General features: G+C 41.4%; 6 protein-coding genes and 2 pseudogenes across 9 annotated transcripts in view; 5 read left to right on the forward strand and 3 right to left on the reverse strand.

The window, feature by feature from the left end:
* Positions 1-49,042: 49,042 nt before the first annotated feature.
* LOC135554386 (zinc phosphodiesterase ELAC protein 2-like) lies at positions 49,043-57,563 on the reverse strand. Its single transcript, XM_064986673.1, has 23 exons — positions 57,070-57,563; positions 56,893-56,943; positions 56,737-56,807; positions 55,564-55,628; positions 55,338-55,464; positions 55,020-55,166; positions 54,392-54,447; positions 54,245-54,303; positions 54,086-54,158; positions 53,858-53,970; positions 53,637-53,735; positions 53,368-53,506; positions 53,122-53,207; positions 52,773-52,894; positions 52,447-52,543; positions 52,196-52,334; positions 52,048-52,086; positions 51,833-51,942; positions 51,628-51,727; positions 51,384-51,504; positions 50,668-50,746; positions 49,907-50,051; positions 49,043-49,565 (listed from the first exon to the last, which is right to left on the reverse strand). Exons 1-23 carry the CDS (start codon positions 57,396-57,398, stop codon positions 49,320-49,322), a joined length of 2,613 nt encoding a protein of 870 aa, XP_064842745.1. The 5' UTR covers positions 57,399-57,563; the 3' UTR covers positions 49,043-49,319.
* Positions 57,564-59,942: 2,379 nt separating this feature from the next.
* On the reverse strand, positions 59,943-79,400 carry LOC135554391 (dual specificity mitogen-activated protein kinase kinase 4-like). Of its 3 annotated transcripts, XM_064986679.1 has the most exons (13): positions 78,852-79,400; positions 77,898-77,933; positions 76,406-76,438; positions 74,416-74,518; positions 72,964-73,135; positions 72,342-72,461; positions 72,066-72,185; positions 71,893-71,944; positions 71,594-71,721; positions 62,559-62,636; positions 62,258-62,406; positions 61,898-61,943; positions 59,943-61,688 (listed from the first exon to the last, which is right to left on the reverse strand). In XM_064986679.1, the coding sequence occupies exons 1-13, from the start codon at positions 78,994-78,996 to the stop codon at positions 61,575-61,577; spliced, it is 1,296 nt and encodes a 431-aa protein (XP_064842751.1). In that variant the 5' UTR covers positions 78,997-79,400; the 3' UTR covers positions 59,943-61,574. The 3 variants fall into 3 exon arrangements, with proteins under 3 accessions (XP_064842751.1, XP_064842753.1, XP_064842752.1); XM_064986681.1 differs by lacking the exon at positions 76,406-76,438 and having other exon boundaries at positions 74,416-74,506; XM_064986680.1 differs by lacking the exon at positions 76,406-76,438 and having other exon boundaries at positions 78,852-79,398.
* A 164-nt stretch (positions 79,401-79,564) lies between these two features.
* LOC135554399 (transmembrane protein 220-like) lies at positions 79,565-81,608 on the forward strand. Its single transcript, XM_064986695.1, has 6 exons — positions 79,565-80,114; positions 80,328-80,357; positions 80,471-80,531; positions 80,750-80,873; positions 80,965-81,024; positions 81,141-81,608. Exons 1-6 carry the CDS (start codon positions 80,004-80,006, stop codon positions 81,268-81,270), a joined length of 516 nt encoding a protein of 171 aa, XP_064842767.1. The 5' UTR covers positions 79,565-80,003; the 3' UTR covers positions 81,271-81,608.
* A 294-nt stretch (positions 81,609-81,902) lies between these two features.
* Positions 81,903-84,690, forward strand: LOC135554397 (protein SCO1 homolog, mitochondrial-like). The gene is made up of 7 exons (XM_064986690.1): positions 81,903-82,293; positions 82,445-82,552; positions 82,716-82,806; positions 82,982-83,179; positions 83,371-83,463; positions 83,573-83,688; positions 83,806-84,690. The coding sequence occupies exons 1-7, from the start codon at positions 82,132-82,134 to the stop codon at positions 83,938-83,940; spliced, it is 903 nt and encodes a 300-aa protein (XP_064842762.1). The 5' UTR covers positions 81,903-82,131; the 3' UTR covers positions 83,941-84,690.
* A 1,020-nt stretch (positions 84,691-85,710) lies between these two features.
* On the forward strand, positions 85,711-91,597 carry LOC135553741 (myosin heavy chain, cardiac muscle isoform-like). 2 transcript variants are annotated; one of them, XM_064985690.1, is made up of 5 exons: positions 85,711-85,840; positions 90,399-90,523; positions 90,629-90,747; positions 90,839-91,033; positions 91,200-91,597. In XM_064985690.1, the coding sequence occupies exons 2-4, from the start codon at positions 90,502-90,504 to the stop codon at positions 91,028-91,030; spliced, it is 333 nt and encodes a 110-aa protein (XP_064841762.1). In that variant the 5' UTR covers positions 85,711-85,840; positions 90,399-90,501; the 3' UTR covers positions 91,031-91,033; positions 91,200-91,597. The 2 variants fall into 2 exon arrangements, with proteins under 2 accessions (XP_064841762.1, XP_064841761.1); XM_064985689.1 differs by having other exon boundaries at positions 90,839-91,017.
* Positions 91,598-97,358: 5,761 nt separating this feature from the next.
* On the forward strand, positions 97,359-103,509 carry LOC135553811 (myosin heavy chain, skeletal muscle, adult-like; annotated as a pseudogene).
* Positions 103,510-106,967: 3,458 nt separating this feature from the next.
* Positions 106,968-118,557, reverse strand: LOC135553812 (myosin heavy chain, fast skeletal muscle-like; annotated as a pseudogene).
* A 4,029-nt stretch (positions 118,558-122,586) lies between these two features.
* The window catches only part of LOC135553813 (growth arrest-specific protein 7-like), a 25,295-nt gene continuing 18,983 nt past the window's right edge, over positions 122,587-128,898 (forward strand). Inside the window, exon 1 of the mRNA XM_064985752.1 lies at positions 122,587-122,689. Within this exon, the coding sequence (XP_064841824.1) occupies positions 122,687-122,689 (3 nt within the window). The 5' untranslated portion in view covers positions 122,587-122,686. The remainder of the gene's footprint in view (positions 122,690-128,898) is intronic.

The raw sequence follows: 128,898 nt of genomic DNA on the forward strand, positions 1-128,898 counted from the left end.
TGTTGCTTTTGCAGTATGCTTAGGCACATTGTCCTACAGGAAGGTGAACCTCCGTCCAAGTCTCAAATGTCTGGAAGACTGAAACAGGTTTCCCTCAAGAATTTCCCTGTATTTAGCACCATCCATCATTCCTTCAATTCTGACCAGTTTCCCAGTCCCTGTCAATGAAAAACATCCCCAAAGCATGATGCTGCCACCACCATGCTTCACTGTGGGGATGCTGTTCTCGGGGTGATGAGAGGTGTTGGGTTTGCACCAGACACAGACATAGCATTTTCCTTGATGGCCAAAAAGCACAATTTTAGTCTCATCTGACCAGAGTACCTTCTTCCCTATGTTTGGGTACGGCTTAAAGTGGTCCTATGGACAGATACTCCAATCTTCGCTGTGGAGCTCCTTCAGGGTAATCTTTGGTCTCTTTGTTGCCTCTCTGATTAATGCCCTCCTTACCTGGTCCATGAGTTTTGGTGGGCGGCCCTCTCTTGGCAGGTTTGTTGTGGTGCCATATTCTTTCAATTTTTTATAATGTATTTAATGGTGCTTTGTGGGATATTCAATGCTCCACAACTTTGTCCCTGACATGTTTGGAGAGCTCCTTGGTCTTTGTAGTGCTGCTTGCTTGGTGATGCCCCTTGCTTAGTGGTGTTGCAGACTCTGGGGTCTTTCAGAACAGGTGTGTATATACTGAGATCAGGTGACAGATCATGTGACACTTAGATTGCACACAGGTGGACTTTAAATAATTATGTGACTTCTGAAGTTAATTGGTGGCACCAGATCTTTTTTAGGGGCTTCATAGCAAAGGGGGTGAATACATAAGCACGCACCACTTTTCTGTTTATCATTCCGTTTAGTTATTTTTTTAATTTCACTTCACCAATTTGGACTATTTTTTGTATGTCCCTTACATGAAATCCAAATAAAAATCTATTTAAATTACAGGTTGTAATGTAACAAAATTGGAAAAACACCAAGGGGGTCAAATACTTTTGCAAGACCCTGTATACCTTATCTACTTTGAAGAACTAGTAAATTGATGTTGTCAGACAGCTCTGCAGCATACTTAGGCAGGCTAGCAAAACAGGATGACGAAAGACAGTACAGTGTGGGGAGCACATAACGTTAGATGGCCTGGCTGGCTGGCTGACTGCTACTGTCAGAGGAGAGATGAGATGATTATTTTAAGGAATGAAAATTAATAAAGTCGGCAAATAAAAACTAAGAAATCTACACAACTGAAATATTTTATTATTTCATAGTAATGTCCTATTTTTCTATTGATGTCTACCCAATATGGATCTGACAGAGACAATGAAATATGTTCAACGTTTTGACAATTGAATGTTCTGTTTTTGGAATTTCCATTAATTGTAATGTCATTATTATTTTATAACACATTTCATGTCTTAAAAATGATCAAAACCGAAATTTAAAACCATGATTATTTTATTTTAAATTTAACTAGGCAAGTCAGTTAAGAACAAGTTATTTTCAATGATGGCCTAGGAACAGTGGATTAACTGCCTTGTCAGAGGCAGAAGTACAGCTTTTTATCTTTTCAGCTCGGGAATTTGACCTTGCAACCTTTCGGTTACTAGTCCAACACTCTAACCACTAAGCTACCTGCCTCCCCACAAACCCTGTTGGTTTCATAATATAATTTAGTCTGTTTATGGACACGTTTTCTTACTGTTCTTGACTCCATGTACAATCCTTTCACCCAATTACAGGAACTATTCTGTCTTCAGACACACTTACCCCAGGGTCAAATATTAAAATAATTTTGCCAGCTAATGGGAGAGTACCAGAACTTTGTTCATAATACTGTTTTTTCCAGAACAGTATTTTGACATACATTTTTAAAAGAAGCTTCTAGGGATGTGCCCACTATGTGTCCACTGTGGTGTTTCAGGATTTAGAAGGACAACAGCTCAACTCAGGAGGCCATTGCTTTTTTTCTGCTTCTTACTCCATTTTATCTTCAGCCAGAAAACTTGACCAACTCTGTGTGTGGTAGTCCTGTGTGTGTATGTGGTGTCATAGGGCGGCCCAGCCCCTGAAGTGACTCTTCCCAACCCACATTATGTCACACCTCAAGGTAGCAGCGGTTCTGTTGCGATAACATCCTGGAGGTCTGATATCTGATTGGACGTTAACTCAACAGTAATGCTATTGGTCTACAACTCAGATTTTCCATCCAAACAACTCAGATATTATAAAGGGGTGTTAGATACATTGTCTCTTTTTTTAACTTACTTGCACTCTGTCTTTCTCTCTCCACCCCGATGACTTCTCTCTCCCTCTCCCATCATGCCTAGAATAATACTTTGTTATGTGAGTATTGTCTTGTAACTTGAGCTTTATGCCTTGTATAATGTTATCATTAATTTTTACAATAATAAATATCTGCCTTTGACATGCTGTCATAGCCTGTGGCAAAAATGAGGGGACGCGAACAGGTATAGGCCAATCAAATAGGTTCTTTATTGTAAACCAAAACTATTAACTTTAAACAAAGAAAAATGAATGAGGTGTGAAAGTATCATAATGTAAGGTGTATGTCAAGTGCAGGGATGCATGAATCTGTGTGTGTGAATGACTGAGTGAAAACAATGCAAAACTACAAAGGAACAAACAAAACAGGATCATGCCTGGAGGAGCAGAGAGAGAGAGATTAGTGAAGCAGCAGTATAAATACCCTGAGCCCAGGTGACTCCAATCACTAATGACACTCCTCTGCCTGCAGGAGGAACCGCCCCTGCACTGCACCCAACTATAGTCTATTGCATATTGCTAAATCATCTTCATGGCATCAGCTAAACATTTTATTAGACTTTGTCATATCAATTGCATAGTCTTATTTATTATGAGTCGCATGTGAGGTTTATACAGTATAATACATATGAAAATGAAGTGTTTCAGATAATTGTATGTTTCAATCCTCTACTTGCAGAGTAACTTGCTAATTGCTATATTCTCAAAGTTTGCTCTTTTCATGCCTTCTATTGTGTCCTCATCACTGGCGTAAAGAGATAAGCAGGTTTATGGCATTTTGAACGAAACACATTCCCAGTCACCAATCATCCTGCTGAGTTTGACATTAATCAGTGGAATGGAATCCTGGGCCAAAACAGGCTAATTACCTGTTAAAGTGTATTGATTAAAGCAGCATCTCATCTGGGGCTGTCTTCTCTTTATCATCCCTTGTTAGATATGGCTTTGAAATAGAAATACCAGCAGCTAAAGAGCTCCAAACCCAAACCCAGTCTGGTCTTCATCAGGCTGGCTGGGATGTTGTTCCGGTAATGACTAGCACAGTGTGTGCTAGACGTGAGTGAGGTGCGGAAGTTGAATCGGCGGCAGCCCACTGCACACAAAGCCCTTAGCCAGTGCTATTGACACTGAATTCTAAGTAGGACACCAAGGCTACATAAAAAGTTCCAGAAAGCTGAAATTACATTCTTTGGGCTTGACTTAGTTTCCCACAGACACAAAGTCCCTTTGAGCATGAGTAATAATACTTTGGATGGTGTGATAATACGCTCAGTCACTATAAAGATACAGGCAACCTTCCTAACTCAGTTGCCAGAGAGGAAGGAAATCACTCAGGGATTTCACCTTGAGGTCAATGAGGACTTTAAAATTGTTGCAGAGTCCAATGGCTGTGATAGGTGAAAACTAGGGATGGATCAACAACATTGTAGTTACTCCACAATACTAACCTAAATGACAAAGTGAAAAGAAAGAAACCTGTACTGAATGCAAATATTCCAAAACATGCATCCTGTTTGCAGTAAAGCACTAAAGTAAAACTGCAAAGAATATGGCAAAGAAATTAACTTTATTTCCTAAAAACAAAGCCTTATGTTTGGGGCAAATCCAACACAACACATCAGTTAGTGCCACTCTTCACAGTATGGTGGTGGCTGTATCATGTTATTGGTATGCTTGTCATTGGCAAGGGAGTTTTTTAGGGTAAAAAGAAACAGAATAGAGCTAAGCACAGGCAAAATCCTTGAGGATTTTGTTTCGCAACAGACACTGGGGGACAAATTCACCTTTCAGTGGGACAATAACCTAAAACACAAGGCCACTGGAGTTGCTTACCAAGATGACATTGAATGTTCCTGAGTGGCCTGGTTATAGTTTTGGAAAATCCATGGCAAGACTTGAAACCAACTTGACATACTGTAGCTTGAAGAATTATATTGTACAATCCAGGTGTGCCAATCTCTTAGAGACCCAGAAAGACTCACAGCTGTAATTTTTGCCAAAATTGATTCTAACCATCTAGTTATGTAAATACTTATGTAAATTAGATATTTCATTTGCAAAAATGTCTGAAAACATGTTTTAACTTTGTTGTTCTGGTGTATTGTGTGTAGATGGGTGAGAATAAAAATCTATTTAGTCCATGCTGAATTCAGGCTGTAACAGAACAACATGTGGAATAAGTCAAGGGGTGTGAATACTTTGAAGGCACTGTCTCTCATGTGGTTTCCTTTTTCCCTCATCTTGTCCAACTGTTACCATGCACCTGCAAAAAAAGATTAATGAGATGTGCGAGTGTCTTTTGAATCTTAAAAATATGCATTTCCGTTCCACTCTTGAATCCAATTGAATGTAAAAAATAAAAAGATGAATAGCCAACATTATTTAAGTTAATAATTCCAAAGATGCCAAGCAATTCATATAAATGTCATATACCAGCAGTGCAGTACAAGTACACCCTTGGTTGTGTCCTAAATTCATTTCTCACACATGGGCATTATTGATATGGTTTGACGACTTTAGCAGGGGAGTTCTTGTGTGAGTGTGCTTCTGGGCTGATGAACATGAAAGAGGGAAATGTATGGGCACATGGAAAAAGGTGGCTTTATCGTGTGTCTCCAGACAGAGACAGTCAGCAGGCTGGAAGCAGCTGTTCGTTGGCAGCTTTTCTTCTCCGTCTCAGACAGAATCATTCTGAGCAGAATCAGAAGCCTCAATCAAGCAGCTTCTTCAGAATTTGCACTGTCAGAGGATAGAGCATGAGACAGATCTACATGAAACACCTGGGGACAGTCGTTACTACTCTCAGAGACACAGACGTTGAGTCCCAGGATTCCCCCAGCAGTAATCTAGTGGCTGGGTTTGGAGGAAATTAGGGAAAAACATATTTTACTTGTTGTTTCAAGCAATTGTCTGCAGAGCAACTTCAAACTTTTGCAAACCAATGGTAACGTCCTGTAACGACAGAAATCTGTGTTTATTTTGATATCATGATAGCTTCAACACTCCAGATTACTATGCAGTTCTAGACAACCAGGATTCGTTGTATTTGTAATGCAACAAAGGAACAAGGTGGTCAGAAGACATCGTCTGCATTCTGATCAGAATGGGGTTGGGGGATGAAGGGTTGGGGTAGGGTTGGGCAGGATGGGTTGGAATGCCACCCCTCTGTGAGATGGTGCCCTCTTCTCAGGAGAAAGACCTCTGAAATTAGAACCCAGGATCCTGATCTGACTTCCAATTAACATCTGCCCTTCCCGTCATTACACATCTGCATCTCAGTGCTCGCCCTGCTCCAGCCAGCCTTATACTTACACTAGGAGGAGACTAGAGGCACTATCGGGTGACGTGTCTTAGTAGAGGACATGCTGCCACCAAATGATCACCCTGCCATATCTGTCCCCATCTCCTCCTCCCTAAAAATGAATAAACTCCTTATCAAGGCTCTGCGCCAAACAGATGCCACAGCCCAGATTACCATGGGTTCTCAGTGCGAGACGTAGCAATATGGGACGGACTTAGACAAGATGAAGAGATAGGTGGCTAAGAATATATTCAGAGACCCAGAAGCTAGAGACAACACCCTGGAAAGAGACTCAGAGACATATAGTCTGTGTCCATTGCAGGGAGAAGAGGTAGTAATTACCAAACTGAGGAAAAACAACCGGATAACCTGATTGTGTATCGATTGCGTATGTTCTGCTGTGGCTAGATTTAAGTTTATTCCCTTAACAAGGCCAAGAGCATAAAGTGTTCTATGACTTACAGGGAGTGGTTGCATGTTGTAAACACAAATGGTGATAAATCACATCTGCGGCATGCACAGAATTGTCAGCAATTTTGCTGACATTGATGTGGCAGTATTACATAAGACTCATACATCTCCAGATTATGGAAAGGGTTTTCACACAGAGGGCACAAATTAAGGCAGTGCCCCGGAGGTTGAGGCTGTTTCAAAACAGTGCTTCATTTTGTGATTTTCCAAATAGATTGTATTTGTGGGAATGTTCTGTTGTCATTTCCTCCTACAAGGGAGTTTTTTACACACCTGTGGGTATTACTGGTGTCTTGTGAAGTCATTATGAACCCAAAGAAACAATAACATTACCCTCACATACAGTGCCTTGCGAAAGTATTCGGCCCCCTTGAACTTTGCGACCTTTTGCCACATTTCAGGCTTCAAACATAAAGATATAAAACTGTATTTTTTTGTGAAGAATCAACAACAAGTGGGACACAATCATGAAGTGGAACGACATTTATTGGATATTTCAAACTTTTTTAACAAATCAAAAACTGAAAAATTGGGCGTGCAAAATTATTCAGCCCCCTTAAGTTAATACTTTGTAGCGCCACCTTTTGCTGCGATTACAGCTGTAAGTCGCTTGGTTCGTTTTGCACATCGAGAGACTGAAATTTTTTCCCATTCCTCCTTGCAAAACAGCTTGAGCTCAGTGAGGTTGGATGGAGAGCATTTGTGAACAGCAGTTTACAGTTCTTTCCACAGATTCTCGAGTGGATTCAGGTCTGGACTATGACTTGGCCATTCTAACACCTGGATATGTTTATTTTTGAACCATTCCATTGTAGATTTTGCTTTATGTTTTGGATCATTGTCTTGTTGGAAGACAAATCTCCGTCCCAGTCTCAGGTCTTTTGCAGACTCCATCAGGTTTTCTTCCAGAATGGTCCTGTATTTGGCTCCATCCATCTTCCCATCAATGTTAACCATCTTCCCTGTCCCTGCTGAAGAAAAGCAGGCCCAAACCATGATGCTGGCACCACCATGTTTGACAGTGGGTATGGTGTGTTCATCTCTGATCAGTCTTCTCCTTCTATGAGCTGAAAGTTTAGAGGGACGGCCAGGTCTTGGTAGATTTGCAGTGGTCTGATACTCCTTCCATTTCAATATTATCGCTTGCACAGTGCTCCTTGGGATGTTTAAAGCTTGGGAAAAATGTTTGTATCCAAATCCGTCTTTAAACTTCTTCACTACAGTATCTCGGACCTGCCTGGTGTGTTCCTTGTTCTTCATGATGCTCTCTGCTCTTTTAACGGACCTCTGAGACACAGTGCAGGTGCATTTATACGGAGACTTGATTACACACGGGTGGATTGTATTTATCATCATTAGTCATTTAGGTCAACATTGGATCATTCAGAGATCCTCACTGAACTTATGGAGAGAGTTTGCTGCAATGAAAGTAAAGGGCCTGAATAATTTTGCACGCCCAATTTTTCAGTTTTTGATTTGTTAAAAAAGTTTGAAATATCCAATAAATGTTGTTCCACTTCATGATTGTGTCCCACTTGTTGTTGATTCTTCACAAAAAAAATACAGTTTTATATCTTTATGTTTAAAGCCTGAAATGTGGCAAAAGGTCTCAAAGTTCAAGGGGGCCGAATACTTTCGCAAGGCACTGTATCTGCTATGGATCTAAAGCCCAATTTCCTCCCTATGGAAAACAAAGAATAGTATCCCCCTTCCTTACAAGACAAACTCCCTTTGCTTATATATCTAATTGATCACCTGATTATTTTCTTCTTCAAAAACAGAGGAAATAATACGAGAGCTAAGGAATGATTTGTTTCTTCTTCTCCTGATCCAAACAGAGGCTATATGCAGACACAGATTGGTTTTGTTTTGTTGCAGGGGAGTGTGATAAGAAGGGGGAAATAATGAGAATTGTCTCATTATTAGGTAGAGAATGCATTATGGGTCAAATGTTGAATAATTCATGAGGCATAGACACCCACTGTGGAAGTGGCGATCAGAGATGCCACATTACTCTGAGCAAATGTTTGATCATATTTCATACACCTGAGTGGAACTTATATTGCACAGGGTAAACATCACTGCAAGGACGCCAATCAATGTTGTTTACCCAATACAAGAATGGAAAAGGTTTCTCGTAATGAGTAAACATTACTGCGTTTCGCCTGGGTGCTATTTGATTTCTGTTTCTTTAAAAGCCTCGTGCAGGGAAAAACCCGTCGGGCTCGAATCAGGGAAAGCCTACCAAATATTAAGCAGGTCGATTTTTTTCAAAAACCTTTTGATATTTCTTTAACTTATCTTGTTCCTGAAACAATACACATTTCATTAGGGTTCTGCTGTACATGAAAACGCTAGTCAGCCCAACCTCTCTCTTGCCTGATCCATTTAAAAGACAAAGGCAATCAACCAACAGCTTAATAAAGCAGTGTTAACAACGATGAACAGTTACATGAAAATTCTTCATCAAGCATCCCAATTTTTTCTGATGGCCCAATAAAAGAGTTCACTCAGCTCCACAATGACAGTGCATTCGGAAAGTATATAGAAGCCTTGCCTTTTCCACATTTTATTACGTTACAACCTATAATACAGTGTATAATACAGTGAATACTACAGTCAAGTCAGCAAAAACACTATAGTGAATACTATAGTATTTAAATCATTGTATACAATAGTATTTTTTAATGTGGGAGTTTGTGGTTACTGAAACTTAAGGTTGTGAGAGAAAAACAGGCCAATGCACCCCAATATAGAGTTTCTCTTTCTCTTTTGATCTTCTGTTTCTCACTGTGGAATGGTGTTACTTCACTGATAAGGATAGAGTGACAAATAACTAAGATGCAGGACCTTCCAAAGCTGAAGTAACATGACTTTTAAGTCACTGACTGAAAAGTACACATATATGGGTACACTCAATCATGATGGCACAGTTGTTATTGGTCTGAAATAACTATACATATATATATATATATATATATATATATTTATACTGTGTGAATATGGAGGTCCTTAACAAAATGTTTGAAAGTGTGTATAAAGGCTGTAGATAAATGCCAACAGGAGAGAAAGAGAGAGAGTCACGGCTGTTGAAGGATGAGAACCAAGGTGCAGCGTGGTGAGCTTACATTTTCTTTATTTTAAGCAAACCGTGACGCTCACAAGCAAAATGCTCTAAACAGAGACAAACTCCCACACACACAGGTGGGAAAAGGGTACCTAAGTATGGTTCCCAATCAAAGACAACGATAGACAGCTGTCCCTGATTGAGAACCATACCCGGCCAAACACAAAGAAATAGAAAACATAGACACAAAACATAGAATACCCACCCCAACTCACGCCCTGACCAAACCAAAACAGAGACATATAAAGGATCTCTAAGGTGTGAGTGAGTGAGTGAGTGAGTGAGTGAGTGAGTGAGTGAGTGAGTGAGAGAACACTGCACACAAAATGAGATGGAAACTGAGCTGCAGTTCCTAACCTCCTGCCAAATGTATGACCATATTAGCGACACATATTTACCTCAGATTACACAGAGACCCAAATAAATTGAAAACAAATCCAATTTTGATAAACTCCCATGTCTATTGGGTGAAATACCACAGTGTGTGTGTGTAATACTTACTGTTCAGTTTTTATTGTTTATTTCACTTTTGTTTATCCATTTCACATGCTTTGGCAATGTAAACATATGTTTCCCATGCCAATAAAGCCCCTTGAATTGAATCGAATTCAGAGAGCGAGAGCAGCTTGGAGTGGAATCTTAAGAAGGACGGTTTTATCATCCTCTCTCCTTGGAGAATCATTGGAAGAAAAGCACTCAGATGATCATTTCCAATAGTAGTGAGTTTGTCAGTCCAGAGTGAGTCACACTCTGAGGAGAGCTGCTTGTTGACTAACGCTTACAGGAGGGCTGATCTATATCACTGGGAGTTCACTACCTAATGTACTGTAGGATACTATTCAATCAAAACTGTTTACCGGGTTTGTGGGGAGTTCCCATTCGATCTTTAAATATACTGTATGGGGATTTTTATCTCCAGCGATTTGTCATCGATTGTAGGCAAGATCACAGCTAAACTCCTGAAAGAGACCAATAAGAGACAGGTGGGATGCACATGTCACCTACAATATCTCAGAGAGATGCACTCTCTAAGTATGACTCTGTATCTGTGTACAGGCACTTAAATAGTTTCCCATTTGTGAAGCTGTCCATCTAAATACATCATTCACCTGTCACCAGCTGACTGGTCAGGCCATATTCCCAGCTTGTTCTGTTGCGGCCCAGAGATTGAGTGTTGATTGCCTGTCCCCTCCTGTCGTGGAGCAGGGGAGTGATCTGAGACAGCAGGCCATTATTCAGTCTTTAGATGTGCTGCTTCTTATCACTACGCAGGGCTGACTGAGGCAGCTGGTCTTGTCAATGCGCCAGCATCACCATGTCCTTTGGGGATGGACTTTGACGAGACCGGCCGTCTGCACAACAACCTCCTCCTCCAAACGCACACAGACAGACAGAGAGAGAGACAGACAGACATGCACTCGCACACACAACCAAAAAATCAAACACACACACATATGTACATAAACACACACACTCACTCGTTCTCCCTCCCTCCCTTTCTCAAACACACACACACAAACATGGGACTGGATTTTAATTGGGACTTCAGACGAGCACTGTGATAGGGAGGTGACAACTCTGCTGAAATTAAATCATTTCAATTTAAAAAATGCTTCCAGCCTTGTCCATTTGGTGAGAATTGGCAGTGATGGACTAGGGCCAACATACAGTATGTTCCTCCAGCCCCATTTGGGGGGGTGGGGGTGTCTATATAAGGGCATGTTTAATCGCTGATGTAAACTCACCAAGTAGTATAGCTACAACAAGATACATAGCTAGATGTTGGTAAACAATGCTTGATTACTGTTTCTTTATCTGAGTCCCCTCCAATCTGCTATATTCATGCTGCTGACTATGGCTGGTTTAAGTCTTATCTCTCCAGATGCCTTAATAAGTCCATGACACTCAGCCTACGACTATTTATTCATGGTTCCGACCATGTATCAGGCTACGGGAGCAAGGAGTAAAGTACAGGAAACAGTGTCCCGACAGAGTGAAAACTGTGAAATAAGCAGGCCACTGAGGTTCAAATTATTGATACTGTCATTTTTTTCAAAGAGGTCTAACCTATAAACACATCGACTCCTCTTGCAATTACATAAACCACCTAATGGTCAGTCCAGGCCTGAGACTTAGAAGGCTACAGTTGTGATTATCTCAGTGTTTATCATTATGTTTGGTATGGGGGAACACACCATTTTCCTACATTAATAACGTATAGTAGAGGGACATCTCAGGGGAGAAAGGCAGAGTCCCCCGTTTTAATGTATAATTCTGAGCAGCTGAGGCACAAGGATAGGAGACAGGAAGAGACTAACGAAGACCGATGAAAGACGATAAGTCTCACAACATTTCAAGAAATGCAACGTCTAATATATTAGAAGAGCTACTGTATATAAACACTCTGAGGATAAATATCCACTGGGTACAGATGTCAATCCAACGGTTCAACGTAATTTCATTGAAAGGACGTGGAAACAACATTGATTCAACCAGTGTGTGCCCAGTGGGTAGGGTTTTACCTGAGGAGTAAATGTGGAGAGATAACAATGGATTTTCATGTTTTCCTCTCTGTCTCCTTTGACAACGGGAAATAATAAATAAGTTAAGTCAGCTACAGCTGAATTTATAATACCTAGACAAACGCACGGATTAGGCAGTAGCCGAGACAGGCCCCTGTTCTGCTCTGCTGGACCGACATCATACACAACAAGAACAGGGGGCTGCTTTTTGATGTGCAAACTCCATGAAGTTTGTCTGAGGTCTCTGGGAGGCAGCTTTCACCATCCTATATCCAACCTGCTGGTCCACTGCGGCTATGCTTCTGTTCAACTGAAAAAGGACATTTTGGAACAAGTGTCAAATGTTACTACAGTGACTTTTGAGGAATGATAGGAGATGGAAATTATTCTAACGCTATCTTCACCTGTCCAGGTGTCCTTTGACAGCATAATGTTGACATCGTCAACCTCAATGAAACATCATACCATGTAATGCCGCCTTGGAATAACTCTTCAGACTGTACAAGAATGGCTGGCTGAACACAGAGTGTTACTCCCAGAAGCATGAAGATGCCTTAAAGCCCTGAGGGGTCTTGTTGAGGTTTAGCCCTGACCTTTGGCCACCATTACAAAGTCAGTTCTCTTGAGTCTTAAATTGAGATATACATTTTGCAGTGTGGCTGTTTGAAAAGACCATGTACTTTCAAAGCCGAGTGTATTCCTGAGTGTCCTTGGAAGATAAAGCAGTAGCAGGTATCTTTCCCCCATCTGTCTGAGGTGACCTGCTTTAAACACAGCTTCCTGAACCCCAGCTCCACCACAGCAGGCTGACAGCATGGGCAGGTAAATGGAGTCTACTATCATGGCTGGCTACCTACCTCTGCTAAGGCTGCTGGGTTCACTTCTCCTGCCATAGTGGAAGTCAACTCTATTCTTCACAATGCTGAGTTCACATCACTCAAGTCTGGTGTATTGTTGATAGCAATATTTGTAGTTCTTTTCTTCCATTTTTCCTTATCAGCAGCTGTTGCATGTGCAGTGCACCACAGAACGTGGAGATTACGACACATGCACTAACAATGAGCCCACCAGAACAAATTAAATGTTGGAGAATGTGTTGGAGGAGCATTGTAGCGGAGATTTTCTTCCCTTTCTGCACTGAAGCAATTTCACCATGACTCACAGGCAAGACCTCAGAAGGTTATCATACAGTGTGCATGAGCCGCTTCAACAGCCATCCTCAAATAATGGATCTCTTTGATCTACCAAACGTCAGCACTTAAAATAGCAAATATGCTTGTCGCCAAATCCAATCTCAAATTGAGCCCTGGCCTGTCTTACATAAGCCACATTTCTGATTAAGGGACCTAAATCATAGAAGGAATGGAGAATCCCAAAGCCTTTGTGTTCTACAGGCTCCTGGTGAACCAGAGTACTGTTCAATCATCAAATAAATGGACTCCATACATTCAATATCCCGCCTCACATCAGTCCTCTTGCCATGGAACATGGGGATGTATTAAGCTGGTGACAAGGTTAGGACCAACTGTTTTTAGTTTGAGGGTTTAGAACAGCGCTGTTGTCACTGTTTAAGTTTACAGAGCAAAACCAGTTGAGGAAGCAGAGATGGTCTGGAGAGGGGCTTATGGAGACATTTTGGTATTCTTCTTTTTAGACTTCCAAAATAAAAAATAAAAAAATCCCAGCCTTCATGTCTCTTTACTGCAAGCTGGAGGACCTTGGTATCAGCACAGATAAATAACCACAGTGTTATAAGGAAGAAATCTATACTTTTTGTTGACCAATTTCATGACACAGTATAGGTCAAGGGTATTTTCAAGTTTTTAATGTCACATGCCCAGGAAAATGCCTTTCTTTCAAGCTCAAATCTAAGTAGGATTGGATATTTAGTTTACATTTGAGTAATTTAGCAGACACTCTTATCCAGAATGACTACATACCATTTTCGTACTTTCTCATACAGGTCCCCCATGGGAATAGAACCCACAACCCTGGTGTTGCAAGCGCCACGCTCTACCAACTGAGCTATACAGGACCCATTATTTTTCATGTACTGTACCGGTCGGCATTCATAAGTCAAGCTTTGACAACACATTACACTGAGAAATAAGTTGTCCTTGGGCTGTATAAACATATACTGTAGAATGTACTGTTCTTTCCAACTTTCCCCTTTGTTCGATTCCACGTTCACTATTTGTCTGGGCACTGAGCAGCAGAACTCATCACAGTTTGCTCGCTTGAGTTGCAGAGGCTCTTCTCTAATTGTCTGCTTCTTTCTTTTTAAGGAAGGTTGGCGACAGGTAGCCTAGTGGTTAGAGTGTTGGACTTGTAATGGAAAGGTTGCAAGATTGAATCCCTGAGCTGACAAGGTAAAAATATGTTGTTCTGCCCATGAACGAGGCAGTTAACCCACTGTTCCTAGGCTGTCATTGAAAATAAGAATTTGTTCTTAACTGACTTTCCTAGTTAAATAAAAAAATACTGTTCAGGCTACACTAGCTCCTGTAAATGTCTTCTCTGAGACTGTTTAGTGAGTGGGCACTTCCATCCTAATGTCTTCTCTGAGACTGTTTAGTGAGTGGGCACTTCCATCCTAATGTCTTCTCTGAGACTGTTTAGTGAGTGGGCACTTCCATCCTAATGTCTTCTCTGAGACTGTTTAGTGAGTGGGCACTTCCATCCTAATGTCTTCTCTGAGACTGTTTAGTGAGTGGGCACTTCCATCCTAATGTCTTCTCTGAGACTGTTTAGTGAGTGGGCACTTCCATCCTAATGTCTTCTCTGAGACTGTTTAGTGAGTGGGCACTTCCATCCTAATGTCTTCTCTGAGACTGTTTAGTGAGTGGGCACTTCCATCCTAATGTCTTCTCTGAGACTGTTTAGTGAGTGGGCACTTCCATCCTAATGTCTTCTCTGAGACTGTTTAGTGAGTGTGCACTTCCATCCTAATGTCTTCTCTGAGACTGTTTAGTGAGTGGGCACTTCCATCCTAATGTCTTCTCTGAGACTGTTTAGTGAGTGGGCACTTCCATCCTAATGTCTTCTCTGAGACTGTTTAGTGAGTGGGCACTTCCATCCTAATGTCTTCTCTGAGACTGTTTAGTGAGTGGGCACTTCCATCCTAATGTCTTCTCTGAGACTGTTTAGTGAGTGGGCACTTCCATCCTAATGTCTTCTCTGAGACTGTTTAGTGAGTGGGCACTTCCATCCTAATGTCTTCTCTGAGACTGTTTAGTGAGTGGGCACTTCCATCCTAATGTCTTCTCTGAGACTGTTTAGTGAGTGGGCACTTCCATCCTAATGTCTTCTCTGAGACTGTTTAGTGAGTGGGCACTTCCATCCTAATGTCTTCTCTGAGACTGTTTAGTGAGTGGGCACTTCCATCCTAATGTCTTCTCTGAGACTGTTTAGTGAGTGGGCACTTCCATCCTAATGTCTTCTCTGAGACTGTTTAGTGAGTGGGCACTTCCATCCTAATGTCTTCACTGGATTACAGGTAATATTCCCTGAAAGGTGCTTTCATTAACTTGTCAGTTACCAGTTCTGGTCATTAAAGATGAAAGTCCAGGTCCTGTGGTCAGCCTACTGAAGTAGGAGGTTCTTCTCCCTCCTTGAGAGAAAGGTCCAGCTTGACAGGTCCAGCAGGACCTCTAAGAAGAGGAGACAGCAGAGTCTCTCCCTCCCTCCCCCCTCTCTCTGTCAGTCAATCACTGCCTGTGTATGGCACAGTAGGACATGGTCCCTGCTGGTGGTCTGATTGGAGCAGCTTGCCTGCATCACAGAGCCCCTGTCGATGACACTCTGAATAGTTGTGGGACCAGATGGTTTGCCAACTCAAAAGAAACAAGAACAATAGAATATGGGCACCCCCCAAAAAAAACACATCAAAGTGTCGCTGGTGACTTGGAACAGTCACTTTTTTATCAAGAACACAGGCCCAAAGATAACATAGTTGAACTACATGGGATAGCCAGGAAATGATGAGTGTGTAATTTTGCTGAATGCCAAGCAGACACATATTTTGTCCTCTTTCACAGTCCCTCTACACAGCAGGCCTGTCATAGTGTTGTGTAAAGAAATCTATTACCATTCAAATTCTTGTTAACACCAACAGATACAAACGGCATCACATTGCATTTCTCAACACTTGTCTCAGCATTTTGTATTATTCTTTGGAGACGGGTAACAATACAATTGTAATACAACAAATCTGACTTCAATGCTGTCATGTATACATGTATCCTTTAACGGGCTTTACTCAACTCACCTCTCAAAAGTCATCGGTGAACACGACTATTGCAAAGTGTTGCATGATTAATGACAAAAGTTCCAGAGAAACCATTTGAAACCTTACATTACATGTAAATCAGATGTTAACAGCTCGCTCTGGAGAAGATAATTCAGTCCCTGTGTTAACAGATGAGATGACATGAGCCAGTACTACATTAAAATGACAAGAGATGAGTTACCCCCACCAAATGATTTCTCAAAGGACTTAAAGAACAGACATAACTGGTAGCACATAGTCTATAATAGACATGCTTGTGATATATATTGTCTAAGTATAAATTAAAACAACAATGATTTGATTTATCTCACTTTTTGTGGGACACGTACAGTACACCATAATGGGTACACAGTCATTGCTCTGGCTCTGGGTATTCTGACACACATGTACTAACTACAGTGCATCAATTAAACCTGACCTTGCCCTCGAACGTCTGTGCTATTTGGAGGTCAATGAGAAGCTCACAGAGAATACAACATGGGAACAATACTTATGCTGACTTTTCAAACCACAAAGACACATGCAGCTCATAAAGGTCGACAGCATGATTGTAACTGTCAAATGCAATTCAATGATGTTTTTGCATTAGTGAATAGCAGTCTGCAAGATGGTGTGTGTGCTCTGGTGCGTTCATGTAGATTTGGACCAAAGACGTATATTCGGTTTTTAGCCTCAAGACTAAGAGATTTATTTTCAAAGGCAAGTCTTACAAAAACAATGCTAATGTTTGATCCCGTGTTCATTTCATCCCTTATTATCCAGCTGGTCTCTAAACAGAAGGGAATGGATTTGTGCTGACGAGTCAACTCCCTGTCTTCTCTTTTCCTGATCCCTTGTTTACATTTCCTTCTCTCTGTACACAGAGGTGGAGTTTGTTAATTGTGTAAACTAGCTACAGTATCAGCCAGAAAGAATGCAGCATACATTGCCTGCAGCCTCAATGGCCCAGTAGTTGACCACGGTAGAGCAGTGTTTTTATAAATTACAGAAATACTTCTAGAGATACCTAATGACTCACAATGGGCCTCAAGATCTACATCTGAGGATGTCTGTGCTGCCAGCTAAGATGTCTTCACACTCTTTATTACCACCCGAACTAGTGTCCTACCTCTCTATAGAACATGGAAGTAGGGTTCGTACATATGGTATTCCTTACAACAGTGTCTCTTGATAACAATGAAAAAATGCAATCTGGTTCATCTAATGGGACGAAATAAATATCTTACATTAATTGTGAAGATTTGAATTGGTTCATAATTCAAAGTCTTTATTTGACAGATTTCATCAAGCAGTTCACAACTTTCTGAGCTCTATCAAAGCCCACTACTTCTTAACTAGCACTTTAAAGTACTCCTAAAGGTCGCCCACCCATTGAGAAGTGTGGAGTTTGTGAATAATTCATTCTCACTGTTCTCTTCTAAAAATGGAGAGCGGAAATCAATTTCACATACTTGAGTCCATCTCCTTATTTATGCCTGTTGGTAATTTTGGGTGGCATTTATTTTATAATTACTGTAGTAAATTATCAATATTCCAATTGATTTGGCAAAGTGTAAGAGTAGTGTATAGTTGCAGGGGCGCAACTTTCACTGGGTCGGGGGGACATGTCCCCCCACATTCTGAAATTGCATTTTTGTCCCCCCCAGTTGTATCATTGGAATGTGATACAAAACGAGGCAACGGTGTGCTTTAGGACCATGAGGACGCATCGAAGTGGTCGGTAGGATGTTTGGATTGTTTATCTGAATGGATAATAATACCCCCCACTACTAAAACCAAAGTTGCTCTCCTGTTTAGTAAGATGGCCAATGAACCTCATACCTAACATATCCACTCCCAAGCAATGAAAACTTCTACTCTCTAAGTTTTCAGGCACTTACATTTTAGCTATCCAGAGTGACTTACAGTTAGTGCATTACTCTTAAGACTGGTAGGTAGGACAACCACATATCACAGTCATAGAAAGTAAAAATGTTTGCAATGAAGTAAATATCAGCTAAGTCTGACATGGCAGTGGACATGGATTCATTTGTTTGTTTTTCATTCATTATTCAAAGATTTCAAACACAGTATGAAACAAACACTAAATGAAATGAAGGGCATTTCAAAAAGGTTTCCCTGAATGTCACAACAATACGTCGAACAAGGGCAGCAGCTGTAGACCAAGGATTAAATCCCTGGCACAATTCAATGGCCATGGAGTCAACTGGGCCCATGTTGCCATAGTAACTGACCCTTCGGCTGCAAGTGACAACCGAGGCTGCTGTTCGAGGCCAGACCCCACACCACAGCACAATCCTCTGGTTTGGAACCAGCCACAGTCATTAGGGGCCATTGCCACATCCAATGTCTCCACTGACACTGCTGCCAGCAGTCCACCCCATATGATCATCAAACAGCGATTTGCCCACTCAATAGAAGCCTTCTAAGTAATGTCTAAGTTGAAATGCAGGACAGAAGGATAGGACAAAATATAGCATGTACATAAAGATTGGAGCTCCTGAGTGGCACAGTGGTCTATGGTGCTACAGCTCAGTGCAAGAGGCCTCACTACAGTACCTGGTTCAAATCCAGGCTGTATCACATCTGGCTGTGATTGGAAGTCCCGTAGGGCGGAGCACAATTGGCCCAGCGTCATCCGGGGTAGGCTGTCATTGTAAATAAGAAATTGTTGTTCTTAACTGACTTGCCTAGTTAAATTTTAATTCTTTAATTCTATTGGTTGTAATATATTTTCCTAATTGAGCATGGCATATTTGGCCAAGGACTTGCCTTCATGAAAATGACAAGGGCTTTCTTATTGCTAACATGACGTGAAGTATAAAACCGTTCTATGTTCTCTAAAGAAAAAACATCACAGCCACTGCCCAGGCACTCTGTATCTGTGCTCACAAACCATTGCAGGAAGATAAATGGAGCTCGCTGGGGGAAATGGATACTGTGTCATCCATTCACAGAGCAATGGAAGACTGGTCACAGCAGAATGTAACCAGTGGTACACAGAGGAAATTCTGCTTCAGTCTGCTTGACTGGACACGCCTGTAAGTGAGGCTTACTGTCACAATTCGGTAATACCTATGTTACTCTTTAGAGAGCCGTTTAGCTTTATGAGAAAAGGATACCGTTTACTTGTAATATCAAGGTGTGACAGATGGAACCACCAGTTGATTGTTGATATGGTTGCTGCCTGCAAATACATTCAAAATCAAATTAAATCAAATTTTATTTGTCACATGCGCCGAATACAACAGGTGTAGTAGACCTTACAGTGAAATGCTTACTTACATGCCCTTAACCACAATGCAGTTAAGAAAAATATGTGTTAAGTAAAAAAATAAGAAGTAAAAGTAACAAAAACTTAAAGAGCAGCAGTAAAATAACAGTAGCGAGGCTATATACAGGGTGCACCGGTTAGTCGAAGTTATTGAGGTAATACAGTTGAAGTCGGAAGTGTACTGTACATGTAGGGAGAGTTCAAGTGACTGTGCATAGATAATAAACAGAGAATAGCAGCAGTGCAGCAGCAGGGGGGGGGCAATGCAAACAATATGGATAGCCATTTGATTGGCCGTTCAGGATTCTTATGGCTTCGGGGGACTAGCTGTTGAGCAGCCTTTTGGACCTAGACTTGGCGCTCCGGTACCGCTTGCTGTGCGGTATCAGAGAGAACAGTCTATTCTTAAGGCCTTCCTCTGACACCGCCTGGTATAGAGGTCCTGGATGGCAGGAAGCTTGGCTTCAGTGATGTACTGGGCCGTACGCACTACCCTTTGTAGTGCCTTGCGGTCGGAGGCCAAGCGGTTGATTTGCCAGGCAGTGATGCAACCCGTCAGGATGCTCTCAATGGTGCAGCTGTAGAACTTTTTGAGGATCTGAGGACCCATGCCAAATCTTTTCAGTCTCATGAGTTATCAGTAAACTTAATGATGATGTTGGAGTCGTGCCTGGCCATGCAGTCATGAGTGAACAGGGAGTACAGGAGGGGACTGAGCGAGCACCCCTGAGGGTAGAATTAAAGTAATATAACGTTGTATTATTTTAGCCATTTTAGATTTTTTTGCTGTTTGTATTGTCCTGTTAAAAAACACTGCTCACGTGCTTATCTACATATGTAACCGATGTGAAATGGCTAGCTAGTTAGCGGTGGTGCGTGCTAATAGCGTTTCAATCGGTGACATCACTCGCTCTGAGACCTTGAAGTAGTTGTTCCCCATGCTCTGCAAAAGCAGTGGATTTTGTGGCACAATGGGTAACGATGCTTCGTGGGTGTCAGTTATTGATGTGTGCAGAGGGTCCCTGGTTTGAGCCCAGGTAGGGGTGAGGAGAGGGACGGAAGCTATACTGTTACGTTGACCCGGATCGCTGCGGAAAAGGAGGAGGTCAGAAAGGGGGTGAGTGTAACCGATGTGAAACGGCTAGCTAGTTAGCGGTGGTGCTCGATAATATTGTTTCAATCGGTGACATCACTCGCTCTAAGACCTTGAAGTAGTTGTTCCACTTGCTCTGCAAGGGCCGCGGCTTTTGTGGAGCGATGGGTAACGATGCTTCGAAGGTGACTGTTGTCGATGTGTGCAGAGGGTTTCGAGGCAAAGAGAGAGACGGAAGCTATACTGTTACACATACATGTGCTTATCCACATACAATTTGCTTTTCCATCTAGATTAAAATAAATGTAATTTCTTACCAAAAAAGCCAATCTATCTGTAGTTGATTTAATAATTTAGGGGTCTGTAATAAATCACCTTGAGAGGCCCTTTGGAGGCCCGGGGTGAAATATATCTGAATTAGCCTCTGAATATATCTAGCTGCTCCCTAGCAACCATTCAACCCAGCGGAACCAATGATGTTATAGCAATCATCTTTTGGCCCACGTGGGTGGCATTTTAAAGAGTCTACCATCACAAAGGTAGGAGGGTAATGGTGAAAGAGGGTACTCTAATGTGGCTCAAAGCAAATGGAGCTCTGACGTAGGGGAGTGTCTGTGAGTCTCCTACTTACCTTTGGTTGTCCTTGAAAGACTGCTGTTGTCAATTCCCCTCCCACCCAACATCTTTTCCCTCTGCTTAACTCCAACCTACTTAACACACTCTCACACCATCTGTCTCTCTCTCTCTCACACACACACACACACAGCTGTGTTTTCATGTCAATTCAGGACTTTTACGAGTGTAAAATATTTTTACCATTAAAAATGATTTTTTTCCCTAACCATAAACCTAGCCCTAACTCTAAACCTAACACTTACCACAAAACCCTAAACCTAATCTTTAAGCTTAAAATAGCATTTGAACAAATTCAGGACCTGAAAAAAGTTGAGACTTTTCAAAAATGTTATTGTAAGGACATCACGCTGGTTGCTTAGCTCAAACCCAGGATCTCTGCCTTGCTAGCACACATGACCACCCTCCTGAAGCATCTTACCGGTCGGCGCCACCTCAGGCTGAGGAGAAAGTTTCACACATTCCCATATGCTACATTCACCTATCAAACGCACTCAACAGTGACTCCAGCGTTGAGCTCTATCTAAAAGACGTCAAGCTGCTTGCTTAGCGAGTACCACTTCCTCTTGATTCATCCAGGCGCGCACACACACACACACACACGCACACACACACACACTTCTTATTTTCTTCATGGGGCATTCGACCTTTGTTCATAATTATCAACATGATGATTACAGTGACAATGACCAGCACATTCCTTTGGAATGTGTTGCTGTGATGAATGCAACAATTTCACTGGGTCATTGTGTCCTTAACACTTTGACCTCTGACATAATATGTGTCTGTATTTCCACAGCTTAATTTCATCCAGTTCAATATGGAGATTGCGGCTGTGTTGCTTGGGGGGCGGGGCAAAATGATCCATGCAATAAAATGAGAGGAAATGTCGATTTGTGCAGCCGTATTCACAGATGCACTATTCATTATTCTAATATTTGTGATTATACGTCTGGCTCTCATATACACTATACACATTAAAGTCTGCACATTGTAATTTGATAATAAATGTTTTATTGTAACATATATGGCATGAAAACATTGGTCTGTCTATTTTCCACCATCATTTGCAAATAAATTCATTACAAATCCCACAGTGATTTTCTGGATTTTTTTTCTCATTTCGTGAACTTGCACAATTGGTAGCTGACTAAATACTTTTTTGCCCCACTGTATGTATTTCTTCTTGATTTAAGTGTTTTTTGTAAGCTTATAAGCTAGTTTCATTATAGGAAATAAAACAAAATTAATAACACATAAATCTACAACATTACATATTGTATAACTGCAATTGAGCCATAAAGTCTGACCTTCAAATCTAACCCCAAGTTGCCACCCTATTCCAACAGACCTGTCTGCGTGTTAGCATATCCATTCCAACCTGATCTGCTGGGGCTAGGAAGTCCCACTCTGGTGACACTATAGCTACTGAGAATGGGTCTGTGCCCATGTGACACTAATCCTCCCTCTGTTTCTTGTAGAAGACTTAAAAAACACTTTATTTGGAAGGTGTCAACCAGGGGATGGGGGCAATACATCACAACCCGTTGGCCATCCTGCAGATAACACAGCCAGCTCATCAACAGCCATTATCTGCTGGATCAGATTGGCCATCAGATTTTCACAGGGCCTCATACATCTACAGGCCCCTTGATCCCTCTGATATCCATGGTAATGACAGAGAGAGGCACACAACACAGTTGGCCTGTTATTTTCCAACCATTTGAGGAAGAAAGACACCTCTCTTCCAGTTGTACCAACTTGAAATACTGTACATTCTTTCTATAGAGGCCCTGGGTTGGATATTGAACAACAATCTCATAAACAATGCTATGAGCTTCTATTCCTGGTGCATGTAGGCTGTGGTATATAGATTCCTACATGGCCCCTAATGTCTAATATGTGCAGGGAAATAGGGGAAACTGTTGAATGACTGTCTCATACATTGTGCACTGCAGGGATGCATCTCCATTATTTCATGACCTTCTGTCCTATTCCCAACTTCTCCTCCCAATATCAGCTCACGATGCCACCAGGTTAGGAATTCTACTCGAGCCCCAATACTCCTACACCTCCAATGTCAGCAGGATGTGAAGGGATTGGGAGTCATTCTAGCTCTCCCTCTCCGTGGTACATGTGTATGTCATCTGCATGACAAAGCCCGTCTGGGTCTGCCTCCTCTATTTCACCACTGCATGGTTCAATGGGTGCAGTTATCGGTGATAAATGATTTATTTTGTTCTTCGTTCACCATAGTTGACTACTCAGTCTGGGCCATTTCCTCTCATAACACAATGGGATTTCAAGTCCCTGACATTGAGCTACAGCTGCATAGGCCAGAGGAAACCAAGATTCAAATGCATATGCAATATTATTGAATATACTTTGCTGGGGTTATTAGAATAAGTAATACAGCTGAAAATGGTTTGCTTGTGTGTTTTCATTGGGTGATGCTGCATTGCAGAGAACTACCCAAAGCTAATATTCAAAAGAACACTTCAATATTTGCAAGGGACATGTTATTCTTTTAACTCCCTGACAAAACCTTGACCTTGTAGGGATGGTTCATCATGAGACGTATATTCATTAAATGCAGAACAATTCATGAAACAATCTACACAACTTGAACCGAACTCAGAACAACATTTCTAAATTGAAAATGTATAATATTCACTGGTGCCATATGGCAACCCTTTACACTGATTAGGAGACTGTCTTACTATTGTCTTTGTGCCAGAACTTACTCAACAATAAAGATCCGGCAGAACCGCAATCATTTTAGAAAGTAAAAGGAGTCACTATTAGTTTCTATTTAATTAGGCATGGTTTCTATTTAATTAAGCATGGTCTCTATTTAATTAGGCATGGTCTCTATTTAATTAGGCATGGTCTCTATTTAATTAGGCATGGTTTCTATTTAATTAGGCATGGTTTCTATTTAATTAGGCATGGTCTCTATTCAATTAGGCTAGTTCGTGGCGTAAGGATTTGATAGAATGGATCTTAAATTGTATTACCCTTTCACTGTCATGCCATTTTTGTACATTAATTGAGTTGGCAGGAACAGTAGTCCTTCAAAGTAATTTAAGCATAATTAGAAAAATGGTGTTGCACAACAACTAAAAAAAGAACAGTTGACAAAGCTACATTTCAAAGCTGGAAAGGATGAGAATGCTTTTGTCTTTTATCTTTCAATAACAAATCATGACTCTTTCCTTTCATATTGGTGTCACAACAAGTTAGATGTTATTACTCTGCAATTGAGGAAAGATAATTATCAACAGCCATTTTCTCAGAACTGTAGAATTGCCTTTTTTAAATCCAGACTATGGTGAGAAACACGTCAATGCTGCAAGGAATATAACTTCAAGAACGTATTTCAAAATGTTTACACACCTGTACACAAATAAAAAAAGGATTCAAATCAAATCAAACTTTATTTGTCACATGCGCCGAATACAACAGGTGTAATTACAGTGAAATGGTTACTTACAAGCCCTTAATCAACAATGCAGTTTTAAGAAAAATACGTGTTAAGTAAAAAATAGATAAGTAAAAAATCTAAATTAAAATTACAAATAATTAAAGAGCAGCAGTAAAATAACAGTAGTGAGGCTATATACAGGGGGTACCGGTACAGAGTCAATGTGCGGGGGCACCGGTTTGTCAAGGTAATTGAGGTAATATGTACATGTAGGTAGAGTTCAAGTGACTACGCAGGAATAATAAACAGAGTAGCAGCAGCGTAAAAAAGGCAGGGTGGGGTGGGCAATACAAATGGTCTGGGTAGCAGAGAGAACAGTCTATGACTAGGGTGGCTGGAGTCTTTGACAATTTTAAGGGCCTTCCTCTGACCCTGCCTGGTATAGAGGTCCTGAATGGCAGTTGCCATACCAGGCAGATTGTGCAGCTGTTGAACTTTTTGAGGATCTGTGGCCCATGCCAAATCTATTCTAAAAGGGTTTGCGGCAATATGTCCCCATAGGAGAAGCCTTTTTGGTTCCAGGTAGAACCCTTTTTGGTTCCAGGTAGAACTATTTTGTGTTACATGTAGAACACTCTGTGGAAAGGGTTCTACATGGAATCAAAAGGGTTCTAATTGGAACAAAAAGGGGTTCTTCAAAGGGTTATCCTATGTGGATGGTCAAATAACCCTTTTTAGTTCTAGATAGCACCTTTTATTCTAAGAGTGCAGGCCCGAATAATGAGAGGTTCTGAATACCCGTACTCTTCCCATGACTGGGACCAAAAAGTCTAACCCCTCAACCCACTACTCAACACCTACTCAAAGTTCAGTGTGCAATAACTTCAGCTATGTCCTCCGACCCTTGAGACATCCTCTGTATGTGCTTTGCTTTGTTAGTGGGCGGCATTCACGTATATGATCTCTTTCTCAGAACAATAATAACCATCTACCCACCTTGGACATTTCTGTCTCACAGTAGGATGACAGCAAAGTTTTATGTGAACATCTGAAAATCTAATTCCTGTCACCATCACTATCTCTGTGACAGGCCAGGGGATCAGTCCCCCTCCTCATTATGCCTGACCTCTTCCTGTTTGTGTCCAGCTGTCCTTGCATCCTGCCCGCCACTGTCTGTCAAGCACCATAATCATATTCAGCCAGTGGAAATCACATGACATATTAACTGCTACTGTGGAGGAGCCTGGTTAGTGACTGGATCAGCCTAATGAATGCATAACCATGAAAATGACCATAATAATGACATGAAAAGAGAGCCCAAAGATATCCCTGTCCTCTCCTCCACCTGTCCCTGTCCCCTCATAGCCCCTCAATGCACCGAGTGGAGAACACAGTCACACACACACGTCTTATGTTCCTATACGAAGTGAAAGAAACAGCACAAATACATTGTGGTGAAAGAGATGAATTAAGTCAAGAGGTGGAGGATGTGTCTTCTCAGCCAATGGAGTGGAAAAGAAGGAGGAGAGGGAGCAGGGGAAGGGGGAGTCTGACAGGGTTCATGTGATAACTAAAGGGAAGCTCATGTCACCCAGACGCTCCGAAGCCTGGTGAATATTCATTAAATCTCCACAATGAGAGAATTTAATCTGCCAATTTAATTACGAGGCCGGCGCACAGGAAGGCTTTGGTCTAGATTCCTCTTCCCCAGGAGATTCACTCTCTATCCTCCTCACTCCCACGATGAGCACAAGAGGAGCCATTTGACCAGCAATGAAGGGAGGCTTGGCCTCACAGCTGCCTCACCACAGAGGGGGAAATAATGAGAGAAGGGTGGGGGAGGGAGAGAAGAATGGAACAATAGAGAAGTGTGGCCATTACTTCTCCATGTGTCCCATTATCCAGAGAAAACAAGCAATATCCACCACAAATTGGGACACTAGAGAAACAGAGAGTTATTGGTGAGAGGAAATGGGCTGCCTGTGCAGGAGGATTCAGTGTCTGTAATAGCTTTAGAACACACTTTTTAACTCTGTCAGTCTGACATTCTTCCTAGCTCGCTAGATCCTGGGCCTTGAATGAATGATGGTGGTATAGTATGCTGGTTCTCAGGTCAATTAAGTAAGGCAAGCCAAGAGTGATGACCTATACTGCATTATAAAATGTTGAACACGGAAAATAACTTTCACAATGGTCTCTAACGGTTTGTGAAGATATATAACCTGATATACATGGTCTAATGGGTGCTATGTTGCTGATACTGTAAATATTGCACTGTTAATGTAGCAATTCAGCTCCTATTTTCATTTCTCCTCACAGCAGTCAAAGCAATATTAACCATCTTATACTAAATATTTTCATTACAAAAGATTTAATTCCATCTGATTTTTAAAGCTCATTAAAAAGTTATTCAGTAAAATAATGAACATAAAACCATTCTTTCTCAAATAAATTTGATTTCCCTCCTTTATGTAACCGAGAGTGCTTTGCAGAGAGAGACCAATTGACTAAGAGAGTCATCTAAGAGACTCATCTCTGGAGGAGCAGAAAGTTACAAGACCCAGTAATTGCATTTCATAATAAAGAAAGCATGTCTCAGCTACTTGCCCCCATATAATGACATCCAATTAGAAAAGGGTAATGCAGCTTTGCCTCTCTACATGAATTTCAGCACCAAGAAAATCACACTCATGAAACATGTCCCTCAAATGACTTCTCCTGGAAATAGCTGATCCTCCTAAACGTGTCAACTCTAACATCTAACTTCAAACATACATAATAACATAGTCATAATGGACGACTAATACTGTACGTCAAAAGGGAGCTGGTAATTGTAAAATATGCATTGAGAATAGAATAGTAGTTAGATCCTGGAGTAGGGCTCGTGTGGTGCTGTTGCTGCACCTGGTTCACTGCAGATCCCAAGATGCAAACAGTAGGAAAATAAGCATGACAAAGTGTTGGGGCGATTGTGCCTGCTTCTGCCAGGGTTGGCATCTCTTGATAGGTTTGCAGTTGATGGCATTCTATTGTGCTGGAGGAATTTACTAACTGTAATCTACTGTTGTGACATCAAATGTAAAGAGATTATTATAGAGCTACTCTGGCGCCTGAAGTAATGGACATTTCAAGCTGTGGGTGGCAATTAAGTACCTTAGAGTGATTGTTTTAAATTCAAGTGGTCAAAAAGAAACAAAAATAGCTTCTTAGCTAAATGCAATTTCTCAAGCACAAATGTAGCTAGGACTGTCTGGGAGTGGTCTGAGAGAGGCCTAATTGGAGGAACCTAATGAGAGAGAAGTGTAACCTGAGAACTAACTTTTGGCAGAGCGGAGGTTAAACTTTCTTTGTTATTGATTGTTACCAGGCGGTCAAAAAAAAGAAAGAAAGGTGTAATTTCAAACAGCTCTTACACTATAAGTGCATTATCATTTTCTCAATTTCACAGCATTATCCCAACCATAAAGTGTGGAAATATAAGGTGGCCCATCCACACTAAGGATATGACTAAGGCTACAGCAGGAGATGGGTGTCCACCACAGGAGGTTGGTAGCACTTTAATTTCAGAGGACAGGCTTGTGGTAATGTCTGGAGTGGAATCAGTGGAATAGTAGAAACTACATCAATCACATGGTTTCTATGTGGTTGATACCACTCCATTTACTCCGTTCCAGGCATCATTATGAGCCGTCCTCCCCTCAGCAGCCTCCACTGGACTGTCTACATACAGTTTCTGTCCTGTCCACGTTTTGAATCCAGGTAGATTATGAGGTTGATTGCCACTAATAAGAAGTAATACCACATGGCTGTTTTCTGATAGATACCAGACAGTAAATGGGATTCTAAAGCTGACATGCTCTACAGGCAGTTATGGTTATATCTGCATTGTGATATGTAAATCTTTTTGCCAAGATAGATTATTTTCAGGACAGCTTTCCTGTGATTTTGGGAGCTTCGAGATGATCAGTGTAGGGAAGTTAACAGCATGTCAGCTTCACACAGGTCTTTACCATTACAGCAGAGGATATAGGGATAAAAAAACTGCAGATCCCAAGATGCAAATGCATCAAACAGTGGGAAAATCAGCATGACATAGTGTTGGGGCGATTGTGCCTGCTTCTGCCAGGGTTGGCATCTCTTGACAGGTAATCAATTGATGGCATTCTATTGTGCTGGATGTATTAACTAATTGTAATCTACTGTTGTGACATCAAATGTAAAGAGATTATTATATGCATAGCTACTCTGGCGCCTGTAGTAATGGAAATTTCAAGCTATGTACCGGAGGAGAATGAATGGCCTTGGATAAGCTCAAGTCCCATAGGTCTTCCCCTCAATGCAAAAGACCTGACATACATTATTCAAATATGAATCAATACAGAGCCTTTCTGCTTTTTGTAGATCTTTATTCTGATCTCTCGCCCAGATGGAGGTAGACAGGGAGGCTAGGGGGCTGGAGGCCTGCTCTGGTCTCCCCGTTGACCTGCCGTGTGTCCACTAGCCTCCTCCAAGGATTACAAGGTGAATTTCTCCGGCTTCTCTGCGTTTTTCCTCCCCATCAGTGGGGCACCTGTTTCTGCTGCCGGCAGCCCTCGACGGGTCATCTAAAGACGATTATGTCAGGCGGTGGAGAGATGAACCGACTCTGCAGGGGAGGAGTGCACTGACAGTCAAGATCATTTCCTTCTCCCTCCCTCCATCTAGCGCATCTCTCTTTTTCATGACTTTTTTTTTTAAATTCCCGTTTCTTTTGAGTAGAGAATGTGGGATGTATCCCTCCAAGGGATCAATGAAATTTTGAGCCAAAGTGAAGAAAGAGAGTAAAAACAAGTGAAAATATAACTCAATATAATAGAAGATTCCATTTGGATTATGACAGAGAGCCAATGAAGCAGAATGATCATATTATTTACACTGTAGGCAATGGGTGCTGGTGGGTGCTGGTAATTTAATTAAATGCTGTATAACCTTTTATACTGTATACCCTGCAGTCAGGAAAGAGTAAATATTCAAGAAGGAATTTAGAATTTAAATTGCAGCCTTCACACCTACAGTAGCTCCTCTTTATTGCACCCGAAAGGAGTGCAACTACTGTCTGCAGGTATCACTAACGCAAGTGATTATGAACTCTCTTTGGCAAGCAAACAATCTTTTACAAGTATTCAAATGACCTAATTATCCAAAGTGCCAAACATTTGAAAGTGTTTTTGGGTGTATTCCAATTCCGCCAACAATGACATTAAACTCTGTGAGTTGGATGCTCATCGAAGGTTTCTTCTTGCCCCTGAGAAAATCAGAGGTGGAATTTGAAGGCCCATTTTTAAGACCTGCTGATACAAAGTGTATATGAGTCAATTGACAGGCTGTAAGGACAACATGCTAATCTGCTGAGAAATATAGTGACAAGGTTGATCAGAGAATAAAATTAAAATTAAAATAAAAATAAAAATGAAAGAGGGTAGATCAGCTTAATATTGCGGAAAGAATGTTGTTACCAATGTAATTGTCTGCATCATTTCCAATCCCCCATATTTTTTGGGTAATAATATATATCCATACACGCATGCATATACAGTATATACACATATATACATACACATACCTATATAGACATACATACTTTTTAAAAGAATATACCTTTATTAATAAACCCTACCGCCGATCCCCCAATTGAAGTAAACTAATAAACACTTCTGCTTCTACCTTCAATCCATACATCTTATACACATTCTACTGATTGATCAGAGAATTGATTTGGCACAGTTTCGCAATTATTGGGAAACGCAAATTGTAAGGGCTCTAACCTTAAGGAACCTTGCATTATGTTAAAAAAACCTCTTCATGCTTAATTTCATAGGAACATGTTTGGTTTAAGATAGTAGTTCATTACTTTAAAGTTAAAATGCAGCCATTTTTATCTCAATATCAAATAATTTCTGAGTAGAAATTAAGTACATTAGAGTGATTGTTTTCAATTCAAATGGTCAAAAATAAACAAAAATAGCTTCTTAGCTAAATGCAATTTCTCAAGCAAAAATGTAGCTAGGACTGTCTGGGAGTGGTCTGAGAGAGGCCTAATCGGAGGGATGTGTAACCTGAAAACTAACTTTTGGCAAAGCAGAGGCTAAACTTTCTTTGTTATTGGTCGTCACCAGGGGGTCCAAAAAAAAAAACAAGGTGAAATTTCAAACAGCTCTTACGAGTGCATTATCATCATTTTCTCAATTTCACTGCATTATTCCAACCTCATAATATGGAAATATATATAAAACACAGGACAATCACATTTTTGACTTCACTGCCCCTTTATATGTAAACAGAACATAGAGCATTATCATTATTCTTTGTGTTAACGTAAACTCACTCACCTTTGTACATCGCCTTGGTCCGTACAATTGACCCTATTTTAGCGCCCCAAAAACGTAATCATTCCAGATCAACTGTAACGTCAATACCATTGTAAAGTACAATTTCTCCCCTTTCCAACAAAATGAATGACATGACCTCCACGCTGCCCGTTTCTGCATAATTCAAGAAAGCACTGAGCTACGTCGCGGCTTTGTAAAAATGGCGGGTGGGGAAGCGAAACTAATGCGTGATAGTGAGAAGGAAGAGGAGACGTGTCCAATTTATCACCTTATCGCCTCTAAAATGTAAATAAAACACTATGAAGAGTTTATATAATGTGTCATTACATACCTATTTGAAGGTTTGTGTCGAGTTTGAATCAGGTTTTTAGGGCGGTGCTAACGTGATCTTCAGAAGTAAACAGCGGCTTTGAGTCATGATCGCTTACAGTGATGACGCTGAAAAAAGACTAGGTATCCCCCTTACCCCGTCACTGTCCATTTCTTTTTTAAACGATGAGAGAAGTGCTACACCTGGTGGAGAGAGATCGTAAGGCAGAAATAGTTGCTTTATGTGTGCTGTACGTTACGGCATGACACGTCACGATGTAATGGAGGGTCAGTTTTTTCAACTTTTCTCCAATACTATAGAGCCATTACCATGTCGATCACCGCTTGATTAGAAAGTTAGTTCACACCCCAGATTTTGAAGATTTTGTATGTGTATGTTTGTATTTGGAGTGAGAAAAAAAGTTTAAAAAAGGAAAACCACCAGTCTATCAAACATCCTCTGACTCAGCTCCATAATTAATAACACAATTCTAAGACCTGTCGTTCATAGCCATATGTCAGGAACGCTCTGCACTTTAGCTGCATTGTCCGTTATGCTCTGGTTTACACTAAGTGAGGGGGCTTTCCTCAATCATTTACATTTCCTTGAAATATTTCATTATGGTCCCAAAAAGCAATTAAGCCACATTAACAAGCAATGGTTTGGCTATTGTCTCTAACGTCAGCCATTAATGTTAGGATTAAGGTTTGCCTCTCTATTCTCATTTGAGACAGTTAATGGCTTTCTGTGTCTCTGGCAACAATGGGATTTATATGCTAGGCCATTTTCCTCACTTTTAGCACAGTGTTAGTGGATATACATCAATTCTGTTTTTCCCTGTCAAAGACTCATCACCCTCGGTATTAAGTTATACTTTCCATCGATGGTACAGCTAAAGTCAGTAGCTTGTGTTTTCATCTATAACCAGCAAATATTTTTTATTTTTTATCATGCACTTGCTCCTATTTTGGCCCCATATTTCTTAAACTGTGTGTTGCATTAGTGAAAAACACGGTTTTCATCTCGGCTTGATGGTTCTCAGCATGACTGAGTCAAGTGAAATCAGTGGTTTCCCAATATAAAAAGTGCCTGCTATAACTCCAGTCCTGGGATAGTATTTGAGCTGACAGTAAATCAAAACCAAGGACACTCTTCCACAGCACCGGGGGACTTAGGAGAGACTGAGATGATATCACCATACAGTACAACGATAATGAGCCTGCACACATTCATCACCCCAGGCAGAAAGCCTTACCTCAGCTAAAGGCTCCATTCATTTCCACTGAATAGCCACAGTCTAACTTCATGATCATTCTATTATTTCTGATTCCTCCCATTTTAAATTAAAACGTCCTCATCTTGGAGTTAAAAGGATTGGCCTGCGACTGGCTTCTTGTTCCTTTGAGAAGTGCTCACTAGCTATTGTATTTTCAAACTGCCATCATTTCTTTCTCTGCAGAAATAGACAGCTATATTGTTTGTACTTTGTTTCACTTGCAAATATGATCTGTCTTGTGCTGTTATAAAAACATTACCATATGCTGCAATGCCAATAAATGATTTTGTTTATATTGTATTTAGCAGTCTGTGAAGACAGAGGAATTAACATAGAGCTGAGCGTAGCTATTCAGACGGAATACAAGTGAAGGTTACTGCCATAAGAAGGACTTTCTCTGTGATGATTCATCATTTAATAACTAATGCACAAAATAATGCAAGGATTGCAAATGTATACCATTTTCTCAGATACCCTTGGTCTGCGTTAGGCATACTAATCATCTGAACAGATACGGTCCTGAATAGTTTCTTCCTAAGGATCATCTCTGGGTCATAAGTTGTTTACGATTGCAATGAGAATCACAATGTTTTATTCAAGAAGACAATGCTTCAGAATGTGCTGCACATAAAGAAGGTAAAGCGGTCAGATGACGCGGATGCTACGCTACAGGACTGTTTTGTTAGCACAGACTGGAATATGTTCTGTGATTCATCCAATGGCATCGAGGAGTATACCACCTCAGTCACCGGCTTCATCAATAATTGCATCAATGACGTCCTCATAGTGACCATACGTACATAGCCCAACCAGAAGCCATGGATGACAGGCAACATCCACACTGAGCTAAAGGCTAGAGCTGCCGCTTTCAAGGAGCGGGACACTAATCCGGACACTTATAAGAAATCCCGCTATGCCCTCAGAAAAACCATCAAACAGGCAAAGCGTCAATACAGGACTACGATTGAATCCGACTACACGGCTATGAAGCTCGTTGGATGTGGCAGGGCTTATATTACGGACTACAAAGGAAAACCCAACCACAAGCTGCCCAGTGACGCGCCTACCAGACGAGCTAAATGCCTTTTTTGCTCGCTTCGAGGCAAGCAATACCGAAGCATGCATATGAGTGCACCAGCTGTTCCGGATGACTGTGTGATCACACTCTCTGTAGCCAATGTGAGCAAGACCTTTAAACAGGTCAACATTCACAAGACCGCGGGGCCAGTTGGATTAGCAGGGCGTGTACTCAGAGCATGCGCGGACCTGCAAGTGTCTTCACTGACATTTTCAACCTCTCCCTGTCTGAGTCTGTAATACCTACATGTTTCAAGCAGACCACCATAGTCCTTGTACCCAAGAATGCGAAGGTAACCTGCCTAAATGACTACTGCCCCGTAGCACTCACGTCAGTAGCCATGAAGTGATTTGAAAGGCTGGTCACATCAACACCATCCCCGAAACTCTAGACCCACTCCAATTTGCATACCGCCCCAACAGATCCATAGATGACGCAATCTCAATAGCACTCCACACCACCCTTTCCCACCTGGACAAAAGGAACATGTGAAAATATGTTAATGTTAATTTACTACAGCTCAGCGTTCAAAACCATATTGCCCACAAAGCTCATCACTAAGCTAAAGACCCTGGGACTAAACACCTCCCTCTGCAACTGGATCCTGGACTTCCTGATGGGCCGCCCCCAGGTAGTAAGGGTAGGCAACAACACACAACCCCGGGAACCCATCAGGGGTGCGTGCTTAGTCCCCTCATGTCCTCCCTGTTCACCCATGACTGCGTGGCCAAGCACGACTCCAACACCATCATTAAGTTTGCTGACGATACAACAGTGGTAGGCCTGATCACCAACAACGATGAGACAGCCTATAGGGAGTAGGTCAGAGACCGGGCAGTGTGGTGCCAGGACAACAACCTCCCCCTCAATGTGAGCAAGACTAAGGAGATGATTGTGGACTACAGGAACAGGCCCCCATGAACATTGACGGGGCTGTAGTGGAGCGTGTCGAGAGTTTTAAGTTCCTTGATGTCCACATCACCAACAAACTATGGTCCCAAAACACTAAGACAGCTGTGACGAGGGCACGACAACACATTTTCCCCCTCAGGAGACTGAAAAGATTTGGCATGAGTCCCCAGATCCTCAAAAAGTTCTACAGCTGCAACATCAAGACCATCCTGACCGGTTGTATCACCGCCTGGTATGGCAACTGTTCGGCATCTGACTGTAAGGCGCTACAGAGGGTAGTGTGTACAGCCCAATACATCACTGGGGCCAAGCTTCCTGCCATCCAGGACCTACACTACCGTTCTAAAGTTTGGGGTCTCTTAGAATTTTTTTTGTCCATTAAAATAACATAAAATTGATCAGAAATACAGTGTAGACATTGTTAATGTTGTAAATGACTATTGTAGCTGGAAATATGGCATATGGAGGCCCATTATCAGCAACCATCACTCCTGTGTTCCAATGGCAGGTTGTGTTAGCTAATCCAAGTTTATAATTTTAAAATGCTAATTGATCATTAGAAAACCCTTTTGCAATTATGAAAACTGTTCTGATTAAAGAAGCATTAAAACTGGCCTTCTTTAGACTAGTTGAGTATCTGGAGCCTCAGCATTGTGGGTTCGATTACAGGCTCAAAATGGCCAGAAACAAAGACCTTTCTTCTGAAACTCATCAGTCTATTCTTGTTCTGAGAAATGAAGGCTATTCCATGCGAGAAATTTCCAAGAAACTGAAGATCTCGAACAGCGCAGTGTACTACTCCCTTCACAGAACCCCGCAAACTGGCTCTAACCAGAATAGAAAGAGGAGTGGGAGGCCCCGGTGCACATCTGAGCAAGAGGACAACTAGTTTGAGAAACAGACGCCTCACAAGTCCTCAACTGGCAGCTTCATTAAATAGTACCCGCAAAACACCAGTCTCAATGTCAACAGTGAAGAGGCGACTCCGGGATGCTGGCCTTCTAGGCAGAGTTGCAAAGAAAAAGCTGTATCTCAGACTGGCGAATAAATAGAAAAGGGTAAGATGGGCAAAAGAACACAGACACTGGACAGAGGAACTCTGCCTAGAAGGCCTGCATCCCGGAGTCACCTATTCACTGTTGACGTTGAGAATTGATGTTATGCGTGTACTATCTAAACTTGGATTAGCTAACACAGCGTGCCACTGGAACATCATTTCTCAGATGAAGTCTGGTTGTTGATAATGGGCCGTCTATGTAGATATTCCATTAAACACCAGTCGTTTCCAGCTACAATAGTCATTTACAACATTAACCATACACTGTATTTCTGATCAATTTGATGTTATTTTAATGGACATAAAAACAAGGACATTGTTTCAAAAACAAGGACATTTCTTTCTTTTTTTCGGAATTTTACCCCTTTTTCTTGGAATCCAATTGTTTTTAGTAGCTACTATCTTGTCTCATCAACTCCTGTACGGGCACAGGAGAGACGAAGGTTGAAAGTCATGCGTCCTCCGATACACAACCCAACCAAGCTGCACTGCTTCTTAACACAGCGCGCATCCAACCCGCCGCACCTATGTGTCAGAGGAAACACCGTGCACCTGGCAACCTTGGTTAGCGCGCACTGCGCCCGGCCTGCCACAGGAGTTGCTGGTGCGCGATGACACAAGGACATCCCTACCGGCCAAGCCCTCCCTAACCCGGACGACGCTAGGCCAATTGTGCATCGCCCCACGGATCTCCCGGTCGCGACCGGTTATGACAGAGCCTGGGCACGAACCCAGAGTCTCTAATGGCACTGCGCCACCTGGGAGGCCCTAAACAAGGACATTTCTAATTGACCCCAAACTTTTGAACGGTAGTGTATATACTAGGCAGTGTCAGAGGCCACTGTTCTCTTTGCTACTGCACAGCAAGTGATACTGGATCACCAAGTCTAGGTCCAAAAGGCTCCTTAACAGCTTCTAACCCCAAGCTATTAGACTGATAAATAATGAATCAAATGGCCACCGGACTATTTACATTGACCCCCCGCTGTTTATTATCTATACAGTCACTTTACCCCGACCTACATCTACAAATGACCTCAACTAGCCTGTACCCCTGCACATTAACTCGGTCCCGGTACCCCCATATACAGCCTCATTATTGTTATGTCATTTTTTGTGTTCATTTTTATTTTAAAATATTTTCTTAACTCTATTTCTTGAACTGCTGGTTATTTTTTATCTATTTACCTAGGCAAGTCAGTTAAGAACAAATTCTTATTTACAATGACGGCATACACCAGCCAAACCCGGACGACGCTGGACCAATTGTGTACCGCTCTATGGGACTCCCAATCACGGCTCGATGTGATGCAGCTTGGAAACGAACCAGGGACTGTAGTGACACCTCTTGCATTGAGATGCAGTGCCTTAGACCGCAGCACCACTAGGGCTTGTAGGTAAGTGTTTCACGGTATGATCTACACCTGTTGTATTCGGCACATGTGACAAATACAATTTGATTTGATGTTGTAGGAAGGCATTGTCTTACGTCAGAGAGCGCGTTGATTCCGCCTGCAGGGACGAGCGTCGAAAAGCAGTGACGCCATCTGACGTAAGACAATGGTAGCTAGATTGCCTTGATTTTCATGACCGAGCAGCTTGTCAACTATAAAAGGACAGGTGCATTCCTTCTTCATCACAATTAAAGCATGCTGTTCATCACATGGCCACATTGAGGGTGGAACAGAGATTTGGCTCAGAATGTTAGGGTGTTTGTGTCTCTTAAGTTCACAAATGAAAGAATTCTGGAAGTAGAAGAGGCACTGAATTCAGGCTTAATTATCCCAGGACTTCTTAAATCAACCTTTCACATTTGGGTATATAAGACAGATCCATCTTTGTCTACCTCTGTCTGTCTTCCTTCCTCAGGAGCAAGCTTATCTCTTCACACTATCTCTGGACAGATGCCACACCATCGTGTGATTGGCTCCCAATCATTCTGGCGTTTACCATTAAGGGGAAAATGTGCAAAATGGGCAAAACATTTTGGCAATGTATCATAGAGTATTATATCCACGGTTGAGGAGTAACTGATTACCTGTAAAAAGTTACATGTAATCTGATTACCTTTTTTGTTTTTCTTTACATCACCAGCAAAAATATTGTTTACATTTTTTTTAAACCTTTATTTAACTAGGCAAGTCAGTTAAGAACAAATTCTTATTTACAATGACGGCCTACACCGGCCAAACCAGGACGACGCTGGGCCAATTGTGCGCCGCCCTATGGGACTCCCAATCACGGCCGGTTGTGTTACAGCCTGGATTGTAAATCAGATTTCAGATACTTTTGAAAAACTACATGATTACTTATTGGATTACATTTAAATTCAAAAGGGATGTTTGCAACAACAAAAGACACTGAAACCGTTCTGTTCTCAATGACATTCAATTGAAAAGAGGCGCAAGTTTAAGTTTATTCCACCTGAGCTAGTCTTGACCACAAGTCAGAGACCACTATGATGACACACCAAATGTGTTTGATCCTTTTTGTCTTCTTCGAATGCTTCTTAGGGGGAAAGTCATACAAAAGTAACTGAAAGTAATCCAATTACATTACTGTGTTTGGGTAATCCAAAAGTTACATTACATATTTCAATTTTTGACAGGTAACTAGTAACAGATTACAGACTAGTAACAGATTACATTTAGAAAGTAACCTACCCAACCCTGAATTTATATTGTAACGAATATACCTGTTCATTTCCTCATCTTTGTGTAACACCAATTCATCTTGATTCATCTGAACCAAACAAACTCATATTTTTGCTTGAGGAAAAGCTTTTGCTTGAAATGGAAACATGTGTTAGCTGGGTAACAAGATGTCAAAACTCGCAGGCCTAAGTAATACCATAATGAAGTATGACAGTTTCCTCTTCGCAGTTCCAGGTAGACAGTGTGTGAAGACAAGAGCAAGGACAGCTGTGTCAACTTGAACAGCCTCAGAGGCTCACGCATGTGTCAGGGCTACATGTGGGCCCACAGGGAAATCAAAGCAGGGGAGGGATACGTGCAAGCGGAAGGCTAGTGAGCTCTAGGTGCTGAGATCTGACACAATGAGATCTGTAGCGTTGGACCACCTGCGGTAATTGTGCCGAAGAAGAGATAGGAGATATTTGTTTAACCTTTTTTTTACACTCTTAGAAAAAAGGTGCTATCTAGAACCCTTTGAAGAACCCTTTTGGTAGAACCTTAAACCAAAAGAGTTCTACCTGGAACTAAAAAGGGGTCTTCAAAGGGTTCTATATAGCAGCTGTTTTTCTCAGAGTGTAGCTGTCTGTCTCTAATTGGGGATCATATTTAGGCAGGCCTTTTTCCCCACTTTCTGGTGTGTGATCTTGACTATGTGTAGTTGCCTGTCAGCACTCTATTGTATAGCGTCACGTTTCGTTTGTTATTTTGTTAGTTCGGTGTTCATTCTTTTAATAAAGAGAATGTACGGATACCACGCTGCGCCTTGGTCTCATCTTTACGACGATCGTGACATAAGCAGAGATAATGTTGCAGGTCACACATCTTGCTGCTGTGATTGCACACTGTGGTATTTCACCCAATAGATTGTTTTCAAATTATTTGTGGGTCTGTGTAATCTGAGGGAAATATGTGTCTCTAATATGGTCATACATTTGGCAGGAGGTTAGGAAGTACAGCTCAGTTTATACCTCATTTTGTGGGCAGTGTGCACATAGCCTGTCTTCTCTTGAGAGCCAGGTCTGCCTTCGGCTGCCTTTCTCAATAGTAAGGCTATGCTCACTGAGTCTGTACATAGTCAAAGATGTCCTTAATTTTGGGTCAGTCACAGTGGTCAGGTATTCTGCCACTGTATTCTCTCTGTTTAGGGCCAAATAACACACTAGTTTGCTCTGTTTTTGTCCATTGTGTCAAGTAACCATTTTTTTGTTTTCTCATGATTTGGTTGGTCTAATTGTGTTGCTGTCATGTGGCTCTGTGGGGTCTGTTTGTGTCTGTGAAGAGCCCCAGGACTAGCTTGGTTAGGGGCCTATTCTCCAGGTTTATTTCTCTGTAGGGGATGGTTTTGTTAATAACTAGGGGGCAGTATTTTCATTTTTGGAAAAACAACGTTCCCAGAGTAAACGGGCTATTTTGTCAGGACAAGATGCTAGAATATGCATATAATTGACAGCTTAGGATAGAAAACACTCTAAAGTTTCCATAACTGTAAAAATATTGTCTGTGAGTATAACAGAACTGATATTGCAGGCGAAAGCCTGAGAAAAATCCAATCCGGAAGTGACTCATGTTTTGAAAGCTCTGCGTTCCGATGCGTCCCTATTGAGCAGTGAATGGGCTATCAACCAGATTCCCTTTTCTACGTATTCCCCAAGGTGTCTACAGAATTTTGACATAGTGTCACGCATTTATGTTGAAGAATGAGCGTAAGCGACTATATTGCGTAAGTGGTAACCTGATGGCTCTGAGTGATTCTTGCGTAAAATACAGAGGTAGCCATTATTCCTCTCGGTCCTACTGAAAAGCCAACTGTCCCAGTTGATAGATTATCGAATAGATATTTGAAAAACACCTTGAGGATTGATTATAAACAATGTTTGCCATGTTTCTGTCAATATTATGGAGCTAATTTGAAATATCTTTCAGCGTTTTCCTGACCGCAATTTCCAGTTGATTTCTCAGCCAAACGTGAAGAACAAACGGAGCTATTTCGTCTACAAAAATAATATTTTTGGAAAAACTGGGAGTCTCGTGAGTGAAAACCTCCGAAGCTCATCAAAGGTAAACGATTTAATTTGATTGCTTTTCTGATTTTCGTGACCAAGTTGCCTACTGCTAGCTGGACATAATGCTATGCTAGGCTATCGATAAACTTACACAAATGCTTGTCTTGCTTTGGCTGTAAAGCATATTTTCAAAATCTGAGATGACAGGGTGATTAACAAAAGGCTAAGCTGTGTCTCAAAATATTTCACTTGTGATTTCACGAATAGGAATATTTTCTAGTAATATTTATGTCCGTTGCGTTATGCTAATTAGTGTCAGATGATGACAACGATCCCGGACACGGGATGGGGAGTTACAAAGGAAGGTTTGTGAATAGCTTCATGTTAGGTGGTTGTAGAATTTAACAGCTCTTTTCTGGATTTTGATCATTAGCGGGTATCGGCCTAATTCTGCTCTGCATGCATTGTTTGTTTTATAAGTTGTACAACGTTATATTTCAGAATTCTGCATGCAATCTCAATTCGGTGTTTGTCCCATTTTGTGAATTCTTGATTGGTGAGCAGACCCCAGACCTCACAACAATAAAGGACAATAGGTTATTTAACTGATTAGAGTATTCTTAGCCAGATCCTAATTGGTATGTCAAATGTTATGTTCCTTTTGATGGCATAGAAGGCCCTTCTTGTCTCTCAGAATGTTCACAGCTATGTGGAAGTTACCTGTGGCGCTGATGTTTAGGCCGAGGTTTTGCAAGACAGGCAATTTACTGTTAAAAAGAACTGATACACAGTTCTTCACTGGCGAGGCTGGTCTTGATCTGCTGGTATGAAGAGGGAAGATGGATAACGAGGTGTTTTCACAGCATGTAGTCAAAAAACACAAGGCTCTCCCAGGTCATGGGTGCAATATGCAAATATGCAAATACCTTATTACACTGTCTTGGAGGCTGGAAGACACATAAAGAAATGAACCATAAGTTGTCAAAGGTTTCAGTGTAACCCAAAAAGGTAATGATATCTATGATACTGTAGCAACAGATCGCAGATGAGACTGTAATATGTTCTGCCATAAGTTACTGCCCATTACCCATGCCATAATGAATCAATAAACTATGCAAGAGCATAGACCATCAATTTCTGTTAAATTAAGGACGCGTCTATAGAGGCACTTATGTGCTGTCTGTCACCTCCGGCCGCATGGCAAATGGCCCAGCAAAACAAAAAAGACAATGCCCAAGGACTAGTCAGCCCTTCCCTCTCTGAAGTGCCAAAATGTATCTCTCTGTTACAGTAACCAGAGGACTGATTATTTAAATATATGTTAGTGATGCGATTGCTTCCATGTCTGGTATCTATCTAAAACTTGTCCCCTGAGGATAACTCTGATGCTATCTATATGGATGTATGATCTCTGTGGTAACTTGTATCTAGACAGGGTGAACTCTTAACTGGTCTATGCAAAGGGTTTTATCGTCTTTAGCAATTCTGCCTTATCTCCACGGTCTCATCCCACACACAAGCCTTTCGATGCTGTGACATCCTGTGGAGATTCGGCCTGGGTGATCAGGTTACTGTAACTTGGTATCGTTTAATTGATCGATGGTGGTTGGTTTTAGTTTGAAAGAGTCACACCTTCAAATGTTATAAATGGAATTAAAGGCATTTATTCTGCCTCTTATCCTGTATCCTGCCCAGGCCTTCGGCTTGAGTAGGCCTGTTATGTCCATGCTTGGCTTTGGTAACTCTAGGATCTTCATGCCTAGATAATGCCTTGTAAATGCTTGCTAATGCTTTGTAACTTAAGCTTATGCCTTGTACAATGTAATAATTAATTTTACAATGTTAAATACATCTATTTGCCATTGAAAGAATTCTTAGACCTTTCTTGATTTCCTATTACTGTAACTCAACTATAGTTTTGTGCATATTTCTAAATCCTCTTTATGGAGTCAGATAAATACATTTAATAGGCGAAGTGCATAGTCTTATTATGGGCTGCATGTGAGGTGTGTGTATATAATATACACATATATCAGATATTACCCCACTACACCTCTCTTACCATAAGGTAGGCATGAGAAATGCATCGCAGTCGCGGTGTGAAAGTATCATCAGGATTATCAACAGCAAGAGAGTCCTACCTACACTAGTGTCAACAACGAACTATACCGTCTTCCAAAAAGACACTCAAATATTGATGTAAAACTGGACTGACTGCTATTATTACTGAACAGAGAGAAAGTTTACTTTTGAAGGGCACATTGAAACTTTAGCAGGACATTTTGAAAATAGGATATTATAGAGTGGTTATTCACTGTGCATAAACTGAAGTCCATGGCAATGTCATTAGGGACAGAGTGATATGGTGCTGCTTTAGGGATCACTCAAATACTGACAAAGCAAGTCAACGTCAGAGCAGTATTAAAAGCTTCCCACTCAATGCACAGCGTTTTCCGTTAAAAGCAAAGGATTTGCAAAAAAGTATTAGGCCCCCTTGCAAGATCATTCAAATTAGGCGTCTTCTGCTTAGAATTTTGAAACAATGTTGACAGAGAATGAAGTGGAAGGGGGAGAGAAAAAGAGGGAAGTAGGAGAGAGGGAGAGAGAATTCAGCCACACAAGATCAGAATTTTTCTATTAAAAAAAATGTAAGGGGCCTCATCTGATCTCTCTGGTCTTCTAAATCATAAATATCAAATAAAGTGATATTTTGGCAAAGGATTTAATAAGTAAATGAAGGGCGTGATTTTATTGACTTGTTTAGAATACTACGTAAGTGTACATCGATAAAAATACATCCTCCATCACTACCTACTGTAATGGACCATGTGCAAAAAGGGGTCGAAATTGAAATTATTCACTTTTCTGCTCTCACTGTTGGCTGCTGGCTATTCTTTCATCATATATTCCCAACAATTTTGGGATTGAATAAGAAATCAATGCTACAGTCCATCCACCTAAACCCTCTATGGCAGTCAGTCATTTTATGCAAATGTGCTCTCTAAATCTGAAACTTTGTCAAGCCAGCACATCCCGACTCCCATCCTGCTCCTCTAATCTTCTGTGCTTTGCATTTATGCGGCAGGTGCTTTTTGTTGGGTTACTGATGGTGAATGTAAGAGCACCCTGTCGTTCGTGGCAGCGTGGGGAGAATCCAACTTCATTCACATGCAGGGCCAGGTAAGACCAGTGTTGTTCATGTCTCCTGAGGTTTCTCCTACAGACAGTCTGTTAATGCAGCTTCGTCGTGGGGAAGACAGGCCGACCCTGGCCCTGCTACGTGGAATACTAATGCCCTCTGTCATGCAGAGACCCCTTATACACACCTTCTTTCTCTTGTCTTTTCTTTGTGTAGCATTAAAAAGTTTTAAAAAATCTATTTTCACCGTGTTGCAAAGATCTGGCTTGGAACTCTGATCTCAATTTCACAGCCCTCCCCCTCTCTCTTCCTTCCTTGCAGGGGAGGGTTCTAGATAGGTCCAGGTTGGATCTTCCTCAGGCGTTAGGATCGACGGAGTAGGACGGAGGGTAATAGATGGATGACAGAGGATGAGGAGTGGAGATGAAGAGCTCGATATGAGTTGACGGCTGAGTGACAGTCGTGTGGGGGTCTCAGGCGAGTCGCCAGGGATGGCCGTCTGCCCACAATTACTGACCTGTCCAGGTGAGCTGTGATGAGTTGGCCAGAACCGTAACCTCCAATTGGAGTGGCTTAAAGTCCCGGTCCCTCTTCAGTCATCGAATTTCACAGAAGTCCCCTCAGATTATCTCACACTTTGATTTCTTCTGGCGGAGAATAGGGCCCCTCTTTGAATCAGCAGCCAGGCAGAAAATGTGAAGAGAGCAGAGCAGGCTGCATAATTGACTTTGGACTGAGGCGACATTCAAGTCTGCAGAGGTGTATCTGATTGGAGGCTGCCCTCCTGCCCCGTTCTGTTTACGTCTGCTGTCTCCCCTCCCAGACAAAAATATATGACAAACATTAACAATGAAGTGGCTCCCTGTTTGACGATGTTATATTTGAATGACATTCTCTTTTATCTATGGCTATGTTGGGTAGATAAAGTCTCCAGACAAGATAGTTGAATGCAGAGATGATGGAGAACCTTCTTTCCTCTATTCGAAAGGCAAACACAGCACATCTACCAAAGAAATAACATGCAAATGCTTCTCGGAGAAAGCTAAAACTACTTGTATGGCGAGGGTCAATACCAAAGCCAAATTGGCCCACTTTGTCCTGCTAAAAAAACTCAATGTACAGACAAACAACCAGACTAGCAAATGAATGATACAATTAAAACAGAAGCTTCATACTATTGGTGTTTTAAATATACGTGCAATGAATGCGAATGTTGACTGCAGATCCAGTACATCTTCACGGTCACTTTCTGTCTGACGAATTCTAGTCACAACAAAAGCTGTGAGAGGGAGATTTAGCCTACTCTCTGCCCCACTGCTTGTGATTTAGGTGCCCCCAGGTAGAATGGGCCATTGTCACTAGAATGGGCCCTAATGGACTGGGCCTAGAAGCTTTGACTCTTCAACAGACTGCTTCACACTCCAGAAAATACAATAATCACCTGTCCGTTGAGCCCACTAAGCCCAGAAAAACACTCACGTTACATTCAACTGAGAGTTAAAGCACTTGTCTTATCTACAAAAGGAAGGAGTCTTCTTGATATGTATGTCACACCCTTATCCATTCAGAAATGCCTTTTTTGTTGCTGTTTCAGGAAATGCTAAAGGAAACCTGATAGAAATGTATTGGGAGTACAATTAACAGACACAGAAGTCCCCCAGATTTTCATCTAGAACCTGCTTATTAATCATTCAAGGCCCAGCTAATATTCGGATGGAAATCCATCTGATAGCAGGTTGTGTTGGAGCAGGTCTGCAGTATTCCAACAATTGTGTGCCTCTGACATGACATATTGCACAGGGCTAAGTATCCTCTGTTTCCTGTGAGATGTAGGCTACAGTAAGCCTCAGAACTCCAAAGCTCCCATCTCAGTTCTCTCTCCAGGTAGAACTTGTCATGTCTCACTTGGGTAACACACACAGACACACTATACTGGAGCTGTGTTATAGGGGGATAAGACCGACGGCCTGAAATAGCCTCCTTGAAAACACGAGACAAAACGTATACATACTTCTTATTCAGTAAAGACTTGCATTACAGAGATAGGGTGGCAGGTAGCCAAGCAGTGAAGAGTGTTGGGCCAGTAACCAAAAGGTTGCTGGTTTGAATCCCAGAGCTGTCGAGGTGACAAAATGTGCCCTTGAGCAAGGTGCTTTACCCTAATTGCTCCTGTAAGTCTGTCTTGATAGAAGTGTCTGCTGAAATGTAAATATTACCTTTCTGGAACCTGAATGACAGACTATTGTGGCTCACCACTGCATCATGTCTGCTATTCATGATTTTAGGAGTGTTTTGTAATTATGTGCCATTGATGATTGGCCCCTCTCATGGGTGAATTCCCTGAGCCTATATGTGCCATTACCTTGTGTTGAGTAGATTTTCATGGTTACCACTCCCTCAAGTGGTAAATGGAAATAATGACTCTCCATCACTCTCTCTCACGATGCCACTGCAGGATTGGAGCAGACATTAAGCTGCAATGACTTGCAAGTCATGTTGGTATTGTGAAGTGTGAGATTCGCCGCAAGACAATTCTGCTACTTCACTGAAGCACAGGTTAGGAAATCTCATATCCACTCGTATTTTGGGAACGAGAGTAAAGATGTCACTGTGTAGTCTTACGCTCAAAGTATTATACCTCTACAGGCAGACTCAGAAATACAATACTTCAACTGAGCTCAAAATTATTACACAGAGATATTGACTAAATTCTTACTCCCAGAGAATATTTGATAGTTCAGTTTTCTAGTTTTGTTTAAACAAATCATATGGGGAGACACTAGTCTTGAGTCATGCCACATAATGCATCATGGGGTGGCAGGTAGCCTCGTGGTTAGAGCGTTGGGCCAGTAACCGAAAGGTTGCTAGATCGAATCCCAAGCTGACAAGGTAAAAATCTGTTGTTCTGCCCCTGAACAAGACAGTTAACAAACTGTTCCTAGACTGTCACTGACTTGCCTAGTTACAACAAAAAATGATACCAATCATCTGAAGGGAAAGTAGGATAACAGACTTTGGGAAGTTCCAACATCATGAATTATCACTGGCCCTTCACATGGCAACACAACAACAAGTCTGAAATAACTACCTAGTGCTGGATCTAGTCCTCTAGGTGGAGAATGATCAATGTGGAAAGATCAATACCCAATTGAAATGCAAATGTTACCCAAGGGACATGCAGACAAAGTGGCCAGCACTGGACAGAGGATCACGACTGGCCTCAGCTGTTCTCTGTAGGGGTTTTAAGTAAACCAATGCAAATTCAACCTCAGTAAATTCTGTGAACATATTCACACCGAAGAGCTGGGACAACGCCCAATTTTTCAGTTTTTGATTTGTTAAAAATGTTTGAAATATCCAATAAATGTCGTTCCACTTCATGATTGTGTCCCACTTGTTGTTGATTCTTCACAAAAAAATACAGTTTTATATCTTTATGTTTGAAGCCTGAAATGTGGCAAAAGGTCGCAAAGTTCAAGGGGGCCGAATACTTTCGCAAGGCACTGTAAGTACTGTTAGACAGGCAGGTCTAACAGGAATTTCATTTGAACCTAGTCAGTTAAGAACCAATTCTTATTTACAATGACAGCCTACCAGGGAACAGTGGCTGAGCCAACGAGGTAAGTCTTATGGGACTGCCTTGTTCAGGGGCGGAACAACATTTTTACCTTGTCAGCTCGGGACTTGATCCAGCAACCTTTCAATTACTGGCCAAACGCTCTAACCACTAGGCTACCTGCTGCTCCAAGAGAGCATATACATTCCTCACTCACTCATGACTGCACGGTCAGGCACGACTCAAACACCATTATTAAATTTGCTGATGAGACAACCTATAGAGGTCAGAGACCTGGCTGTGTGGTGCCAGGACAACAACCTCTCCCTCAACGTGATCAAGACAAAGGAGATGATTGTGGACTACAGGAAAAAGAGGACCGAGCACGCCACCATTCGCATCGACAAGGCTGCAGTGGAGCAGGTTGACAGCTTTAAGTGCCTTGGTGTCCACATCACCAACAAACTAACATGGTCCAAGCACACCATGGTAGTCGTGAAGCGGGCACGACAAAACCTATTCCCTCTCAGGAGACTGAAAAGATTTGTCATGGGTCCTCAGGTCCTCAAAAGGTTCGACAGCTGTACCATTGAGAGCATTCTGACTGGTTGCATCACTGCCTGGTATGGCAACTGTTCGGCCTCCGACCGCAAGGCACTACAGAGGGTAGTGCGAACGGCCCAGTACATCACTGGGGCCAAGCTCCCTGTCATCCAGGACCTCTACCCCGGTGGTGTCAGAGGAAGGCTCTAAAAATTGTCAAAGACTCCAGCCACTGTTCTCTCTGCTACCACAAGGCAAGCGATACCGGAGCACCAAGTCTAGGTCCAAGAGGCTTCTAAGCAGCTTCTACCCCCAAGTCACAAGACACCTGAACATCTTGTCAAATGGCTACCCAGACTACTCGCATTGCCTACATGTGCATACTACCTCAACTAACCAGTGCCCGTGCGCATTGGCTATATACCACCACACCCCTGTATATATTGTTATTTTTTTTACTGCTGCTCTTTAATTACTTGTTACTTTAACGTCTTATTCTTATTTTTTGAAACTGCACTGCTGGTTAGTGGCTCGTAAGTAAGCATTTCACTGTTGTATTCGGCGCATGTGACTAATACAATTTGACTTGATTTAGTTGATGCATTTAGTGTAGGCAAATGATGTCATCTAGAGTGGATTGCAGTCAACACTTCATGTCATTTGAGAGACTGGCCAGTAAACGGTCTTTGAAATGGAAGGTGGTGAGGCTGTGGCCCTTCCTCTCTCAGACAGCTTCCAGAAGGTCCTTGCTGGCCCATCTATAGAATAATAAAACAATGACAGCTCGATACAGCCACCATGTGGAGGGACAGTACTGCTTCACACTAAGAGTATAGGCTACTGTGCTCTCTGGTATAGACAAAGAGCTGCGATACAGGCACTCTGTTATCCATTATTCTTTGTTTAAACTGTATAGGGATCAGATGCAACAGATGGGAGGAACTATAGGACAGGCTCATTAATGGCTGGAATGGAATTTGAATGGAGTCAAACATATTTTCATGTGGTTTCCAAACATGATGTTTCCATATATTTGATGTGTTTGACACCATTCCATTCCAGCCATTACGATGACCCCCTCCTCCTATAGCTCCTTCCACCAGCCTCCTCTGATAGGGATCCATTTAGAGTGAACTGTCAGCTGCAAACACCACCTGTCAGTAAAGTTGCAGTAGCCCTATTAATTGGTATATAAGGTGTCCTAACTGTATTCTGATTACTGATATAAATATTACATCAAAACAGAGTTGCCACACATAGAGCATTCTGCTGGCACAGTGCTTTAGGGGGTCTTGTCTCACTGAAAGATCAGGACTGTTTTTGACAGAGATCACTGTTTAATTTTTCAGGGCTTGAACAATAGCACATTTTGTATTTCATATAAATGATTTACAAAAAGGAAAAAAACAGTTCATCTGGTACGTGAAGCTTTATATCATATTCGTACCATCACACAGCACACCAAGACCATTATCTATGATGAAATGCAACCTCAACCTTCGCCAATAACTGTTAAGCAATGAGTGACCATGGTGCTGTTTGACTTATGTATGACTATCAGTCCAATGTAATACTACTCATCCATGTGTGACAACTTCACATAATTAATTTGTTCAGATGCAACTTTTAAGGGTGTAGTTTAATAGGACATAAACGTTGTGTGAGTTGTTGCTAGAAAACAACAGGCCAATACCATGGAGGATGATTGACATTGCTTTACTTTTTAAACGCAAAATCAAAGACTATGTTAATTACATGTTTTATATACACAGCAATGGTAATGACAGGCAAAACAGAAATTCTTTATTCACAAGCGATGAAAGCAGCCAGTCCAGCCAAATGAAAATCTCTTACTTTACAGAGCATCACTCATGCAAGTTTCTCATAAAAATACATTTAAATAAAGCAAACTCAGTAAAATAACAGTCATCTGATTTACACTAATCTCCGGTGTAACCCAACGCTATGGTCAGGGTCTTAGTTTGTTTTGAGTCTCTTACTTCCCACGTCCTGTGTTGGTTCCTCTGGCTCTCGTTTGGCACCTTTGCCCGTCTCGCCTTCATTGGGTGTCCTCTGCTCTTCCTTTCTTTCAGCAATGGCTTCTTTCATCTGTTTAAGCTCCCTCCTCCCTCTCCTCTCCTCCATCTCTCCGATCTCCTCGGCAAACAGGGCTTTGAGGGGCGGGATGAGTCTGGGGAGGATTCTAAAGTCTCCAAACCGAATCTGAGGAGAGACAGGGAAGAGAGATCACTCAGAGGAGGTCTTTCAACATACCCAGCCTCCTCGGAGGCAGCTGGAGATCTATCTCTGATGGGTGTCTAACACATTCTGAATGTTACCTTAAAATGGTACCTCTAGATTTAAACCGAAGTTGCCCGAGAGTATTCTACCTGGACTAGGGGCATTGTCTGCTCATACCATAGTGAATCATGGTCCTAATTCATTCTGAGGCTATAACATATCCAGTGGAAAATTACATTTTTGATGTGCAGAACCCGCATAAACAGTTCAATGTTGCTATGCATAACAAGTGGACTAAAGTACACCATTCACCACTCACTTACCCTCATGTGGTCAAAAGATATTCCCACTCTGTCGTTGAAGTCCTCACTGAAGAGGGGGATCTTGGCATAGCGCTGGCTGAAGTGGTTCAGCATGATGAACTCAGCATTCATCTTCATGCCAATACCGATGGCCTGGGAGGTGGTACTGTCATTTTGGGAGGCAAGCAGAGAAGCATGATGCTACTCTGCTGCTATTCTAACAGTAATTACCAGACTTAACCCCATGGTAAGCTATACAGACTTTGTTCAGTTCAACTCAATGACTTTCAAGTTGTTTTCAATGCGAGATGGAGCTCTTTAACCAAAGTCACTGAAATTCCATCTAGAAGGCAGAAGTGCCTTCATTACCTCCAATACAGAGTTCCAGAAATCAATGTCAATCTCAGAGAAGAATGCAGCCAGTTACAATGCCCTCTAAAAATGACTGGCTTCTCAAAAGCTCCTTGAGTTTCTTTGTCAGCTGAAAAATGGCACTCGTCCATTTCTGTTTACCTCCTTCAATGCATGTCATATTGTCACACTTTGGGCTGGATTCAATCAGTATCACAGAAGTATCACGGAAGATATGCATTAAAGGCAATGTCTCCTCGTTTGTGGAGACTGCATTCACGGTAAACACTGCATGTGTCGACTCAATCGGAAATGTTTAACGTGGATCTTCCGCAATATTGATTGAATCCAGCCCAAGAAAGATTGTTATTCTATTAGAATAACAAAGGACGCCTCTGAAGAAAAGCACCATACTAGATCCATCTACTAACCTATGTCTCTTCTCCACAGCCTCATCCTCCAATCCATCTTCCAATGTGGCTTCATGAATAAGTAAAGTTGCATTCTTTCCTTTGAAAACACAATGACAAACATGAATCACAAGACTGCTGCATGGCACAGCACTTCAAGCTTCTCTTCCTTTCCCAGAGGAAATCAATCACACAGCTCTGTGTAATAAACCACCAGCCAGCCCTGCTTGTCTGGCACACCCAGGCCTCTACAATGAACAGGCATGGGGATATAGTCAGGCTCTCTCTGGGAGTCTTCAGCTGGATCACATCCAGTCGAACAATTTAAAAAGAGACAATGAAGTGGGATCCCACAGGAACTACGTGGGAGACCTTGTGATTCATAGCGAACTTTGGAACCGATCAATAGCATTAAGCAATATCTGGTAAATGATGCCAGACAGCATAGAGCATGGATGACAGATTCAGATCAGACTGGCTACTGTAGATGTCTAGTCCATTAACAGTGATCTATATGTATATCATACCACCAGCAACTGTGTAGAAGTTACAGGATACACTCTGGGTCCAAAATTCGAGTATGTGGAATGCACATAACGGCAAATCAAATGGCATTGGTGAGTATTTACCATTTCATACAGAAGTCACAAGTGTGGTTCATAGAGAGTGTGTAAATCTTTTCACATCACACAAATTCTGGGAGCTGTACAAACATCACAAGAACTGTTGGTACTGACCCATATGTGCGAGGGCATCGCAGGGCATTGTGTCCCCAGAGAAGACTAGCTGCCAGCCAGACTGATGAGTGATGCTGCATGCAAAGGCATTCTTACAGTGACGCACCGGACAAGTCTGGAACTATGAGAGAAACAGAATATATGTATTTAAGCTTTGAATATAGCCTCAAACAGTCGTTGAACCTAACAAGAGTGTTATGAGTCTTATTGAACCACGAAGCAGTCTGTTCAAGTCTCCACATACCTTTGCTAAATCAGATATCTTCAGCAGCGCTTGGATGAATGCCTTGGTTTTGAACTTGGACACCTCAGCCCCCTCACACATGACATTGCTAGGGACAATGCTGAAACATTGTCTCTAATATTAATGTATTCTTGACTATGGACATCATATCATCAGGTTTGAAAGCATCAATTGAACAGAGTAAGGCGTGTCTTTCCTGACATACTTGACATGGCTGAGGATCTCCTCACAGTGGTCATGGTACTGGTTGAGCCAGGTCATCATCTGGACAGGGGCTATCAGATAGATGGGGCTGAAGGCTTTCCCAAGAGTTGCCTGAACGGTGAAGAGATAAGGACATACATTCATTAAAGTGTTCCATTTTGCATGAATTAAACAGGACTCATCTTAAAATCTGAAAAAGAGAAATTCTTTACTGACCAAGGCTCTCTCTCTTTGAAACAGCAAACTCAACAATCCCTGGAAAATAAAGTAATATTCTTTAAAAACTGATTAGAAATGACTTTATACCAGAATATATGTTATAACTCTGTAATAAACAAATATTTATAGGAAAAATAATATTTACTGTGTGATGGTCCGCATGCATGTGAGAGATGAAGACTGTTGAGATCTTTGCCAGTGTCTCATCCACACTGTCCCCGTAGTGTCGGCACAGCTGGCCAAAGGTGCCCTCTCCACAGTCCAGCAGCACTGACTGAGTGGCACTGAAGGAGATGGGACAGAGCATAAACACAGAGAGACACATTTACTGGCTACCTCACACACATCTGTAAGGATTTTTTAAATAGTAACTTGAGTCTAACTGAGGGCCATTACCTGATGTTGACCAAGTTACCACTAACATTCCTGATCTTCATAGGAAGAGCCGATCCAGTTCCTAAAAAGACCACCTCTGGGTATTTTTCTGCCCGCCCTGCAAGAAACACAATTTTTCTATGCCATTGAATTTCAGACAAACTATGATATTCTATCAGACAAAAGGACTACAGGAAACTAAACTCTGTTACTTTCTTAAATGCCCAGAGTCAAATGTTTGCAACTCCATTCAAGAGGAGTAAAGAGAAATTGATGGAGCTTTGGACTGAGCAATGTAACATCTCCCCTTGGGCTTCTAGCCTGACCTGTATCAGAGCAGGGCTCACCAGACAGCACTGCAGCATCAATCGCACGGAATCGCTTGCACTCCTCCACTTCTTGGAGGAAGTTAGGGGCCTCTGCAGCCTCTTTCACAAACTCTTCAGTGTCACAAGAGGGGATGGCATCTCTGATGAATAAGAAACAGTAGAGCACACACACCACTCATCACATAGTGCTGAGAGGGGCAGCGACACTCATTTGACTTTGACAGTGTTGGCATCTATAAGATCATAGAAGAAATAGTAAGTCACACTTGAAAGTAGTGTTTCATCTGAAATGGTTTTCTTCGACAAAGCAGCCCTTCGTAAGTAGAGACTAATGTCTGGTAAATTGTGGCCTGAAGGACATACTCACCTTTGCCATTCAATCTTGGGTCTGAGCTGGAACTTCAGAAGACACTCGGCTCTGACATTGGGGACATGCAGGGCAGCCTGGGTCTCCTTGAGAAGATCAACAACAAGAGTAGAAACAAAAACAAGAGTAGAAACAGATTAGCACAATACAACGCAAGATACAAAATGTTTCCAAATGAACACGCTTATCTCTGTAACAGCAGCTTACAATGGTGAATAATGAAAGTTGTAGCACTTCACAACTTACCTTTGTTGTATAGTGCTGGAGCTCTGGAAATATCTCTGGATGAATCAGATTGAGCTGAGTTTGAATCTTGTGGCTCCTGACGTTGTGAACAGTGCAAACTTGCTCATTCAGGATCAAGTGCTCCGTGGTAGATGGAAACCTAAAATACAAAAACACACAAAAACATTAAACATGTAGAAAGACCAACAGAAAACAGAGAGACAAGTGAAGTGCAGAATATGGAATATGTAAACAGTCAAACTGAGTATTACATGTGGCTGATTTTGTACCTTTCCATCCATTGCTTGTATTCGTCTGTTTTCAGCACAGACTCGGGGCTCATGTGGACTACTAAGGCAGCAGGGTCCTCTGTTCCTCCACGTTGGTATCTGCAGATGAGACAAATAACTCAGAACTTAACTACAATCTCCTAAAGAAGGCCTAAGGTGTAATGACACAGGATGCAGAAGCAGCCTTTAACACATTTGGCCAACTTCGCTCAGGCCATTACCTGCTCAGCTGCTGATCGATGCAGATTGGTTGAACAAACTCCTCAGAGGGACACTCCACAACAATGAAGGCTGGTCCTGGATCAGTGGGAGTGCACACCTCCTCAGGATGGATCTGTAGGACAACCATCAGGATCACATTAGACAACAAGACCAAATGTATCTAACATTTACAATAGCTAATCCAAAATTCCAGAGCCCCAACAATCAACCAAATATAATTGAAGTACCTCTCTTCCTTCGTAGGTAACACTTTTCCCATCCTTCAGAGCTGCAATGAGAGGACCAATAGCTGCAGTGCCTCTGGAGAAAGTGCATCAAAAAAGTCATTAATCGGCTCAAGTTTGTTGAGCAGGCAAAACTGAATTTGTATTGAACAATCAACTTACACTGGTAACCCAAGGTTTTTTGCTTGAGCAACCAAGAAGTTCCCCTTCTTAGGATGAAGCTGCAATTCAAAGAGAAAATTTGACATAAATTGCATCACAACGCAATAATTCAGTATGTCACTGAGACAATGAGATTGTGTTTCTTACCTTACAAATGAATGCCACAACTAAAGAAGGATCCCTTGTTGCTTTTGCTTTTCCACCTGAAATGAAAATGCAATGTGAGAATTGGTGCTCTTTGGAGCTCAACATCCTTGAACTAGGGCACTGATGTCCCTGATAGCGCTGTATGCTCCTTTAGTCTCGTGGGTCATCCTTCCCAATCTCTTCCCGTTGACTTGACTATTGGAAGTCTGGATAAGTTTAGTATTGAATTTTGCGTTTGAATGGGAGCGCTGCCTGGGTTAACACTTGCATTTGATTGGCTCTGAGTATAAATGATATTTTCCTTCAGGAGAGGCATTTCCTTGTTTCTTTGTACGTGTTTTGTTCGTCCATATCTCTTTTCCTACTGTGTTGTACAACGTTTTAGCAGTCTGTCTTGTATCTTATGCTAGCTAGCTTTTTGCAAGTCAGAAACATTTTCAGAAACACAACCTGTTTGTAGCTCCATCCTAGCAAAATAGTTGATTGGTTTGATTAGCGACACTAGTGCCCATGTAGACTCCACCATACTTCACCTCTTTTTATCATCTTCCTAAGAACGTCCCCAGGGTTTCTAACGATCAGAGCATGCGCAGCCTGGGCTTCCGAGCCTACAAGCTCCTAGTCTTACCTGGGCTGGTTGCTCTCTCCTTCCTGCTATCTGTGCTGGTGTCCTCAGAGTCTTCTGGCCTCCACAGCTCCCTCCTCTGGGGACTACTGGAGGGGCTGCTCCTCCCTGAGTTAGGGGAGCACTTTGGCCCATCCTCTCTGAGCTGGGCTGGTATAATTGGGGTTAAGAGAGTGTCAACTACCAACTCTTCAGTATGAGAACACAAATATTCACTATTTGACCCGTCATAAACTTAATATGCTTTAAGATAAAGAGTATGAGTAACAGTAAATTACTCCATTCTAAAAAAAATGTACAAAGGTGATTTCTAGTACTCACCAAATATTGGTATTTGACTAACTGTCATCGTGTCATCTGTGTATTGTTTCTCGGTGTAAGGTCGAACAGCTAGCTTGATTTCTTCCAGTGGTCCAGAAAATACTCTGATGGCATTCACATATTTCTCCTAGATCAAGAGGAGGAAATGACATATTAGACTCAGGATACCACAAAAACAGTTGACTCATTACAGACAATCTTTTGTACTGCTACAATGTCCACTCACCAGTTGTGGTGGTCCAGAGAGAACAACCTCAGGGACACCAGTGTCTTTCAGTGTCAATATCATCCCTAAACCAGAGAGTACACAGTTTATCACACCTAAAGGACATTCGCGGAGACATAGGCTAAGCATGCAATAACCTTTGACCTATGTCTATCTACAGTCACGTGAAAAAGTAAGTACACCCCCTGGAAAGTGGTCTTTTTTGGTACATATTTGGACAGATGGCTATGTAATCTTCACTTCAACACTATTGACAGATAAAGGTAACCTAATTTAACAAATGACACAGAAAGATTATACTTTGCAATCATTTATTAATCAAAAATCAACCGAAATGCAATTCCATAGTGCAGGAAACATAAGTACACTCCTAGCTTCAATAGCTGGTGTTGCCCCCTTTGGCAGAAATAATTTCATGTAGCCGTTTCTTGCAACTGTCTATGTCTCTTAAATTCCTCCCAGTGGATGTGTTGCATACTCTTCTTTACAGTACTGCTTCAATTGTGTCATGTATGAGGGCTTGTTTTGCATGTATAGCCCGCTCCAAGTCCCCCCACTGTTTTTTGACACATTTGAGATCTGGGGTTTGACTCGGGCCATTGCATACCCTCAATTCTTATTTTTTTAGCCATTCTGTTGTAGTTTTGCATCATTGTCCTGTGACAAGATCCATGTTCAGTTTAGTTTCAGCTTTTTGACAGATGGCCTCACATTCTCCTCAATAATTCTCTGGTATAATATTGAATTCATGGTTGACTCAATAATGGCAAACTGGCCAGGCCCTGAGGTAGCAAAGCAACCCCAAACTATAATGCCACCACCTCCATGCTTTACGGTTGGTATGAGGTTCTTCTGTTCAAAGGCAGTGTTTCGTTTTAGCCAAACATGGCATCTGGCTTTGCAGCCAAACACATTTTTTTGTGATTTGTTAAATTTGTTTACCTTTATCAATGAATGTGGTTGGAATTTAGCTCAAATGTATGTGCGCAAATATGTAAAAACAACAAAATGACCACTTTCCATGGGGTGTACTTACTTTTTCACATGACAGTACACAGAGGCATAGGCTAATCATGCAATAAGCTTTGATCTGTCTATTATGTATGCACGGTTTTTTCCAGGTTGACAGATAACTGACTTGATGTCAAGTGGCTAGAATAACAAGCAACTTACCCGATAGACCACCAACATTCTCCCAGCTCATTCTAGTGAGGAAAATATTGTCCAAGCGAGCAGCTTTTAACCTGACAAGAGGAACATTGAGATTTATTGAGCAGAGACTGAATTATAGATTTTAGTTGAAAATTGACAGGAGGCAATTCAACTTACTTGTGCTCTTGCATCAGCCTCTGTGTTCCCTCACCACAGTTGAAGAGGTACCTTCCACAGAGGAAAAGGGGTAAACAAATATGCTGCAGCCAAGTGCCTTTCTGATACCCACTATACAAATATATTTGGCAATGTTACAACAAATTGTCAAACACTCATGTTCTCTGGTTAAGTTACCTATTGAACTCAGAGAAGACATAAAGTGATGCGCCATTATCTCGGCTCCCTGCCCCGACGACCTGCGCGTAGACCGTGGCTGGTCCATGCACATCCACTCCACGTTTCCTCTGTTCTCTAGACTTCACATGTCGCAATGTTTCTTTGGGTGCTCTGGGTTTCTTTGATCCCCGATGTTGGTTGTCTGTTGTGTTCGTAGACATTGTCCGCAGAAACTGAAAAATATGTTCACTGCATGCGAAGCTTTGTAGGCGACCCGTAGGTGTGTGTCTCACAAATAGCCATGCAATAGATTTACAGTGTAGAGACACTTTAGTCATACTAAACATTCGGTTTAATGGAAGTCAGTTCTGCTCGTCGTACAAGACAGCAAACGTATCGACAATCATTGCATAATCTTTATGAAAATATAATTTGACCTATCAGCCCACATATCATTGAAATATAAACATTCAGTCAGGACTTCAGCGGTTGACACATGTGATTTGACGCTCAACTGTGTTTCTTCCGGCGTAGATTGATGACGTCTTCATCACGCTCTCGACCATTGGTGTGCTTATTCTGTATTTATTTAACCTTTAACTAGACAAGCCAGTTCAGAACAAATCCGTATTAACAATGACGGACGACCAAAAGGCCTCCTGCGGGGACGGAGGCTGGGATTAAACTTATATATATATATATATATATATAGGACAAAACACACATCACTACATAAAGACAGACCTAAAACAACAACATAGCAAGGCAGCAACTCTTGACAACATAGCATGGTAGCAGCACAAAACATGGTACAACCATTATTGAGCACAGACAACAGCACAAAGGGCAAGATGGTAGAGACAACAATACATCACACAAAGCAGCCACAACTGTCAGTAAGAGTGTCCATGATCGAGTCTTTGAATTAAGAGATTTAGATAAAACTGTCCAGTTTGAGTGTTTGTTGCAGCTCGTTCCAGTCGCTAAATTAGCTGCAGCGAACTGAAAAGACGAGCAACCCAGGGATATGTGTGCTTTGGGGACCTTTAACAGAATGTGACTGGCAGAACCGGTGTTTGGAGGATGAGGGCTGCAGTAGATATCTCAGATAGGGGGGAGTGAGGCCAAAGAGTTTTTCTTTTATAAATACGCATCAACCATTGGGTCTTGCGATGGGTATACAGAGATGACCAGTTTACAGAGTAGTATATAGTGCAGTGATGTGTCCTATAAGGAGCATTGGTAGCAGCCTCCACTATTTATGCTGCAATAATTTGTGTTTGGGGGCTAGGGTCAGTCTGTTATATCTAGAGTATTTCTCCTGTCTTATCCAGTGTCCTGTGTGAATTTAAGTATGCTCTCTCACTCTCTTTCTCTCCGAGGACCTGAGCCCTCGGACCATGCCTCAGGACTACCTGGCCTGATGACTCCTTGCTGTTCCCAGTCCACCTAGTCGTGCTGCTGCTCCAGTTTCAACTGTTCTGCCTGCGGCTATGGAATCCTGACCTGTTCACCAGACGTGCTACCTTGTCACAGACCTGCTGTTTTAAACTCTCTAGAGACAGCAGGTGTGGTAGAGATACTCTGAATGATTGGCTATGAAAAGCCAACTGACATTTACTCATGAGGTGCTGACCTGTTGCACCCTCTACAACCACTGTGATTAATATTTTCTGACCCCGCTGGTCAACTGTGAACTTTTGAACATCTTGGCCATGTACTGTTACAATCTCCACCCAGCACAGCCACTAGAGGACTGGTCATCCTTCATAGCCTGGTTCCTCTCTAAGTTTCTTTCTAGGTTCCGGCCTTTCTAGGGAGTTTTTCCTAGGCACTGTGCTTCTACACCTGCATTGCTTGCTGTTTGGTGTTTTAGGCTGGGTTTCTGTATAGCACTTTGTGACCAGCTGATGTAAGAAGGGCTTTATAAATCAATTTGATTGAAATCTGATGGCCGAATGGTAAAGAACATCTAGCTGCTCGAGAGCACCCTTACCTGCCGATCTATAAATGATGTCTCAGTAATCTGGCATGGGTAGGATGGTCACCTGAATCAGGGTTAGTTTGGCAGCTGGGGTGAAAGAGGAGCGATTACGATAGAGGAAACCAAGTCTAGATTTAACTTCAGCCTGCAGCTTTGATATGTGCTGAGAGAAGGACAGTGTATTGTCTAGCCATACTCCCAAGTACTTTTATGAGGTGACTACCTCAAGCTCTAAACTCTTGAGGTAGTAATCACACCTGTGGGGAGAGGGGCATTCTTCTTACCAAACCACATGACCTTTGTTTTGGAGGTGTTCAGAACAAGTTTAAGGGTAGAGCATGTTTGTTGGACACTAAGAAAGCTTTGTTGTTGAGCGTTTAACACAACATCCAGGGAGGGTCCAGCAGAGTATTGATACATATGGGAGGTCTCTGTTCTTTTGCATTGATTTGCAATATAGCAATAATACAACCAATAAAGAAACTGGAGTATTTTTTATAAAAGCTAATAATATCTGACATCATATTCAGTAATATAACAGAGCTTATCAATAGCTTCATATGTATCAAGTCAGGTTGACTGATATATTGTATGGCAAATTCATGTTGTTAAAAATAAACATTTATATTTGGATAATCATATTTATATGTTATGAATTTAAAAGACAATATACAAATGTAAATGTTTATTAATATCATGAATTTGGCATTGTATTTATAGGGCTACAGACTCTTCACACTGGTTTGCTAAAAGAGAGGGACACCATTGTGGGCTATTTGTCTTATTTTACCATTTATCCTGCTTGCTTGTACCCCTTGACCCCTAAAATAAGTTTTTAATTAGATATTGTCATTGCTATTTCTTTTTTATATGACATTTTTCTTCATATTGTGCTTTCAGACTTACAGGCCGTTGCTTTCTTTTATTGTGCAGCAATTATCCTGACCAAAAGGTCTAAATAATTAATTACAAAAGCGAAAACTAGTAAATAAGGTCTTCATGTGTTTCAAATGCTCCATTGCCACTTGCCAGAGTTACTCTGTATGAATACCAGTAAGGCAAATCCCTGTACAGGTTTTATTTGTAGGATAGTTCTTACATTTTTCTGTGACACCAAGCTCAAAATGTACACTCATATTTTCAGTCAGATGAAAGATCAAATAAATTGATACATCATCCTTATATTTCATACGCTCATTTTAATATTCTCAGGTCATTAAATATTTTACACATTCTGCCCAGCAAGATATTCTATTTTGAATGTTCTACAGTAAAACTGCAAACATTTAAATGCATGTTGTATGCAATGATATCCAGCCACTTTAATAGTTTACTACTGTACCAGTATTTTACCAGCAGTCAACTAAGTTTCAATTATATCTGGTAATCTAAAAAGATGTGAACTACACTGTGTTTACTAAACCTCTAGATTCTGTGTACATTGTGAATATGATAGGAGTCAATCACAGTCTGAAAACAGTTCAGGTACCATGCATTTAAGAAACAATCAGCTGAAATAATTAGGGGCCGGTCAGGTCCATGAGAATGGTTGCAACATCCAGAACACTAGGCAATTTCATTACAGATAAATGTGTGGCTATATACAGGGATACAAGATGGCATTATGAATAATTACAGATCAACAGCACCATACATACATACAGCTTGGCTTTTAAAGAGAGTGTTGCATATGCCATGGCTGAGGAAGCCAGTGAGTGTTGCATATGCCATGGCTGAGGAAGCCAGTGAGTGTTGCATATGCCATGGCTGAGGAAGCCAGTGAGTGTTGCATATGCCATGGCTGAGGAAGCCAGTGAGTGTTGCATATGCCATGGCTGAGGAAGCCAGTGAGTGTTGCATATGCCATGGCTGAGGAAGCCAGTGAGTGTGTTTGTGTGGTTGCTTGCCTGCTTACATCGAAGGATTAACCTGAGCTCAAATAGCTGCAGAGTAACTAAATGTCTCTCAAAGCACAATTATTTCTCTCTTTATTTATATATCAGCACAAAGTCCATTGCACAGTGACGGCAGCACCCTCACAACATTGGATGGAGGCCACATGATCCTGTCCATCAATGCGGTTATGTTTTAAATTGCTTTACACCATAAGAAGCAAGGTTTCATTTAAGATACCAACCACAATTCTTAAAGTAACATACATGGAAGAGGTGGGAAGAGTCAAAGAGCATGATTCCAGTATCTCCAAATCATATATTCCACAAGTGATTAAACACTATAAATACATTTCCAGATTTTAAATCACTGTACTGTATCCACATTAGAGATGAGGTCTCACATCGAGGTGAACCAAGACCATGGTATATTCATTCAGTTACTAGTTGTACTTACATGTAAGTGTGTGTGTAGGATAGAGAAAAGTGTGAGAATGTTGATAGCATACAGATGTGACTGATCACCAGTCTTAGTACACGTGGTGTTTTAATTTGTACATTTCCTGTCTTAGTTTAACACTGCAGTATGGGATGAAGCAACTCTTTAGGTCATTGGTTGTTGTTCCAGGCTTCCGTTATTACTTGTTCTAGTCGACGTACATGGGGGAGCTGGGAGAAGTAGGCATCTGATCCAGGATTCTGCAGACGTAACTGGCAACATCCACTGAGCGCTCCTCATACATCAGAATGAAAGCATGTTTCTGTATTGAAGAGACACAGAAACATGTTATAATATGTACGGGCAATAAGTATCTCTGCATGTAATACAATTACATGAATTCATATTTATTCATTTAGCAGACGCCCATATGCATACATTTTCATACACTCCCTCGTACTGTGGGAATCAAACCTTGAACTGTAAGTGCCATGCTCTACCAACTGAGCCACACGGGACGTACATACTTACCAGAAGCTCTTTGTACTTTGGCCTTTTTGACTCATCCTTTGTTAGGCTAAAGGGGCAAAGGGAATAAATAATTAAAATTCTGCTCTGCAATAAACCACATCATGGTTCTCTGAGACTTAAAAACAGACATTACATGTTTTGTCCATCAGGGGGAAATCAAATCCAGATGATGTCTCATTCAGAAGATTACCTTAAGACTTTCACATCTTTTATGATTTGTAGGTGAATACTGTGAAAGTATGCAGTAGTTTACATTGACAATATTGCTCTGCAGTGATTCAATATACTTCAACTTATACTATATCATCGTGAGAATAACATTGAAGCAGTGCCAACAGAAGTTGCATCTTTGCCCTTTACCACAGATTGACAAAGTTGATGAATTTGGGGGAGAACTGCCTGTCTTCTGAGTTGGTAAGCTGTGGAGGTTCTCCCTTCACCACCTGTGTCAACTGGTCAAACACACTGTTCCACTTTGGGTAGGGAAACCGCCCAGTCGCCAGCTCGTACTGGAAAAAACCCACATGGTGAGTCTACAGTTACAATATTACAAAAACAAAGAATAATATACTATCTTGTCTTATGGATTTAACATTCAGTGTATCTTCAAATAGATATTTGAATGTTAAAGACATCGTGGACCAGAGGGTTGAGGACCCACCAGTGTTATCCCCAAACTCCATACGTCTGACCGGACGTCATAGCCTTGTCTGGAGGCACTTGGGTCTATTCTCTCAGGCTGTGGATGAGACAAGGAAAACATGTTACAATTCATCATAGTGATATCATAGATGGGCCTTAAAAGAGAAAAACTAAAATGAAGAACAAACATTCAAATAAAATGTTCAAAATTAGACAACTTGAAAATAATAATAATCAAAAACAGAGACTTGTGAGACAAGTGTGTATACAGTCCTCACCATATGCATTTGGACAGTGAAGCTCATCTTATTTTGGCTCTATACTCCAGTATTTTGGATAATCAATCAAATGATGACTGAAGAAAGGTATAAAATAACACCATATATTTGAGGTTATTTGTTTTATCCTTTTGAAATAAAAAGCACTTTATTTATCTAGTTCCCCCATTTTAAGAAATCACAAGTATTTGGACAAATTCACAGTAATCTGAAGGTTCATTTTTGGTTCCATATCATTTCTCACAACTGTATCAAGCTTGTAACTCTATACTCTTTTTTTTGGATGCATTTGCAGTTTGTTTTGGGTGCGTTTTAACTTTTAGGCCAGGTCTTGTTCAATTGTAAGAGAATGGTGAATAGCAGTGATGGGAAAGGCATCGGTGCTTTCACCGAAAAATGGTTCATTAAACAGAGCGTCCTTATCTGTTCACAATGCACATTAGTGGCATCTGCGTGTGATTATCAGAGAATATTGTTTTCTCCACTGTTTTCATAAAAATTCAGTGGCGCAACAGTAAATGGTTGGATTTAGTAGCCTATGATAAGTTGGAATACCAGGTTCACATCTGACGTCAGGCTTCCTTCTATGGCATTATTTAGGATGCTTAAAGACAAATGTTTACTATACTAAATAAAACAAATTTGAACAGTGTAGAAAGTGTGGTTTCACAAAATAATTTTCTAAATAGTGTCTCTTCAATGGTATTTGACCTCATACCCTCACGTCACTAATGCTGCAGATATTTGCTTTAAAGCAGTATCCAAATCCATAGGGTGTAGTGATCACAATATTATAGCCATATCTAGGAAAACCAAAGTCCCAAAGGCTGGGCCTAATACAGTGTAAGTGGTCATACAAGAAGTTTTGTAGTGATTCATATGTTGATGTAAAGAATATTTGCTGGTCTGTGGTGTGTAAAGAGGAGCAACCGGACTCTGCACTTGACACATTTATGAAACTACTTATTCCAGTTACTAATAAGCACGCACCCATTAAGAAATTGACTAACCTGTTAAATCCCCTTGAATTGATGAGGAATTGAAAAATTGTATGGTTGAGAGGGATGAGGCAAAATGTATGGCAATTAAGTCTGGCAGCCCAACTGACTGGCAAACATACTGCAAATTAAGAAATCCTGTGACTAAACTAGATAAAAAGAAACTACACTATGAAATAAATATAAATGATATGAAGAATGATATCAAAAAGCTTTGGGGCACCCTAAATTACATTTTTGGGGAAACAAGCCAACTCTGCTCCATTTATTGAATGGAGCTCATTCATCACAAAGCCCACTGATATTGCAAACTACTTTAATGACTTTTTCCATTGGCAAGATAAGCAAACTTAGGGATGACATGCCAGCAACAAATGCTGAAACTCCACATCCAAGTATATCGGACCAAATTATGAAAAGACAGGAATTGACAAATTGACAACAGAATTTCAGCAATCTTATAGGGAAGGACACTCAACAAGCACAGCACTTACACAAATGACATGACTGGCTGAGAGAAATTGATGATAAAATGATTGTGGGGGCTGTCTTGTTAGACTTCAGTGCAGCTTTTGACATTATCGATCATAGTCTGCTGCTGGAAAAACGTATGTGTTATGGCTTTACACCCCCTGCTATAATGTGGATAAAGAGTTCCTGGTCTAACAGAACACAGAGGGTGTTCTTTAATGGAAGCCTCTCAAATATAATCCAGTTAGAATGAGGAATTCCCCCAGGTAGCCCTTGCTTTTTACATTTTTTACTAATGACATACTCTGGTTTTACTCAAAGTCTGTTGCGTCTATGTATGCGGAAGACTAAACACGTCAGCTACTACAGTGACTGAAATGACTGCAACACTTATTAACAAAGAGCTGCAGTTAGTTTCAGAGTGGGTGGCAAGGAATACGTTTGCCCTAAATATTTCTAAAACTAAAAGCATTGTATTTGGAACAAAACACTCACTAAACCTCAACTAAGTCTTGTAATAAATAATGTGGAAATTGAGCAAGTTGAGATGACTAAACTGCTTGGAGTAACCATAGATTGTAAACTGTCATGGTCAAAACATATATATTGATTCAACAGTAGCTAAAACTGGAGAGAAGTCCGTCTATAATAAAGCGATGCTCTGCCTACTTAACAACACTATCAACAAGGCAGGTCCTACAGGCCCTAGTTTCTACCTTCTTAACAACACTATCAACAAGGCAGGTCCTACAGGCCCTAGTTTCTACCTTCTTAACAACACTATCAACAAGGCAGGTCCTACAGGCCCTAGTTTCTACCTTCTTAACAACACTATCAACAAGGCAGGTCCTGGGGCCCTAGTTTCTACCTTCTTAACAACACTATCAACAAGGCAGGTCCTAATCAGGCCCTAGTTTCTACCTTCTTAACAACACTATCAACAAGGCAGGTCCTACAGGCCCTAGTTTCTACCTTCTTAACAACACTATCAACAAGGCAGGTTCACAGGCCCTAGTTTCTACCTTCTTAACAACACTATCAACAAGGACCATGTCCTACAGGCCTAGTTTCTACCTTCTTAACAACACTATCAACAAGGCAGGTCCTACAGGCCCTAGTTTCTACCTTCTTAACAACACTATCAACAAGGCAGGTTCTACAGGCCCTGTTCTGTACCTTCTTAACAACACATCAACAAGGCAGGTCCTACAGGCCTAGTTTCTACCTTCTTAACAACACTATCAACAAGGCAGGTTCTACAGGCCCTAGTTTCTACCTTCTTAACAACACTATCAACAAGGCAGGTTCTACAGGCCCTAGTTTCTACCTTCTGTAACAACACTATCAACAAGGCAGGTCCTACAGTGAGCTAGTTTCTACCTTCTTCAACACTATCAAAAGTGGAGGTTCTACAGGCCCTAGTTTCTACCTTCTTAACAACACTATCAACAAGGCAGGTTCTACAGGCCCTAGTTTCTACCTTCTTAACAACACTATCAACAAGGCAGGTCCTACAAGGCCCTAGTTTCTACCTTCTTAACAACAGACTATCAACAAGGCAGGTCCTACAGGCCCCAGTTTCTACCTTCTTAACAACACATCAACAAGGCAGGTTCTACAGGCCCCAGTTTCTACCTTCTTAACAACACTATCAACAAGGCAGGTTCTACAGGCCCTAGTTCCACACCTAAACTATTGTTCAGCCGTGTGGTCAGCTTTAACAAAAAAAGGACTTAGGAAAAGCATTTGGCAACAAACCAGGGCAGCATGGCTGACCCACGGATGTACACAGTGAGCTAATATTAATAATACCCATGTCAATCTCTCCTGGCTGAAAGTGGAGGAGAGAGACTCCATCACTACTTTTATTTATGAGAGGTATTGAGGTATGTTGAATGTACCGAGCTGTCTGTCTACTACATAATAAATACAATTACTGTATGCTCCATAGTTCCCTACTCTATCTGCTAAACTACTTGTCAGGTGAAACTACATGTGCAAAATGCTAACTATATTTATAAGTAGTGTCCAGTAGAAGGCGGTGTTTGAAAGCAGCTTGGATTTGAAGAAAGCACCGGAACCACAAATTTTGCATTTCGCATTTTGCAGCACACGGTTTGAAAAAACACATGATCAAACAAAGCGTCGGATGTAACTGATGACATACTGCTGATAAAAGATACATGCGTCGGCACACTGCTTCAAAGTGATCGCTAAGCAGTTTTTGAAGCATGCCTCGGAGCACCCGTATCAAACCTAAATATCACTATCAAATCATATTTTATTAGTCACATGAGCCGAATACAACAGGTGTAGACCTTACAGTGAAATGTTTACTTACGAGCCCCTAACCAACAATGCAGCTGAAGAAAAAAATATATATACAGATAAGAGATAAAAGTAGCAAGTAATTAAAGAGCCGCAGTAAAATAACAATAGTGAGACTATATCCAGTTAGTTGAGGTAATATGTACATGTGGGTAGAGTTATTAAAGTGACTTTGCATAGATGCTAACAACAGAGAGTAGCAGCGGTGTAAAAGAGGGGCAATGCAAATAGTCTGGGTAGCCATTTGATTAGGTGTTGTTAGTCTTATGGCTTGGGGGTAGAAGCTGTTTAGAAGCCTCTTGGACCTAGACTTGGCGCTCCCATACTGCTTGCTGTGCGGTAGCAGAGAGAACAGTCTGTCTAGAGTGGCTGGAGTCTAACAATTTTTAGGGCCTTCCTCTGACACTGCCTGGAATAGAGGTCCTGGATGGCAGGAAGCTTTGGCCCCAGTGATGTACTGGGCCGTACCCCCTGTATATAGCCTCTAGATTGTTGTTTTACTGCTGCTCTTTAATTATTTGTTACTTTTATTTCTGATTTTTTAAGGTATTTTTCTTAAAACTGCATTGTTGGTTAAGGGCTTGTAAGTAAGCATTTCACTGTAAGGTCTACACCTGTTGTATTCTGCAAATGTGACAAATAAAAGACTCAAATTAGTCACATGGATGCCGTGATGTTGACATTTTCACAACAATGTAGGTTTTCATCTGTAGCTTATTGTGGCCAAAACCTGAACAAAACATCCCTGGCACAATAACTAGCTGTAATGTAGATTTTTGGCCATCAAGGAAAACACTATGTCTGGCGCAAAACCAACACCTCTCATCACCCCGAGAATATCATCCCCACATGATGGTGGCAGCATCAAGGAGGTCGGAGGCTGAGCAGTTGCCATACCAGGCAGTGATGCAACCAGTCAGGATGCTCTCAATGGTGCAGCTGTATAACCTTTTGAGGACCTGAGGTCCCATGACAAATCTTTTCAGTCTCCTGCGGAGGAATAGGCTTGGTCGTGCCCTCTTCACGACTGTCTTGGTGTGCTCGGACCATGTTAGTTTGTTGGTGATGTGGACACCAAGGAACTTGAAGCTCTCAACCTACTCCACTGCAGCCCTGTCAATGAGAATGGGGGTGTGCTCAGTCCTCTTTTTCCTGTAGTCCACAATCATCTCCTTTGTCTTGAATAGATTCACTGTCCAAATACATATGGCACTCAATTCTGTCTATTCAACAGAATACAACATACACCCAAGGACTGACCCCATTTAGTCAACTGGTCGATTGTTTAGTCGATAGGCTGTTGGTCAACTGAGGTTTTTAGTCGAGCAGTCATAAATATTTATTTTCTGGCACACCGGTCTGATTTGCGCTACTCTGAGTGGACTAATCCATTGAGGACAGCTCTGGGATGCCACGTTCCTAGAAAAAGGGAGTGTGGCTAAGATCAGAGAGGAAGAGAGGCCCAACTCAGCAGAAAATATGTTTTTTTTGTACCTTATCAGTATATCCATAATCTTTACTAAAATGCACAAGACACATCTCTCGAGAATGTGCTCTTGCGCGTTCATTGTTTCATAACTTCATTGCGTTTACCATTTGCCCGAATTATTAGTGTATATCAATTTCCCATTACATAGGCTCACCAGTAGTAACCTACATTTACCATTAATTCCCATAATGCCTAATCGACATGTTTGTTTGGTTACGGTCATTTCTGTTAATGCATTCAATATATTATTAGTCATTTACCATTCCCATTGTCAAAGTGGAAACATTTGCAGAGCTCGCCACCTATGCTACACGTGTAAGAAACAAGTTTTGGTTTATTTCCTGTCATTTAAGAGTTGTCAATTTATTCAGTTTTTTTTCTTTGGAGCACACCCGATTACGCATATAGAAGTAGGCCTAGGTTACCTGAACTGCGGCAAATGTAGGCCTATAAATGTGCCCATTTGAGATGTCTGATAGTATTTCTGATTGTATTATCCCACCATCACTAATGAGCTGTAGAGCTTCTCAAGGTAATATTTTCTTGACCTCAAACTGCAAGTAAACAAAGTCTGTTTTTAGAATCCATTGAAAATGACAATAGGTACTCAACGTATTAGAACATAAATCCAGCGCTCTCCCTTCCGATAACCACTTGGCATGAAAGGAAACAATGTAATTCTCTGATCCAGTGGAAACCGGATTACATATTTTCCCTTACACTAATTGTGCATGTCCCTGTCGTGGGAAACTCTGAGGTCCCAGAATATTTGATACAATGTTGCAAATTGGCTAGCTTTGGGTCGGACTGTTGAAACGTTTGTCGTTTGTTGAAGACAGGCCACGCGGAACCAATGTGATTTATAAGATATTTATTTTTAGTCAGGATATTGTATACCTGCAGGCTGCAGTTTTTATTTGTTGGTTTTATGTAGGCTATTCTTACATCTTTGGCAATAGAAGTCATTTTATATTTGTAGTATTTTTTTCATTTAGATTAAACACATGACAGAGATTGAGATACAAAAACCATTATAAATTAAACTGTTCCACGAAAATGAGCATATGAAAATCATAACTGGCACGCAGATCGGTAGAAATTGTCAAATAAATTGGCACTCCAAATGGAAAAGGTTGTCAACCCCTGGTGTAGCCTATTACCGGCAACTTCAGGAGCATAACGCAGCCAGTGGGGGGTAGATCACTGGCTCCCTCGAGACATATGTGTTAATTATTTCAATCAAACTGTGCTTAAAGTACCAGACAAGCTCAATACACATAGTTTGTTTTAAAACACATAGGGTGTGTATATAAAAAAATATAAAATGTAAAAATTTCAACCAATAGAATGGTCGAAAGAAAAGACTACTCTTGGTCGACCAAGATTAATTTTTAGTCTGGGACAGCCCTACGGAAAACCCTGTCCATGTCCTCATTTCCTGGTTCTACATGCCTTTCATAATAATCACCTCAGCCAGTTACTTCACGTATGACCTCAACTCCACGAATATAAAGACAAAAATGCAGTGGTTCCAAACAGTGCCAAGGTCATCAGAAGCAGACTTCTACCAGCCATGCTGCTGAGTGGAGAGAGCACCTCCTCTCCTCTGGCTCATTCATTCATGCACCAGAAATAGATGATGTCACCCATTCATAGCAGTGGGACAGAATTCCCTGACAGTGTTTTATGGCATAGTGACTACAGCACCAGCTCACCTCTGCCAAGGCTGAAAAAGATCTGGCTGCCCAGCTCTCACCTAGGACACAGCTCACAGCTACTCAGACATGTTATGAACTCAAAACACAACTACGCCGACCTACTACACCGTGTATAAAACATTAAGAACACCTGATCTTTCCATGACAGACTGAACAGGTGAAAGCTATGACCCCTTATCGATGTCACTTGTTAAATCCACTTCATTGTAGTAGTTGCCAAGCACACCGGTTTGTCAAGAACTGCAACACTGCTGGGTTTCACACGCTCAACAGTTTCCTGTGTGTATTAAGAATGGTCCACCACCCAAAGGTCATCCAGCTTGACAACCATGGGAAGCATTGGAGTCAACATGGGCCAGCCCACCATACCTGTGGAACACTTTCAGCACCTTGGAGAGTCCATGCCCTGACAAAGGCTGTTATGAGGGCAAAAGGGGATGCAACTCAATATTAGGAAGGTGTTCCTAATGCTTTGTACTCAGTGTAGATTATCAACTCAAAACAACATCGGTGCACATTTAATTTAGATTTTAGTTGCTTTCAAATACAAAGTATTTCATAATTAAAATGAAAGAACTATTGATTTAAGAATGCTTTGGTACACAATGGCAGTAGCCTTAACATGACACTAGTGTGCAAAATAATTAGTGAGCATATTCCAACATAAACATTTCAGACTTGTGGCCACTTGCCAGCTAAATTATCTAAATCATAACAACCAGAGAAGAACAGAGCTAGACTGTCACCTGAACCAAATACCATGAACCAAATCGAACCGACTTAATTGTAGTGTAGTACATAATATTCCATTGAAGTGAAATTAATCCCTCTCTAATATCTAGACCAAACAGAGACAAATGGTGCTAAAGCAATTAGCAATGGGGTGGCCAAGAAGCACCTGGCAGGTCTGCAATTTTTATATTTGAAAAAGGGAACTGGAGTCATGTGGGTTGGATTCCTGCACTGTGCGCTCACAGCTGTGGGAGCACCAACCCAAACAGCTTTATTCTGACAGACATGAATGAAGTAACCCAGCCCTTCCTTGGCCTTCTGGTAGACGCGTGGCAGAGATATGGCAGAGGTGTGCCCTACATCCTGATAGGGAGATGCCAAATTTAGAATGGAAACTGGAGGGGCCGGGGCTCCCTTCTCCCATCAGCAATACCACCGCCAGAAAATTAACCCTGTGATGACGACACCATGAGCTCATTCAACTGCACTGCCAGCAGTTTGGACGACTTCAACCATGTCACATGCACACAGACGGCATGAGATTCCTCTGCAGCAAATCCAAAATAGGAACAAGACAACAAGAACAGATATCAGTAGCAACCATAATATAATTACCAACGCTGCCATCAACAATAAGGAAAGGGGAATCGGAGAGGTGTAGGGGGCTGCCTTAAATTGGCATCCACTTCATCAGCGCCCGGGGAGCAGTTGTTGTTAGGGGTTAACTGCCTTGCTCCAAGGGCAGAACGGCAGATTTTTCCACCTTGTCGGCTCAGAGATTCGAACCAGCGACCTTTCGGTTACTGGCCCAACAATCTTAACTACCTGCCTCCCCTCAATAACAACAACACTACAGTCTCCTTACAACTGACGATCACCACCAAGTCACTAAGTACCAAAACAGTTGAATTCTTATTATGTACTGGATCGTGTGAAAGTGAAATGTATTCTTAGAAAGAGCCTTACTAGTACATCTTCCACTTGTCTTGTCTTTCAGCCATTAATGAAACAATGCATCAAAATCCCCATACATCACTTACTGCCATGTACGGTCTGCACCCTGCATCTCTGGTTTTGGCAATGGAGTCCACCAGCTGCCCACTGATGCCAAAATCACAAAGCTTAATGTTGCCATTCCTGTCCAGGAGGATGTTGGATGGCTTGATGTCTGAGAGGAGAAACATATAGAAGACATGACAAAGCTAGGCTAAGAGTTCTGGGTAAAGGAAGTGCCACTTCTGTTGTGGTACAGTAAATAGAGCATTGTGATGTAATAACGGCAATACACATCTCAAATGAGGAAATAAAGAACAAGGTCTCCATTTTGGAGTAGTCTTACCTCTGTGAATTATTTTCAAGTATTCTTTTAAGTGGTTAAGTGCTTTCACAGTCTGTAATGAAAACACATAGCAACTAAATTAATATAGAGAAATATGAACCCTTCCTGTCAAATTAATCTGTGTAAATTTAATCTGTGTAAATTATGTAAGGAGAAAATGCATGAAAACTTACAGCTAATGTTATTTTGCCTAATATTTCCTCTGGAATCACATCATCTAAAGCACAATATACATATTTGTAGAATTTGTCGAAGGAGGTAGACATAAGTTCCATACATATCCAACAGTCCCCCTGACAAAGAAAAGAAGCATAAACCATAACATTACTGCGTGAAGACAATACACTGCTTATTGCTAACTACACAGAACGATTGATTGACATCCAATGCATTTCCTATATAGAGAAATCAATCAACAAAACACAGAAGTGAAAAACTTGCATGGTCACCTCTCTGAAAAGAGCCCCGTAAAACTGAACTATGTAGAGACAGTCACTACTCCTCATGACCACATCCAGGTCCATTAGCAGCTGCTTCTGTTCCTTCTCATCAACCGTTGACCTAATCCTCTGTGGGAGACACAAATTGTAATCAGATGCATGTTGCTTTCAATTGCGACCATGGTTGGAAGTACCGTAATTGGTGAGGACGGGCACATGGTAAATGGCTGGAGTGGAATTAGTGGAAAGGTATCAACATCAAACACATGGTTTCCATTCGCTCTGTTACAGCCATTATTACGAGCCTTCCTCCCCTTACCTTTATTTAACTAGGCAAGTCAGTTAAGAACAAATTCTTATTTTCAATGACGTATTTGTACCTTGTCGGCTCGGGGGTTTGAACTTGCAACCTTCTGGTTACTAGTCCAACACTCTAACCACTAGGCTACCCTGCCGCCCCATGAGCAACATGTTACCATATCCTGCAATGAGAGTCAGTTACACTTTGGTGATTATGATGATTACTGAGTGTTCATTTCACAATATAGCCTAAGACTGATGAGCAGGCATAAATCTTGCCCTGAACACTTCCTGTAGTTTAGTCAATAAGAGGTCAGTAAGGGGCAGTCACCTTGACAGCCATTATCTGGTTGCTGGGCTTGTGCACCATCTTGTTGACAGAGCCGTAAGCGCCCCGCCCAATCTCCCCCAGGTCCTTGAGGTCCTCAGCCGTGAAGTCACAATCGCCACCGGCGGTCTTCAACTTCCCTGATGACTCGATACTATGCGTACGCAGCCTCTCTCTGGCCACAGAAATAGGTGGGAGACAGATAAGAAACTATCTTTGTTAGTTGAGTTAATTTCACCTCAATCATATACTGAACAAAAATGTTAATGTAACATGAAACAATTTCAAAGATTTTGCTGTGTTAGAGTTCATATAAAGGAAATCAGTCAGTTTAAATAAATTAGGCCCTAATCTATGGATTTCCTATAACTGGGCAGAGGTGCAGCCATGGGTGGGCCTGGGATGGCATAGGCTCCGACGATCCCGCAGGCGAAGAAGCCGAATGTGGATGTCCTGGGCTTGCGTGATTACACGTGGTCTGCGGTTGTGAGGCCATTTGGACGTACTGCCAATTTTTTGTTTAAATGCCGTTGGAGGCGGCTTATGGTAGAGAAATTAACATTAAATTATCTGGCAACAGCACTGGTGAACATTCCTGCAGTAAGCATGCCAATTGCATGCTGCCTCAAAACTTGAGACATCTGTAGCAATGTGTTGTGACAAAATGGCACATTTTTGAATGGCCTTTTATTGTCCACAGCACAAGGTTCACCTGTGTAATGATTGTAACGTTTAATCAGCTTTTTGATTTGCCACACCTGTCAGGTGGATGAATTATCTCGATAAAGGGTGCTCACTAACAGGGATGTAAACAAATGTGTGCACAGAATGAGAGAAATAAGCTTTTTGTGCATGTGGAACATTTCTGGAATTTTTTATTTCAGCTCATGAAACATGAGACCAACACTTTACATGTTGCATTTATATTTTTGTTCTAATATATATATATATTAGAATACTTTCGCAAGGCACTGTATAAATAAAATTCTGCACCTGAAAAAGGATTGTTATTTGGCATCCGTTTGCATTATCCAGCATCAGTCATTTGCTTGTCCAGGGTAACTTAGCAGGTTCATGTTATCATATAATTACACAGCCAAGACACAGGGCTTATTCACATTCACTACAAATGGGGTTGCCCAAACAGGTACTTGAGGCTACATTCAGTTACTGTCGGTTTTCCATGAGCAGGTGGAGATAGAAATACAACAACTGCTAATCATTCCAACTTCACTTAGCCTGTCTTTATTGTGACAGATTGCCTGGGTACCTATACAGTACTGAATGTTACATTGACAATGTGTGGCTTTGGAGATGAAGTCTCAGACTGTAGACTAGAGTGCAGAGTCATATAACAATTGATTATGCAGGAGTTTGCATTTTGGCTAATGCAAAGTCCGCTCCATGTACATCTTCAGAAAACCACATCCATACAAAGTTTGGAGGTCAACTTACATGTGGGGGTTCTGGAATGGGGGTCCTGCTGTATTCAGAGTGAATCTGGTCGTTGGTTTGATCGGGGGATTGGCAAAATTTAACTTCAGTGCTTTGCGTTTACCTGATAGGGAAGAGGCAGAGTTTATGTCAGATTGCACACAAGACATCTATGGCAGGGGTAGAGCCAAGGACCAGAAAACAACACTTACACACTCAAAAACTCATGAAAACAAACTGTTACCATACCACAGAATGAGAGACAAGTAAAGCAATGGAGAGATAAATTTAACAAGAGTATTCAAGTAAATTTACTGAAGTCATGCAATCCACATCTAGGGACGATGGATGTAAGAATAATGACCTGCTTCTTACCAAAGGCATCCCTCTTTATATTTCTCTGTGAGAACATACATTTCTTCTATAGATGTTGCTTTTGAGATTTTGGCTGATACTGAGCTATATGAGAGTCAACAAAACAGGTCTTGACCAAATTAAAATGAATCACAAGTAGGTCTAATAACAGGTTCTCAATCAAATGTGTGTATGCTACAGCCTCAGTGGCCAAGAACAGAAACTCCCTGGAGGTATTTTTACAAGACATGTCCTGGTTGTACCAGTGACTCATTGCAGATGGTAGGTATATATTTCGACCAGTTAACTGAAGTTGATGCAGAGGCATACACTTTTCAGTAGACACCTGCTCTAAACCATAGCCTAGTACTAGATCACATACCATGGCTATTCAGGCTGGAGGCTTAGCTAAAATCCACTCACCTACCATGTTTTAGTGGGTTTTGCTTGGTAATTTAAGCAATAATGAGGGAATAGGTGAGAATTTAAAATTAAAAACGGACCATTTTTCTTGATTTTTTTTCTCTCCCCCATTTAGGCTACTACCCAGAGACTGTGAAACATGACAACATTGTGTCATGAAATTCTAACTGAACAAAAGCATTGATCTGACAGAACTGTATCTTTGATAATAGAAAATGTGACTTTCGGCTCATAACCATACATAAGAGTAAAATAGCCTACACTGCAGACTGGGAAATATTGCCAGAGGAGAAGGAGCTTAAAACTGTTGAGTTCACCTTGAAATGAAGGATGCATTCTGTTCTCTCCACTCAAAACACCACAAGAATGTATGTACTCAAATTCCTATAAGATGGCACACGCCATTGGAAATTACACTAGTGTCTCCATGTCTCAACAGGCAAGTGTTTAAGTACAGCTCATGCCAAAAATCACTTACGTGTTCAAAACAAAACAGCTGCAAACTGAAAAAAACCCAAGCATTACTAGCTAGTGTTGCTTGTTAGTAGCAAGCTGACTAAAAGTACTCAAACTAAAAAGGTAATGTTTATTAAAAACACACCTAATAAATAAATACAAGCAAAAGGACTACACTTCTGTCAAGATAAAAAATACATTTCCAACACAGTGCTATTTTGTGTAGGTTATTAGTTCAGGCCGAACCAAACAGTGGTAAAGACCAGTTGAAAGCCAAAGTGTGAATCTATATAGACCAATGCTAATGGAAGCTCTTAGCCCTAGGCTTGTGCCGATGATGGATGATCAGAATATGGATTGGAACGTCTTGGCAAATAAACATTATGAAACTAAATTGTTTGGTGATAACTAATAGTAAGGTAAAAACATACAGGATGGTTAACACCAACCGTTGTTGTTTTTTAAACTACAGAGAAGTTAAATCAATAAGACTCACAGTTGGACAAGTCTTTCATTCACTTGCTTTGCATCAGTAAAATATTATGACCTAATGTCTTAAATCACAGACCAACATAAGCTGCACTCTAACTCTAGGATAATCAATGTTTAGCCTCAACTATTAGCCTTAAATATCAAAACCGGCACAAGCCTACTTGACCCCAACAACTCTTCACTTGGATTAGTTGAGAAAAGAGGACAGACTCCCCCATACCAGACCATCAGGCGGAAGCAAAGGGTTGAGAACTGTTGGTACTGTTGCAAAAGAGGTTTGGCTTACTTGGGGGAGCTCCAGACAGGTTTATCTGAAACCCTAGAGGTGAGAAGAGAACATTTCTTTTTCACCTTTATTTAGGCTACTGTTTGACCGATAAACAAAAAACAATCAAGTTCTATCAGGAAACGTGGTGAACAACAAACACTGTTCTTTTCAGCTTCAGTTTAGACCAGGGAACGATGCAGCACTGTTTCCCAACACCCGGCACCACCTTGACTGACAGCTATTTGAAGTATCTCAAATCAACTTGATTTTGCTAAATGAGGCTTCATTCCTGGAAAGTTCGATGAATCACAGTTTGATGCCAAGTGTGGACAACTACTACACACACTAAAACATGACCAACTAGCCCAATTGAAGAAATGTTGACCGTTAATATTTTATCTGGGCCTAACCTACATGCAATACTTAACTAAATAATTAGGGTACTTATCAGATGTTACCAGCTGAAATGGCAGCAGCCTTGTTATCAATGTTGCATGTTAGAGTTAATAATCATAAATGTACTTAGTTTGAAGCAGTACAAGCTCCTTTGCGTAAGCCCCCCAAATTATACAATAAGAACACAGAGACAACTGGCTGAATAGGCACTGGTGCTAAGGAAGGCCTACTAAAAACGTAGGCTTACCTCTTGCACTTGTCTTCTCTATGCTATGGATGGTACATTTCCCAGACCCTATTGTATATACTTTTCCAAAAGAAACCAACTAATAACAGAAGAGTTAAAAACATGTATTATTCAAATCTGGAAGACTGTGTTCTGATATTCTTTTTTTTTCTTGTTTTACTGTCAAATGTAACACTGCACTTTGAAATGTCCCTATAAACAAGTGTGGCTATGGCCTCGTGACATACTCAAATTATTTTCTGCTGAGTGAACTAATATAACTTGGCCTCACATCAGTGACATAACTGGTAAACATTTACGCTGAGCATTCCACCACACAGAAAAATGTATTGCTAGGGGGGAGATTAAACTACATGCACACACATATAGCAGGAAACAACCAAGATAACTTTGGTATGATTGAGGATTAGCTCAGGCAGATTCAGTGGAGATAATTGGGGTAGACGTATAAAAATAACAGCCTTCAAATGATTTTTAAAAAAATGGAGGGGTGTGAGATAGAACATGAAATGCATCCACAAAATGATCCTGGCAGGGAGAGACAATGACAATTGAAAAAACTATTCTTGGGACAGCTCACCATCGATCAGCATCAAGTCAGGAGGGTTATGGGAAGTTAGTAGCATTAAGGAAAGGGAAGAAAAACATCACAGAAATGTAGTTTCAATACTTTGACACTAACAGAAGCGGACCATAACATATGTTTCTTTCATTTACTACCTGTTAAATATCAGATTGAGAACGGCATGCAAAAGTATAGAACCAGATCCAAAAGAAACTAACGAGCTACGACAGTTATTGTTATTAAAGCATCAACAACAAAAATATATTTATAAAATTTGTAATTTTGACAGTAACGTTAGCTACCTGTTTCACTCTGACATCTCCAGCACGTGTTGGATTCTGTAAGTTAAGAAATATATAGTTTGTAAAAACATAGCTAGCTAATATGCATTGGGTGGACATTTAACAGATTTCTCCTGGTGGATGTAAGTTAACGTTATTTGAAATCTAAGAGATTCTCATGCACAAGTTTCACTGGGCTACCAATAACTGTCTGGCCTATGATACTTCGAGATTTTAGTAATAAAGCCCTTTATCCACTTCACAAGAGTCAGATCAAACCATGGATAATATTTTTGTCTCTGCATCCAGTAGTTGACGTAGTTTCGAGAGCTAATGCTAACTAGCGTTAGTGCAATGACTGGAATTATATGGTAACTGCTACAGTAGCATGTTAATAGATACAATGAATTTCCCCAAAACACATCCCAACATGTCTTGTTATTTTTAGAACTGCAACATATTGTAGTTAGCTAGTTAGAGGTAACCTGACATTGAAAGCCAGTAAGCAACACATGACCACATCCAGATAAATCATGACAGGCCTTCTTATATTCTTGCTAGTTAACGTTATTTAGGCTAGCTAGCAATGCCGCTTGTTAGCTAACGTTACCTAGCTAGCGAGTTAACTTACCACCTATTCACTAGTTAACGTAAGCTGTGGTTAGCTAACGTTGCTTTTGGTGTTAATTATTTCTAACAAAACCCGTTATTTGATTAAAAGACAATGTTTTGGGTGTGAGGGCAACTGATTATGACAGACGCTAGCTAACGTTAACTGTAGACACCAAACTAACTAACTAACAAACTAGTAATAGTGTGTGGATACAACTGAGGCAAGTTATCTGTTAGTAAGTAGATAGCTAGCTTGCCAGTATAGGTAGCTAGTTCGTTAGCATTGTCATTAGGTTACTTCCGTTAATACCACTCACAAAAAAAGATCTAGTTATTAACACGCTGGTATTTTACAATCCTTACCTTGCATACTGCTCATTGTTGTTATGTGTTGCGACTGGGATTGGTGGTGATGTGAGCCTGTAGATCCTGCGTTATTGCTGTTGTGGCTGGTAGATGTTGTTGAGTTGTTGGGGCTGGGTGTCGCCATTGTGTGTTTGAATTCCATCAGCAGCACTAGGCTGCAATGCAGAGAGCAACTTCACCCCTACAAAACAAGACTGGAGAATAATCAAACTGGCTAGACTTCTTCCACTCAAATGTGCGTAGTGGATGTAGAGAGCGCTACTGTACAAGACTGTAACTACCAACAAACAGTAAGCAATCGGGACAGTGTTAAACAGTCCAGTAACCACCTTTCCACATAGTCGAGACCAAAGATTGTGGATAAATAAAGATTATTCAGTCAGGCCTTTTACCATTGAAAAAAGGTCAGTTCCGGCTTACTTTTAACTGGGTGTGTCTCCCATAGACACCAATGCAATATCAGCTTGGTCTGGTCTACTTAATTTAATTGAACCAGAAAAAAACAGACAAAATCAGCGAGTGGGGTGTCTCGCTTCCTCTTCCGTCTCTGGTCGAGACTCTGTCAGCTGACCAAATGTCACTTGCGAACGTGAACACCCACAGCTTCCAACGCGACGCTGCTGTGTTTGTGGGCCGAGTTCTAGGAACACAAATCTAAGCTCAGTTAACCATACCGCCAGCGTTAACTTAATTAAAGCAGTATGTGGAAGACACATATCTGACCGTGTATCAGTGGGTCGGGGCGATTTCTAGCATTAGCTATGAATTACTATACAGTGCACAGTAAAATGTCAGTTTACGTACATTAAAGTAGTGTGTAATACTGTCCAGAATTGTTTTTTATTTTAAAGTAGCCGAATCAGTATTTAATGTAACAGTAACACATATGTACCTTTTAATCGTTTTCTTTAGTCATATATATTCAGAAAGCAGTTTCCAGGATAAAATAGATAGAAAACAACGCGTCTTGGCGACTTTGCAATCGTGCCTATAAATGTAAAGTTGTCGAAACGTCATACCTCAAACCTCACTCTAAAAAATTAACGGATACGGATTCAACGCAAAGTTTATTGTTCAAAGTCCAGGAGGAAAATTTGCTGTCGAATTGCTGATTACTAGAAACTGGTTCTGTAGTTATAGACAGTGACAATGTTTGAACCTAGTGAAGTTAAGTGCACAAAAACGAACTTTTCTCTGATCATTTGGAGAGTTTGCAATGTATGCATGTCATTGTTCTTTGCTCTAGCAAGTTATGTGCAGGCAAGTGATTCCCTTGTTTGGTTGCATTGTTTGAGATACTTTGTATCTATAGCCTACTGTATTTGGCGTTAGCTGTGGGTATATCTGCTTCTGTTGATCTCATGGATTTAGCAGAGTAATTTAATGAGTGAACATGGTGTATGTCTGTCTCTGAATATTTGGCCCAACTGAGTAAATCCCATGTCTTATCCTTTGTCTTTTTCATTGGCATAGATTAACGATCCGGATGCAGTGTTATGGATGGTAGGATCACGCTTTTTTTAGTCGTTTAATGTTCTTATGAATTACTATAATCAAAGTGCTTTTTTATTTTTTTTATTTACAGTAATCCACATACACACATTTACTATTTCCAGGTTGCCTATGCTATTCCAGCAAATCTGTGTTTATTGATTGCCATTAAACCAAATGTAACAGGTATGTGGGCATTATGGATGAATAGAGATCCATTAATGACCTTTGCCTATTTTTCCTATTAAAATAACATTTCCATTTTAACATTTTTGGCCAGTGAAAAAGGCCATTGACTGTTTAGTATCTTGTAGCTATATCACGTGTAGTTAAAGCTATAAATATATATGCATGAGCCAGCACAGCACTCTGAATGTTTAAATGCTTGAGAGACTGTTTTTCAGAGACACTACTTTGGAGGAGAATTGCTAAACTTCATGTGCTTATTTCGACTGCTGTTGTTTCCATGATGGGATGGACTCTGTATAAAGAGCACATCACAAATATCTTCCAGCAGGAGGAGGGAAGGTATAGTCTCACAGTCAAAATATTTTTCTGTTTAGATGAGCATTGTGTACAATAATTATTTTTGGTCACAACTGTTTCTCTCTATACCCAGGGAATTCTCTGGTCTCATTTTGATACTTGTCTGGCTTCTCCTGTGTCAACACTCTGGATGGTAAGGACTTTCAACATAGATTTGGACCTTATCCCAACATGAAATACCTTATTTAAAAAAAGACTCAAACTCAGTACATCACTGATATCTGTACTGTTGTAACTATTTTCAATTAGTTCTATTGGGGCTCTCAGACTGTCTGTTGCTGTTGCCATCACAATCTTCCCCTTTGTGGCCTGGCTGTACTACTACATTAACAAGGAGCTGAGGACCAGCTGGCCCCCGCATTGTAAAACAGCACTGTAGATATCCATTCATTAAGATAGTCCAGTGACGAGTGAGCAACATATCTGCGGGATGGAACATTTACAAGAGGATATGACCTAGCTACAGTGGCAGTATGGAAATCATGAATGCATTGTTTAAAAAGACACATGTAAAAAAAGCACCCCTACTAAACCATACATCTAAATAAGTGACAATGTCATAAATTAGAATGTATATGATTGATACATTTTCCTTTTTTTACTGGAATCATACTTTTCTCTTTCTGAACATATTTGTTGTTGTTGGCAACCCATTGCACTTGTGGTGATATCTGGTGTAATCACAGTAAAATAAAGCAATTTAATAAGAAATAGAAATGGCTTTTTATTATTATTTTTGCATCAGAAATCAAAATTGAAAGAAATGCATGTACTGTAGCCTACTCAAGGCTCCAAATAATTAGGTATTTTTTATTTAGCACCACTGCGCCTCAATAGCTACAGGATATGTGCTTTAAAAGTATTGTAGGCTATATTTAAATGTTTTTGGTGCTCCTAACTTGTTAAAGTTGGCAGCTAATGTAGGCTACTGCCAATGAAAAGTTAATTTTCTGTACTGTGTTTTACAAGCTAGATGTCAGTAGCGCCCAGAGAACACAGTACAAAAATTGGACTCAGGTGCGTCATTTCCGGTTCTAACAGCCAGAAATAACTGTGTTCGCCGGCAGGTCCAGGGTCAGCTTAAAATATTGATATTGCGAGCCACTCGGTCAATGAGCATCGTTGTAAAATGTATACTGATCCGATATCAGGAATTTGAATGCGTTTTTACTTTCATGATTCACGTTGTGTAAAATTCTGCCACCACTTCCGCATTGAGATCTTGACAAACTAGCTTATCATGGCAGTGGGCCTAATATCGTATCAGACGTTGAGTTGTCGATTGTTAAACCATATGATTTCGCACCAAAGCGTGAGCACAATCTGCAACTTTACACGCGCTTTATCGAGAAGGACGAGCTCTCCGTACACAGATCTCTCACCACGGACAGTCCACCGTCTGGTAGGTCATACATGGCTCACAACACTCAGACTGGAATCAAATGTGTTCACGGTTTGAAGCGCGGAATGACTAACAGCTTGAAGACATATATCATTGTACCTTGTACCTATCCATCATGTTAACATATTGTGTGTACTCATGCACTGTGCAGGTAAATATATGCGGGAGTTGGACGTGCTGGACATCTTTTTACGACTCAAGATCATTCTCGTCTCTACCTCCACCGCCCCCTTCTGGTGATAAAACCAAAAAGACAGGGGTATGTAACGTATCAATTCATTTCTGAGTGATATGTAAACAACTGTGGCTGGGCACCTGATAAAACCTGGTTTTAATGTCTATGGATAAAATAAAGCACAATGCCTTTTGCTTTGTCTTTAACCTTGTTGCTTTGCCTGTCTCCATTCATCTATCCTCTGCAGCCAGTGACTTGGAAATCATTAGCAATAACATTTGCATTTGGGGGTGTTCTCCTTGCCGGAATGAAATATTTCAAGAAGGAAAAAGAAGAATGTAAGGCCATTTCACCTCTTGGCATACTCACCATCATGCAGTAGGCTACATCCAACAGTGGATTTACACATATTCATTTATGTTCCGAACTGAACTGGAGTTAATCGTCAGTTTCTGTACATGTTGGTAACAATCTGTTTTACATTATGTTGTCTTTTTTACACATGCACTGCAGTGATTGAAAGAGAAAGGACAAAGTCAATGGGGAAACCAGCACTTGGGGGTCCATTCTCTCTTGTGGATCAGAATAATAAACCCTGTAAAAGTGAGGATTTCCTCAGCCAGTGGGTCCTTATCTACTTTGGGTTTACACACTGCCCTGACATCTGTCCTGATGAAATCGAGAAAATGATTGAGGTGGTCGATGAAATAGGTAAAGTGTTTTATTTTAAACGTCTCTTATAATGCATCATATTATTTATGAATGTCATGGAAATTAGATGGATGAGTGAGTATCCAGTCAGTCACTCATATCATGTTTTCACAAAGCATAATGTTAATGCTACAACCCTGGGATGTACAGGAGATTTGTTGTGATCAACACCGTCTTTCCATGTTTCCCAGACAGGATACAGTCTCTTCCAAACCTGACGCCCATCCTCATCACCATTGATCCTGACAGGGACACACCTGAGGCCATGGGGACATATGTGAAAGGTAAAGAGAACAAGCCATTAACTACTGTAGCTTCCATGTTATGGTAAAAGGGGGGCTTAGACTCACATTGGTGGAACAATAACATTCCCCCTCTGTCCTCTATCCCCAGAGTTCTCCCCTAAGCTCATTGGCCTTACTGGGACAATGGCCCAAATTGACCAGGTCTCTAGAGCCTACAGAGTCTACTACAGCCAGGGACCAAAGGATGAAGACAACGACTACATTGTGAGTTCATCGTCTGATCCTGCCCTTATTCAGAACTCTCATTTGTTCATAGTAAAGTTCCCATTTTTCCCAGCTGAATTGATATCTAAATGAAACCTCCTTTATTCTTGACTGCAGGTTGATCACACAATCATCATGTACCTGGTTGGTCCGGACGGAGAGTTCAAAGAGTATTTTGGACAGAACAAGAGGAGCGCTGAGATCTCCTCTTCCATTGCATCACACATGAGGAAGTACAAGAAGGGGAATTAAGAGGTGAGATGAAGGAGAACTGGTCAAGTGCACTGTCTGTGTCTGGGAACACCTCTTGTGTGCCTCTCTCACAGCCTTCAGAGACGGTCAGCAGCCTCTGGCCCAGCAGGACTGAACACTGCCATATTATGTCAATGACATGGAATATTTATCTGCATTACAGCTTTTCATTGAATTCAGATGTCTACGACTTACAATTCCCTTGTTGCGGTTCACCATTTAATATGGTCTCTAATATCATATTTAAGTCTAAGATGGTTTAAAGTGATTGTTTGCAAATGGGTGTGAACAACACTTAAGTGTTTACTTTTTCTGCTTTGCCCATTATTTAAATCGATGTGAAATACAAATTGTTTCGATGTAAAATATGAGCCAACCAGAAATACTTGATTTTAAGTACCTAAAGAAATGTAACTACCATAAAATGGAGGGGGAAAGTATTCCTTGGAAATCAATACTGAAGAACTAAAGGTTTCCAGTGTTTACCCTTGGACACTCCTAATGGAAAAAACCATGAATAGTTGTCGTTGTGCAGTTACAGTTCGGCTTTACTTCCTTTACACCAATTCTCCTTTTTAACCTTTCTGTTAAGTCTGACCCAATACCTGGACTCGTCTCAGTGACACCAGAAACATTTCTGCACTGTAATAACTCTTTGGTTACTCGATTTGTACTATTCATAAATCAGTCATATTTCAGCTGAATTTCCAAAGTAATGTTTAATTTATTAAACTTGAACTTACAATTATGTATGTATGTCTATCTGATTTATTTATTTTTTACTGCCCTTGTAGTCGTAGGCTTCCATGCAGGTTATCAGGGCTTCACTTTGTACAACCATATTGTAGACTAGCCTGTTCCTAGTGGCAAACACGTGCTGGTCAGAGTTTGTTGTTCATAGGAGTTGTCAAGAGTAGAGTACTGTCAGAGATAATTAATTTAACAGCTTGATTTGTAATCATGTTGCTATTCATATGACAGCCAGGACAGTGTCTTGACTGGGCCCATTGTTCTACAAATAAATGGTAATCACAGGAGCCTCTACTTCTGGTTATATCCATAGATGCATGATTGGCTTATAGTAAAAAATCATTTTCAATGAATTTACACACACACACACTCATATGTTTGTGTTTTATAATACATACAAATTATTTCTCAATATCCTTGCAAACCCAATATGCAGCTGATGACTGTATTTTAGGCAAGAACCTGTTGATGAGTTCCCCCTTGGTAACCTGAACTAGAGAGGGCACAGTAGTTGTTCAGCACTCTTTGGCAAAGCACTCCACTAATTATTTTATTTATGTTCTTCACCTTTATTTAACCAGGTAGGCTAGTTGAGAACAAGTTCTCATTTGCAACTGCGACCTGGCCAAGATAAAGCAAAGCAGTGTGACACAGACAACAACACAGAGTTACACATGGAGTAAACAAACAAGCCAATAACACAATAAACAAGTCAATGACACAGTAGAAAAAAATAAAGTCTATATACGGTGTGTGCAAAAGGTATGATGAGGTAGGCAATAAATAGGCCATAGGAGCAAATAATTACAATTTAGCAGATTAACACTGGAGTGACAAATGAGCAGATGATGATGCGCAAGTAGAGATACTGGTGTGCAAAAGAGCAGAAAAGTACAAATAAAAACAGTATGGGGATGAGGTAGGTAGATTGGGATATTTACAGATGGACTATGTACAGCTGCAGTGAACAGTTAGCTGCTCAGATAGGTGATGTTTAAAGTTGGTGAGGGAAATAAAAGTCTCCGACTTCAGCGTTTTTTGCAATTCTTTCCAGTCACAGGCAGCAGAGAACTGGAAGGAAAGGCGGCCAAATGAGGTGTTGGCTTTTGGGATGATCAGTGAGATATACCTGCTGGGACGTGTGCTACGGGTGAATGTTGTTATCGTGACAAGTGAACTGAGATAAGGCGGAGCTTTTACCTAGCATAGACTTATAGATGACCTGGAGCCAGTGGGTCTGGCGACGAATATGCAGCGAGGGCCAGCAAACTAGAGCATACAGGTCGCAGTGGTGGGTGGTATAAGGTGATTGGGTAACAAAACGGATGGCACTGTGATAGACTGCATCCAGTTTGCTGAGTAGAGTGTTGGAAGCTATTTTGTAGACGACTTCGCAGATGTCGAGGATCGGTAGGATAGTCAGTTTTACTAGGGTAAGTTTGGTGGCATGAGTGAAGGAGGCTTTGTTGTGAAATAGAAAGCCGATTCTAGATTTGATTTTGGATTGGAGATGTCTAATATGAGTCTGGAAGGAGAGTTTACAGTTTAGCCAGACACCTAGGTATTTATAGTCGTCCACATATTCTAGGTCGGAACCGTTCAGGGTGGTGATGCTAGTCGGGCGGGCAGGTGCGGGCAGCGAACGGTTGAAAAGCATGCATTTGGTTTTACTAGCGTTTAAGAGCAATTGGAGGCCACGGAAGGTGTGTTGTATGGCATTGAAGCTCGTTTGGAGGTTAGTAAGCACAGTGTCCAAGGAAGAGCCAGAAGTATACAGAATGGTGTCATCTGCATAAAGGTGGATCAGGGAATCGCCCGCAGCAAGAGCAACATCATTTATATATACAGAGAAAAGAGTCTGCCCGAGAATTGAACCCTGTGGTACCCCCATAAAGACTGCCAGAGGTCCGGACAACATGCCCTCCGATTTGACACACTGAACTCTGTCTGCAAAGTAGTTGGTGAACCAGGCGAGGCAGTCATTAGAAAATCCAAGGCTATTGAGTCTGCCGATAAGAATTTGGTGATTGACAGAGTCGAAAGCCTTGGCCAGGTCGATGAAGACGGCTGCACAGTACTGTCTTTCATCGATAGCGGTTATGATATCGTTTAGTACCTTGAGAGTGGCTGAGGTGCACCCGTGACCGGCTCAGAAGCCGGATTGCACAGCGGAGAAGGTACGGTGGGATTCGAAATGGTCAGTGATCTATTTATTAACTTGGCTTTCAAAGACTTTAGATAGGCAGGGCAGGATGGATATAGGTCTGTAACAGTTTGGGTCTAGGGTGTCACCCCCTTTGAAGAGGGGGATGACCGAGGCAGCTTTCCAATCTTTAGGGATCTCGGACTATATGAAAGAGAGGTTGAACAGGCTGGTAATAGGGGTTGCAACAATGGCGGCGGATAGTTTTAGAAAGAGAGGGTCCAGATTGTCTAGCCCAGCTGATTTGAACGGGTCCAAGTTTTGCAGCTCTTTCAGAACATCTGCGGTCTGGATTTAGGTGAAGGAGAAACTGGGGATGCTTGGGTGAGTAGCTGCGGGGGAGGCGGAGTTGTTTGCCGGGGTTGGAGTAGCCAGGAGGAAGGCATGGCCAGCCGTTGAGGAATGCTTATTGAAATATTCGATTATCATGGATTTATCAGTGGTGACCATGTAACCTAGCCTCAGTGCAGTGGGCAGCTGGGAGGAGGTGCTCTTGTTTTCCGTGGACTTTACAGTGTCCCAAAATGTTTTGGAGTTAGAGCTACAGGATGTGAATTTCTGCTTGAAAAAGCCAGCCTTTGCTTTACTGACTGACTGCGTGTATTGGTTTCTGACTTCCCTGAACAGTTGCATATCGTGGGAACTATTCGATGCTATTGCATTCCGCCACAGGATGTTTTTGTGCTGGTTAAGGGCAGTCAGGTCTGCAGTGAACCAAGGGCTATATCTGTTCTTGGTTCTGCATTTTTTGAACGGGGCATGCTTATCTAAGGTGGTGAGGAAATTACTTTTAAAGAATGACCAGGCATCCTCGACTGACGGGATGAGGTCAATATCCTTCCATAATACCCGGGCCAGGTCAATTATAAAGGCCTGCTCGCAGAAGTGTTTTAGGGAGCGTTTGACAGTGATGAGGGGTGGTCATTTGATCGCGGGCCCATAGCGGATACAGGCAATGAGGCAGTGATCCTTGAGATCCTGATTGAAAACAGCGGAGGTGTATTTGGAGGGCAAGTTGGTCAGGATAATGTCTATGGGGGTGCCCATGTTTACGGATTTAGGGTTGTACCTGGTGGGTTCCTTGATGATTTGTGTGAGATTGAGGGCATCTAGTTTAGATTGTAAATTCCTGGCTGGTTGGTGGTTTGTGATGACTGGGAAGAAATACTCATCTAGATGAGAGGAGATCAGCTGTCAAAGTAACAAATCATCCTTTATGAGATTTTTATATTGTATGCTCATGAATTCACCCACTGAACCATTTCATATCTTGAGTTGTTGTGTCCCACCTACAGTAAATGCCTGTCTCTTTGCAAAATGGACAGGAGTCCCTTGTGCCTTATTCAATGTGGGGCGGCAGGGTAGCCTAGTGGTTAGAGCGTTGGACTTGTAACACTGTTGCCCTGGAGAGTTGAGTTTGATGATACGATCAGTGTCCGTCCCTGTGGATGTCTTGTCTGAGACAGTCCCCCTAAAACTGGGTGTTCTTTCAGACTAGAAGTGGTTATCAGCAGCTTTATTTTGTGTTCTCCTGTTCGTTGACCCTCTAATCTAAGGCAGATGCACCCGTCCTCAAATCTATTTTCCACCTGGGGCAGGCATCAGTCTGCCTCGGACAGAACCAGCCAACGGGGAATGTCTCCTTACTTCTTCTCTCGTTCGCACTGTGACTTCAAATTCCCACAATCTCGCAGTGTCCTTGACACTTTACTAATGCGCACTAACACCCTGGACCAGAGATAATGTATATCAGTCGATTTTGTTTTCAAAATAAGTTTGAATTTGAACCAGTAAAATGTTTATTTCATAGAATTTAGAATTGTTCTTGCACATGGCCACACGCACGAATAAACAGAACATAAACTAATTGAAAAGATCTACAGCACTGTGAATGCATTGTATTGTTTGTCATTGCATTCTTGAAATGCCACCCATATAGATGAAATAGATGACTTATTCAACAAAACATTATATGGCCCTTCCAAAGCCCTCTGTCAGCACAGGCATCACATGGGTGTGACATATGGTACACTTGAAACACATACTTATATTGACAACTGAGGAACATTAATAGAAATCCACTCTGGATTTTGTATGGATCTGGAGGGCTTTATTGGATTCGTTGTTACCCCTGTTGTTTGGAATGCTCTCTCGGCCATGCTTAAATGGAGGCCTGGATTTGTTTGGATCCAAGATGAGGCATGGGCTGCTTTTGTATGAGATGTATTCAGGTCGTCTATAAAGCGTTTTACTACATGTGACGTCACAATTGGAAGCAGCTTAGATGTTTGTATTGTCAGAAGTCTTGTATTGCTTCAGCGTGCTTCATTACAGAGCCGACAAAGGCCTCTGGTATTCAGTTTAGTAGATCATTTTTGTTCAGAATTACTATGTCAAATGTGCTGTGTCAGTATGTTTTATTTTTATTGCACATTTGTGTATTGGTCACGGTGACTCAATCCAATCTCATAGAGCAACATTACCTCAGTTTAGCATTAGGTCAATAGTCTTGAAAGCAAAACTGAAAAGGTTTTTGATAACATCTCTTCGTCTCAGGTCTTTGAATGACAATGGAATACACAGCAGACGGACATGTCTCTGTCTGGAACGTGCTAACTGCCACCTGTCAACCCCAGCCCGTATCGGGCCATGCCCTCCCAGTGAGCCCTAAATGACCGTGATCCCAGTCGCCCAATGCCAGAATCTGAGCAATGCCCTAACAGACCTAATCTTCCCTGATCTCAGAGAATGAGGAATGTTGTGTCCGGACCCAAAGCCCTCTAAGCTGCCATCCTTAGCCATCATTGCTTTTTAATGGACAGTCTGCAGGGTTACAAATGAAAACATTTAAATATGACACAATACAGCTATAGATAGACAGTTGAAAATACAAAATGAACATACTTTACTTTTCCACGGTGGTGTATGAGCCAGATTTGATTTTTATCCAAATATAGAGAAGCTATATAGGTTCATCAGATGTTGACCATGTTGATATTCAACATACAAAAGTAACCCATTCACTATACACCAGCCTGGTCTAATAGACTAGCAGTAACATAGTAAAGTAAATCCAGGAAGTTCAAATGAGTATGATATGTTAGGTTTGGTATGGTTATATAAGACAGAAGGTTGCTTAATGAAAAAACAAAAGTAGGTTGGGTGTATAATGCGAACGTCTAGCAAAACATAGTTTGTGTGGGTGGGTAGCTACTCTGCAACTACTTAGCTGTAAGCTAACCCTAACTTTAACCTAACTCCTAACCCAAACCTTAAATCCTAGCCTAGCTAACATTAGCCACATAAAATTGGAATTTGTAAATTCGTAACATAACACAATTTGTGACATATCATAGAAATGGATGATGGACATCTGCAAATGAATACATACCATACGAAACATAACATTTACATTTACTATGTTACATCTACCCCTGAGTCCAGATTGGATACACTGGTTACTTACTGTAAGAGCATCTTGTCTGTTTTTATTTTAACATTTTAGGCTAACCTTGAGAAACTGTGCAGAACTCTTGAAGACCAAAGTAATGAGTACAAGAACAAATCTGACGAGGCCCATGAGTCTCTAAATGATTACACTGCCCTGAATGCTCGCTTGCAAACAGAATGGTAAGTTTCAGGTAAATCCCATTTACATGAAGGACACCAAGGACTTGATGCATAGTTTGAGAACTACGCTGCTAGTGTGCTACTTTTACAATATCTCTTGATTAGGTGAGCTCAAACACCACTTTGAGGAGAAGGAGCTAACTGTGTCCCAGCTGAGCAGAGTGAAACTAGTGAGAAGTCAACATATTGAAGAGCTGAAGAGACTTTTGGAGGAGGAAGTTAAGGTTAGACAAACTCTTGCCAATTACAAGCCATAATTATTTCACAACGACGATGTAAGCTAAGACTAACTTTATGAATTGTCTCTGGCTTTAGGCTAAGAATGCCCTGGCCCATGGTTTACAATCAACCCGCCATGACTGTGACCTGCTCCGGGAGCAATATGAGGAGGAGCAGGAATCCAAGGCTGAGCTGCAGTGCAGCATGTCCAAGGCCAACAGTGAGGTAGCTCTGTGGAGAACCAAGTACGAGACTGATGCCATCCACGATGCTAAGTTAGTGAACTGATGGGTAAAACATATATTATTTTGCAACATACATTAATTATGTCCGTAACACAATTTAACTTATTGTGTTACCTTATCTGGGGCGGCAGGGTAGCCTAGTGGTTAGAGCATAGGACAACAGTTCACCACTTCTAACTTATTCATATCTATCTATTTTCTGTAAACCACAGGAGGAGCAGACCAGTATCAATTTGGCTAAATTCAGGAAGGTGCAACATGAGCTTGATGAAGCTGAGGAGCGGGCAGACATAGCAGAACGCCAAGTGAACAAATTTAGAGCTAAGAGTCTTGATGTTGGTGTCAAAGGGGAAGAATAGCGATATGGGCATCTTCTGCTGATAGTGCTGTCATGTTTAGAATTACAGTAACTCAGACACCAAATGTAGATCCAGTATACAATAATTAATGTTGCAAAGATGCATGCATGCTAACACCATTGTACGTACCTGTATGTTAGCATTCCTCTGTGCTATAGTTTCACTGCCATGCTCAGATGTTCTACTTAAAAGCAGACAATGAAATACAGTACATATTAATGTAACTTATAAAATTATAATTAAATACTACAAAGCAGTGTCATACTGGTCTATTGTCTTTGTGTCATTAAATGTGAGGTAACACTTTTAGCATAGACTAAGGGTTCCCAAACATTTTGCTTCGTGAACCACCAATTGAGGTGTCTTGAGTAGCAAACCACCATAAAAGTTGAGCGATTTTTTTAAAACATACACAGACCAAAGAATAATTAGGAATTGATGAATAAAACCCTCTTCTTCAAGTCATTTAACCAAATGTAGATTTGATTATGGGCTCTTCAAATAACATTTTATTGGTCACATACACATATTTAGCAGATGTTATTGCGGGTGTAGCGAAATGCTTGTTTCTAGATCGAGCAACGTCGGAGTGGCATTGACTAAAATACAGAATAGAATACAGTATATGTCTTGTGACCAATTGCATAGACTATAAAAATAACAGTTATTTTAGTTATTATTTTCAAATATATGGGCATGTTAATAGTTTAGAAGCAAAATTAAACAAACAACCTACTTCCAAGAAAAACAACCATTTAATTAACCTGAGCTGTGATATTTTTGGGCGGCATGGTTGTTGTGAAAAACTAGAAAACCCATCACAGTATGTACCCATAAATAACTTCTCATAGCCATTCTTCAGTGTACGTTAGAGACAGCTCTGGATTCAACTTTGAGTGAATACAGACAGATTCCAAGGATAGCTCTGACAACAGGTTGGCCTCACTGACCTAGACTTTAGGAGACATACAGCTTGATTCTAGACGACGAGACTGAGTGCAGAAAAATAAAATCCAAAAGCATTTGATTAAAAAGCCAGGCATTATGGGAGAAACATTCATACTCCAGGAGATTAGCTTCCCCTCATACAGAGTTATGTCAGAGGTGTCCACTCATCTCTCATGTATCAAAGAGTCATCTGTCAGGAGCTACAGTACATCAAAATCATCCACTGCTTTCATCAGGAACGATCATGAATACACAATGACTTTCGAAGATGAAATGATATGAGGACAAGTTGAGAATGCAAACACATTGTCCACTTATTCTCCACGTATAGATACTGTACATACCAGAATCACTGTGTGAATTCCTGAACCTCTCCCCCAGCTCACTCTAATCATAAAATGCATCTCATTAAAGCATCCAAACTCAGAGCTTACTAATGGAAGAAAAAAAACATTGTGTGAAGCATAGAGATCAAGGAACACTGTCTGGTTAATCTGACAGGCATGCTGTTGATATGAGATCCTTAAGGATGGAACTCGTGACAGATATTCATATGACTGCAAGAAGAGTTGCTAACGGCTAGCATTGGCTCCCTTGTTGTAGTATTGTTCAACCACCGATAGATGGAGACACTTCCTGTGTCTTCAACACGCCCACCCAACACACATCCCTACACAGTGGGAGACGGAGAAAGAGTGAACGTGTGATAATGGGACATCAAGTTACAATAATCAAGCTATACTTTAATGTGACAGGCAACAATCAATCATGTTCATTGTAATCACACCAATGTATTGCTATGCATTGCTATGTAACCTATTGCTGCACACGCATCTTCTTGGAAGTTACTGCAACAGTAACACCTGCAGATAGGTTATAATGTATATGATATGTAGCAGTGGAGGAATAGAAATATAATTTTGTGACCTATTTACTGGTGGTTGGTCAACTGGCCACTTCAGTGTACACACACAGTATCTTCTTGTTACACGGATGCTCCTCCTTCTCTGCAGTTGAACACAAACAATACAACACTACTTCACATCCCTGCAAATGGGTGTTGTTGGATTATGATAAAGTAATAAACATAGACATCCTATAATTACATTTGAATTAGGATCCTATATTGTGTTATAGCATAAGATCTGTAATTCTAAGCCATATTCTTTTTTTTTAAACACACAGAAATTGAAATTAGAAGTAAACGGCTGCACAGTGCACCTATAAGGAATGAGCAAGAGGAAACTCTCTGAAGTACCTCACTAACGCACAGATGATGATTCCGCATGATGGGGATGCTCTGTATTTGAGGACCTGGACACTCAGTTCAGACAGGTGCTTAACAGCACTAAATGACAGCTGCAGTGTCTTAATTCCGGACATAACACAATGCACTCAAGGTTTCCGTTAGTGAATTTGATTTTATATTAGAAAATAATATGCTATGTAAACATCATTGATATCAATTTGCCCAGGTGGCAGGTAGCCTAGTGGTTAGAGTGTGGGGCAGTAACTGAAAGGTTTCTGGATCAAGTCCCTGAGCTGACAAGGTAAAAATCTGTTGCTCTGCCCCTTGAACAAGGCAGTTAATCCACTATTCCCCGGTAGGCTGTCATTGTAAATAAGAAATTGTTTTTAACTGACTGGCCTAGTTAAATGAAGGTTAAATATAAAAATGTGTAGGGCTAAGCCGGCTTGATATAATAGAATGTCTATGGAAGGGATGAACAATTTTCTCTCCGCCCAGATATAACCATCACACACTACAGCCCTCTGTGACTGGAGTTGTGCTCTGGCCATAGCATAATGCTGTGAACTAGTTAGCAGGAGCACCCCCGAGACATAAGCATTGTCATATTTCTCCACAAGGACCTAAGGTCAAACTCATCATGTAATGGGTCTGGCTCTTTATAATTGACACCAAAAGAGCTACTGTGAGTGTGTAATCATTCAACCATCTTAAAATAAAATAAAATGCTGTTTTGTGTTTTCAAACTGTCACTCATCAGTCCGCCCTTCATACTCCTTACTTAGCACCATGAGACTCCCCATGCGTATTCTAAATGTTCCGTTAATGTTTCTCAGCAACCTTGAATATGGACATCTAGAAGCTTGATACCATAATGTGTTCATCTGAAAACCAGCTAGATGTAGGATGTTAATTTGAAATTGTTTGCTACAGTAGGAACATTTTCCTGCAGCAATAAAAAATGTGAATTACACTAGATATACAAAAGTATGTGGACCCCTTCAAATGAGTGCATTCATCTATCTCAGCCACACCCGTTGCTGAGAGGTATATCAAATTTAAAGCACACAGCCATGCAATCTCCAAAGATAAACATTGGCAGTAGAATGGCCTTACTGAAGAGCTCAGTGACTTTCAACCTGGCACCGTCATAGGATGCCACCTTTCCAACAAGTCAGTTTGTTAAATGTCTGCCCTGCAAGATCTGCCCTGGTTAACTGTAAATGCTGTTATTGTGAAGTGGAAATGTCTAGGAGCAACTACCGTAAAGTGGTAGGCCACAAAGAAAGGGACCGCCAAGTGCTGAAGCACGTAAACATTGTCTGTCCTCGGTTGCAACACTCACTACTGAGTTCCAAACTGCCTCTGGAAGTAATTTCAGCACAACAACTGTTTGTTGGGAGCTTCATGAAATGGGTTTCCATGGCCGAGCAGCCATAGACAAGCCTAAGATCACCATGCGCAATGCCAAGCGTCGGCTGGAGTGGTGTAAAGCTCGCCGCCATTGGACTCAGTGGAAACATGTTCTCTGGAGTGATGAATCTCGCTTCACCATCTGGCAGTCCAACGGACTAATCTGGGTTTGGCGGATGCCAGGGGAACGCTACCTGCCCCAATGCATAGTGCCAACTGTAAAGTTTGGTGGATGAGGAATAATGGTCTAGGGCTGTTTTCATGGGGCCCTTACTTCAAGTGAAGGGAAATCTTCACACTACAGCATACAATGCCATTCTAGTCGATTCTGCGCTTCCAACTTTGTGGCAACAGTTTGGGGAAGGCCCTTTCCTGTTTCAGCATGACAATGCCTCTGTGCACAAAGCGATGTCCATACAGAAATGGTTTGTCGTGATTGGTGTGGAAGAACTTGACTGGCCTGCACAGAGCCCTGACCCCAACCCCATCAAACACCTTTGGGATGAATTGGAATGCCGACTGCGAGCCAGGCCTAATCGCCCAACATCAGTGCCTGACCTCACTAATGCTCTTGTGGGCCCGAATGGAAGCAAGTCTCTGCAGTAATGTTCCAACATCTAGTGGAAAGCCTTCCCAGAAGAGTGGAGGCTGTTATGGAAGCAAAGAGGGGACCAACTCCATATTAATGCCCATGATTTTGGAATAAGATGTTGGACAAACAGGTGTCCACATACTTTTGTTCATGTAGTGTTCTATGTGGATTATAATTCATGGACATTATTGTAGAAGTTAATCAATTTTAAACCTCAAATACACTATAAGTTTTAAATGTCATGCATTGCAGGAACTTATCCTGCAACAGGGTGATCAAATTAAGATCCTACAGCTGTAGCAGTAAACAACCTACAATGTCCTCCACAGAAGATGTAGAATGTCAAACCAAGCTTCTTCCAGCTTATCACGATTCAAACATTTGACATTATGTCAAGAGAGCTTTGACAGTGATATACTGGTCTAGGAGAAACCATTTGGATAAGTGACCATCCACAGAAAAAGCAGCTGGGAGCCACATCTGCCCCCTCCAACAGAAGCAGTTGATGGGGAAGGATTTGTGTGAATCCCCTCTCAAGCCATAGGACACTGCTGTAACAAAGGTTCACTACAGTTTACACACACAAGGAAACTAGCAAACAAATCAGATGTAATTGAATAAAGATGAGTTGATTTAATTAGTGACACAGATGGTTGAGTGATTTGAGTTTACTCAAACTAATAAAAAAATTGTGAAATTACTCCAGGAAACCACAGGTATCCAAGTTGCAGAACTTGAAGGTTGCCTAAAGGTCATCTGTTCCTCAAGGATATAGAACTAGGTGAAGAGGGATTTTGAAGTCACTACCCACTGGGCACAGACGTCAATTCACTGTCAATTCCACGTTGGTTCACGTGGCGTGGAAACAATGTTGATTCAACCAGTGTGTACCCAGTGGGTAGTGGTGATTAAGTGATGTAAGGTACACCTTTTACAGCCGGAAATACACACAATGACACCTTCACCCTCCAAATCAACACTGCTAATAACACAGTGTATTAAAATGTTTTACGACTGTCCCCGAATAACAGAAATGCTGTAACCTAAAATTGATATACAGTACAGAAGGATAATTAATGCATGTTAACAGCTAACAGCATGGTTTGACAGGATCGAAGGCATGTAAAAATAGAGATTGAGGAACATCACCTGTTGCTGGTCACACGTCCCCATTACCACTTGAAGATCCTGCTCCATATGTAAGTTGAGCAGAAATTGATCATGTGACTTGAGATTTGGATAGAATTACATGCCCAAATTCAGAGGGCCATTTTTTGCCCGACCAGCACATTCATCTTCACCAATTTGTAAGTCGCTCTGGATAAGAGCGTCTGCCAAATGACTTAAATGTAAATGTAAATGTAATTAAAGGACCACAACTGCACCGTGTTCTTCACTGAGAGGCCTGGCATCTAGTAGGCTAACCAGCGGTAAGAGCCTATGCGTTTCCCTTCTCAGCCTGTCTTCAATCCAAAGTTAGGTTCAGGGAGCAGAGTCCTGCATTTTGTTTCACTGGGATCAAGCATCAGGACCATGGAGTAAATGGATAAAGACAATAGCCACTTATTAGCCTATACTCTGATGATAGCGCTTTTTGTGTTTATTTTGCAGAATGGAGGCACACTGTAACTGGTGTACATTCTATTGGGGTGTGAGGACGGTAAGTTAAGGCAGAAAGACATTTGACGACAATATGATGATATGATATTACATTAAAACATTTTCCACACAATTTTACAAAGAAGCACAATAAAAGTAGTATATGTTTTGTTTTCATATTAATATCTGGATAAATCAGTGAACTGCCATCATGAGCTCGGACGTGGAGATGGCCGCTTTTGGAGCAGCCGCCATCTCTCTCCGCAAGCCTGGGAAGGAGAGTGTTGATGCTCAGACCTGGCACTTTAATGCCAAGAACGCCTGCTTCGTGCCAGGTGTCAAGGATTTGTCCATCAAAGGAGTCGTCCAGAACAGATAAGGTTGCAAAGTCACCGTGAAATGTGGGAATGGAGAGGTGGATCCTATTGTATCTAACCAATAAGTTTAAAACTTTCCCATTTGCAAATCTGAGTTACTTGACTTCAAATAGAATTATTTTAATATCTACAACAACGTTAAAAGCATTAATCACCTTTCATTGCATGGTGTGTCATCATTTTAAATGCCCTTTTTTAGACGGTAACCATGAAAGAAGAGGAGGTTTATCAGATGGATCCTCCAAAGATGGTTGACATGGCCGTGATGACCTACCTCAACGAGCCCTCTGTGCTGTATAACCTCAATTATTGTTATTCAGCATTGATGATCTATGTACGTAGGGCTTTTGTATGTTTAGGACTCTCTCATATCATGTAACATAATATGATTTGTCATTATAGACCTACTCCGGGCTGTTCTGTGCTACCGTGAACCCCTACAAGTGGCTCCCAGTGTGGTGGTGACAGCCTACAGAGGCAAAAAATGTATGGCGGCCCCACCACACCACTTCTCTGTTTCCGATAACGCATATCAAAATATGCTTACAGGTAAGTTAGAATTTAGAATTCTTTAAGCTGGTCATTATTAAGGCAACCTCAAGGAGTGTCAGACACCTGGGGGTTTAACTTCACCACAGTGGATGATATTGCAGATATACCTGTATTACTTGTATGTTTCCACTTAACCTTACAGATAGTGAGTGTCAGTCTGTCCTGATTACGTGATTGAATTACATTTGTTTTGAGAATCTCTAAATATTCAGACGAAAATAATTGGATGATTCAATATAAAAAAATGTCAAAATCACACTGTGTTTACAGTGGAGAATCTGGTGCAGGAAAGAATGTCAAAACAAAACGTGTTATCCAGTATTCTGAGACAATCGCAGTGGCTGGAGGTACTGGAAAGAAGGAGCAAACTGGCAAGATACAGGTAAGGCAGAGATGACAATGAATACTGTAAAGGCAAGTACTGTAAGAGATGTTCAGATGTATCTAATGGAATGTGGCTCCCAGGGCACGCTGGAAGATTAAATCAGTTCAGCCAACCCTCTGCTGGAGGCCTTTGGAAATGCCAAGACAGTGAGGAATGACAACTCCTCTCATTTTGTAAGTAACTTTCCTCAAAGCTTCTCTTTACTTGAAATGGAAATAGGAGATATTTAATTAAACAAAAACGTATATTCCATTTCAACAGGGTAAATTCACCAGAATTCACTTCGGAACCACAGGAAAACTGGCTTCTGCTGATTTTGAAACATGTATGTTTTGTTCTCTTGAATTTCATGACTTTTACATTGATCACCTGTAACTAGTATTCATCATCTATGTACTGTTGCTCTGTCTAGATTTATTGGAAAAGTCCGGAGTGACATTCCAACTGTTAAAGGAAAGGAGCTACTATATCTATTATCAGATCATGACAAATCACAAACCAGCACTTATAGGTACAGTAAGAATATCATGTGAATATGAACCTTCCAGAATTATTTGCAAAATCCTTCATGAAATTTGCTACAGATGTGGGATCTTAATTTGATCACTATTTTGTTGCTGAGAATTTTCTTGCACAGCAGAAAATGCAAACTTGTATAGTATTTGAGTTTTTAAAAGATTTCTAAAGTTTGTAATTTCCAATTTGAAATGTCAGACTTGATTTGCCCTTATTTATCAACCCCATACAACAATGTCCATAAATTATAATCCACAAAATAATAATTGTTTTATTCTTTGACAGAAATGCTTCTAATCACGACAAACCCGTAGGATTTCACAATGATCAGTCAGGGTCAGAACACTGTGGCCAGCATTGACGACAAAGAAGAGCTGGTGGCCACAGATGCGAGAAGTAAATGATTTTGTTTTGCAATTACTTTCATTAAACATAATCTTGCATGTTTTAGTAAATGCTAAAGTTTTTCAATTATCTAGGATGCCATTGGTATCTTGGGCTTCAACCATGATGAGAAGTTGGCCATCTACAAGCTGACTGGTGCTGTGATGCATTATGGGAACTTGAAGTTCAGGCAGAAGCAGCGTGAGGAACAGGCAGAGCCTGACTGCACTGAGGGTAAGATATCTTAGTTTTATCAAATGTTTTGGACTTAAATGATCAAATCTCAAGACACACATCATCAGCTCATAACTCATCATCATATTTATGTGGCAGACAAAGTCGCTTTTCTCTTGGGCCTGAACTCTGCTGAATTAGTGAAAGCCCTCTTCTACCCCAGAGTTAAGGTTGGGAATGAGTTTGTCACCAAGGGGCAGACAGTTCAACAGGTATTATATTCAACAGGTCAAGTAGATGTATCCTGTTGACTGTTTTCATCATTATTCATTACATGCTGGTTAGATAGTCAATTCAGTTGGCTCCCTGGCATAGTCAATCTATGAGAAGATGTTCTTATGGATGGTCATCAGAATAAACAAGATGCTCAATACGAAACAGGCAAGACAATTCTATATAGGAGTGTTGAAAATCGCCGGGTTTGAAATCTTTGATGTGAGTCAATTTCTTTGTACTTATCTTTCTAAAATGTATTTTAAAACATCATTAAGCAACCTTAAATGCAGCTATGTTAAGACTGCCATCTTCAGTGGTGAACAACCATATAAACGGTTTGATTTTTGTAACTCAGTACAACAGCTTGGAGCAGCTCTGTATTAACTTCACTAATGAGAAACTGCAACCGTTTTTTAACCCCACCATGTTTGTGCTGGAACAAGAGGAATACAAGAAGGAAGGAATAGACTGGGAGTTCATTGACTTTGGTATGGACTTGGCTGCCTGTATTGAGCTTATTGAGAAGATATTTTAAAATGTTAATAACCCGCTTCCCGTCATTTCACAATGTCATTTTTTATCAATACCCATACCTCAAGTAAGAATGATTTCATCAACAGCCATTGGGCATCTTCTCCATCGTTGAAGAGGATGTTCTCCACGTCTTCAGACACTTCTTTCAAGAACAAACTATGACCAGCATCTTGGAAAGAACCAAGCTTTCCAAAAGCCAAAGATGATCAAAGGCAAACCTGAGGCCCACTTCACCGTAGTGCACTATGCTGGTAATGTGGACTACAGTCTCATTGGCTGGCTGGACAAGAACAAGGACCCATTGAATGAATCTGTTGTGCAGCTGTACCAGAGGTCACCAGTTGAACTGCTGGCTTTGCTGTATGCCTCATTTGCGGCTGGTGATGCAGGTAGTATTCACTTCATATCCCACTGGACGTCAATTCAACAGCTATTCTACGTTGGTTCAACGCAATTTCATTGAAATGACATAGGAATAACATTGATTACAATCAGTGTGTGCCCAGTGGGATGGTAATGAGTAAATTCTACATTGATTGTCATTTGTTGGTAGAGTAAATGTCTCTTCTTTATGAAGATGCTGGTGGGGGTCTCTTTTGTTTTCAGGGTACATTAATACCTAATCAGTATATTCAACTAATATGACATTTATATCAACTAATATTTAAGGAGAGGTGTAATACTAACAACAATATTCTTCTCCACAGGAAAATCTTGGCACGTTAAAGACCACCTTGAGGAGCAATCACCCTCACGTTGTTGCCTGATTTCTAATGAACTAAAGACACCAGGTACTGCTCTGCTGACAGATAACTATTCTTGTTAGAAGTCCAACAAAGAGATCTTACCACAGGACTTTACAGCGGAAAACACTGAAAATATTTGATTTGTGACATTAATTGAGGAAGCTGCTATCCAAGACAAAAATATGGCACTATTTCTTTATTTTTTTTTTATTTCACCTTTATTTAACCAGGTAGGCTTGTTGAGAACAAGTTCTCATTTACAACTGCGACCTGGCCAAGATAAAGCAAAGCAGTGTGACTTCTGCAGAAGTCGATGCCTCTCCTTGTTCAGGCCGAGCTCGGCGGTTGATGTCACTGGTCTTCTCGCCATCATTGATCCATTTTTCATTTTCCATTGGTTTTGTCTTGTCTTCCAACACACCTGGTTTCAATCCCATTCATTATCTGTTATGTATTTAACCCTCTGTTTCCCCTCATGTCTTTGTCAGAGATTGTTTGTTGTTCAGATTTCGTGTTGTTTGTATTGGTGCTCGACGGGTCCTTGTACCCACTTTGTTTTATATTATTCATAGTTTTGGAGTTATGTTTTGTTTAAAGTCATTAAACAATTCCATTCCACTAATTGATTCTCCTGTGCCTGACTTCCCTGCCACCTATACACACGACTCTGACACAAAGCAGTTCTACACATACAACAACACATAGTTACACATGGAATAAACAAAACATACAGTCAAAAATACAGTAGAAAAAAATAAAACAAAAAGTCTATATACAGTGAGTGCAAATGAGGTAAGATAAGGGAGGTAAAGCAATAATTTGGCCATAGTGGCGAAGTAAATTACAATGTAGCAATTAAACACTGGTATGCTAGATATGCAGAAGATGAATGTGCAAGTAGAGATACTGGGATGCAAAGGAGCAGGATAAATAAATAAATACAGTACGGGGATGAGGTAGTTGAATGGGCTGTTTACAGATGGGCTATGTACAGGTGCAGTGATCTGTGAGCTGCTCTGACAGCTGGTGCTTAAAGCTAGTGAGGGAGATATGAGTCTCCAGCTTCAGTGATTTTGCAGTTCTTTCCAGTCATTGGCAGCAGAGAACTGGAAGGAAAGGCGGCCAAATGAGGAATTGGCTTTGGGGGTGACCAGTGAGATATATCTGCTGGAGCGCATGCTACGAGTGGGTGCTGCTATGGTGACCAGTGACTTAAGATAAGGTGGGGCTTTACCTAGCAGAGACTTGTAGATGACCTGGAGCCAGTGGGTTTGGCGAAGAGTATGAAGCGAGGGCCAGCCAACAAGAGCGTACAGGTCACAGTAGTGGGTAGTATATGGGGCTTTGGTGACAAAACGGATGGCACTGTGATAGACTGCATCCAATTTGTTGAGTAGAGTGTTGGAGGCTATTTTATAAATGACATCGCCAATGTCGAGGATCAGTAGGATGGTCAGTTTTACGAGGGTATGTTTGGCAGCATGAGCTTTGTTGTGAAAAAGGAAGCCGATTCTAGATTTAATTTTGTATTGGAGATGCTTAATGTGAGTCAGGAAGCAGAGTTTACAGTTTAACCAGACACCTAGGTATTTGTAGTTGTCCACGTATTCTAAGTCAGAACCGTCCAGAGTAGTGATGCTGGACGGGCGGGCGGGCAGGTACGGGCAGTGATCGGTTGAAGAGCATGCATTTAGTTTTACTTTTATTTAAGAGCAGTTGGAGGCCACGGAAGGAGAGTTGTATGGCATTGAAGCTCGTCTGGAGGTTAGTTAGCACAGTGTCCAAGGAGGGGCCAGAAGTATACAGAATGGTGTTGTCTGCGTAGAGGTGGATCAGAGAATCACCAGCAGCGAGAGCAACATCATTGATGTATACAGAGAAGAGAGTCGGCCAGAGAATTGAACCCTGTGGCACCCCCATAGAGACTGCCAGAGATCCGGACAACAGGCCCTCCAATTTGACACACTGAACTCTATCAGAGAAGTAGTTGTTGAACCAGGCGAGGCAGTCATTAGAGAAACCAAGACTGTTGGGTCTGCCAATAAGAATGTGGCGATTGACAGAGTCGAAAGCCTTGGCCAGGTGTGTGATGTTTTTCATTAACTTCTATTGAATACAGGTATTATGGATAATCATCTGGTTATTCATCAGCTGCGCTGTAACTGTGTGCAGGAGGGTATCAGGATCTGTGTCAATGGCGTGCGTACTGGGAGTGGAGTCAGCTGCAGGAGAGCAGAGAGTTGTGAACAGGCGCACACTTTATTTAGGCAGGAGCAACCAACAGACGGACGCCACTGCGTCGAAACCACCAGCCAATGCAAAAGTGCAGAAGGGGAAACTGTCACAGTTTCAACAAAGAAGTCCAACAAAGAGATCTTACCACAGGACTTTACAGCGGAAAACACTGAAAATATTTGATTTGTGACGATCCACGGTCCGGAGTCCCTGGCGACGATCTACAGTCCGGTTCCTCTGGTAACGATCCAATCCGGTTCCTCCGGGGACGATCCACGGTCCGGTTCCTCCGGGGACGATCCACGGTCCGGTTCCTCCGGGGACGATCCACGGTCCGGTTCCTCCGGGACTGATCCACGGTCCGGTTCCTCTGGTAACGATCCACGGTCCGGTTCCTCCGGGGACGATCCACGGTCCGGTTCCTCCGGGACTGATCCACGGTCCGGTTCCTCCGGGACTGATCCACGGTCCGGTTCCTCCGGGGACGATCCACGGTCCGGAGCATGCGGCGACTCGCCCCACACCGGAGCCGCCCCCGATGGTAGATGCCCACCCGGACCCTCCCCTATTGAGTCAGGTTTTGCCACCTTTGGGGGTTGGTGGGGGTGGCGTGGGGTACTGTCATGCCCTGACCATAGAGAGCTGTTCTCGGGGTGTGTTTATTCTCGGGTGTGATTTACGGTGGGTTATCTAGGGGAATTGTATTTCTATGGTGGCCTGTTATGGTTCCCAATCAGAGGCAGCTGTTTATCGTTGTCTCTGATTGGGGATCATATTTAGGTAGCCATTTTCCCATTGTGCTTTGTGGGATCTTGACTATGTTTGTGTGTAGTTGCTTTCTGCACTGCAGAAACATTTCGTTTAATCGCTTTATTGTTTTTGTGCTTTATGTTTTCTCTTCCAAATAAAGGATGGAAACATACCAACCTGCATCTTGGTCAACTCCTTATAACGATTGTGACACGAGGACAAGGCTGGAAATCACTCTGTCATGCTGATTGAGTTTGAATAAAAGACTGGAAGCTTCAAAAGGGGGTGGTGCTTGGAATCATTGTTCTTCATCTGTCAACCATGGTTACCTGCAAGGAAACACGTGACGTCATCATTGCTTTGCACAAAAAGGGCGTCACAGGCAAGGATATTGCTGCCAGTAAGATTGCACCTAAATCAACCATTTATCAGATCATTAAGAACTTCAAGGAGAGCAGTTCAATTGTTGTGAAGAAGGCTTCAGGGCGCCCAAGAAAGTCCAGCAAGCGCCAGGACCGTCTCCTAAAGTTGATTCAGCTGCGGGATCGGGGCAACACCAGTACAGAGCTTGCTCAGGAATGGCAGCAGGCAGTGCATCTACACACACAGTGAGGTGAAGACGTTTGGAGGATGGCCTGGTGTCAAGAAGGGCAGCAAAGAAGCCACTTCTCTCCAGGAAAAACATCAGGGACAGACTGATATTCTGCAAAAGGTACAGGGATTGAACTGCTGAGGACTGGGGTAAAGTCATTTTCTCAGATGAATCCCCTTAACGATTGTTTGAGGCATCCGGGGAAAAAAACTTGTCCGGAGAAGACAAGGTGAGCACTACCATCTATCCTCTGTCATGCCAACAGTAAAGCATCCTGAGACCATTCATGTGTGGGGTTGCTTCTCAGCCAAGGGAGTGGGCACACTCACAATTTTGTCTAAGAACACAGCCATGAATAAAGAATGGTACTAACACATCCTCCGAGAGCAACTTCTCCAAACCATCCAGGAACAGTTTGGTGACGAACAATGCCTTTTCCAGCATGATGGAGCACCTTGCCATAAGGCAAAAGTGATTGCTAAGTGGCTCGGGGAACAAAACATCGATATTTTGGGTCCATGGCCAGGAAACTCCCCAGACCTTAATCCCATTGAGAACTTGTGGTCAATCCTCAAGAAGCGGGTGGACAAAAAAACAAACACATTCTGACAAACTCCAAGCATTGATTATGCAAGAATGTGCTGCCATCAGTCAGGATGTGGCCCAAAAGTTAATTGACAGCATGCCAGGGCGGATTGCAGAGGTCTTGAAAAAGAAGGGTCAACACTGCAAATATTGACTCTTTGCATCAACTTCATGTAATTGTCAATAAAAGCCTTTGACACTTATGAAATGCTTGTAATTATACTTCAGTATTCCATAGTAACATCTGACAAAAATATCTAAAGACACTGAGACAGCAGACTTTATGAAAGTTAATATAATATTTGTGTCATTCTCAAAAACTTTTGGCCAAGACTGTATATTTGTTTGCGTTTACAACCAAACACAATTTAATATCATTAAATATTATTACATTTGAAATCAAACAGAACTTGAATCCGAAGTCCTATATGTATTGTCTATTTTTAGTTGAATCGAGGCTTGAATTGAAACAATAGCTGTTGACTGTGCATATGCTATATAGGCCTAAATGATATATATATGTTGCACCTACCTGTTTTTAAGTGGAGATCTCTAAACAATCATTCTCATGATAGCACGGCCTATAGTAAGTGACAAATATCAAAGCCAAGCAGTGTTGGGCTTGGTTAAAACCTGGATGGGAGACCAAAGGGTAGCAGTAGGTAGATCAAATACATTTTTATTTGTCACATGCGCCAGATACAACAGGTACCTTACAGTGACAAGCTTACTTACAAACCCTTAACCAACAATGCAGTTAAGAAAATACCTACAAAAAAAGTAGGTAGAGCAGCAGTAAATAACAATAGCAGAGCTATATACAGGGGGTACCGGTACAGAGTCAATGTGTTAATGTGCGGGTGCACTGGTGTCGAGGTAGTTGAGGTAATTATGTACATGCAGGGGGGGGAATAGTCTGGGTAGCCATTTGATTAGCTGTTCAGGAGTCTTATGGCTTGTGGTTAGAAGCTGTTTAGAAGCCTCTTGGACCTAGACTTGGCGCTCCGGTACCGCTTGCCGTGCGGTAGCAGAGTGAACAGTCCAGTAGGAGGTGCTGCCCAGCCTATGTAACGTAGATATAACATAGATATCTGACATTGTTTTCAATGTACAAATTCAACATATTTGTCTATGTATAAATTTGTTTACCATGATGACATGGTCTATGTGATTGATATCTCACCCTCAAAACAACAGTTGACGTTGTTTTCAAATTCATGTATTTTCCACATATATTCAACGTCACATACATTGTGTCACTATACAACCAGTTTGTGCCCAGTGGGTAGTCATTATGTAATCATGCTAGGCCAGGTTTTGAGTCCACCAAATCATTAATAATTGTATCAGTGTTGGATTTATTAAGTGATTCTTTTTAGTTTATTTGTCAGCAATAGGAATTCCATTAGGATACTGCAATGTTATGGGTGGAAGTTGAGGGCAGAATGTGAAAGAAAAAACGTTTCTATAGAGACATTTTTACATGTTTTTTGGAGCTGAATGCCACCCTGTCTGCAAATGGAATTCAATAATGTCAACTGTGAACCTGTTCTGTGTAGGTAGGCCCTAATGTTGAGTGGATTTTGCGCCATTCAAAATGGGATAAAACAGTAATAAATACTAAGCTATTATTTTGTATATTTTTTACTACTGATTTTGTCAAATAGCATTAGCTAACTGTTGTGTATCCAGACAATGAATCAATAAACACAAATCATGTTGAAAGTTTATTATTATAGGGCAACATACATCCACTACTGCAAACCAAAAATAATACATCGACAACTTCTACATTTCACCTCTTGACCATTTTCTTACAGTTCTCATCAATATCTATTAGACTAAACAAATGAGGTATTTGGAAGTTGCTTGATGTTGCAGGCATTGCCCACGTTTTCTTCAGAATGCCAGCCATCTGCTACTCTTCACTGACCTTTCCCTGTAAAATAAGGAAATAGTAAGGAATAGATTGTATGCCACTTCAGTATATCAGGATTGGTTAGTCAGATTTATTGTATGAACAAAATCCAATGCAGTAAGTTTGCTATCCCATCAACTCACCTTGCCCATGTCATGACTCTTGACCTGCATCTGTTGACCTGGGTCTCAGCAATGTCAGCACGCTCTTCAGCCTCCTCCAACTCATGCTGCACCTTCCTGAACTTGGTCAGGTGGGAATTGGCTTGCTCCTCCTATAAAATTTTATTGGATCAAGTATCAACATTTTTAAGGGAGGTTCCAAACCATGTGTAAACTGGTCTGGATTGAGTTGTACTCACAGCCTCTTCCACCTGTCTCTTGTAGGCTTTAACCTTCAGCTGTCCACCAGTTCTTGAAGTCTAATGATGTTATTTTTATCTTCCTCAGCATGTTTTTTAAAAAGTGTTCTTAGAACGCACCTAATAACTGTGGTGATGAGGAAATCAATGGTGAAGTTTTGCATGCAGTGTATCCATCCAGCTGACATTGACCTGATAGGTGAGCTCCTTGATTCTGCGCTCATACTTGCGTATGCCATTGACAGCATCTGAGATGTGTTTCTGCTCTGACTCTAGCTCATTCTCCAGCTCTCTCACCTGATTGAAACCAACAACTATTACCACCACACTATAACAGCATAACATTGTCATCTGCATCTCCAGTTGTAGTCAAGGTTGTATTATAATATTAACTATAAAAACACTACCCTTGTCTCCAGTTTCTGGAGTTGCTTCTTTCCACTGTTCATGGCAATATTCTCTGCCTCATCCAGACGCTGCTGCAGGTCCTTGAAGGCGATCTCCAGATTCTTCTTTATCCTCTCCAGGTGACCACTTGTGTCCTGCTCCTTCTTCAGCTCCTCTGCCATCATGACAGCCTGAACATGCAATAAAAACAGTTTAGCACATTGATAACCATAAATACAGTTTAGCACATTGATAACCATAACAGTTTAGCACATTGATAACCATAAAAGGGACACTGACAGTAAATAAGGCGGAATATAAACTTACATCAGTGATAGCCTTTTTGGCCTTCTCAGCATTTCTGGCCTCTTGATTCAGCAAATTAATTCAGCAAATTATAATGGGGACATTTTGTATTTTTAGATTAAATGAGTTTTTGCTTTAGGACTTAGGTGATTAAGAAAGTGGAGTACTGTACCTGTGAGTGCAATAGCTGCACTCTCTCACTAGCATCCACTAGTTCTTGCTCAGCTTTTTTACGGCTTCTCTCAGTATACTGCAGAGTACCCCTCATCTCCTCAATTTCATCCTGCAACAGGTTGCTCCTGCGCTCAGACATGGCAACCTGCTCCTTCATATCCTCCTGTCCTCTAATAGCGTCAAGGGGGAGTTGTGCTTCCTATGGGGGAATGAATTGATCAAAGTAGGAGGAAATGGTGAAGTCTCTCATATAACTGCAAGACATACAGTATATACCATGTACAGTATGTTTCCATTAGCTAACCTTGAGCTGAACTTGTATATATCTCAGCTGTTTGTGACTCACTGGCCTGTCTATTAGCATGGCTCAGCTGAATCTCCATCTCATTGAGGTCTCCATCTTCTTCTTAACTCACAGGGTATCATTCCTGCTCCTGACCTCAGAGTCCAGATTTATTGATTCCATGCAAACCAATCTGTCTGTTTCTCTTCAGCTGGTCAATCTCCTCCTTTTCAGAAATCTTTCTGTCCACTTCAGGCTTCACCTGGTTCAACTCCAGCTGTACACGGAGGAGCTTAGATTCCTTATGCTCCAGAGATGCCTGAATGGGAGTTAGCATACAGTCACAGTAGACAGGAAGGTATTGTAGTTGGGAATCAGGAATAAATATGAGGTACCCATCTTTACACATTTTACTTTTACCTCTACCTCTACCTCCTCCAGGGCAGTATGAACCTCTGTCTTCTCCTGTTGTCTTCTCTGTCTTCTCCTGTTGTCTTCTCTGTCTTCTCCTGTTGTCTTCTGTCTTCTCCTGTTGTCTTCTGTCTTCTCCTGTTGTCTTCTGTCTTCTCCTGTTGTATTATTGTATTCTGTCTTCTGTCTTCTCCTGTTGTCTTCTGTCTTCTCCTGTTGTCTTCTGTCTTCTCCTGTTGTCTTCTGTCTTCTCCTGTTGTCTTCTGTCTTCTCCTGCTTTCTCCTGTCTTCTCCTGTCTTCTCCTGTCTTCTCCTGTTGTCTTCTGTCTTCTCCTGTCTTCTCCTGTCTTCTCCTGTTGTCTTCTGTCTTCTCCTGTTGTCTTCTCCTGTTGTCTTCTGTCTTCTCCTGTTGTCTTCTCCTGTTGTCTTCTGTCTTCTCCTGTTGTCTTCTGTCTTCTCCTGTTGTCTTCTGTCTTATCCTGTTGTCTGTCTTCTGTCTTCTCCTGTTGTCTGTCTTCTGTCTTCTCCTGTTGTCTGTCTTCTCCTGTTGTCTTCTGTCTTCTCCTGTTGTCTTCTCCTGTTGTCTTCTGTCTTCTCCTGTTGTCTTCTCCTGTTGTCTTCTCCTGTTGTCTTCTCCTGTTGTCTTCTGTCTTCTCCTGTTGTCTGTCTTCTCCTGTTGTCTGTCTTCTCCTGTTGTCTGTCTTCTCCTGTTGTCTTCTGTCTTCTCCTGTTGTCTGTCTTCTCCTGTTGTCTTCTGTCTTCTCCTGTTGTCTGTCTTCTCCTGTTGTCTTCTGTCTTCTCCTGTTGTCTGTCTTCTCCTGTTGTCTTCTGTCTTCTTCTGTTGTCTTCTGTCTTCTCCTGTTGTCTTCTGTCTTCTCCTGTTGTCTTCTGTCTTCTCCTGTTGTCTTCTGTCTTCTCCTGTTGTCTTCTGTCTTCTCCTGTTGTCTTCTGTCTTCTTCTGTTGTCTTCTGTCTTCTGTGTTTCTTTGACTTTTCATGAATGTTTTTTCCTGTTTCCCCTAGCTGTTTAGTAAGATCCATAATTTCCTCTAGAAAAGAAAAATAAATTCAGTAAGCATAATTGTTTCTATACTTAAAGATAGTGTGGCATGAGAGCATTTACTTAATAAAGAACCTTGACATATGTTGCAGGTTTTTGTTTTCGCATTTGAGTGTTTCGAGATGTTCAAGAGATTCTTCATAGCCATTCTTCCTTTTGAAATTCTCAGAGACCATAGAGCGAACCTCTTTCAACGATGCCTCCAGCTCTGCCTGACACTCCTCAAATTTCTGCTTCCACTCTGCCAAGATCTGCAATTGACAAAATATTACTTATTATAGACAGGCTATATTTGTCATATGAATAAACACATGTTAAAGCATCATAAACATTTATTTCTAAAATAGTAGGTATGCCATCTTGCACCTTATCAACATTTCTTTGCTTCTTGTCCAAAGAGACAGCAGCGGAGTTGGCTTTCTCAACGTCCATCATCAGATACTCCACCTCCCCTTGCAGCCTCTGCTTGGTCTTGTCCAATGAGGAGCACTTGGAGTTGGTTGCCTCAACAGCTTCCTCTGCTTCCTGAAGACATAGGGATAGCTTTTTCCTGTAGTGGGAAACATGGAATTCCATAATACCTTTCCCTTTGGTTGAAGCGATCACATGGAGAAAATAGATCAGTTATGTTGGATCTTACTTGGCCTCTTCAAGTTCCTCAGTGCACTGGATGGCATCAGTCTCATACTTGGTTCTCCACAGAGCTACCTCACTGTTGGCCTTGGACATGCTGCACTGCAGCTCAGCCTTGGACTCCTGCTCCTCCTCATACTGCTCCCGGAACATGGGCCAGGGCTTTCTTAGCCTAATATGGAAATCAAATGTCATGAGCTTTTTATTCACAAATATAACATTTTAGTAGCATATATTATGTTGACCTTAACATCCTCCTCATTCTGCCTTTTCAGCTCTTCAATTTGTTGTACATAGGCTTGTTTGCCACGAGTTAGGTGGGACATTAAGGAATCCTTCTCCTCAAGCAGTCGTGACATCTCCCCTGAAAATGATCAAACTAGAAGATGAGAAATATGTAGATGTGAACATTGGCTTTGACTATTTGGACATTAAGTTTTCACCATTTTCTGTCTGGAGTCGAGCCTTCTTGCTTGAAAGGTCATTGATTAATCTTTGATGCTCTTCCTCTTTAGTATTCACTTCACTCAGATGATCTTCAAGAGAACGGCACAGTTTTTCCAAATTGATCTGCAAAATTGTAGATTTCACAAATTAAAAAACTCTAGCTATTTCAATATATATTTCAAAAACAAAAACAAACATTAACAAATATTTGTTAACTTACCTTTGCTTTAGCAATAGCCTCTATGTTGCTTGACAGGTCATCCACCTCCAGTTTTAGCTCACTTTTCTCTTTTTCCAGATTCTGCTTAATACTCTGGATGTTGTCAATCTGCTCTCCCAGTTCTGCCACACTGTCGGCATGTTTTTTTACGCAGAGTAGAAGAGGTAGCGTCATGCTGTAGAGACGACTCCTCCAGGTCTCGACGCAGCTTCTGAAACTCAGCCTCACGCTTCTTGTTCATCTCAACCTGAGTAGCAGTGGCTCCACCAGCCTCCTCAAGGTTCTCACTGATCTCCTCAAGTTCCCTGGAGAGGTCAGCCTTCTGCTTCTCTAGCTTGGCCCGAACAGCACGATCAGCCTCAGTTTCCTCCTCAAGTTCCTCAACACGACCCTACAGGTTAACAAACTATGTTCAGTTTGCCTAACACACCCATAGTGCAGTTATCCATAACAGATAACAGATCCTCAAGTTAATTAACCCATTAGACAAATACAGTAAGAATTTCTTCACCTAAAGCTCTTTGATTTTCTTCTGAAGTTGTGTAGAAATAGACTGTTCCTCCTCAACCTTACCCAGCAGCTGTGACACCTCAAAGTAGTTCCTGTTCAATGCAACATTAGACAATGTCAAACTACTGTGAGGTTCATACAATATTGGTGTAGTTTTATGTTAAAGGTTTAATCCTGTTTTGCGCATGTGTTTGGGGGAAAACGTAATCATACATCTTGAGCTTCTCATTCAGCTGCTGCTTCTCATTCTCCAGGTCCATTAAGGTCTCCAGAGACAGCTTCAGGTCACCCTCCAGCTTCCTCTTGGCTCTCTCTCTCTCTCTCTCTCTCTCTCTCTCGAGGTCCATACGAACCTTCTCATTCTCCAGGTCCATTAAGGTCTCCAGAGACAGCTTCAGGTCACCCTCCAGCTTCCTCTTGGCTCTCTCTCGAGGTCCATACGAACCTTCTCATTCTCCAGGTCCATTAAGGTCTCCAGAGACAGCTTCAGGTCACCCTCCAGCTTCCTCTTGGCTCTCTCTCGAGGTCCATACAAACCTTCTTCTCTTGTTCCAGGGAAACTTCAAGCTACATTCATACAAATAAAATACAGAGTACTGTACATGTACCTTATTTTACATTTCACACATCATCACACCCATGTTTATTTAATAAACTAACTCACATCATCAACTTGCTGTTCCAGCTTGGATTTTGCTTTGTTCAGAGTGTTGACTTTGTCCCCCTCTGATTGCAGGTCATCTAGTGTTTGTTGGTGGGCCTCTTGGAGGGGTTTCTTCTCTTTGTCCCCCTCTGATTGCAGGTCATCGAGTGTTTGTTGGTGGGCCTCTTGGAGGGGTTTCTTCTCTTTGTCCCCCTCTGATTGCAGGTCATCTAGTGTTTGTTGGTGGGCCTCTTGGAGGGTTTTCTTCTCTTTGTCCCCCTCTGATTGCAGGTCATCTAGTGTTTGTTGGTGGGCCTCTTGGAGGGGTTTCTTCTCTTTGTCCCCCTCTGATTGCAGGTCATCTAGTGTTTGTTGGTGGGCCTCTTGGAGGGGTTTCTTCTCTTTGTCCCCCTCTGATTGCAGGTCATCTAGTGTTTGTTGGTGGGCCTCTTGGAGGGTTTTCTTCTCTTTGTCCCCCTCTGATTGCAGGTCATCTAGTGTTTGTTGGTGGGCCTCTTGGAGGGGTTTCTTCTCTTTGGTCAGTTTAACAACATTCTCACCTTGGGACCTGAAATAATAATGAAGTGTTGTTGTGAAACTGTTGAAATGGTTTAAACCCTGAGAAAGCCTAATGGGAGTAGGTGGATTGCCTTGTTCTCGATGGCATGTTTCTCCTTCTTCACTTTGGCTAAGGTGAGTTCTAAGTCATCCATGTCTATCTTGAGCTCAGAGCACTCATCCTCCAGCTTCCTCTTCTTTGCAGTCAGCTCAGCATTCCCATCCTCCTCATCCTCCAGTCTTTCTGTTACCTCCTTAAGTTTTTGTTCCATCTGGATCTTGCTTTTGATTAGGCCCTCACATCTCTCTTCAGCAGATGATCGGATTCCTAATTAGTCAGAAATAATAACATTTTGTTGATGAAATAACTACTAAAGTGTTATGTTAGTTGATGTATTTCACTATTTATTCAACTATTTTGGGAGTACTTACACCCTGAACTTGAAGGAGAAGGTCATTCTTCTCTTGGACAATAGAGACCATCTTCTCCTCAAGCTACTTTCTCCTGCTTTCTGATGTGGCCAGTTCCTCGTTGCACTTAGTGAAGTCCACCTTTATTTAGGCCATCTCTTTTTCCAATTCTGCACTCTTCAGAAGAGGCTTGAGGTTGAAATATAGTTTCATCCATGGCCAGAGTTTCACGTTCATGATTGAGCAGAAATTATATTGTATGGTGTAAATGGACTCCCTATCAAAGTAAAGTCAAGAATATTCTGTTCGTTTTCATTCAAAATTGACTTAAATGATATCCCAGTGTTAATATTGCAAAATACCCGTGTTTCCATACCTTCTGGCCATCATCTTCTGGTACTCCAGTCTGACAACATATCCTCGACACAGTGCCTGAGTGGATGTCACAACATGGGCTAGGCGCTCATCTCTCATCCCCTCCAGAGCACCCAGGAGACCAGCTTTAAAAAACACCTGAAAAAGAGGTAGTTTGGTTTACTATCAATATACGGTTTGTGCATTACTATTACAGTGTGAATGTTGTATGCAATGTGAAAAGTGCACCTTGAAAAGTGTAGTTTCTCCGCAGCCTTCTTGTTATCCGTGAACTGTCCTTCTGGGATAGCACTGGCATTCAGGATCCTGTATCTGAAACATGGGACCAAGCATTATTACTGAATACACTAGAAACCGTATACCAAGTAGTCCCTAATGAAACCGACATCAGTGTGCTGCTAACAGTTTAGCTTCCTCCACTGTCCCTGTCCCCATACCGAGCTCGAACCAGTGATCCTCTGCTCATAAACACACAGCCGTCCCTCCTTGACAACTTACCAACAATTTGAGCTATACAAAAGGTACAATTGAATAGCTCCATCGGCGACATTTCAAGCCAGCTGTGGAGTGAGCTTAAGGCACATTCTTAACTCCGTTACGTTAACATGTGTCCCCCAATTTACCTCTGCTTGAAGTCCCCATAAAGGATTCTGCTTGGGAATCCCTTCCTGCAGATTCTGATACACTCCAACACACCATTGCAGTGCAGCTGGTGGATAACCAATTGGTTTTCCATTGCACCTATGATGAAAGCATAAAATGACATTTAGCAGTGTCTCAAGGCAGTAAAGTTCAATGGAGTTGATATTGAGCAGATTATCCTGAGCACCTTGTGTTTTGGTCTCATTTGGAATCAAACACCGCACAAAGTGGGGATGGGTTGTTCTCAAGTTTGTCATGCGCTTGCCAAGGTTCTCCTGAAAATATGTAACGTGAAAATGCATCAGGAAGTGTAGGTATATAGACTATATACAATCGCTCATGTGGGGAGAGAATGATGTCTTATTTTGTCTATGCAGCACTGCACATTGATCAACACCTTACTCTGAACAGAGCGGAAACTGTTTGGAACGATGCTCCCTTCTTCTTAGCAACTTAGCACCACCTGCCGCAGGCTCTGAAGAAACAATGTTGAAATAATTATCAGTACTGTAAGGCCTGTTATTTTAGCTATGCGAGATGAATTAAGATGGTCTTCATAGTCAGTTGATCTAATTTGATCAGGTAATATAAACAGAAAATGCATGGTTACCATCTGTTGCAGAGAAGGTTGCATAAAGCATACAGTATTTTGACAGGTGACTTCTGGTACAGCTGCAGAACACACTCATTCAACGGGTCCTTGTTCTTTTCTAGCCAGCCAGTGATACTGTAGTCCACAGTACCAGCATAGTGCACCAGGGACAAGTGGGTTAAAGGTTTGCCTTTGACAATCTTTGGCTTTTGGAAAGCTTGGTTCTTTCCAAGATGCTGGTCATAGAGTTTGTTCTTGAAAGAAGTGTCTGTTGACTTAGGGAACATAGACTCCTCTTCAAGGATGGAGAAGATACCCATTGGCTGGTGGACAAGAGATGATTAATTACTGAAAATAACTAGTCAAATGCAGGGCATTCAACATGATTAAACCAATGTATATGGTTTTTGACAATACCTTCTCACTAAGCTCAATGCAGGCAGCCAAGTCCATACCAAAGTCAATGAACTCCCAGTCTATTCCTTCCTTCTTGTATTCCTCTTGTTCCATCACAAACATGTGGTGATTGTTGCAGTTTCTCATTAGTGAAGTTGATGCAGAGCTGTTCCAGTGTGTTGTACTGGGGGAATATGAAAGTACCATGCAAATGAATGCCTGAGGATCAATGTATGCTTGTTTCATTTCACAAAACATTAGTAATGAAAGATATCAATATGTTGGAACCATACTTCAAAGATCTCAAATCCAGCAATATCCAGAACACCAATGAAATGTTGTCTGGACTGCTTTGTATCCAGTTGTTGGTTGATCCTTAAGACCATCCAAAAGAACATCTTCTCATAGACTGATTTAGCAGGGGCTCCAATGGAGTTATACACTTATAATATATAGAACATATTTTCTAAGTTGACCATTGCTTAGTCTAAAGACATGTATTGTCCATGTCTTATTGCCTTACTTGCTGAACGCTTTGTCCTTTAGTGGCATACTCATTCCCAACCTTTACTCTGGGATAACAGAGATTTTTGAGCAGGTAAGCAGAGTTCAAGCCCATCAGGTATGCTGCTTTATCAGCTTCTGTATAGAGAACACAACACTACTTTACAAACAGAGCAGACAACTGTCAATTTATGACATTACAACTTTTGTTTTGTTAATACCTGTTCTCTATGACAAAGATTGATGACTACCTGATTACTTGCATTTGATTCAGTTATGATATACACAATCATGTGATGAAGGGTTTTTAGAGTGTTCCCCCTCACCCTCGGTGCCATCAGGTTCTGCCTGTTCCTCACGCTGCTTCTGCTTGAACTTCATGTTCCCATGATGCATTATGGCTCCAGTCAGCTTGTAGATGCCCACTTTTTCATCAGCAATAAAACCCAGGATATCAATAGCTTCCTGTGCCATATAAGTGGGACATCAAATGAAAGCTATCTGAAAAGGAACCATGCGTGTTTGATTCCCTTAACTCAACTCACATCAGTAGCTATCAATTCATCTGCATCGGCTATGCTCTTCACAATGATTTCTCCTTGACTTATAAAAGCAAAGTCATAGGAGTTGGGGGTGATGAGAAGCATATCTGAAAGGGGGAAATTCAATTAGACTGGGGTCCCCAATTTATTTATTTTTTTAAGTCCATTTTCCCAATATTTTTATGAATATCGCTAGCAGCAACAGAATAGACAAGTTTAGAATGACATACAGTACCTACAATAGAAAAGAGGACAATATTTTCATTCTAACTTTATTTCTCAACTCCTAATACAGTGCCTTGGGAAAGTATTCGACCCCTTTGAACTTTGCGACCTTTTGCCACATTTCAGGCTTCAAACATAAAGATATAAAACTGTATTTTTTTGTGAAGAATCAACAACAAGTGGGACACAATCATGAAGTGGAACGACATTTATTGGATATTTCAAACTTTTTTAATAAATCAAAAACTGAAAAATTGGGCGTGCAAAATTATTCAGCCCCCTTAAGTTAATACTTTGTAGCGCCACCTTTTGCTGCGATTACAGCTGTAAGTCGCTTGGGGTATGTCTCTATCAGTTTTGCACATCGAGAGACTGAAATTTTTTCCCATTCCTCCTTGCAAAACAGCTCGAGCTCAGTGAGGTTGGATGGAGAGCATTTGTGAACAGCAGTTTTCAGTTCTTTCCACAGATTCTCGATTGGATTCAGGTCTGGACTTTGACTTGGCCATTCTAACACCTGGATATGTTCCATTGTAGATTTTGCTTTATGTTTTGGATCATTGTCTTGTTGGAAGACAAATCTCCGTCCCAGTCTCAGGTCTTTTGCAGACTCCATCAGGTTTTCTTCCAGAATGGTCCTGTATTTGGCTCCATCCATCTTCCCATCAATTTTAACCATCTTCCCTGTCCCTGCTGAAGAAAAGCAGGCCCAAACCATGATGCTGCCACCACCATGTTTGACAGTGGGGATGGTGTGATGAGCTGTGTTGAAGAAAAATATCTGATTTTTGTGTAATTCAAATATACTTAACTGGCAACTACTATATATGCATCAATTAAAAAAAGAAAAACACATGATACTCACGTGATTAGGATAGACTGATGTTCCTGATCTAAAGACAAATAAGCACAATGAGTTGGATGTTCAAAATCACAATATGTAATGAATAGACATTTAAAGCTGTGGGTGACATACCTGTTAGCATGAGCTGATAGGCATTATCAGAGAGGGCGAAAATGTGAGGTGGGACCTTTATCCTCTTCTTCCCTCTGTAGGCGCTCACCACCTCTGGGTTACAGACCGGGAGCCACTTATAGGGGTTCACAGTCACACAGAACAGCCCAGAGTAGGTCTGTCAATACAAAAGAAACATATTTGCCCTTGTTAGATACTTTTAACAATGAGATTATCAATTAAAAAAAATGTGTATCAGTATAATAGACCTGCATAGATCATCCATGCTGCTTAACGCTCTTTGAGGTTATACAGCACAGAGGGCTCATTGAGGTGGGTCATCCTAACCATGTCCTCCATTTTATCGAACCCGGGAGGGTTCATTGGAGAGACTTGGTCCTCCTTGAATGTTACAGTCTGGAAAATAGAAACAAAATACAGTAGAGTTCTGAAAGCTGCTGAAGGCAAGCCTCCAATCTGGCACATTGAATGGAAATGAGCCCATGTTGCCACTGACTGCTACAACATTGGTTCCACCGTGGACCTACTCTGTCATCCAGGGTCTGGACGGTGACTTTGTCTCCGTCTTTGTTCTGGACGAACCCCTTCACATATAGCTCGTTGTCATCACTGATGGAACAGGCTGTTTTGGCATCAAAGGGCGTAGACTGAGCCTCGATCCTCACCTTCTCTGACTTCCTCAGGTACTGGGAAGTTGGCCCGAAGATGGACATTTCTCAATCCCTGCTCATTTTGGCCTGTAAAAATACAGTATAACATAAGACATTCAACCTCATGCTTTTTTCCCCTTGAAAGTCAAAGATTAAATTGGCATTTGTCATTCCACCTACCTACTTCTTGCAGCTTACTGCAATCACTGAATCCCTTGACACCAAAAAAGCTGTGCGCTTGAACGGTACAGAAGCCTGTCTGAGAATGCAACCACATAACATGGAAATCTGCTTTTTAACATGAAGTTATAAGAATTCAGCTATTCTTGTCAAGCAGGGGGAGACTTACCTTGTTGCTGATGCTAGGGGGTAAGCATAGCCTGCTGCAGAAGTCTCTTTTATACTGGGCCATTGTCCTTGGTGAGAATCCTCCTTCCTTTCCATGGGCATGCATTGTTTGAGCTGCATAAACCTGTTGTCCATAGATAACGCCATTAAGCACAAGGCACTCTATGGTTATATTTAGGCCAACCACTCGTACACTATAATATGTCACATTTCCATTCAATAAAGAACCTGACATCAATGCATTATTAACCACAACCAAAAGCGATTGCAACAAACTGTGACTGTCTAGCTCTATGCTCAGTGATCTGGTCATACGTTTCTCTCTCTATACATACATATAATATACTGTATAGAGCCACGGATAGTAATGACAATATTACATGATACTCCCAATATTTCACGAATGACAAACTAGCTGAAATACTGTAACTTACATATAAAGATGATATAGTAACAATGGTAGCCAAAAGATAGGGGGGAAAACATTTTCACCAGTAATATCTGACAAAGCATTCATCTGCTGTTGTTGAGAAGAGCATTTGAAAATGACCCCAAAGTATGAGTTGTGCTTAGTAGGCACTTTGGACACACTCGCTATTCATAAATCCAGGTTGTTGCATTGATCAAGATCCAACTTTATAGACTCGGCTACATTTAAAATAAAGTAGGGGTACTCTACTAAATATTCCATATCAGACTTAACATTGGCCAAAGACAACTTTACGTACCATAGTTACAGTATGAGCAAACTATATCAATTATGGGCTAATAGATTTGTCCCTTTGTCCTCTACCCCGGGGAATGTGATATAACAGAGACATCTGACAACCAGCAGTTGTTTAATGACTGTCTTAGTGCGGTTGCTATTTCAGTGATTGTAGAAAAGTAACATGATTACTCAGACACGTTCAAGATGATTTGAAGAGGATTGTTTCCCTTCTTTTTAAAGGATAATTCAGGTTAATTGGGAGGGAAATACTGGAGTACAAAGCCCCAGACTTGGATACAGCTGTTTTAACAATAAGTACATGGCCACAGTCCAAACAGCAGTTACAGTATGAACCCTGTTCTTCTCCTGTTCATCAGAATGGCAGAATTAACCGGCATAACTTATATGTCCACTCTACTGACCATAATATTCACAAAGAAGTCAAGTTAATCATTTTCATGTGACCTTTTGTTCATTGTTAAGGGGATACTTTGGGATTTTGGCCCTTTATCTACTTCCCCGGAGTCAAATGAATTTGTGGATGCCATAATCAACATCCATGGCCCCTGGGGAACAGTGGGTTAACTGTTTTGCTCAGAACAACAGATTTTTACCTTGTCGGCTCAGAGCAAACTTTTGGTTACTGGCCCAAAGCTCTAACCACTAGGCTACCTGCCACCCCTGACTGGAAGTCTATGGGTATCTACTAGCATGCTAGCAGATATTCATAGACTCCTAGTCAGTGAGCTAACACTAGTTTGCAATTGGGCTTGTTAGCAACTTCATTCAAACTGCACGCAGAGACATAAATATGGTATCCACAAGTTCATCTCACTCTGGGGAAGTCCCAAAGTATCCCTTTAAGACAAGGCTTCATCAGAATGTTATTATACCATGTGACTGTAGAGTGCAATGTCACAGCAAGGTCAGCGATAGGACAGTGTACTCACATAGTGACATCCAAGTGTATGCCAACTAGAAATTAATGAAGCAGGATTTGTATTTCACTTTGATTGAACATTTGATATGTCATGGACAGCAGGATAGCCTAGTCTGCAAGGGCTTTGAACTTAATACACAAGGTGTCCTTACACAATGAATGTATGAGATAACAAATGAATGAATACATACCTAAACTGAGAACGATCAAATAAGATATTGTAGTTCAAGTTGTTTGACACTGAATATTGTGCTTTGGGGTGACAAACGCATTTAATTTGAAGAATTACAGATCATGTACTGAGATGTCAGATACTGTGTTTATTTATGTATCTGTTGCTTGGTGTAACATTTTATGGATTTTAAATTGTCAAATCAAATCTTCTAAAGGCTGTTCCTTTTCATTCTGTATGAGTGAAAGCATCACACTGCTTGTTTCACCGTTATCTTCCACAAGAGGGCGCTTACTTACTGAGCTTAACGTAGCTACATCAATCACGTTCTGGTGTGAAAAGCTTTTCTAGTACAAGATGTCGATGGCAATAAGCAAGCCTTTCAAACCTGTCGTCTTTCATTTCAAAATGTACAGTAACAGGGCCTGCCTGACGAGAAGGCCTCCTCCACACACGAATGCATGCACACACACACACACACACACACACACACACACACACACACACACACACACACACACACACACACACACACACACACACACACACACACACACACACACACGTGATGTACCTATACGTATATACAGTACACTTCACAATAGTGATCAAAGGTACAGTATATGAAGTGTATTTGAAAGTTGAGCAATATGCTCTGCAGTCTGATCAACTCATGAACTCATTAACTGATCAGTCCGATCAACTCATTAACTCCATTAACTGAATAGTCTGATCCACTCATTAACTGATCAGCTACAGATACTCCAAAGCTACTTTTGGTGCATGTTTGTGTTTTATACCGCTCATATCAGACAAGAGAACCAACATTGAATTCTTGCTGCTCCTTCAGTGAAGATTGTTTGATAACATGAAACACTCCATTGAAGTCGGTCAATAACGCGCCAGCATGCTCTGGATCTAATCAACGGCACTTTGCCACCTGTCAACAAGTTCAGTCAACAAGAAACACTGTGTCCTCATTTATGGAACGTTTAGTGTGAGCTTATGTGTTCTAACTCATATTCAAAATGCAAGAGGACAACGTGTTCGTTTCAGACATTGTCATGTGTTGTCAACCATCAACATCTCAAGAATCTCATCATGAAGCCGTCCCTATAGTGCACATTGCGTACCCAGATATACTACTGTAACAGGCTTTGAGAACTTAATGCTACGAGTATGAGTTCTGTGTCTTATAGGTAATGTAAGCATTTGTTCTGATTTGCATTTAGCTGAATGATTGTGAGAAGGGCAAAATAAATAGGCCTTATAAACATATTAGTCCCCCATGGCCTTGATGAGCTCTTAAGGACATGTCAGACATCCTGGCTATAAATGAACTTGATGTTGAACAGGACGACTCCGCTTGGATGTTGGGTTTCTAAAGATTTAAAATGTGTCTGCTGTCTTCTCTGGTTCTTATCTCTTTTTCATTTAGATCTCTGTCTAGCCAGCTGCCAGATGATGTAGCCTGGCCAGCTGCATGCCATGTTAGAGATAGTCAGTCACAATCAGTCAGTATCAGAGGGGAGTGTGGCAGCTCGAACACTTCACACAGGGTCAATTTGATTTATAAGAAATGGAGGGACGGACCCACACAAACGGGCCTTGTTGCCTGCGAGTGCCTCACAGCTCTGTCTCACAGTGTTGGCCATTGTGTGGCCTGCCATGGAGCAGGGGCCTGGCTGCATCTGGGAACGGGCTTCCAGACCCTTACATCTGCTGGACACTAACAAAGACTCATAGAAAACGTCTCATACCACAAGATGGTTCTTCCTGGAACGTTTTATTCTTCATCTTGTAAATAAAGAAAAGAGGCGGAGTAGAAAGATGTTTAGTGTCTGTCCATTCCTTCCATGTCTTAGCTTTGACCCTGGGTGTCGGGTCACTCTGGCCAGTAATGAGAACCCATATGTGTTACAAATGCTTCCTCCTCCTGGTTCTAAAAGAGCCTTGTCCCACTCAATGGTCACTGTGACTAGTTAACGGACACTTCTCTCATTTGGCTATTTGCTTCCTTACGACGTAGTCTTAGCCCAACATGGTAAGGCTTTGTTTTTCATGCTATTATTATCGGTCTCTGTTATCAGTGACATTTTTGACAGTACTTTATGTGCGGTGTTACATTTGGGAGTTGCTTCAATGGAGCACTATTGCTTCAGTGGAACAATTGTGGTAGTCAGACAGAATGGGTACAGGAGATTCATTGGCTCTGTTCAAGCCTTTGTGTCGGATGTAGTTGTATTTTATTTCTCATCCTTTTAAGTTTGGTGGATTTTTATTCTGCTTTGACATGGTCTGTCTGTCTCTGTCCAGATATAGCTCTCATATCCCACTTCTTCTGCAGCACAATGTGTGCCGTGTGTGTGTGTGTGTGGGGGGGGGGGGGGGGGGGCTGCCAAAACGCTTTGATCTTCCATGTTGGTTTTAAATGTCCCTCTGTCCCTCAGCCACCCTGCTCTCCTAGCTCAATCAACTTCCCTCTTCTTCTGTGTCTTCAGGAAGGCTCTGTTTCCCTTAAAAGAAAAACAACAGAACGTGTTAAATGAAGTCTGGATTTTTATTGTCATGTTCATTAGCCTGTGTAAGAAACAGGGCTCACTGATCTGTCCATGTTTGCCCTTTTTATCATTATCATGTGTGGAGTTACGGTATGTTGTTTTACAAGACTTTTCTCATAATTACTGAAACTTACAGTACAGTTAGTACTGTACATGCCCTGGAGCCACAGAGAAAATCGTGTAAAAATAAATTACATTTAGTCTACTGTTTTGTGAGTGTTTCAGATTAAGAGTCACTTACCTTACTGCACTTGGATGCAACATTTTGTTGCAATATATTATTTAACACTTACACAAATGTGGGTGACTGACAACAAGCACCACAGTAACTTCATTTTAATTGATTTGATTGGACAGAATGGAAGATATTATAGCAGAGCCTGAGGTAGCAGGTTGCATGAATGCAGATGCAGTGTTTTTGAAATCACCTCAGTATGTATACATTCTAAACAAAGGGTCATACAATGACAATAAACTCGATTGACTGATGACTCAAAGCTAGCACAAGTACCACATTTGCAGTGGAATTTCATCTCTTCATCCCACTCTCGTTCTCTGGAACATTTTCCAATTACCTTTTGCTAAGCCCTGCCTCCCTTGGTTACTGTTGCAACCTCGGACAACATTTTCCAGAGAAGCCCAATTCCCCATTCAACCACTGGCGAAATCCTCTCAAAATGATCTCAAACTGTTTATAATATGTAATGAAATTAAACCCTACCTCAGTGGGTTAAACACAGACTACGCCTTACACAGACTACACCTCACTAACTCTTGGTTATGTTGTGGTGGACTGTCTTTACAATTGCTTCAAAGGAACCTGGTAATGTTTGTAGTGTAGCTAGCGGAACCCCTCAACAACATCCGCTGAAATGGCAGAGCGCAAAATTCAAAAATATTTTTGGGAGATATTTAACTTTCATACATTCACAAGTGCAATACACCAAATTAAAGCTGAACTTCTTGTTAATCTAGCCATTGTGTCCGATTTCAAAAAGGCTTTACAGCGAAAGCATGCCATACGATTATGTTAGGTCGGCGCCTAGTCACAAAAACATACAGCCAAAGAGAGGAGTCACAAAAAGCAGAAATAGAGATAAAATGAATCACTAACCTTTGATGATCTTCATCAGATGGCACTCATAGGACTTCATGTTACACAATACATGTATGTTTTGTTCGATAAAGTTCATATTCATATCCAAAAATCTCAGTTTACATTGGCACATTATGTTCAGTAATGTTGTGCCTCAAATTTGCAGAGAGCCACATCAATTTACAGAAATACTCATCATAAACTTTGATAAAAGATACAAGTGTTATGCATAGAACTAAAGATATACTTCTCCTTAATGCAACCGCTGTGTCAGATTTTAAAAAAGCTTTACAAAAAAAGCACACCATGCAATAATCTGAGCACAACTCTCAATAATCTAATTACAGCGCTCACAAAAACAAGCCATACAGATACCCGCTATGTTGTGGAAGCAGTAAAAGTCAGAAATAGCGTTATAAATATTCACTTACCTTTGATGATCTTCATCAGAATGCACTCCCAGGAATCCCAGATCCACAATAAATGTTTGTTTTGTTTGATAAAGTTAATCTTTATGTCCAAATACCTGTAACAGTTTAAAACTGCTACAGGGCACTCGGTGCACCACCAAGACTTCCTGGAGTGACAGTGAGAGGGCTTTTTCCACCGGGCCACACCACTGAGAGAGAGGGATCAGCACTAAGTAGGATGGATACAATAGGCAGAGAGATACATTGACATGCAGAGCCGAGTGTAGAGAAAATCAGTCAGCGGTGAGGATTTAACACTAGGCCAGGCTCTTTCTTTAGTACCCTGGTCTCTAACCAGCTTCAGGTGCTGCACTATAATAATCCCCCTATTGCAGGTAGCACAATGTGGGGTTAATGCTCTCATTCATTCCCAGTCATACCAATGAAGCCACAGAAGGGCATGCTAACAGCAAGAGCCCAGACTCTCCTCTGTAGTGGTGGGAAAGAGCCTGTCCTGTTGCTTTATTGGTATTCAATGGGAACTGAGGAAACTGGAGCGGAGTATACTCTATAAAGAGCCTCCTCCCTGGGGTTGCAGTGGGAGCACCACCCCAGAGGAATGTGGGATTTGGCAGGAGATATCCAGAGGATTTTGTCCTTTTAAATTCTTTGAAAGCTTGGATGCCGTTCCACTTTATTCAACAGTTTTTTGCCAGGGGACATGTGAAATCGCTACAGCTCAGGGAAGTGAGATAAATCACATATGATACAAATCTCAAGATCAGAATCTGTCATTTACATCTCTCTAGGAAGATTAATTAGTTAACGATTCATGTCTCCGGGCAAAAAGTACCAGTTCACTGCTATTCTATGGTTCAGAGGATGGTATGTTGCCTAAGATGCATTAGGTCAGGGTTAGTAGTGGCCATTATACTTGTATGAAGTCTGATTTATGTTAAGTTAATGGACATTGTGCTCCTTGGTGATACAGTATGTTCATGATTTGTCTGACATAGTGTAATCACATACAGTATGTGCTTATTGGGAGCTTGAGGAAGGATAATGCATTTTATGAGCTCATGATAAATGACTGAGGACAGTTTCCTGCAGCACAGCGTGGCTCGTCAATGAAGACGAGGTGCTTTGTATTGTACTCACTGCAAGCCCAGTGCTTTATATCAGAAAGAGAGACAGAAAGGAATCCCTTTTATCTTGTACATCAAACGAGTGTAGATATCAGCAGGATCTCTCTACTTTACCATTCCATTAATATCCTTCCCTCCTCTCCTCCCTTTCCCCCTCTCCTCCCCCTCTGTCCCCACACTCCGCAGTGGATCTGGGGTAGGGTCGTGACAAGCAGCCAGTCACCATGTTAGAAGTGGTACAGGCAGAGTTCAGCAGGCCCTCTGTCAGATACAGCAGACAGCTTTGACTGGGCAACACACTGTTGTTAATGACAATGAATCGTCCGTCAGGCCATCCCTGTAGATTAAAGAGGACTTTCGCCTTATAAAGTACACTGCAGTAAATTCTGCAGTTGCAATGTGACCAGGAGCTTTATGGGTGTGTATGAGCCTTCTGGGAACTGCTGATAAGGTCAAAGAAGCGGTTATTGTTATTTATCCAGATAGTGGATCATTGTAAATAACACCCTCCAACCAAGGGAAGGCACTGTGAAAGCCCTGAAGAAAGCACTGTGAGCCGAAAAGAATAGCTTCTAAATAATAACAGCACATCGCAACGGATGTTGTTTGCTTATGTGAGAATGCTATTCATTGACTACATCTCAGTGTTCAACACCATAGTACCCTCAAAGCTCATCACTAAGCTAAGGAACCTGGGACTAAACACCTCCCTCTGCAACTGGATCCTGGACTTCCTGACGGGCCACCCCCAGATGGTGAGGGTAGGTAACAACACATCTGCCACGCTGATCCTCAATACTGGAGCTCCACAGGGGTGCGTGCTCAGTCCACACCTGTACTCTCTGTTAACCCATGACTGCATGGCCAGGCACGACTCCAACACCATCATTTAGTTTGCAGACGACACAACAGTGGTAGGCCTGATCACAGACAACGACGAGTCAACCTATAGGCAGGAGATCAGATACCTGGCCGTGTGGTGCCAGAATAACAACCTATCCCACAACGTAGCCAAGACTAAGGAGATGATTGTGGACTACAGGAAAAGGAGGACCGAGCACACCCCCATTCTCATCGACGGGGCTGTAGTGGAGCAGGTTGAGAGCTTCAAGTTTCTCGGTGTCCACATCAACAGCAAACTCGAATGGTCCAAACACACCAAGACAGTCGTGAAAAGGGCACGACAAAGCCTATTCCCCGTCAGGAAACTAAAAAGATTTGTCATGGGTCCTGAGATCCTCAAAAGGTTCTACAGCTGCAACATCGAGAGCATCCTGACTGGTTGCATCACTACCTGGTACGGCAATTGCTGACCGCAAGGCACTACAGAGGGTAGTGCGAACAGCCCAGTACATTCACTGGGGCTAAGCTGCCTGCCATCCAGGACCTCTATACCAGGCGATGTCAGAGGAAGGCCCTAAAAATTGTCAAAGACCCCAGCCACCCCAGTCATAGACTGTTCTCTCTACTACCGCATGGCAAGCGGTACCGGAGTGCCAAGTCTAGGATCAAAAGGCTTCTCAACAGTTTTTACCCCCAAACCATAAGACTCCTGAACAGGTAATCAAAAGGCTACCCAGACTATTTGCATTGTGTGCCCCCCCACCCCCCCAAACCCTCTTCTTACGCTGCTGCTACTCTCTGTTTATCATACATGCATAGTCACTTTAACTATATATTCATGTACATACTACCTCAATCGGGCTGACCAACCAGTGCTCCCGCACATTGGCTAACCGGGCTTTCTGCATTGTGTCCTGCCAACCACCACCCGTCAACCCTTCTTTTACGCTACTGCTACTCTCTGTTCATCATATATGCATAGTCACTTTAACCATATCTACATACTACCTCAATCAGCCAGACTAACCGGTGTCTGTATGTAGCCTCGCTACTGTATATAGCCTGTCTTTTTACTGTTGTTTTATTTCTTTACTTACCTATTGTTCACCTAACATTTTTTGCACTATTGGTTAGAGCCTGTGAGTAAGCATTTCACTGTAAGGTCTACTACACCTGTTGTATTCGGCGCACGTGACAAATACACTTTGATTTGGTTTGATTTCAAGGGAACGTGTACAGTGGTGGACAAATATATTGGAACCCTTGAACTTCTGAAATAAGTTAAAATGGAATAATTTTTTTATTGGATTGTCAACATTGCAGAACAAATTTTTCTGGGGAAACAAGTTTACAATGTTATTTAAGAAAATTTCAACAAATGGCATGGACAAAATACATGGCACCCAGGGGCTAATACTTGGTTAAACAGCCTTTGGCGAACATGACTGCAAAAAAACACTTATTGTAATCATCAATGGGGTTGCTGCACATGGCAATACGGCCCATTTTTCAGCTGCAAACTGCACCAATTTTTCAATGTTTGAGTGAAGCCTTTCACCAACTGCTGTTTTCTGATCTCACCATAGGTTTTTGATGGGATTCAGATCTGGACTCATTGCTGGCCACTGCAGAAGTCCAGTATTTATTATTGAACCATACTGGAGTAAAAGTGAAGATACCTTAATAAAAAAAGTAAAAGTGAAAGTCACCCAGTAAAATACTACTTGAGTAAAAGTCTAAAAGTATTTGGTTTTAAATATACTTAAGTATCAAAAGTAAAAGTATGAATAATTTAAAACTCCTTATATTAAACAAACCATACGACACAATTTTCTTGTTTTTTTTTATTTACGGATAGCAAATGTCACACTTCAACACTCAGACATCCTTTACAAACAAAGGATTTGTGTTTAGTGAGTCTGCCAGATCAGAGGCAGTAGAGATGACCAGGGATGTTCTCTTGATAAGTGTGTGAATTGGACCGTTTTCTGTCCTGCTCAGCATTCAAAATGTCATGAGTACTTTGTCAGGGAAAAGGTATGGAGTAAAACGTACATCATTTTCTTTAGGAATGTAGTGAAGTAAAAGTTGTCAAAAATATAAATAGTAAAGTAAAGTACAGATACCCTAAAAAATGACTTAGTACTTTAAAATATTTTCACTTAAGTACTTTACACCACTGACAGAGACACAGTTTT

The sequence above is a fragment of the Oncorhynchus masou genome, chromosome 14 (assembly GCF_036934945.1).
Source record: "Oncorhynchus masou masou isolate Uvic2021 chromosome 14, UVic_Omas_1.1, whole genome shotgun sequence".
NCBI classification, from domain to species: Eukaryota; Metazoa; Chordata; class Actinopteri; order Salmoniformes; family Salmonidae; genus Oncorhynchus; species Oncorhynchus masou.

Excerpts from the sequence above, each read along its gene's own strand:
- LOC135554386 (XM_064986673.1), bottom strand. The coding sequence starts at position 57,398 with ATGTTTAGTATGACTAAAGTGTCTCTACACTGTAAATCTATTGCATGG. Across the intron at positions 55,167-55,337 it reads TAGTCAAATACCAATATTTG|CCCAGCTCAGAGAGGATGGG; the intron begins GTGAGTACTAGA and ends CAATTATACCAG. Across the intron at positions 53,507-53,636 it reads TACAAGCAATGGATGGAAAG|GTTTCCATCTACCACGGAGC; the intron begins GTACAAAATCAG and ends TTTGTATTTTAG.
- LOC135554391 (XM_064986679.1), bottom strand. The coding sequence starts at position 78,996 with ATGGAATTCAAACACACAATGGCGACACCCAGCCCCAACAACTCAACA. Across the intron at positions 76,439-77,897 it reads GAGATGTCAGAGTGAAACAG|GGTTTCAGATAAACCTGTCT; the intron begins GTAGCTAACGTT and ends TCTCACCTCTAG. Across the intron at positions 71,722-71,892 it reads CTTGAAAATAATTCACAGAG|ACATCAAGCCATCCAACATC; the intron begins GTAAGACTACTC and ends TTCTCCTCTCAG.
- LOC135554399 (XM_064986695.1), top strand. The coding sequence starts at position 80,004 with ATGTTTGAACCTAGTGAAGTTAAGTGCACAAAAACGAACTTTTCTCTG. Across the intron at positions 80,358-80,470 it reads CGGATGCAGTGTTATGGATG|GTTGCCTATGCTATTCCAGC; the intron begins GTAGGATCACGC and ends TACTATTTCCAG. Across the intron at positions 80,532-80,749 it reads CATTAAACCAAATGTAACAG|AGACACTACTTTGGAGGAGA; the intron begins GTATGTGGGCAT and ends ACTGTTTTTCAG.
- LOC135554397 (XM_064986690.1), top strand. The coding sequence starts at position 82,132 with ATGGCAGTGGGCCTAATATCGTATCAGACGTTGAGTTGTCGATTGTTA. Across the intron at positions 82,294-82,444 it reads CACGGACAGTCCACCGTCTG|GTAAATATATGCGGGAGTTG; the intron begins GTAGGTCATACA and ends TGCACTGTGCAG. Across the intron at positions 83,689-83,805 it reads ATGAAGACAACGACTACATT|GTTGATCACACAATCATCAT; the intron begins GTGAGTTCATCG and ends TCTTGACTGCAG.
- LOC135553741 (XM_064985689.1), top strand. The coding sequence starts at position 90,502 with ATGCTCGCTTGCAAACAGAATG. Across the intron at positions 90,748-90,838 it reads TTTTGGAGGAGGAAGTTAAG|GCTAAGAATGCCCTGGCCCA; the intron begins GTTAGACAAACT and ends CTCTGGCTTTAG. Across the intron at positions 91,018-91,199 it reads GATGCCATCCACGATGCTAA|GAGGAGCAGACCAGTATCAA; the intron begins GTTAGTGAACTG and ends TGTAAACCACAG.